This window comes from Falco punctatus (genome assembly GCF_963210335.1).
Source record: "Falco punctatus genome assembly, chromosome: 9".
Classification (NCBI taxonomy): domain Eukaryota; kingdom Metazoa; phylum Chordata; class Aves; order Falconiformes; family Falconidae; genus Falco; species Falco punctatus.
Window position 1 is genome coordinate 25,133,073 of NC_137589.1, and position 137,369 is coordinate 25,270,441.

Here is a 137,369-nt window from a genome sequence, read left to right on the forward strand (position 1 = left end):
ACTGCTCATTTCGCTTTTGTGGGAAGCACCTTTTATTAGCACTGGAAATACACTAGCAGTACCTTTTGAAAGGCAAAGGCAAGCGCTGATTTCAGGAGTCTCATGACAACATGGAACTGTAACCTTATTACAGTGTCAGCACCAAAACAGACATCTCTAACAGCAATGAAGGAACAATACTCTACCCAGATCTCAGTTACAGTGCCTGAGCCAGAAATATGGACAAAATAAAGAATGAAAAATTTGGGAGTGTGCATGACTGCCCACAGCTGCACAAAATGTGGAGGAGAAAGCCGCCTTGTTTCGAAGTTGCTGTACAAAAAGGCTTGTCACTTGAGCTCTGCTTTAGTGCTCCCCAAGCCAAAAGGAAGAGAAGCTGATCCTTAGGGACCCACAACAAAAATGATTGAGACAGCAATTTTACACACCAGCAACTTGAAGAAATTAAAGGAACAGCCCAGGAAAGTATTGGCTGGCAATTCTCAGCCTTCTGCACCTGACAGTGCAAGCTGCCAATTGGTTTGGATATCTTGCCATTTCCAGTTTGATGTGACATGGGAAACAAAACTTTTCCTTATCCTGACTGCTATTTGAACCCAACATTTAAATCCCAAAGGAAAAGGCTTCATTGAAGATGCTGGTTTCCTAACCCTACAAGACACATACCAAACAACACCCAGAGCTCTAGCTAATTAACCTTTTATCTCTTAAGCTTTCTGCCCTTCTGCTGGAATCACACCATAAAAACACCGCTCCTGCACCTGGTTTTCCATCTTTCCCTATGATTCCAGTGCCTTTGGCTGAGAGTCTGGATTCCTGTTTCCTCCAGGCCAACCCCTTACATTCAGCTTCCCTGCAGCCTGACAGCCAGATGTGGAGCTCAGCCTCAGGGCCACTTCACTTTCCTCTTCACTCAGACTACAGAGCTGCATCAGCAACTGACAGCGATTTGGTTATATCTTATTTAATCACTTGACTTGCATACATGTGGTCAACTGAAAAGTGCTCACAGCTGCTGGAAAAAGCAGATGACAGAAGTCTCCAGCTTGCCCTGTGGATGCAACAGAGGAGCCGGGACTCAATTTCTCAACAGGAATGCCTTCAGATCGCACTGGACACAAGAACCAGTCCAGGCAACCGAGCAGCTATACACAAACCATAAACTATCTGTCAACACCCAGAACTGATCCTGCCCAACTTTCTAAATAGACCAGACCCACAGTGTTGTTCTGCTGAATCTCCAGAGCTCTGCCAGCATTTCTCGAGCCGCCCATTTCCATCTATTCATGCAGAGACTGATATTCTCCATACATTCGTATTTCACAGGCAGAATCTGTGAATGAAAGTGTTACCCACTCGTAAAGCCTTCTCTGCACGGAGGTACACACAAGATGTCAGAACAAGCAGCAGATTCCCATCACACAGGCAACAAACCTACTGAGCTGGAGGAGAGAGAGTCTGTTGCTCCCAGCTCCCTAAAGCACCCAGGGCAGACATGGCAGCATAGCACACCTGGTAGGCTGGTACCTGCAAGACACCAGCAACCTGAGAATACAATGCAGGAAATAATCTAACACCTGCAGCAAGGAATACAAGGGGATAAATATAATTTATGCAATTTAAGTCAAACTGTTCTTATAACTCCTGCCTGATACACTTAGGAAAACTGGAAAAGTATAACAACCATGGGAATATATTCCTGCTTCCAGACAGTGAGAGGTTAGTTACATATGGCCCTGGGCACATCAGTTACATACAACTACACAGGCACAGCTCAGAATCTCTTCACAGAACTAAAGAGTGCATGTCATGGATTTGGGTTAAGCTTTTATTTGTACAGCCCTCATCTCTGCTTCAGAGCTCTTCAATACTAACAACAACATAAAACCAAATTAGATAAAATACAGAGCAGAAGCAATATACCCAGTTTGGTTACAAACTGTGGTGGGTAGCAGTTTTCAAATTCTTTTGAAATACTGGAGTGCTGCAGGGATAACATGATGGATTTAAACTCAAGACACTGAAGAATTATCCAAGAAAACAAAGTCTTTGATTTACACTCAAGTAAATGTTCCTCCGGATTAATCTGCCCAGCTCTGAGATAACATGCAGATTTTTTATTTTTTTTTTTAAACAGCTTAATATAAACAAATGTTCCATGAGCAGTGAACGGTGAGGCAACAAAAACGAAAGCAGTTTGGGAGCATGTACTTTCCAAGGAATGGAAAAAACACTTTGTCATTCACTCTGGGTTTGGCTTTCAGAAGTGCTGCCAGGGCACTGAGTATTTGATATAATCTGTCTGCTACCAAGAGTTTCATTTAAGTGCAGAGCGCTGCCTACATCGCTGGGTGATTCCCAAAAAAACACAGGGGGTCTGGCTAACATCACCTCACCCACTTCTGCTCTCCCTCAGCCAAACGTGACAGAGCAATTGCGCTGAGGGCTCCAGCCTGATGAAGCTAGTGGGAACTCATGCAACTGCATAAACTGGCATTACTAGTCCCAGGGGACACAAAGCTACGGAGGCAGACTGGCAATTTTTCAGCAGTGAATTATAAGAACTTTCATAATTGGGAATCACATGGGTTTTTTTTTCATCTTCTGCCATCAGCAGCATCTATCTGACATTCCACTGGTTGTTGCAAGAACAAGACACAGTGCTCTGCAACACAGACCTAGGTGGGATGGGTCCTTGTTTAACGTGCACAGACCTTATAGGAAAAGAGTTTGGATTTCTGTTACCAAATTTTATGAACAGTAAAACTAACCTCAGCAGTATGTGCCCCTTGCCAGTCCTGGCAGTACTCAGCTCTTTGCCCTTACACTCCAGCCTCTGCTGGCAGGCTGCTGGGGGGCCCACTGCCCACCCAGCCCCTCTCTCCCCAGCAAGAAGAGGGCAGCTCCCTCGGGCTGGTTTTGAGCGCAGTCTCTGCCACGGAGCCCATTGCCTGCAGGCTGTGAGCACGCAGGTGCTGAGCTCTGCTGGGGCAAAAGACCTCAGCTCCACAACTGTCTGCTTCAAAATCCCTGCTGTGTCTGTTAGTTTGTTTTCTTCATCAGCAATGCTTTAGGAACAGCTGAGCACTTGGATTCCCCTTTCTCTGGGACTGAAAACCAAGCAAACCCAGCTAGCACACACAGCTGCTCCTTCATCTAGAAAGAGCAGCATTTTGCATCTGGCTAGGCCACCCCTCAAAAAGCATGGTGAGAAAAAAACACTTGGATAACAGTCAATTAACACAAAAGTAGACATCAGAAGTAGTGCTTGGAATGCATGCTAAATGCTATCCCTACAGACAGTTTTCTGGTTTCTACCCCATGCGTTTTCTTTATGCAAGAAAAGCTTACCTGATCTCTTCTTGGCACAACTCAGGTGACACACTGCTTTCTTAAGGCCCAGACCTCTTTTTGGGATAGCCAAATAAAGCCCAAGTTAGCAATATGGGTTCTTCAAGCAGTTTCTCCTCAGTGGTGCATCCAGCAGATTCCCGTCACTGGCAAGCTTTGCCAAGTGACTGTGCATTGCACCATAACCGTTATGGAGATCACGGTTGATGAGTGACAGTATAATGTTTTTTGCCACTTAGTCTGATGCACTCCGACATCTGTTCTCACATGGCTACACAAAACCATCTCACAGCAGCTTGAAGCACTAGTCCCTATACACCTTTGTGGAAATTGAGGCACAGACCTGCACCAACCATTTCAGGGCCACCCCACCTGCTCACAAAGGCAGGATTGGAAGGTAAATTCAGATCTGCTGACTCTCAAGACTCTGGCTTCAGCAACAAACCACCCAATCGTAAGTAAAATCCCTAGAACTAGCAAGAGACCCACATCTTCTAGCTCTCAAGTCCATTCCAATTGAGGCAGGTCTCAGCTGCAGATGAGGTGCAGCGCTGCCAGGAGGGAGCACAGATACACAGACTACTGTTTAAGACAGTTTCCCACACCTGAAGCAGGGCATGAAGGGCTCTGTTTTACACCCCTTTCCAACAATAGCAGAAGAAACAGTGAGCAGGTTACAGATATCAGCACATTTACATAGAAAGCTAAATGGATCAAGTGAAATAACTCATGCCAGTTATTTTACAGTTCCCCCAGTCCTCACCTAGCATACTGTGGACAGACTGGGGGAGAGTCTGTGCAAGAAGCAGATACCATCCAGCCCAACAGCTCCCATTAGAATATAGCTGGCTGCTTAATAGGGAGATCCTGGATTTGGAGAGTTCTCAGACAAGTATGGCATTAGGTTGGTTAATATGCCTAAATTTACATCTGTCCCCGAGGGCTGCATTTCCTGTACTACAAGCCCCACAAGAAGGGGAAATTAGTTTTTTCCTTCATCAATGTCTGGCTCTATTCCAGGGGCTTTGGCCTTTTGTCCCTGCAGGAGCTTCCCTGAGGAAGCTATTTCCTTGAGGTCTACTTTCTTGTGCCTGGCCTTTGCCTGAGCAAGGGTTACACAGGGGCCCCAGCCCCATCTTCAGGAGGTCTGCAAGGCTGAGGCTGGCCAAGAGGTCTGCAGAGACCGACCTTGTGCTGCATCAGGCAGCATCTTGCTGGCAGACACCCTCAAAGAAAAGGCAATTGCACAGCAGCTGATCTGCAGTTGCCCACTCTGCTCCCTCTGGAGAGACACACCAGGGCAGGAGCTGATCCCAATGGAGGCAGCGAGCACATGCACCCCAGAGGTGCCAGCCTGGCCCCAGGGTCCCTGTGAGGCTGACACTCTTCATTCACACACCACACCCCAAAGCTGCAGCACAGGGTCCCCACCAGCCTGCAGATGTAGGAAAAAGGGCTGAATTACGTACACTCCTGGGATCCAAGGGACAAAGCTAAAAGCTGTTCATCCGGCAGCAGTGAGACTTCGGCAAGGAGCAGCACAGGGCTCTGGGAGAGAGACTGCTCTCGAGTGGGTCACGTGCAGAGTAGACCTCGATTGGTACAGCACTATTGAAAAAGCAACTGAGCAGAACAGTGTTTCTGCAAACCTACTTCAACTTCACTGAATTTAAATCACTACATAATACACCTGACAAACAGCAAACAATACCTTTTATAAAATGAAACATTTATACCTCAAAGATACTCCTGAAGTACAGGTTTGCTTCTAAACAGTACTAGAGGAAGAAAAGAACCCCCTTTGCTGAGCCATCATCCATCTGCACTCACCCTCCACCCCAACAGCTGTAGAGCTTCAGTTCTGCCTAATACCTCTTTAAATTTATTGGATGCCCACTAGAAAGCTCTGATTGTTCCTTGTTGCAGTATTTTGCCATGGGTGAGGAATGTGGGAGGGATCCATAATATTTTTATTACTATTATATGACCTTCTGTTAACTTGATGGGATAAGTCACAGGGCCCTGCCTGAGAAAAGGGCAAGCATTCCTTGAAATGGATGCTCATGGAGAGGCACAGAGGTCAAACCAGCAGTGGAGCCTGAACACTGGCAGGAGTTTTAATTATGAATTATGAATCTAGCTACTATAAGTTGCTATTTTGGAAGCTGCTAAATTAACAGGCAAGTAAGAAACAGGAGGATCTTCTCAAAAGATAGGACACTTCCTCCTCCCACCCCTTAAGGGATGTGAAATTTTTGAGTCCTGGATCTGAAACAAGCAGTGATTTGTGGTGCCTGATTTATCAAGGTCACAGAGCTCCAAAGCAGAATCTTGCCTCCACTTCTGTCTCTCCTCACGCCAAGAGGAAAACTAATCCCTCAGAGTCCTTCTCATCAGCACAAATTGCACCATTTGAAAAAAAAAAGGTATAGTCTCCCCTCAGTTCACTGAGGTCTGGAGAATAAACCTGGGTGGCTTTTGAATAGAACAGAACAATGCAACATTCTCTTGTAGGAAAATGTTGCCATGCTAAAACTGCAGAGGCAGTTTTGCAAGCAGGCACAAATCTAAAGCAAGAATAATTTCAGTTAGAAGTGGAAATAGATTAAGAGAGCTTGTATTCCTTAAAAAGAGATCTTTACCTCCTCCTAAGACCTCCCTTTCTGCTTCTTTGAAAGAGGTTAGTTTCCATTGAATTCTGTACCAGATTTGAAACGGATTTTACCATAGGCTACAGGAGATTCATAATCCTGCAGTCCCCATCTTAAGAAATGTCATATCTGCTAACTGAAAGTGCTGCCACAGCTATCCCATAAAGGTGTTAAGCCACTGAACCAGTGACAGTAAGTAAAATCTGTATCTGCTGACACCCCTTAAAGGCAGCCTTAGCATCAAAAAGGCAAGCTAAGTGCCAGCTCCTTCCAGGGCTTGAGACCCCCATGTGAAAGGAAAACCCCATTCCCAAGAGAGCAGAGGGACTGGGGGCTCACAGCAGGCATGCCTGCAGAGAGGAAGGGTTTCAACACCTTTTCTCACCATAGCACTGCAGTATCAGGAGCCTAGATGCTCCACAAATAGCACCAACTCCAGGCAAGCCAGCAGTTAGATGCAGAACCTGCTTTAACCTCAGAAGCCTGCTCATTGCCCCTGCTTTTTTGCCAGCAAAGCACAAAACAGGCCAGGGAGTCTTGCACTGTCAACGAGCTTTGACTGGAAAAAAACATACTTTTTCACTCTCTTCATAATTAAAGCTTTTCTCATCAGAGGGCATGAGGGCAATTTACCTCCTCAAGGGGAGGGGGTTGCTGGTCTTCAGCTAATGGAAACAGGCTGCTGGCTAATGGGTGGTCTACAAGCCCTGTTTGTTTGTGCAGGGAGCAATCCCAGCCATGACAGGTAAGCAGCACACTGCCCTTGCTGCTCTGAGTAACTACTCACAAGCTGCCTCTGTCAGCAGCTGCACAAAGTCTTCTGAGGACAAACTGCTGAGCAGGAATTTAGCACCATTTACACCACCAGCTTGAGTAAGCAGCCGCATCTCCTCCAAGGACCCCAACAGCACCGGCAGAGCCCTCATCGCTGCAGGATGGCCAGGAAAACAGACCCTGGGGCTTGAAGGAGAGTTTCCTACTTCAGACTCATGAAAGTTTCGTTTACTCTGCTGTAATTGCTAAAGGAAGGAACAAGTTGTGCTGAATGCAGCATTTCTACTAAACATGTTTATGATAAGAAAAAGCCTTTCAGCTGGGACCAAAATTATTTGTGGACACAGACCAGCTCCAGCAGACCTTTCAGGAGAAACGTCACTAGAGCTGCAGCAGGCTATGTGCCACCAGAGCTGCCAGCAGGAACAGAACCACTCCACTCCCTCCACATGTGAAGGAACAAAATGTTTAACGAACTTTATTCCACTTTAGAAGCATAGCCAAACACAAAGCCTTAGACTGTAGCAAAACAGGACTAGCCACCACTGCCCATCTAACCAACAGCAATGATACTAGGCTAGTGACAGCACCAAACCCCATGACTCATCATACACTGGCTAACTGATTAATTCTTATTTTCTTCCCCTGTCTTCACACCAGACTTCACTCCCAGCAGTAACTCAGCTGAAGCCCACAAACCAAAGGCCTCTATTTTACTTTTAATCAAGGCTTACACCTGAGCAGATGTACTGGCCAACACTGAACACTCATGTCGCACTCAAAGCACCTCACTGGCATATGGGAAACACAACCAAGCAGGGCTTCATGCCCAGACAGCACGTGCTGTATCACCAAGGTTTGGTTTGCTACAGCTGAGGGTATCACCTGGCCCCAGACCTCACCAGGGTCACTTGCTCATTGCAGCCTGCCCAGCTACCAATTACCCTCCATTTCCAGCAAAGCCAGACATAGCACCAGCTCCTGCCCACTGTGCCAGGCACTCAGTTGTGCAGCTCTGGCACACAGGATAGTGTGGTTCTCTGGAAGGGACACTCACCTTCAGAGCCAGCCTGTCACCCAGGTAAGCTCCTAGTGCTTGTAGCAAGGTGCTATTTTGGTGGGAAGAAAAAAAACCACAAAAGTGGGAAAAAAAAAACCCAAACCAAAACCCACCCACAACGTAGTCAGTTTGGTTAGAACCTCCAAGAGCAAAACAGAGGCAACCCAAGAGGCAGCACAGTTGCTCTGGGCACACACCTATACCTCTAAACCCAGACACCAAGTGACAGCAGTTACAGAAGGGCAGGGCTCATTCCCTGATACCTCAAAGCACAATTCCCAAACCAGAGTGGCTGTGCCCAGCTTAGAGCTGCCTTCTCTGCAAAAACATCTCCTAGCAAAACTTACCCAGCTGCTGCCTTTGATATTTAAGTATCCGGCTGTGCTCCCGTAGGCCACCACAACCAGCCGAGCCCACTCTTCACCTAAGAGGTGACCTCCTCTCCCAGGTGAAGCCAATCTTTGCTCCAAAAACCCCAACCACAATTCCCCCACGTGCAGCCTGGGAAGCAGGAAAAAGGTTGGGGAAGAAGCAAACACATGGATGCCAGCCAGGAGAGGAGTGACAGTGTGTATTGCTAGCCCCAGATCACAGCTTTAAGCACTGGGGTAATCCCCTAACAGCTTGCTGAGAACATTTCTGGAGGGCATGGCAGCAGGCTGTGCTTGGGCAAGCTGCGGCAGTGCACAGCAAATCCCAGGCCCTGCACTCCTGCCCAGAGAAAGGGAGTCTAAGACTGAGGAGTAGTCACAGGTTTTCTTAAAACAGCTTGATTATCTTTTTTCCTACCTAGAGTGGGAAATGCTAGTTACTGGCAGTGCTAAGATCTGCCTCCAGCACTAGGAGAAGGAGATCTGGAGGAAAGAGGGTCAGGGGACAGGAGGACATGTAGGGAGGAATTTTTATGGATGAGTGGTATGCAAGCTTATAGAAAGAAGGATTTCTCCAGTCTTATTGCTGCTGGTATATGTGTGACAAGGGGTTGACAAAGGTGCATGCTGCATGGGGTCAGCTCTGGGCATGTTGGGAATAATTTGTTTGAGTGAATCCCTTGTTCCTTCCTGAAAAAGCTGACTGGAAAAACAGGTTGGGGGGCAGTTCAGGAGAAGATTGCCAGCCAGCTGCCTCTCCCTCTCCTGTGCAATGTCCCAGGGTGGAGGGGGATCTGACCCTCTGTCAAGCAAGCACATGGGCCAAGGGCTGCATGTAGTGTGGTGGGACTGGGCGTGCAAACGGTGAGCTCTTGCAGGTACACACCCTCTGCTTGGTTAGTGGATGACTTTGCTACCTGCCCCACAGTGAGTCTCTTCTGACTGAAGAGGTCTTCGTGAGGCTGTCAGCTCTGATACAGTCCTCTGTGCCTCTGGGCAGGAGGAAGGTGGTCCGGGGCATGTGGCCACCTAAGGGGGTGAGTTCGCAGGGTGGGACAAGCAGTGAGAGCACACCCAAGCTCTGGCTCACTGTCACACTAACACAGCACTGAGCACAGCAGGCACAGAAGAGCCCGTGCCAGGTTCAGGGACTGGCCCTCAGTGCAGCAAGACACAGCACAGCCAGTGGTACCCAGAATCGCATGGGATGCTCAAGACAGGCAAATATAATACATGGCAGAAACTTCTGCCCATTACCTCAGGCTCACACATGGAGATCTGATGTGATGGACCAACTCAAGTTTACACCGTAGCTTTCCAGCTGAGGCCAGGACAGCCTCCTCCTCTCCCTCCAAATCTACTAGCCACACCAGGGTCACAGGGTTTGCAGGGGAAGCCTCCTCTTTTCTGACCCAGTGCCTGGTGCCTAGGCTGGGGGACAGAGTTGGCGTTTGGGGCCTCCCAGGGACTTGCCTAACCTCATCCTACCCCTGTCTCCAGATCTGTCTCTTTAGCTGCTGCTTCTCCTTGCTCAGCCTCTTCCTATTCCCAGCCCCAGCTAGGGGTGACATGACAAACCTCCTGATTTTAACCTATACACTTGAAACCCTTTTAGACAACATAGTAAAAGATATGATGGATCCCACTGTGCTTGTTTGCTCTGTGGTCTTTTGGAGGCAATGCCAAGTAAAATGAAGCCCCAGAATAAATCCTACTGAACAGGATCATTTTCACAAATAACCTCAGCTACACAACTTGCAAGTCCTCAAGCATTTCTACATCTCTGCAGCCAAAAACATGTGTTTTGTGTTGCTTCACATAAATCTCTCAGGTTATTTGTCTGCATAAACCCTTCTATAAATTGCTCACTGGGCCTTGAAATGTAGCAAGCAGGCTCTTTGATGTATGTCTCAATCACCAGGTACATCAATCACTGCTGTGCACACCTTGTTTACTCCCATGCAGGGAGAAGTTACCAGTCCCCTCTGCCAGAAAAGAGGGCAAAAAGTCAAATGGTTTTGATGGATGGATAAGTGTCTGTGGGCTAAACCTCATGCACAGAGCTTGTTTATACTGAGAGTTACTAGCACTCCCTCCTCCCACTAGCTGATAAAATACTCCTCCATCCGTTCTTATGAAATATACTCCAGACCAAGAGCCTGCACGTGAACATTCGATCTCTTTGTGAGCTCCTTTTACACTACTGCATTTCCTCCTGCAGTGGCAATACGTCTCTGAAAAGGAATAAGTAAAACATCAGGCTTATTCTGTAGTGTTAAGGTGGTATATCAGTCTTGTTACAGACCCAATCTGCACAGAGATGCATCTCACTCTTCATTATCACAGCACAACTTTTAGCATTTATTCTGAGTCCTGAATCATGTTTTTAGGTTAGAGTTTAGCAGAGTAGCTTTCTTGATTGAGAGCTATCATTGGATTTCACAAGGGGTGTGCAGGCTCATGGACAGGCAGGAAAGATTCATCACCCTCCAGTGAGCTGTGCTGCTGACATGCTGTGCGATACTGTTTGGATTAAGGCATCACTCTGCCTTAGTTTCCCCATTCAAAATTAAAATGAGTCAGTGCAGTAGAAAAACTGAGAGCATTTACTTTATGTTGACATAGTACTTCTATTTGGCCATATTGTTGGGTCTCAATGATGACAGTCAGTCTGCATATACAGCCACATTAACATGTTATGCTTCTCCAGGGAAAGCAACCCCTTGTGAACACCCTCTCACCCCTGCACGTGGCTCCTGCACTGCTGCTATAAGTTGCAGTCTCCTAGGGGGACGGCTCACATTAGCAACATTTTTGTAGAGGGGGGCTGAAGGGATGGAGAAGTTGGAAGAGGGGAGATGGAGCCTTAGACAACTTGTCCAGTAGTTCAAACACCTTGTGTGACAGCCCAGAGCTCATATTCACTGGCAGCTACTAAGGAAGGAATTGGCTGGCTTTAGGAGCAGGCTACAATCTTTATTCAGGGGTCTCAACTGCAGCTGAACTGCTGATTCAGACAGAATATTTGTGAATGACTTCACCCCTTCTTCAGCTACATACAAGTAGGCTGAGGTTGCTCTGGAGTATCTCATGGGTAATTTTTCTGCCTCTGCACTGCTGCTGTGTAGTTATCTTTGGTACCCTCTGAGTTCTGTGTTTTCTTGTGACCTGTGATGTGGGGCTGGACTTCTTTTACTACAGCTTACTGCTAGAAACAAAATTCTATTATTAAAAGTGGGGATGGGTCTTTCAAGCCACTTATTCACCTTCCTATCTGATCACTTCAGTCCCATGGGACTTCTTGTGGTGTGAGAAATTTCTCAGCGCCAGTGGAAAAAGTGGATGTATGCTCACATGTATCACATCCTCCCACGGGGCTGAAATCCATGGCCTTCACATCCAGATCACAAAACTATGTCTCTATTGCAGTAAGTGATCCTAAGCATAACCTCTTCCATCTGCTCTGCCTGCCCATGTTTACCTTACCAATCACTTCTGGCTGCCTCTGGACACTAACCAACATACACTAATCGACACGCCCCCTGCTAGGAGGGCTTTGTCACATCAAACTCAGTATGCTCTGGGAGTGCTTTAGATGTTTAGATGCCCAGTGTGCAAGCTCTATGGAAAATGGAGATGGATCTGGTTTTAGTGTGGCAGTACGTTGAAATGTTCTGATGCCAGCTTCAACATGACAAGTCTCTCCCAAGGTCTGCAGCAGACTGGCTGCTACATGGTAGGGTGTTCCTTTATGCTTGGGCAACATGGTCTGTGTGAAATGTCAGCCTATCTTTGAACATTTCTGGAGTCCCCACGGCCATCGTTTAGGAGCAGCTCACAGCAATGGAGTCTGACTAAGCCCACACTCCTGCAAGAAAGGGTGGGAACTGAGGGGCAGCAGGCATATAGAGGACATGCCGGGACTTGTGCAGGGTGTAGCCATGGCTCAGGATCACACACGTAGCTCCCTTCAAGTCTCCCTTCTCTCTACGTGCCAAGCTGATATCTCCTGTCATCCACCTGAGAGCCAAGATGAGGCTTCTGAAGACCAGAGATTCCCAAAGAAGAGGGGCGAGGCCCTCGAGTCCCCCCCACCAAACCCAGCACTGAGCTCTGCTCTCTCTGCCCTGCACATGCCACAGCAACCCCATCACGCTGAGGGTTTCCCTTTGCCCCACTCCTTCTCAGCAGAGGATTGAGCAGGGCGACCAGCTGCTTTGCTGTGTTGTCCCTCAGCGCAGTGGAGACAGTCCTACTGGAGAAAGCTCGTGCGTGTCACACTGAGCAGCTCACTGCTTGGTGCACTGGGCACATCCCTGACGGCAGGAGCAGCCAGGTCCCCGGTAGGTCCCCAAGCAGGAGCCTTGTGCATCCCACCGGCTGGCATCCCCTCGCCCCCGCTAATTTGGGGCACCACCCCGGCCCACTCAGGGCTTTGCTGTCTCTACAGTGCTCTGCAGCGCCCAGCCCCACCCCTGTCTCAGCCCTCCTAACTACTCACACTCTGCTGTCAGCAAGGAAACTTCACAGGCAGCTGAGAAGTGGCAAGATCAGAGGCATTCATTTCCTTGGAGCTTAGCTTAGCACCTTGAACTTAGTCTCAATTCTCCTGATGTCTCATCTCCCTCATTCCACTGTGGCACTTCTGGTTTGGCTTTGCTGTAATGCCCCAAAGATCATGAGTTTAAATCATGCAATTAGAAGCAATACTACTGATAATAGCAAACAAAGTTTTTTTCACTTGGGAATTTTCTTTTCTCTGGGTTTTGAGTCTCTTTTTGCAGCTTTTCTCTGCAATTCTGTGAGCTAGAAATGTGTTTTCATGGAGAGTCTTGCATAATCACATAGTTCTCGGAGCCAACCTCTGAGAGCCCTGCTATTGAACTGGAGATCAGATGTATAGCAAATAAAACTACTTTTGATATTTCTTGTTATTACAACTTTGTTTAAGACACACATGGGTTTTCAGTGCATGCATGCATACATATGCACACACACACACGTATGCATACATCCTGATCGCACATGTCTCTGACAAGCGCTATGTGAAATCCTGCAAGCCCAGCACACAGTGCCCAGCCCACCCAGTCTTGGTGAGCAGGGTGGCACTGGGATGGGGATTTATCCCAGCTCTCCTGAGCAGAACAGACCTTGAGGGGATGGCCAGTCAGGAGCCTCTCATACACACTCCCATGTGCCCACTTTTTGGAAAGCCTCTAAGGTTGGTGTCAAACAGGTGACTAAATAAGAGAAGGGAAGTTTACGCTGACATGCTGGGAGATCCCCTTCTGAACAAGGGGAATTAGCCTGGGGTCGAGGGGAGGAGGCTTTCAGGTTTACAGGGAAAGTGGGAGTCACCAGCCAGTCAGAGGCGTAGTCTGCTTGGCCCCTTGGCCCTCATCCACTGCAGGGAGGTATAGGTGCTGTAGAGGTCTAGAAGATCCCCACAAGTACATCAGACGTGTTCGTTCCCATATCCAGATTCTGTTTAAGATCGGCTTTGCCACAGAGGCACCTCTTCCCCCCCACAGCACCCCCACACCACACCACAGTGTGATGAGCTTTATCGATTCCAGACGCCCGGATGAGAGCTCGCCCCAGCTATTGCCAGGCACAAGGCCTGGCCCCAGGAGAAGTGTGGTGCCTCTCCCCCCTCCGTCACGCCAGCCGTGAGCAGGCCCCAGGAGGGGCTGTCAGCACAGGGGCCATTCACCAGCGCCTCCAGCTCACCCTCTCGGCTGGCTCAGCCTGCGGCACTGGGGCTGTGCCGCCACCGGCCTCGGGGGCTGGCTGTCCCGGTGGGGGACAATCGGGGCAGTATACTGCCGAGCCTTGACCCCATCCCTGGCAGGGTGGGAAATTCCCGGAGGAGCGGACAAATGTTCATCAGCGTGCTGGACACCCTTTGATCGAGGAGCATAAAGCAAAACAAGCCGGTTATTCATTCGTGTTCGCTGCAGCTCTGGGCTCTCCCCAGCCCCCTTCAGATCCATGTGCTGTCTATCACGCTTTCCTTGCCCAGACAGCACAACTTCCCGGTGCCCTCTCACCACCGCCCTGCAGAGGGCTGGCTGCAGGCTGCCTTCTGCGGGGAGCAGCCGGGCTGGCGGTGCAGCGGTGGGGTCCTGCTGTCCCCTGCCGGGCATCCCCAGCGTGGCTTGCAGCGCTGCCCAGGCTCTGAAGGCTCCAGAGGGCGGGATTTAGTGGTTACAGCAAAGGAAGAGGTGGCACACTGAAGATTTCCTTTCCAGCTCTGCTGTTTATGTACCTTCAGGCACCCCAGTGTCATATGTTTTGCCTGCCCCGGGAGAGGAAGGAGGTCTGCCAAGCTCACGTCGGGATGCTCTCAGTTCATTCAGGTTGGCTTGGAAAGCTGTGGAGCGCTGGTGATACAAGGCAGGGTGAAACTCCTGCCGACTGTGACGAGATGTTTGTACCCAGTGAACCCACAGCTGCGATTCACTGGTGCTTCCGATCAGCTGGGTCCATCTACCATCAGCCAGCAGTGAGAATCTGTTCCCTCTCCATGACATGTGACCTGGTGGAAGGAGGGCACAGGGAGGCAGCACATGGCACCACTGCAAGGCTCTGGGCTGTTGCCTGCTGGCTGCCTGACCTGCAGTGGCCAAGGGAGAGTGTTGGTGTCAGTCTGTCCCAGATGAACACGTTGATGGAAGGAGATCCCACCTCCACTGCTGCTGTTAAGAGAGGGGACCAGGACTGCCAAGCAAGGCTGCATGATGCAGTGGTTATAGAGGAGGGCATAGAGAAGGGAGGGGAGAAAACAGCAGAAACAAAATTCTAGAGCACTGTGTAAGGCAGTTTGGGAACTGTTTTTACATGATGGGCAAGGAGTGGGAATAGCTAAGTCAGGCATGTTCCCATAGGTTTCTGCCAGAGCATAGTTTGTGGTGCCCCATGCCCCATGATGGGAATCTTCACTCACCACAGTGCTTTTGCAGCATCACCATTTCACAGACGCAAAACACGAGGTATGTCCTGCTCCCCCACAGCCTTCCAAGAGGAGTTGCTCAGTACAGATGCTGCACTGTGACCTTGGTCACAAAAGAACGGCCATGGTGGCCATGCCACAGCAAAATGACTTGAATAAAGTGTGAAGAGGGAGAGATGAAGATGAGGACTAACGTCACCATGAAACCCTAACAATGAAATAAAAACCTTTCAAACCTCTCCATATATCACTGGAAGCAGCCTGTAAATGTTAATCCTGGCTGGCAGCCAAAGTGCAAATGGCAAGCCTCTGTGCAATAGAAGTGGCATAATGTGCAGTGGGGACCACTGCTATTATGTGTCCCAGAACAGGCTGTGCTGGTGCATAGGTTTTGCAGTTTTGGTTACAGGCTATTAAACCCCTCTAAGGTCATAAGATCTCAGTACTCCTCTGAATGCATAAACTCATTCCTAAAAGCCTCACCAAAACACACTCAAATGGCTCACAGTTTCATTGAGGGTATCATCTCCCCACTGGAACAGAAACAGAATGAGAAGGGATGCTTCTACCAAGAAAAATCAGGTTCGTGTGAGATTGCTTGGTAGGAGCACTAGCCAAAAAAAATTCTGAACAGAAGGAAGGAGCCACTGAAGGATTGTTGGTACAAAGCAAGTCTGAGGATACCTGTCCCACTCACTCTATGCTTTCCTCGTGGGCACTGGAGTGAGAGAAGCACTAGTGCACCAATGAAAAGCGAGTGGAGAAGACCTTAAGTTACCTCAGGCTAAGAGTGTCCCCAGGCGGGGGACAAGGACCATCAGGAAGGCTGATGTAGGCCCACTCATAGCTAATAGATAATAGCCCACAATAGCTAAGAGAACATGGGAGGGAGACAGGAGGTTCAAATTGTTAATGTAATAATCTGCCTTTCTTAAATAGATTGTGCTCCTCTATCACCCCACTGCACACCACCCCACCCCACCCCCAACCCCCACTCCCCATAAACTTAGGTTTATTTTAAACCCTGGGGCTTGTTGTTCTCCTGAAAGGAAACATTGCAGTCAAGGACACTTAGGCAAAGTCATTTCATTTCTGGGTGAGAGCTCAGTGCCATTTAGTAAGAGCCCCCCAGTAACAGCCCAGTGCACTGCACTGCCCATGTTGGCAATGGGGACCCCTGCCATGGGAGGAGGCAGCTGCTGCATTGAGAGGTGCTGGGTACTGGCTGAAGGGTGGGTACTGATAGCACTCAGGATTGCACTGTGGTATTTGCCACTTTTTTTAAACTAATCTCATGCCTGCAAGTGATTTTGAAAGGCTCGTGTCTTCCTTTCATCTATTTGCTGTTAAAGTAGTTTCCTAGCTTTCATGTTTGTACAGAAACACCTGAAATCCAATACACCAATATTTAAAAAAAAAAGCAAGACAGCAAGGAAAAAAAGCATCTAGACTGTTTGCACAACCTCAGAGCTCTTAAGCCGGTTTGGTGATTTCTGGAAGTGGAGTGTGCTCTTGAAGCCTTCAGTGATGCGCTGTGACAGGGCACGGGGATCACCCAGGCAGTGCCTAGCTGCAGCGGGCAGGGCAGCCGGGTTCCCCGGCTGGGCTCTTCCCCTACCTTCTTGTGACCTTCCCCACTGGCATGCCTCTGCTTCCCTCTTTGTGTTTCTCTTGAAAAGGAAGTTTTGACATGCCACTGAGTCATCAATTGTGGAAAACTCTAGTTCCTTCAAACACCCGCAGTGGTGTGGGAGGACAAGAGGAAACAGGAACACCCAAAGGCAGTGCCAGTGCTGCAAGGCAAAGACACATTTTGGGTTTGCACCATTCAGCACTGCCCCTTGGGATGCTCTGGAAGCCCTACTGCAGTGGGCTATTCCATTTTTCACATGAAAAATATGCTCTACCCCTAGACCTTGTCAGTATTGCCTGCTGCAAGATCCCTGCCACCCATCACCTTGTAAGTGTTCAGAAAAACAGTCTGCAGTCATTTAAAGAAATTAGGGACCCATTTCATGAACTCAGGCATTTGGTTGTCCTGGGAAAACCCAATCCTGAAATATAGATCAAGATCCTGTGGAAGAAAAGCTATTGGTGTGCCCTTGGACCAAGTCATCTCTACGTGCAGGACACATCAATATAGCACATACTGTCTAGGTTCAGCTTTGTGTCTCAGGCAAGTGAGAAGGGGTCACAGGAGACAGGCTCAGCTGGTTGCCACCTCCCTACAGGGCTGTCCATGCATGAACTGAATGTGATTCACCCAGCCCCTTGCTTGCAAGGCTGCCAGCTTCTCAGCGGGAGCAGCGAGGGGCAGGGGCTGCAGTGACTCGCCCAGTGCCGGCTGCAGCACAAGATGAGCTCACTGACCCATCAACCTGTGGCCCCACAGGCACTAGACACCTATGCTGCCTGCCAGGACTGTGCTGCTGCTCACATGCCCCTCCTGAGGGACTGCAATGCCCAGATACTGCTGCTGACACCACCTCTTCCCTGGGCAGCAGCAGGTGGGGACCAATAGTGACCTCCAGTAAGATGCACCAGAGAAATGTGGGGCCCAGTGGTGGGCCAGCACTGTCTCATCTTGGCCTTCAGACATGCCTAGGGCTGCCCCTCTCCAGAGGCAGTGTGTCCTGCAGAGACAAGCCAAGGATCACCAAGGTGTCTTGGACAATCCATCACGATTTGGTAATCCAATACAAAGAGGTCAGAGTACATATGCACTCCACTCCACGTGTCAGGACACTTGTGTGACCCTGGTGCCATTCAAATGGCTCTAGTGACTGCAACACAGAAATATAGTTCACTGAGGTTCCCAGGAAGAGAAATACACATCGCCCCTGCTATGATCAGCGTGGGTCTGTAGGACCCTTGGGAATAAATCTGATCTCTTTGTTCCTGTGGTTGAACATCAGCCTGGACACTGCCTGAGCCACGCTTGTCAGAGCCAGGGAAAGCCTGTGTGCTGAGCAGCAGCCGTGGTGGAGGGTGCAGGGCTGGAGTGCCCTGGGAGCCTTGTGACTTGCCAGAAATGTACCGCTCTTTTGCCAAGAGCAAACATCGCCATCCTCACAAATGGTTAACCTGCAGGGAGCTGCATAGCAGTAATGACTTCACATGCATTTAATCAGCTTGGGCTTCCAGAGCCTCCTCTGGAGCAGGAAAGGCCATGCACCCCCGGTGCAAATGTTCCCAAAGCCGCACCCCCCCTTACCAATCATTAATCATCACCCGGCCGGCAATGTGAGCAAGCAGCAAGCAAGCAGGAAAAGGCCACGTCTCCCACAGCCCCTGCGGGAGCAGCGGGAAGCAGCGCTGACCGGTTCCCTGTGGTGGCAGCTCACTCCCCAGCCACCCTCCCCTGGGAGCCCCGGGGAAGCGGCCAGTCCTCCACGCACTGCCCTTTCCTTCAGGAAGGTCACTTGGTCCTGGGCGCAGGAGGTTCTGCCTGAGGCTGGGAGGTGCTGGGCTACGCTTGAGGCGGGGAGCCCTGAAGAGGAGCTTCTGCCTGGTCGGCACCACAGTCTTCATCTCTTCATCATGCGACACAAAGCCTTTTGGAGTGCCCTGGAGTACACCTGCCGATTGCTGGGCATCTCCACCGCAGCAGGTAAGAGCAAGCTCTTTTTTTTATTTGGCACTAAAAGGCACTGAGTGGGTGTCGGGATCCCTGAGCTGTGTCCCTGCCTTTGGCTAGGTGCAGCGACTGCTCCATCCTATGAGGGGGACAAGGAAACTTGCTCACTTTTCCTTTGGGACTCAGGGAGGGACAGTGCTGTATGCCTGGCCAGGTTTTTTGCAAATTCTGTGGGAAGCACAGTGAGACATCAGACAGGAAGAGCGAGCACTCTGTATGGCAGAGAACAAACTAAAGCACAAATGGAAAAGAAAACTAAATTGTATTCTTCTAAAACAGACAGGCACAGGCAAGATGTGAACGACACTGAAAAGCAAAATACTTGTGGCTGAGTAAAACTGCCAAGCTGCTCTGTGGGATGTGAAAATGAAGGAGGAGCTCCCTGTGCTATGCACGGTGAGATGTCCTGTGCCAGGCAGGATGGAGAAGTCCCAGCCATCATGACACAGTTTCTGCCAAAGTGCTGCTTTGCCTTTCTAGCAACCCATCAGGGAGCAGGCTTAGGAAGCAGTTCAGGTTATAGCTGCAGCACAAACATTACAAATTCACTCACCTGGCTAGTTGCATCCTCTTACCCACTGCCAGGGGCTTCTTCGGACCCATGTCCTCTGGGTTATGTGACACATCTTACCACCTGGTTTTAGGTGAAATACAGGTGTTTTGAGCCAGACATTTCAGGCACAGCATCTCACCCAGAAGGACTGAACTGTGGTGAATACCCCCTCACGTGAGACATCTCTGGATGAGATGTGGGGAAACAGATAAAGCAGAGGGCTCAGGGGTTCCTCTGGCACTGCTGCTGACCCATTGTAATAGAACAGGACAGACAGTGCTCTCTGCCTCAGTTTCCCCATCAATAAAGCAGAGATCAAAGTGCTTGATTTACTTAAATGCTGGAGGTGTGAACTAGAGGTAGGAACTCCTAGATGAGAGGTGACTTGAGGTGGTGCTGTGATTCCTGTGTGAGTCCCTAAGGAATTTTATATTCAGACACCACAGAGCAGTTCACAGCAGGCTCTCCTATCTTCGTATTTCCTGTATCAGCTACAGACAGCCATGACCGATGCTTTGCTCAAGTTAGGGCAGCAAAGTAGAAAGCGCACAGGTCAGCTGAAAAGAGCACAGGTGCCCAGTGACACCCAAAGCCCAGCTGGGACACTGGAAGCTGTGCTCTGGAATGTGCTTTAAACAACTGATAACAGACAGAGATTTGAGTCTCTGAGTTTATACAAACTCCCAGTTGGTAAGTGCACATCATGATGAGACTGCAACAGATAGGAGCTGAGACACAGCTTTAACCAGCTAATGCAATCTTTTCCTTTCTCCATCCCCATCGCTCTCAGGCCTACTACATGAGCCCCATGCTGGTCATGTTCTCTCTTAAAGCTCCAATGAAACTCATAGAGACCTTCCCAGAAGAAAACATGAGCTTCTTGCCATGGGAAAACTAAAGCCAGGACAGAAAAAGTGAAAGTGGCTTACAATTTGGAAGTGTGTTAGCGGAGTATAATCTCCCTCTCTCCTGCTTGTTTTCTTTTCACTATTTGCATTGTCTGCACCTCTTTCTGTAGTTCTTGAAATAAGCAGTGCAATTGTGTCTCTGTGGAGCATCACAGAGCATGGCCAGCTGCACTACCAATCTTTGTGCTTTTCCATAGCTCTGATGCGTTCTCAGTATCACCGGACTTTCCCAAAAGGCCAGTGAAGAATGGGAGGTGCCTGTGTTTTACTCATTTATGTGTCTCAATAGTGTAAGAAAACAGCTTGATGCAGTGTTTAGTGCCTGATGAGGTGTGTGAGGTTTTTGCATGAAATGGAAACCATGCAGAAGAGAATCCCATGGGTTTTGTTTGAAAAAAAATAAATAAATGAAAGGAAGAGGAGAGTGCATCAGCCTCGCTAATTGATTCTGAGAAGGCCGAGCCAGCTCCATAAGCTGCTTGCTTATACACAGAAGGTTACCCATGTAATATAAACCTCCCCTTCCCCCAGGATCTGGGAGTGTAATGGCTATCTGCAGTGGTGGGGCTGCAGGGTTTTTTGTGTGTGAGAAATCAGACAGCCCCTACCATCAGCAGAGCCTCATGGCAAGTTAGCAAAGAGTGATCAAACAGCTCCGCAAGTCACTGCAGTGTTTGGGGCATCTCTGTAGTTTAGAGATTTTAGGCCTTGTGATTTCTGCATCTAGGAGAGAGTCCTTACTTATTTCTTAATTCTCATGCTTTCAACCATTTAATTCCTAATCATGTGCCTTTAGCCACATGGTTTGGATAAGATCCAAATAAAGGCAGCAGCTAGTCCAAACAAACACCTCGGAAACAACCCTTTGCTTCTTGCATATTCTTCATCCAAATAACTTTGTGGATAAAGCAGAAGCTGTGTAAAATGAGGAACCCTCCTTATCCAGAGCAGAGATTTGATCCTAACAGCTGAGCTGTTGAATTCTGCATTCATCTGCAGGGAATGAATGAATGAACTCCTCATTTGTAGGAAAAATTGTAAAGAAGAGTTGTCGGTCACAAGATAACAAAGGACAATACTTTGAATGTAGGATGACACAGCTCACACAGCTTCACCGATAAAACTGATTTCCCCATGTCCCCGCTCAGGGCTGGGGGGACAGCCTCCATGGAGGAGGGTGGTGTGTGGGCTCCATGCGTTCCCCCGGCTGACAGGGGCCAGCAGCTGCAGGTGAAACAGGAGGAATCAAAGCAAGACCACAGCTTTGTCTTAGTCCTGGCTTTGCTCACCCAGGACAGGAGAGCTATGCGCTCAGGCACAAATCCTTGTCATTGATCCACCTTACAGGCTTCATAGACATTAGTCTGCATTCCAGTTTGGGAGCTTCATACCCCTCTCCAGTTAGTGCAAACCACAGCTCAGAGAACTGAAGGCTGGCACCTCAAGCCTCGGCCAGTGTGCATAGAGCAGGACGAGCGGTGAACTTCCTGAGCACCAGTGGATGGGCAGGGACAGCTCAGTGAGATGTGGAGCCATCGAGTGCAGACAGGAGTGCAGTGACTGCCTAGAGAGATGCTGCGGCCATGAAACCTGGGCTCAGCTCAGCTCCACACCTCAGGCACTTGTGCAGCATGACTGTCCAGTTGCACACTGACCAACTTGCTGCAGCTGGTGCAAAGCCATTCATTTCTGTTCCATTTTTGAAATAGTCTGGTTGGGAATTGAAGGACATTGAAGAAAATTTTCCATCCCCTGAAGCTATTGGCCCACAAAAGCCAGTTCAGGGAAGATTTTAGCCTCACTAATACTCTTAATCCCCCTTAAATTGACTCCCCAGTGTGCTGTGCTAGCCAGGGCACTGAGGGGATGTTCATTCTCTGTTTTTAATCTGCCTGCTCCCGTTATATGTTTTTCTGTTTGCTTAGCAAAGGACCTTGATGCCATGGCTACGGCCCTTTGTGAAGGCAGCTGGCATGGTTCCCCTGTCCTGCAGCCATGTATTGGGTGCAGCAGGCCTGGGCAAGCAGGGAGGGCAGGGGAGTGAGGCTGGCAGGCACTGGGGGGACCGGGGCAGAAAGGCCCCCAGACCATGAGGGGGCAGAGGTAGACGGGGGAGTGGGAGGGAAGTCCCTGTGGCAGCTGTGATGGAGCGGCATGGCAGGTGGTGGAAGGGACACGGCACACTGCTGCTCACCTCCTCCAGCTGTCCAAGGCCAGCTGGTACCCCCAGATCACCTCTCCCCAGCCCAGTGGCAGTGCTGCCATGATAGTGACGCAGCTGGGATGGGTTTCTGGGCTGTATGTCAAGGCCAGAATTCAGCTCTGACCCCCTCTGGGTTGGTGTGTCAGCATGAATCGCTGGTGCTGGCAGTCCTAATGTGCTGCACAGCACAGGAGGAGCAGCTCCACCAGCCCCTGGGGAAACTGGAGCATCGATCCTAGAAGCTGGGTAGGGCACCAGAGAGTCGGGAACCAACCCGGCAGTCAGCATCTTTCCTACTTTTTCTTTCTAGTGCTGATCGGTGTGGGCGTAGAAACTCTGCAGCGAGGACAGTTCAAAAGCCTGGCTTTCTATCTGATGTGAGTATTTTTGCCCTTGAAGTCAGAGCTGGCTGGGGTGACCCGTTTGACCCCTCCACTGTGTGTAGCACCAGACTAAACTGCAACAGCAGCAGGGAGCATTGCTGGAGGCTTTGGGGAATTCAGATCTCCATATTTAGGTTTCAAAATAGTAAGCTATTTCTATTAGAGAAAGAGATGCTACAGCACCATCCCTAGTACTCAGATTCTGGCAGGCCAGAGGTGACACTGGTTGCAAGTTGATCACCTGAGGACAGAAGGGCTTTGAGCTCTCCTCCACAAACCAGACAAGTAGTGGGTGTTCAGTCCCCAGTCCCCAGGCTCTGGTGAACTGGAACTAGTAAATCCTGGCCCTCTGTGCCCCTTCTGGCACCTGGAAAGTATACTGAAGCCAAGCCCTGCCCCCCTGACAGCTTTACTTTTCAGTTTTTCAGGAGTTGCCGTTACTGTCTGTGAAGGCGGCTTCTTTATCAGTTTGTTCCTGGAGATGTGCTTCACGTGAGTAGACCCTGTCCAGTCTTCTCCAGCCGTGGTGGGACCTCCCTAAGGCAACTTGCTCCTTACAGGCAACACCAGACCTAGCTGAGCTGCAAGTGCCAGACCAAAGGTCCTTCCCCTAATGCCATAGCGAGTGCACTCAGGCAGGGGGGAGGTGAGTGAGGCCATGTCCGCAGCCAATTAAACCTGTGTTTTAACCCAAGCTTGTGCCATAATTTGCTGAGCATCAGCATGACAAACCCTGGTCTACAGCATGTACTTAACCCTCAGTACGAAGCCCTACAAGGGGCTGGGGTTGAATGAAGAGCCAAATTCCCAGGGTGGGCTGCAGTTCCCTCCCAGAGACAGCACAGACATTCAAGTTAAAATGTAGAAATTCCTTATGTACTTCTCACGCACGGAACACTTCTGCTGTCTTTTAGCAGAAACTCAAAAGCCCTGATGGCTTAAACGCAACGCCTTACTCCAGCTAATAGGGACTTGACTAGTGGCCAAGTGAGCAAACACACCAAGGAGACATTGCCTGAGATGATGACCTCTGGCAGATGTAGCCCCTGACCTCTTTTCCCTGTGGGAGAGGCTCAGGCTTCGCTTAATTTCCCTGACCAACACACCGGTTTCCTGGAAAACCAGAGTGAGGATCCACACATCTAGATGAGTGACAGGTCCAAATCTTCTTGCCATGTGCTTGATGCCACATCCCATAAGGACCTCTGTTTCTCTCCCCAGATACGAGCCCGACTCCCTGGCCCAGGCCTGCTGGAAGCAAGCTAGATGCCCAGGGAGCTTCCAGAAATTCCTGGGGTACACACTGCTCTCAGTGGCTTGCTTCCTGCATCCCGTCCTCGTCTGGCATGTCACCATCCCTGGTGAGGAGCCCACACTGGGGTGGGGAGTAGTGCAGATGGAAGAGAGAATGGCCTGTTGGGCCAGAGAGGGTGGGGATGTGCGGGGTGCTACAATGGTTTCAGATGGTGCTGAGCTAGCTAGACCAAGCACTGCTTGATGAGGTCTTCACCTTGTCCCAGCCTTCAGCCAATATGGCCTTCTCCCCAGGCTCCATGCTGGTGCTCACCGCCCTGGCCTACTTCCTGCTGAGCAAGAGGAGGAAGAGCCCAGGGCACAAAGAGACGCATCCCCAGGCAGGCCAGTACGTAGACCCTTCAGCCACCGTGGCAGCCTCAACCATCGCTGGTGACACTGAGCAGACCTATACCTTCCACAGGGCCCAGAGGGAGCAGCACCACTCGCTGCTGGGCCACATGAAGAGCATCCTGAAGGCCAGCAAGGACAGGAGCATGGCCCCAGTAGCTCCTGCCCAAACAGCAGCCCCGCCAACCCCACGCAAGCAGGTGCACTTCCAGGAGAAGGTGGTGCAGATCATCCCCTCTGTCAGCGAGAGCTTGGAGGATGTGGAGAGTGAGGCTCAAGAGACCACGTCGGACACAACACCCATCCTCACACCCCCCGATGCCCCCGTCATCCTTGCTCCCCTCAGCTCCACAGGCCTCTTTTGAGCACTCAGAAGGAACGAGAATGGGACAGACCTGCTACCCCCGGCACTGGCATCTCTCCCTGCTGCTCCAGCAGTGAAAGGGCCCTCTTTGCCCTCCCTGCCTCCAGGGTGACAACTGTGTCACCCCCTCTTCAAGGGGCTGCCTGTACTACATGGTCCCACACCCTGTGACGGGGCCGGTGGTGGTGCACAGCCCCTGCAGTGCCATGCCCTGGGGACAGGCAGTGGTTCAGCCAGGGCAGGAAACTTTCTGCTCCCATGTCCTCATGCCTGGGCCATGCCTCTGTTACGACACTACACACCACAGCAGCTGCTCCCGCCTAACATCACAGCTATGGCACGTGCCCCCCACGAGGCAGCAGCAGGCAGGAGGAGAGGAGACCACCATGCCCCCAGAACAGCTTCTGCTGGGGTCAGTTGTCTCCCTTCTGCCCTTGCTGCAGGCTGAAGAGCTCAGGGCTGGGACACGTTCAAGTACGGGGCACTGCAGCCTGCATGTTCCCTCACAGCTTCTGCACCAGCTGCAGCAGGCCCAGAGTACCAAAATGTCATTTCAGAGACAGGCTGAGACCAAGTGCATCCCTGGGGCTAGCACTCGCTGAGTGCCCTCCCCTGAGATACACTCTGAGCCCAGCAGGGAAATCACCTCTGGCCTTGGCTCTTGGGGACACCTACGCAGGAGCAGGGAGGACCCTGGGTCTTCCTGGTGTCCCCTGCCTTCACAACCATCGAGTCAGAAGAGCTTTGGGATGGTGTAGCAGCTCAGGTCATGAGATTCAGCACCGAGCTGACACAACAGACTGTGTGTAACTCCCAGTGTATGTTAATTATGGGCCCCAGAGGGCAAGGCAATAATAAAGTTACGAAGCTGTCCCACCATGCCAGCTCTTCCTTGAAACCTTCACCTCTGGCTTAATCCTACCATATTTCCTGCCCTGTGAGGACCTTTCACCTATAATCAGGCATTTCTCCCCTGTTCAACTCATCGCCTTGGCTTCTCCCACCTGAGGACTAAGCAATATTTCCAGATGGCAAATGCCATCTATGCCTGCAGATACCATCACCAAGACCCTCTCAGCAGCATGAGGCAGGTCTTCTGGCAGCACATGGGAAAGTACTCGAGTGGATGGGTTTTCTCAGACATGGGACAAGGCTACACTGTCACCACTGCTGGGATGAAGAGATTTAACTGCTCTAAGCACAGACACGCAGCATTGGGGTGAGCTGGTGGTAAGGAGAGAAGATCCTTGAGACCTGTTTATAAGGTAGAAGCTAGTGGGGCTGGCTGTTTTTCTTGGAAATACGTTATTTCTTCTTTTTGAAATCTCAGCTCTCTGAGTCATAATCATCATATTCATTTAGGAAAGCAGTGTAGTTTGAAGTGAAATGTGAAAATGTAAAGTGTAAGCATTCAAAAACCAGAAGGCAATTGAAATAAGAACCCAGTGCTACTTTTTAACAAACTCTTAAAGTGACTCCTAATCTGGGAGATGGATGGGGAAGAAGGTGGAAGATACTGATACACAATATTTGACTGCCTGTGTCTGATAATGAAACTGTCCACAAGAGCAGCTTATGAATGGTTGCACACACTTGTCATTCCTACAATCAAACATAAACAAAATTTTTGTTGCATCACCAACATTTAAAGTGATAGCCGGTATCAATCTGTTCTAAATGATACATGGAATACAGACCTTCTCCTTCTGGCTGCACAAATCTATAAAAGTAACCCTCCACCCCATAACTGCATGCTGCAGAAGAGTCACGTACACATCTGCCTTTAGGGAGGTTTTGTACCTGCAAAAATGTTTTCAGAAAATTTTGCCCATTTACAGCCTAATGCTGCGAGACTGATAGCAGCAAGCCCAGGATCCACCACAGCTGCACCCTCAAGCTAGCGTATTCAACACATTAAGAATTAAAAATAAAGCTATTTTCCTCTAAAGTCTGTGACCAAACAGCATTCCTGCACCAACAAAGTTCCCAATCCAGATATGCTAACGGGTACTCATCCTTGCCAACTCTGCCCCAAAGGGCTGTGCTTGGACCCAGCTCCCCAGTTCCATCAAACATTGGCTCTGCAATCTGACCTTCTCATTAGCAAACTCAGTTTTCTGCATCACCCAAGGCTCTTCTTTGAACATTGCATAACTAATTACACACACAGAGATAAGGTTTGTTGAAAAAGCACTGCTCCCAATAGATCAAGCAATCTGCTGATGAGGGAAGGACCACATTTCTGCAGCCTACTACTTTCTAGCCCTGAGCAAAGTTCCAGGGCAGCCTGGGTGGGGACAGCTGCTCTTTGACAAATTTCATCCTTCAGCCCTTACTCAATCAGCCCCGTGCTTCATACCAATGGGGCAGCAAGACCTGTGGGAAGGGGAGAAGCAGTGTGGTGAGAGCACTTGTGGCACCCTGAAGTGTGTGATGATCAAATCTCATTGCTCTGTGAAACGCATAAAATGAGTTTGCAATTGCTACAGCTTGCAGAATTAGGTATTTCAGGTTTTAGGCTCATCTTCTGAAAGTCTGTTGTAGGTTTCCCTTAGAAAACAAGATCGGGGGGAGCTAGAGGTGAGGTGACTGTCCAGCCTTCCTGGAGACAACACTGTGCCCGGTTGCTTTTCTTGCTTGCTCCCTTGTGTTTCCCTGGCTCTTCTCCAGCCCCCATAGCTAGCTGACTCAGGAGATGAAGGCTGGAAAAAAGCTGCTCATCTTTTATGTGGTATTAAATTGCCTGTTCAGTTAAGGTCCATGGCTGCTCACCCTGGAGTCTGTCAAGAGCCTGCACCAGTGCCAGGGAAGCAGATGCTCATCCAGAGGCAGCCGAGCGGTGCCCCAAACAAGCAGCAGATGGGTGTAGTCCCACTGCAGGGGCTGAGCTGCTCCCCGTGTTGCCCCTACCAAAGAGCCCATTTGTACCTCTCTCCCTCTGTTCCTTACCACCCATCCCACCCATGGCGCTATCTTCCAGCTCCATCAGCACACAGAGCTTATTAGCCCAGAGGAAAAATAATTAGCAAAAAGAAAGCGGGTGGCTATCTTTTTGGGTAATGAGCCAAATAAATTCATGGAAGGAAGGGCCTGCCACGAAATGAAGGGAATGGGGGATAAAAGCACCCCTTTCAGAGGCAGCAGGCTGTTAGAGCAGCTCAACTGCTTAAAGAAATGCAGCCTCAGGATTTCTTTAAAATCCCAGTGCAGAGGAAATGTTCAGCCTCGGGGGGTGTCAGATGACTTTGCAGAGGGCTCAGAGATTATTCACTCAAGTGTGCACTCCTCTGTTGTCCCCTCTCCCTACATCTAGCTGTGAGGGACATCCCAGGGGCTATTGAAAGCACCAGAGATGCTGCAGAGAGCTGGTGTGTGTGGGTGTTGGTGTGTGTGTGTATTGGAAAACCATTTACATACAGGGTAATTGCAGGAAAAGAAAAAAAGGAAAAACTTGACACTATTAACCATGCAGTGCAGCGATATCTAAATTTGAGCTGCCTGAACTGTAAGTTCACACAGCACTACATTAACACTGTTACACGTTTTTTGCCTGCATTACAGTTAATCCATGATACGGCTAATCTATTGAAATTAGTCCACTGAGTTAGAGTGCATAAAGCTATAAACTCCTACAGATTCCCATACTGAAAGGAAACAAGGTGAATCATCCAAAACAAATACTTGTGTAAGGTAAAACTCTGTGAGATAGTCCTGCCAGAAATTGTTTCCTTCAAAATTTCCTCCAAAGATTTCTCTGCATGAGGAAAACTTTGCCTGCTTCGCATGTACGTGTGCAGTGGAAACACCCTACAATTATACTTGACAGCCCCCGTCACAGCTTAGTGAACTAGTATGTTGTAATCAATTGCTCTATTTTAAGTTTTATATGAAGGCAAAAATAGACTTCAGTGCAGGCTTGGATTACAATTCCTCTGCCTCCAGTGCACACTGGATACAAGTCACACAGCCCTGAAGGCAGGTACGCTACCTGCCCCACCACAGTGCTTCCACCTCATACCAGGTGCTTGGATGGTCACCCTCCAGACTTCCTAGCTCCCCCCAGGGACTCTGGGCCCCAGTTTCTCTGAGCACTGCTCTGTATTTGAAACATGGATATGAACATTTCACCCATACAACAGCAGCGTTAGGAAAACAAGGTACATTTGGAGAGGAGTGTTCTGTTTCTGCAGTGTCCGTGCTCCAAACCAGAAATGCCCTGCTGGTATCTGCCTGTGCAACACTCGCAGCAGCAAACACTGGTATTGGCATCAGTGGCATGGGCAGCTCCTAATTCAATGTTGAGTCATATCCACATGCAGGAGAGGAGCTGTCTCCACTCGATTCCAAATGCTGCATACTCACACACCTGCAACCCTACCATTCCTCAGCCCTGCACCTTCTCCCATCCTATTCAGGAGATTCTCCCATGTGCTGGGCCAGAAATGCAGGTTCTGTTTTGGCTGCACTCCTGCATTTTGTGCTGTGTAGGAACCAGAAACCAGGTCCCAAACCTGCCTGAGATTCCTCAGAGCTGTCAGCTCCCTTACTTGCTTGGCATGGTGCGGGCAAAAGCAGGAATCTGACTTGCAGATGCCATGTATCGGTTTACATACCACTGGTGAAATGACTGCACTTAGGTTATTCCTAGTGAATGATTAAGATACCTTTAGGAAACTAATTCTTGGCAGCTATTCACTCAGTATATGACTTTATTGAATCTTGTTTTGAGGCTCTATGCAAAACACCAGGAATCTGATTTTCCAAGCCAGGTCTTTGGATCACAGACAAAAGAGGGTTTCCATATTTCAAACAGGAAAATAAAAAACCACCAAAAAAACCAAAACCACAACAGAAAACGCCCAAAAACCCACCACCATAAAAAAAAACAGAGAAAAAGACATAAAAGCAGAAGAGTAATGTTTCTTGGCAGCTTCTCCTCACCCCAACCTGTACCTAAAAGGAACTTCATACAGCACAGGAGGAAGCTGTGAACAGCATCTTAACACTAATCCCCATTCTACTCTCATCTGTTCCTTCTGCCCAGCCTCTCCTTCACCCCAGTCTTTACCAACCCAGAGCTGGCCTCATTCGGAAGAACTGTTTAAAAATAAATATCACATTGATCAGTCCATGCTAAACAAAATTATACATATTGTGACATGATTCCCCAGTTGCTTCCTACCCTAAGTCTCATTCTGCTGCCTCCCTGTCCAAAACTCCCCTGTAAGAGGGGCTGGATTCAGTACTCACCCAGATGCCCAACCTTGCCTATCAGCCCCCAGCTCCCTGCTGGCACCCTGCTCCCTGCCTGCTGCATCACCCACTGTGCCTGTGCTTGCTCTTCCTGAAGAGCCACACTTGCAGCTGCAGTTTTGGGTGAGGCTATCAACACTGCAAAGGGAGGTAACACCTGCCAAATCCCACCTGGAAGGAAAGAAGGCAGTAGCCACAGGGGACATGCCCAGCAAAAGGAAGTTATATGGCAGCCTTAACCAACTAGTTAAGTTTTTATGTTGTTTTTAGGTAAACCTTACCTTCCAACTCTGGATGCCTACTGTTGTGCTACAAATTTTGCACCATAAAAAAGCGAGTTTGTCTTTTCAGTAACGTTTTGTGCTGGGCTGCCTTACTTCCTTCCATAGCATGAGAAAACAGAAGTACACAAGAAGAGTTTCACTGTGCACAAAGCAGCTGAAGAAGCTTTTCTGCACTGGCTACTCACCCACACTCAGGAAGAATTCCGAGGGGGAATTTGGCACAGTGACAGCACTTCTGAACTTGATACAGTAGCACTACATTTCTCCCTTTCATGGAGGAGTCTAGGTTCTTTATTATCTCCTTCACTCCTGTGCATATTGAGGAGACAACCCCCAGCATGGGAGCAAGCCTGCCTCCCAGCCCAGTCAGATGAAGGGGCCACATCCCATTTTATGTCACACTGAAGGGGTATGTCCCTGTATCCTGTACCTAGGAAGGCTGAAGCTTCCAATGAAGGTGCAGGTGTATTACAGCACTCAGATCCTCTCCATGCTCCCAGATCTGGTGCATACATTTGCAGAAGCATGGCAGGGAAGCTTGATCTAGGAGGTTCTTGAGGGGAAGGGCTTGGGAAGGGATTTATACCTTTTAGCTGCACCTTCCCCACAAAACCCCAGGCCCAGACATGAAAGAGAACTCCATGTTATTCCTCTCAAACTAACCGTTATTCCTGCTCAGCATTTTTTTCTCATCCAAGCATCTGCAGTCTCAGAAGAAATCATCAGCTGCATAAATGGAAATAGAAGCGTCTTCTCCAGCAATAGACATGTTACATGTTTCATATTGGAACTTCATGGGGTCACAGTGTAAACATCTCTCACGTGGAAGTGCTGTAAGAAGGAAATTGCAAACAAATTCCTGCTGACTGGTTTGGAAATGGAGAAGGCTATGTTGTAGTCATTACTGCTCCTGGCTCTTATCCAGTACTAAACTATCGCATTTACACTATAATAATTTTATCAACCTCATGTTAACTTGCTATGATTTCTTCACTTCCAAGTAGCAGTCACAGACACAAACATTCCCTCATTCAAGCTGATTCCTTCTAAACCAAAATTCCAAATGAAAGTACAACATAGTCCCTCTGCTAATGCATTTATCATGTAGTTATAAATGAAAATGATCTTTAGTTTTCATATCCTGATATTATTCATAAGGTTGCTGCTACTGTATGTCTTTGTTTTCCACTTATCTAACACTTTCAATCATGGAATAGCTGGCACAAAATGACAAAATATTTTTTGCTTTGTGTCCTGCAGCTATAATTAAGAATGCCCCAAACCCATTAATTATATCATTGTTCTTTCTTGAGACAGCACCATATGTATGAATTACTCCATCAACAGTGAACACTGTGTTTTTAGAAAAGGTACCATGACAGATCATATAACACAAACTACCAGATGAGGTAAAGGAAAACATATGATGAAGGATTCATACTGCCGTGGAAATGTTACTGCAGCCACTGTGCTGGTTCTGCCCTGAAACAGCGTCCTGCACACCACTCTGGACAGACTCTCTCCTTTCTTGCTAATTTGCTGAGAGCTGTAAATGACAGTAGAGGAATACCCAGAGTTCAGCTCCAGCTGCATGCCCACCTGCCCCACACTTTCTGTGGTTTCCAGTTGGTGTGGCTGACACCTGTGAAATGCTCATACAGCCACCCAGGACTGCATGGAGCTAGCACACAAAAGCTTAGGTTTGTTACTCGGTATTTTTATTGGAAAAAGTAATTATATGAGGTTTTGCCCCACAACCAGCAAAGTCAGTAAAACAATAAAAAAGTGTTAGAAAAATCAACTTAGGCAATGTCTAAAAATGTGGTTTTGTAAGACTGTAACTAGCATTACAGATGAGCCAGTCAGACGGGATTTTTTCTTTGCTAAAAATTATTGTACGGCTCAGGAAAGCACACTGAAAATTATGAGCTGAATGGATGCAATTAAAGTTAGCCTCAAGTAGAATAAAATTAATAATAATAATTTGTAATCAAGTTCTGCAGAGCTTTCATGTAACAGTAATTAGAAATTACAAGATAAATCTTATTTCTAAAAACATTAATTTATTTTGGCAGTCTCAATGTTTTTAATGCTGTAGTTACTAAGATGAAAGGTATTTTTATTAATAGCATTTTGCCTTTGTTCTATCCTTTTTGGAAGAAGTCTGAGATCTTTGAAAAGTTTTCTTATAAAGCTGACTAGGTGTGTATGTGGCTCAATACCTGCACAGGTTAGCTGCTAAGAAGAAGTTGCATTGAAGCCAAGTAGAATTTCTGTTTTACTGTACTGTGGTTTATATTTCATTTGATCTATCTTATCATGTTTAAAATCTGATTTATCCAAAATAGTAATGAGAAACTTTTACAGACAAGTCTATAAATTTACTCTGCCTTGGATGAATAACCCACAAATGTACGTCCATGAAAAGCAATCAGAGAACAGTTTTATGGACAACATCTCAGCAATAACATTTACTATACATGCCTGATAGTCAGAATAAGACCTGAGGCAACAGGTTGTGTTATAATATCCTCTAAAGAAAGAATATATTGAGTTTCAGGTGCATACAGGGGTCAGGGAATAAAGTAAATGTAATGGACTAGACTAGGCTAGACTAGATTGAAATGGAAAGAAAAGGAATAACTTCAGATAATATAATGTAATTCCAGTGCAGGTGTAATTTCAAGTTGCTACTAGTAGAAAGTGGAACTGCTGAAGGCTGTCTATTGATGGACAAGGGCTGAAGTCCAAAGGTAAGTTAGTGATTTTTTTTCAAAATTATAATTTCTCAAATGTACATTTCCCCATATCTGCTTCTCCCCTCTGTAAACTAGAAAAGGCCATGCCAACTGGAGAGAGAGACCAATGGTATGAGATTGAAATGTTACTTCTTCAGATCAGTAATCTGATTCAGTAGAAGAAATTCCATGACTAGAAGCACCGGGATTTCACTTGGGGTATTGCTATGCCTGAGCACTTGATGGGATGTAAAGGCATAATGGTGGACAGAAGAGAAACGGCTGCGAGGCAAGAAAATACATACGAGGAACATGAAGGCAGAATAGAAATAGAGAAGGGTGCATGGGGAAGCTGAGAAACAGGAGGAATTTGTGAAAGGCTGAAGAACTGCAAAAGGACAGGTAGGTAAGAAAACATGGCAAGACACTGAAATGAAAAGCAAACAAGAGGGATAGGAGGTGCTCAGGGACGTGCAAGAAAACAGTGGGAGTAGAGGACATGGACAGGACTGCAAAGACTGTAGTACAGAAAAACAGACAAGGGGCAGGACACTGGCTACATTAGGAGCTGGCCTCACCTCATGAACAAGGAGAGGGTAAATGAAGATTTATTTTATCCATCCTGAGCAAATGTATAACAACATATAGTTGAATTTGGAACTGAAATTGCCACATATAATAGGAGTGGTTCCTTCCCCTTCAAAGGCCAGAAGGCAGACTGGAAAAAGCAAACACACAGTAAACATAAGCAAACATGTGGGTATGTGGTAATTAATTACCCCATATGATTTTTCCATCAGCTTTTTAATTCTGAGGTGATTTGAACGTGTTGTGCAACACTGCTTGTAGCACAGCTGTGTGGTTTCATGGGAGGAACAGCGGGACAGTGTGCACCACCTCGTAGTGCAGATGGAGATGACTGGATGGGACTCCAGACATGGTGCACCAGGGTGTGTATGGGAATGGCACGTTCTTGTAGCACCATGATTGCAGCTGAACAGCTTTTCCTCAGCTCAAACAGGAGACACCACACCTCTCCATGCTACGATTGTATTTAGCAAACCAGGTTTATCCTAAATGACCTCCCTTATCTATCAGTAATAAGACAAATGTGCATTGCATAGTAAGAACCTGCTATTTCATTCTGTGTGGCTGTAGTAAATCCACATTGCTTTGATGGAAAATATGAGGATGGTTGTCTCCAATTAGGTGCAGTTACACTCTTTCTGACTGTGATTGTCCAGACAGAAACGCATGTGTGCATGGTGGGTAGCTGATGTATAATGTATTTGATGTTTCAAAGGCAGCAAACCCTTTGGGATTAGCATACTAACAGAGCTAAACTTTGCAGCACATGCTTTTCAGTTACACATAGATTCACTCCATGTCTTCTACAGATCTCTGCAAGCACAGTGGCTGGTTGCATGTAAAGAAACATACCATGACTAGAAAAGTCTGGGCATAAAGTAACCTCACCACCAGAGTTAATTTCAAAACCTAATGTATCAGTAATGGGGGGAAAGAAAACAAACAAATAAACAAAAAATAAACCCTCTAACCTGCACAACATCAAAGAACTGGATAAAAACTTACAAAATTAGCTATCAAGTATTCTGAAGTCCAAGGATAATATCAAACCCTATATGCTCACACTAATACTTTCCATGCTTGCAGTAGCTATGAAAAGCCGTAATTTAAATTATGTTGTCATAAATTAGTAAATTTACTACAATTTTATTGAAAGGTTGGTTGGTATTTGCATTAAAATCGTTGCTCCTGGAGTCCTGTGAGGATATCAGACACTCAGGTCCTGTTCAAAGAGATGCCTTAGTCATAGAGAAAAATCCTGGTGATCCTGGAGAGCTTGTTCATGGCTTTGAATGAAGAGAACTGGCTAGTCTGCATTGGCTGTGAAAGGGAAAACTTCAGAATTTGTCTCATAAACAACCTCCCACTTTTCATTCATCCTTTTTTATTTTTCAGTAACTTTCGTCTGCCAATAGTAAATATTTTGCAGACAACAGATGCTGACACGTTTAACAAACTTGTGCCCATCATCATCGCGGGTGGAAAGCTTCTTCTGCATCTGAAAATCTGGCTGCTGCTTTGCATAAACCAAATGAAGGATACCTGCAAGTCCAGTCTGCATTATTTGCTAATATTTGTAAATAAAGTGATCTTTAACAGATAAGGATGAAACACTTCACACCCTCCAGACATGATCCAGCGAGAAACTGGTTCAGCCAAAATGAATGCACACAAAGCCTAGGACAAATACCAGAGGCAGGCAGGATGCCCAAAGACATCTCAAACAGCACTAAACCCCATGTTTGGTTACTCCTTGTTGGTGGATCCAGGGACTGATTGCTGGTGTGTCGAGTAGCCCCCTATCTTGATACACTCCTTTGTCCAATGTCCCATAGGTAGCAGTGGCCAAAGATTAAAACCACAAAAGGCAGACAGATTAGTGGCTAAAAATTTGTGATTCTGCATAAAAAAATTTCCCCAAATCCCCTCTGAGGTGAGTTGTCATCTAAGGGACAATTAACCATTGTGAGGAGTGGGTTGCATGTGCACACCCTGTATGCATATACACCCTGTATTTATGATTTCACCCACTAGTATTTGACAGCTGGCGTACCATGTAGAGAAGTCAGTTTGCTGTAGGCAATTATCTAGCTCTGTCTTTGATTTTAATTTCTAATAAATAAACTCCAAGGCTGTAATCCTCTGTAGTCCCAAGTGAAAATTACAGACAAGTGGTCACAGAAGCCATGTCAGAGCTGACCTGCCCCTGATGCTGCTCCCCCTCCCTGGCGCCGGTGGCAGCAAACAGCGTGGGGAATGCATCATACGTGGGAAAGTCATCACGTGTGGGGAATGCATCATGTGGGAGATCTACTAAGCTAGAAAATCCTGCAGTGGGGAAGGGAAGACTGGCTCCTTCCATAGATCATGCCAACGGCCCACTTTAATGTCCCAAGCTAGGATATAAGTTGTGACAAGGACATGACATGGTGACATGGTTCACTTCTGTACAATCTGGAACAACCTCCAGGGTGTTGAACATGCCAAATGAGAATTCACATTATGCAAAGCAGTAACATATCTTTCTGTGTACATACCAAAATCCTTGGAGACTGGGACATCCTGACCATTTGTAGGTGAATCCTACGAGGTTTTCTCTGAACAGGTCTAATTTCAGTTCCTCCCTTGTTGAAACTGAACCATGCGTAACTGTGCAGAAAGCAGTGGCACTAACTTCAGGGTGTTTCCTAAGCTGGTGCCTCTGTGGAAAACAAACGCTTTCATACAAAATTGAAGAGGCAGGTACCCACTGTATGTACCACGTACAACTTTTACACTGCATATTGCCCATAAGGCTAAGGGTGAGTCTGTCACATCTATAATATCAGAATAACTCAGTTATGCAAATATTTGTACTTGTCTTTATAATTTGAAAATTATACTAGTCTAAAAAGTAATTTTGTTTTGCAGTGGCCCAATCCCTTTTCAAAACATAAAGATGAGCAATCCAGCAATAGTATACAGTGATTTTATTCAAAGGTTTAAGGGAGGAAGGTTTAGCTGCTGTCCTGAGGGAACAAGGCTCAAGAGATTATGCTGTCTATGTGTCTCTCTATATGTTCCCTGGTAAATTCTGAGCCCTGTGGACAGTTTTCACTGATACCAGTATAATCCTCTGCAAAATAATTTAGGCTTTATGTGTTTCATGCAAACAAGATGACTAAATAGAAGAGAAAGACTGCAAGTGTCCTAACCAGTAAAGACTGCAGCATGGTTAGGAGATTAGAAGAGGAAGAAGAAGAGCAAGAGAGATACCCTAATCATAGGGAATGTTTAGCTGAAGCTTGCAATCAACTGTGAGGTACAAACTGACAGGAAACCAGTTGCTACATCTACTGCTCAGGGAACAAATTGAATTTTTGACAGCATTGTTAGCTCCAAGAATCTACCTGCTTGTTAAAAATCTGTATAATTTTTCTCCCCAGATATTCCTTTCTCTTCTTCAAAGCAAAACCTCATCAGTGACTTCTCTACCTCCAGTACTCCATTCTCTCAATTCTCTGTCAATACAACTTGTAATAAGGACATGTCTGTCTTTATAGCTTATACGAATAAAATCTGGCAACCCTTAGGGCACCAAAGCAAGGATTTCAGCCTTGATTTTCATTTACTTATCTGAATATTCATTCAGTTTAACAGGAATGCAACTTGAACTGAAATATCCCTTAGACGCTGTTCAGACAAGTATTAGGGAGAGTGCGTGCACAAAATCCTCATTCATAGCTGAAGGTGCCAGCTGGACAACAGGAAGGAGACAACAGCCCTGGAGGTCACAATGACTTGAGCAGAATCGCAAAACAGTGACAAGTGGTTCAGTGTCCTATTCATTAGACCTGGACAGCAGTTATTTCAAGATGCTGGGATGACCTGAGCAAGACCGCGGATACAAGGGCAGAGTGGTTTGGCTGAGCAGTGCCACAGTGGAGCCGGGGAATGCAGCAGGAAGATGCCAGCCCAGCTTTGCCAGTGGAGGGGCAGGGTGCACTGCAAGGGGTACGGACCCTAAAAGTGGTGCTGCCAGAGCCAGTTCTGAGCTGGTACCTGTCTACACTGTTCTGCAGGGTGCTGCCAGCTCAGATCAGAATCAGCCTGAGGAACACTGCACCACAACTTACTGGGCAGTGAAGACGTGACTGGTTTTCCTGTTGGCTTTCAAAAGGAAAATGCAAATCACCAGCTTTTCAGACCCTTTTCTCCTCTAACATTGGAGCTTCTCTGCTGCAGACGGACAGTCCCACTAGCTGAGAACCTGGAGACATGAGGCATCCCTGCTGAGGGACGTGTCATGCTTCTACACAGACAATTCCCTTGGCAATTCCTCTTTTCAGACAGCCCCTGTGACCTGCTCCAGGGGAGCAAAACGGCCAGGAGACCACTCTGCAAATGGATCCTCCTGGCCCAAGGCACTTCACTAAATGCTTCAAAAGCAAAGAGGTCATCCTAACCATAAAAAAGACATGGATTTCCTTTGTGATGGTAAGAATTGTGCCCTTGTCTGATATTACTTGTCTTAATGAAAGGATATTGCCTTGTTTATGGGAACTTTGAATGCCTAATGCAACATCAAATGTAGAAAAGCTTCAAACTCCCTAAGTTTAATTTGTCCTATTTCTGTGCAGCATTGTGAAACTGTGTTGGCACTAACATTTTAGAAGTAAACTTCCTTCACATAACAAGAGAATGAAATATTGTTGACGTAAGTGAAATAGAATGCGTAGACGATTAAGACATTTGGTTTTGAAAAGTGTCACTTCGGGATCAGCAGATAAATTTTGTCTTTATAAGGGAAAGCTTTTGTTGAAAACACAGACTATATTTGATAAGCAGCTTTGCTATTTAAAGTGCATTTTATAGCTAAGTTTAAAACATTTTTATTGTGTTCCATTTTCCTTATAAAAGATCAAAACAATATTCTAAGCCCTAAGTGCAAAGTAATCATCTTATTTTTGTAATTGTTTTTTATTATTTTATGGTGGACTATTTAATGTGGGAAAATTAATGTTGATGCCCAGAGCAGACCAATAGTTTGTATTGATAACTGTATCTTTCCTTTTTGAAGGAAAACGACCAGATTTATGAGTTAGCTATACCTTCACTGTTTCAAAAGTAATTCCTATTGTGTGTAAAGGTAAAAGTAAAAACCCAAGATCTTTACAATTTGGAAAGACAAAGCCATGATTATCCAAGCTGTTGACCTAGCAAAAGTTACTGCGAAGTTGATTTTTATGCATGAGAAAATCCAGCAATCCAAGACTGAGATATTTAGTAATGGAATTCATATTTGAAGATAATTTTTCAGTAGAAAGCAAGCAAAGAGAAAGGTGTTCACAGGAAGAGAGCCAGTGGTCCCAGCTGCCAGTCACCTCAGTGCCCAGCCCTGACCTCAGCTCGCTGCCCACTCTGGGCTGCCACCAACTCAAGCCGAGCCCAACCCACTTACAGGTATGCAAAAAATCTCAATTTGAACAGAGGTTTTGTGATGCCATCTCTAACCCCCCAGCAGCCTCCTGCTGTCTCAGAACAAACCCGTTACTTTAATTCTTAGCTCTAAGAAAAAGCCAAGCCACCCTGCCCACATACCCTTTGACCTATCCTTAAAAATAGATGGGTCGCTCCTGCTGATGGCAACACAAAACTGGCCAGAACAAATTGCCTGACCGAACCCAGCCTCATTCATTAGTCGATGCTTACCAGTGCTTAATGGCACACACTCACCAGTACTGACTAGTGCACACTGACTAGCGCTGACTGGTGCAACACTGTGTGTAATTCCTGCTTAGTGCTCGTACTGGTTCCAGTTCTTCTGCTCGAAGACCTGAGTTCACACTCGCAAGACTTTCATTCAGCAACAAGTGCAAGAGAAATAAACAATACTTAATTCAGCTTTCCACACATTTGAAGATGTGTGAATTCTTTTTTTTTTCTAATTACAGCGATATATATGGTGGTGAGGAGATATTGTATACATTACTACAAAATTAGCAGAAGTATGAAAATAATTACCTGTGAACTGTGGGGCAAAACAATTTGAAGAGTTATGCAAAGCTGATGAATTGCAACAGAGACTTCATCTTCATCCACCCTCAGAGGTGAAGAAATCCTGGCTGGCATACGTTTCACAGACTTCAGCATCAGCAAAAAGTACTGTGGAAATGACTGCTGTTTTTAGAAGTTGTGTTTCCTTTGGATAAGTCAACAGAAGAGTTGGTGCTGAGCTTTTTATTTGCAAGCTGCCCCTTCTATGGGTGAATGAGGCTTGGGCAGGTAGGCAGTACTGCCTGGAACATTCCCAGGCAAGGCATCAGCAGTGTGAGCAGAAGAGACAGGCACTCAGACCTCTTTGTCCCTCCCTTTTGACACTTCTTACTTTACCTTTGTCACACAGAAGATTCATAATTATGTAAGTGCCAGCTCACAGCTACCTCACTCATCACTCAAGAATACTGTGCCTAGTTGCTGGAAATCCTCCAGGCAAGCCCATGACGTTTACTTTGATGATGAGCACCAGGAATATTTTTGCAGGCCTGACTGAGCTGAAGAGAATCTCTCACTCCAGAAGCACCTGTTCTCATTAGCGTTTTATGCTTTGCACTTGTGTCTCTTTGTGCAAGGACTCCCTTTGCTGTTTGGAGGTGTAGGGGCCTTAGCTGGACGGGGGGCTCTGTCTTCACCCAACAGACATGCCTGGGCTGGAAGCCAACAGTGCTCCAGCCAGGGCAACAGTGTGGCGTGGTTGAGGGCAGGCGCTGCACCCCCACAGCCAGAAACCAGGTATTGGCCCAGCAATGACATGGAGGACAGACTGTTAGACCCTGTCCTTAGATCTCAGTGTTTTGCTCACTCTCGAGAAAAAACTGCTTACAATGTTATGGTATGAAACATTTTTAAAGCCATATGAGTGCATGGAAGGGTTCCTTGTGTTCCCTTGGACACTCCTGGCTGGCAACTCACACAAAAACAAGTCTGTCTCTCAGCAAAGCATACCTTCCTCTAAAGGCTCTCCTTAACATACTCAAAATAGCCAAATGTTTCTGATAACTACATAGACCAACTGGACAAAGAAGCCAAAAGGACATATTTGATCCATGAAGAACTGCTATATTCAGATGCTTGCAAATATCTTCCATTCGTAAGTCACTTTCAGAGCCAGGTCTAATTCCTGAAGCAGGAGGGAAAGGGGAGAGCAAAGAGTTTGCAGAAAACACCAAAATATGCTAGGGATTATACCATGTGCATTGCTGTTTGGTTTTGGATTCGGGGGTTTTTTATCCAAAAAGAGCACTGGAACGAGTGGAGGTTTCATGAACTGAGCAGGTAGTCAACAATATATACAAAACGACCTATTTATATAAGGGCATCTAGACTGACCAGTTTAAGGTCCATTTGAGTATGACTACTTTTGTGAAGCTGCAGCCACACCTCTGACAGCAACATTTCAACCTTTAAGCATTTCCACTGAATTCTACACTTGTTAATAGTGTAAGCAACTTCCCCCAAAACCTGTCAACTTACAACAGCATGTGCATATCTGTGTCTGAAAAAAATAAGCCTAACACTCACCCTTGTTCATCTTCTTTCTCCATCCCACTCTCTTCAAACACGTGCTGCCAATAACCTGCAGTGATGACTTTATCCACTAGTTTTCTATTTATGGTGTTATGCCATTTATATACGGACCATTTACTCAATATTGTAACAATTGAGTTGTTTTTGTAAATAAAGCGTTGCTTTACACTAAAGAATGAAGCTGGCTTTGTTTACAGCAGTTAATAACACATCTTAATCAGTTAGAGTAGCATGAGGTACTTGAAGGCAAGTACATGTTTGAACAGTTCACTCATGGAATTCCTGTTGAGCTTTGAAAGACACCAAGACTTTAAAAAGGAGAAACCTGGTTTTCTTAGAAGGAGGATGAAAGATCTTAAAGTATATGAAAGGAAATAAAGAGAAGATGTAAAAAAAATTCCACCTCATGTGTAGAGTCAATATTTGGAAATACTTCAAGTTCTAAAGCAGCTCTTTGAAAATCATTTCCTCTCCCAATTCCCTGCCAGAACCTTAAGTTGGACCTTTATATTTCTCTTTGAAAGCCTGCTAGCAAATCTTGTAGGAACAGTTCTTTCTGGTCCATAAATACCAAAGAAAATATCCTCTAAGGGTATACTAAAAAATTCTGATCCTAACCAGAACCAGTATTGCAAGGAGAAAGCATGCAAGCTACAATATAAATAGAAATGTCAAAGCTGGTTCACAGCCTTGGTAGATGTTCATCTCAGGGTATAAGATAATCTGTTCTACATGGGTGAACAGCAACTGTGAGACAGAATGAATATTTGGAGGAACAAGTGTGGGGAACTAAACAAGAAAAAAATAATAATTGCAAGGTTTTAAAATACCAAGCTAGAACAGGCAGAATGCCATCTCCACCAGCTTTATAGCAGAATATGCAGCGGAAAAAACCCAAACCAAACCAAAACAAAATCTCAATCATACTTCTGCAAAGTTTGTTTACAGAAATAGCTAAGACACCAGTTAGGGAACATGGCTTCATTATGCTTCTACTCCACAAAAAGAAGAGCCTCACAAAGGTCCTAAAGACCTAACAACCTACTCAGAGCTACCTCGTCTCTACTGCTGGGCAATACTGGCCAATCTCCAGTATGCTTGAGACCACGGAGACAATGGCCATGAGGGTAATGTTTCCTGAGTCCTCACAGATTGTCGAAAAGCATTCTAGCTTCATAGCTATTAATGTAGGGAATATCCATTTTATTCTATGGCCATTTTAGAGGTGAAATAGGAATAAAGAAAACCTCCTGAAACCACTCCTGCAACAATGCAGAATTACAGAACAGCAGCCCAAGTATTAAAAGAATAAAAGAAAAAGATGTGCAACAACATCTACAGAAGTATCAAAGAGTCAGAGTTCCTTCCATCCTTTCCACGTAACATGACAAGCTGGGAATGGAAGGTTGTTAATGAAAAACTGTTGCAGGTTTATTGACAATTTCATTAGGTACGATAAGGTATATCTATGAACATATTTGTTTTCAGAATTCCTGGTCCTGCTCTGCCACTCCACAGAGGCTGGTATTCTCCTTAAAAATCCAGCAATCTGTGATATTAAAAAGAGTCTTGTTATGGCTGTGGCAGCTAAGGAGATGAAAAGCATGAGGTCTGAGAATAAAAGGAGTTGCCTCTCTCTGTGCTACCCTAGGGAAAAGCCGAAGCAGTAGCAGAAGGAATGAGGAGTGGGAAAGAAATAGATGCTTATTGCCAAGGTGTTGCATGATTGGAGAAAAAACAGTGCATGACCACTGTTTTGCTGCCGTCTTTACCCAGAACTGCTTCCAAACGCCCAGGAATTGAGTTTCCATTCTTCTATCTTCTCGGTTGCTCAGCCAAATACATGATTCCTGGAACAAGGTTGGTCACAGTTTAATTTCTCTCTGACCCAAAACTGGTGAAGGCTTTGTTGAAGCTGCAAAAGACAGCATGAAACCTAGGCTTGAGAAGTTGCTTTATTATTTGAGAACAAATATTTTTTGTTGTGTTGCTTTGTTTGTAACTCACATAGGTGAAAGGATGGCTATTTCTTGAAAGATTCTTTTGGCTAAAGAGAAGTAGCATGACTCATCTAGCCTGAATTCAGCTTACCCTGAGATAACTGGAGAGGCACAGGAAAATAGTAAGTGCAGGAATAAGATGGTAGTGGCTTTCAACAAAAGGAAAGAAAGCTAGCTCCGTTTAAAAAAGTTTTTCAAATGTCTGTTCCTTTTTCTACAAAAGAAGCCAAATATTTTTAAGATACAGATTATATCAGAACATAGTGTTAGGACGTCAGAATATAAATTGCTGTTCTGTGATAAGAAAAAAATAAGCTGTTTGTAGTATTTGGGAAAAAAAGTTATAAAGTCGTCTTGACTGGGAAAATAATAAATGTAATAGATTTTTTGGCTGATTCAGTCTACCTTAGACATCTATCACTGGGACAACAGAGGTTTAGACATGGCCTCTAGGGATCTGTGTGGTGTAGAGAATTCTAATTCAAACACTGCATTTGCTTTGAGCCGAGACTATGCAGGTGTTCACAGACTGTGGAGCTGCTATGTTGCATCTAAGCAGGCTAGTCTCCTATCAGGTTTTTTGTTCCCTATTCCCTGAACAAAACCCAGCACTCAGTCTCTAGCTGGCGTTACATTTAGCCAACCTTTCTTTTCCTTTCTCCATCCTTATTCTGTGGACTGGATAAATTCTGCCATTGAGCAGTTATGCATAAATTACGCTAGGCAACTACAATTAAATGCTTTATTTATGTTCCTAAGTTCTTAATTAAATGATAAGTATTTTAATTTGTTTATTTTCAATTGTCTTTGTTTCTTCAGTTAGCTATCCAACATCTTGGTTGTCTCCACTTTGGAAACTTCACTGTGACAATGATTGATTTAGTCACGAGTTGCCCAATAACTCCGGTGTTCCCCAGAGTTAGCCAGAAGTGTTTCCTAATCATTCTACGGAACAAATGCGTGGCATGGTAATGCAAGTGACTTCTCAGAACAAGGGAAATCCATTTCTCCAACAACTTCGCTCCTTTCTTTGGATTCACCGACACTTTTGTCCTGATTGAGAGCAGTATCCTGGTCCAAAGCTTAGCAGAGAATCCAGATTGCTGCCAAACTCTGGCAAAGAGGTGTTTAAAGTCAGCTTTGTTCCGTTTAATTAACAAGTAGGGAGTACCAGACTAGCTCCATTTGGTATCGGGCAGCACTTCCCTCATCAGAAAGGTACAGAACCTGTCTGGATTACAAGTGCAGAGCAGGACTACTGACAGATGAATATGCTGTTCTATCCAGAGAGAAGATATGGCTGTGTGTTGCCGTGACGTATTTGTTTCAGGGAATTGCTTATTCAGAAGAACTCAGAAGAATGAAGAGAACTGTGGATCCTGAAGCATTTATGAATATTGTAAGTTGCTCAGTAGAGTGACCTGGGGATGGAAGGAATGCATGTCTCACAGCAGAGAGGTTTCTAGGTGTTAGATAAACTGCCTTTATTTAACCCATCCCCTCTAATCGCTCTATGTACTACAGCTTTCTCTTCTATTCTCTTCTGTCTGCATCTATAGCAGCACGTCTTATGTTTCATACAAATTAAGGCAAACACCTTTCCTTAGTAAATCTCCAGAGTTTTTAAATTTCCTTTGAAGTATCAGTTACCACTTTGCTATTGTTGGCACTAATCTCCTGTGTGAAAGAATGACCACTTAGAATGTCAGCATTTTATCAGCAAAGACAACTCTAAATAATTAGTGGTTTATGTTTTCTCCTTTTTTTGAACGACATGGCATAGATCATAAATGGCCAGCTTTTCAGAAGAGCACCTCTTGCCAAGCAAGCTTGTTTAGATCTTTAGTCACTCATTAAAATCTTGGGTTTTCTGTCCTGCATGACAAATTACATTGAGTAATTCTCTGAGAACAGGTTATAAAAAACAATCCTCTCTTGTAACAAAAGAAGTGGAATGTTACATATCGAAAGTAATACTTATTTCAGAGCTTAAGATTGACTAAGCTAGTGATTTTCCTTTGACTATGCAAGTGGCTGATCCAGTTTTTTTCCATAATGTAGTCAGTTTTTCAGTGGTACTCATCGCATATGGGCCATTCACAAAAGGGCAGTTGTGAACCTCTCTGGATTTCTCTGAAGGTAGCTTAAATAAACTGGTTTCATTTTGCATTACAGCAGATCAGGACCATGCACCCACACAGCTCCTCATCACAGCTATAGGAATCATAAGCTCCTGCTATGAGCTTGTAGTGATTCTTGTATCAGCAGAATGCAAGGGCTTGTCATGATTGTATGGCAGTAGTACAATACAGGGGTTTTATAACAGATTTTAACTGAATAGTCAAATCATGGATATAACACAAAGAATGAAGCAAATTTACTGTGGTTTTAAGGTTACAATATCCAATGTGATATTGCTTTATTTTGATGCTTAATATATGTAGACTAAATCCCCAGTTGTATCTGCTCTTTACCATTCCCTCATTGTGAATATCTTATTCATATATTTTATGAAATGGACTTCTGCAGGCAAATGCACTTGTACTTTCTCTTCTAGAATGAGCTCATTGCTTACAAAGGATACCCCAGTGAGGAGTATGAAGTGACGACAGAAGATGGTTATATTATTACCATTAACAGAATTCCTTATGGTACACAGAACCAGGGAAACCCAGGTACAGTTCTTTAATATGAGATAAAACCAGCTAAGATAGGACACATTCTTGAAAGAGATACCTTATATTTGTAAAACATCCACCAAAGCTTGTGTAAGCAGAAGAATTTCTAGCAGAGAATTCTGGCTGCTCTGAACAGTTTGCAAGATCAACTGGTCTGGTGTCAAGCATCCTTATTTCTAATGAAAATCCACTATAATACAAAGCATATACCCTCATAATAAGAGTTGGTGAGTAAAAGTAAAAAAAAAAAAAGGCAAAGGCTGTAATCTGTCCTATCAGCCTGTTTAGAGAAACCTGCTCCAGCCTCTAATTTTGCTTTGGTTTTGCTTACACCTGGTTAATATCAGTGACTGATTCATATTTTGGGTAAAGGAAACCTCTGCAAACAATCCCACACCTTCATTCTTTATATCAGTGTTGAGAATCTCAAGCTTAGGGAGTTGAGCTGTACAAACAATGACCAGTATGTGCCAGGCTAGTTTTCACTGTGTCAGGCAGATCTTCCCAGAAATCCTTACAAAACCTTAGAAGTTCTCTCTTTACAGAAAGGGATACTTAGTTATTATGATTCGTTGTATCCCTTGAAGTTGGCATAGGAACAAATCCCAATATTGAATGTCAGACAGTAATGTCCCTGAACTACCAGAAAAATAAAAAAAATTCATAAACTGTTGTTTGTTTCTGATTTGCTTTTCAGCTTTGAAACCTGCTGTGTTTCTCCAACACGGATTATTGGGAGACGCTAGTAACTGGGTCACAAACCTGCCTAACAACAGCTTGGGCTTCATGCTAGCCCATGCTGGTTTTGATGTTTGGATGGGAAATAGCAGAGGGAATCGCTGGTCCAGAAAACATCAAAATTATTCCATTGATCAAGAGGAATTCTGGGCTTTCAGGTAGTCAGAACCATTGAAGGTCATCTTTTACTGCCCACCATTACATATTTAACCATTACATATTTAACTAAGCTGGCTATTACATATGCTGGCCTTTTAAAAAGCATTCTTTACATTCACTTTTGCTGAGGTGCTCCTATACACACGTGAACTTTAATAGCGATGGAGACTACTTCCACTACTGTTAGCAGAGGTTCTTCAAACTAGAGGCGTAGCAACAGAGCAGTTCAGAGGAACCCACACAGGTCATCTCCAAGCCATTCCTCAGTTCTGGAGGCACTTTTGGAAGCCATTTAAAACACTAATCTGTGTATTACAATAACATGAAAATCACAGAAAGAGAAAATATAAATAATTTTTGCACTTATTTTAATGAACCTTTAAAAATAGACCTTTTCTTTAATGACAAATTGCATAAAATGTATGATTCCATGGAAGGAGCTCTCTTACTACATCACCACTTGTTCCTTCTGTGTAGACAGTTACAATTCAACCTGACACTTCTTCAAGTTATAGTCCTTCTGTTGATGTCAAGAGGGAAAATACCTCAGAAAATCTTGAGTAGTGTCTTCCCTATTCAGTTCCAGAAAAACACAGAACCTAAAATAGCTGAATGATTCACTAAATGGTTCTTTGCTGACAAGACTAATAAAAATATTAGTTCAATTCAAAGTCTGATTTTTAATTTATGCATGCCTCTCCTTCAATCTCCTGCCTGCAGTTTTGATGAGATGGCAAAGTTTGATCTTCCAGCAGCAATAAATTTCATTGTGGAGAAAACCAGACAGGAAAAGTTGTACTATATTGGCTATTCACAAGGTGCTACTATTGGTAAGTTACACACAACAGACCAATGTTTTAGGAAAACAAGAATAAAATGTGATTTGAGGTACTGAGATACTGAATGTACCTGGGGTTTTCATTAATTCTTTGCAGGTGTGAAAAACACAGGATAAGCTGTTTTCAGCATGTAGGCATTTTTAATTTAATATAAAGAGAACAAAACATAATGGACCAAATGCACTGTTTCTGTAAGTCTGTCAGCTTAGAATTATACTGGAAATTATTGTGGGCCATGCAAATTGTTTCTTTCCAAGATGCAAGGGCATGTCCAACAGCAGCTGGTCAATTGACCAAAATAAACAAAATAGGAAGATGAGAGTACAGAAAGAGAAGTTGGTCAGTTTGGGCAGGACACACACAAAAAGAAAAGAAGAAATTGGATCAACCAAAAGAAAAACATCTGCTCCTCCCTATACTATATGAAATGCATGAATGTACATCAGAAGTGTGCATTTATGTTTCAATTGGTTTGGAATAAAGCTGCAGAGGCAAAATATAGAAAAAAATCTCTGTCTGAAGAGGGAAATAAAACTACAAGCTGGTAACATATGGAGAAGAGTGATTTCACACAAATCTAGGCTGAACCATAGTCTCTAAACAACAAACAAAGTTGCTTGTAGGTTTAAAATTGCAGAATAGAATTTATAAATACTGAAAATAGTCTAACATACGAATAATAATATTCTTAATTCCTCTATTTTGTTTCCTCAGCTTTCATTGCATTTTCAACAATGCCAGAGCTGGCTCAAAAAATCAAACTCTATTTTGCGTTGGCACCTGTCACTACTATTAAATATGCTAGAAGCCCAGCAACAAAACTCCTCTACCTTCCTGAAAAATTGCTCAGGGTATGTGATATCTTGGTTTCAGTTGTTTAACCATATACTTGTTTGTTCAGCTCTTAAAATGGATAAACAGAAAGTATAGGGTTTTATGAAGTCTACTCATTTGCATGTGGGTAGATTTACCTTATGACTGAAGCCTTTGGAAGTTCAGACTGGACATTAAGAAAAACATTTTATCTCTGGCAACAGTGCAGCACTGGGGCAGGTCACCCAGAGAGGTACAGAGATGCTGATCCTCAAAGGTTTCCAAGAGTCCTGTAGACAAAACCACAACTGATGTGCAAGCTTAGAGCTAAACTACGAATTGGAGTTAACATTTAACATATCTCTTTATTAAAAGTGATGTAACACAAATTGAGTAACGCCTGAGCAGGCTGATGCAATGCAAAAACACCTAATTTCTCTGTTGTTTGTGGGAACATCATCTGGCAAATTAAGAAAAAGCAAGTGAGAACCACTGAAATTACTGGAGAAGAGGAACAGGACACAAGCACCTTTTGTAACACAACAGCACAATGTACAACTATACATTCTTAAATGAATATTACCTTTGTATTTCACAGGGTTTGCTAGGCAAAAGAGAATTTCTCCCCCAGACTGAATGTCTAAGAAGGCTAATAGCTCCCGTCTGCAGCCACCGAGCTTTTGCCCAGCTTTGTAGAAGTGTCTTCTTCAGTCTGGGTGGCTGTAACCTGAAAAACATTGACATGGTATGTATGACTCTTAGCAGCTTTACTAAGAGTTTAAGCTTCTGTTCCCAAAACTTACCTTCTATCCTGTGGTATGAATCCTGAATTTCTATTAGTCAACATCATATTGCAGGGAACAGTCCCCACTGCCGGACAGCAATATCTGCTGGTTGCCCTATCACTGGGCAGGGGACCACCGCCTCAATCCTCAGAAGGGCACTTGGCACCATCCCTAAAATCAACAGCTGCTCAAAGCCCCCAAAACTCTGCGGTCTGCCTTCTGCCAAACCCCACCTAGGGCACCGTCCCCTGGTTCATACTGTGACTACTTCACATCCTCAGTATGCTGGCACACCACAGAAGGAGAAATAAAACCCCTATCTGTTTCATGTTTCCAGGACCTCTTTGCAATGGAGAAAGGAACACATGTATTCCCCTTGCCTTCCTCCTCCTTGCCTTGGACGATCAGGGATGTGCTCAGAGGCGCAGGATACCTCAGGAATACCTGAGAGAGAGTTGGCAGACACAGGGGGCTAAGACACGCTTAGGCACCTCATGCTACACACAGCTCATGCACTCAATTTACGTTGGTTTTACTGATACATGACACAGCTGTGGCAGATATCTTGATGTACATCTGAACAGAAGGGAGGAAGACAACACTCACTAAATATTTTCTTTCAGAACCGAATCAACGTGTATATTGCCCAAACCACCTCTGGAACTTCTGTGCAGAACATACTCCACTGGAGTCAGGTACTAGCAAACTCGTGGAAGACAAAATAGATATTCACTTCTGGCTGAACGTTACAGAGTGGGTATAGCTGATCTCCTGTGGAGAAGCCATTGCTAACTTCTTGGAAACACATGCAACTTGTGGTTTACAATTGAAATCTCAGTTCAAAGCACTACTTTTCATTGATCCTTGTTTTCCCAGCAGGATAGAAATACCCTGTGTGATACAGGTACATTTGAAGCCAACAATGAAATGCTGTATTTGGGTAAAAATATGTGTGCTGGAAGCTGTGTATGTGGGTGTATGTATCACTTTTCTTATTGTGCATCCAGTAGCTTTTATAAATGATGCCCACTGCTCTGTACAGAGCTTACCTTAAGAAATCAGTTTTGTTTCCAATGTGCAGGTAAGAAATGAGCAACACATTGGCTGCTTTGTAAAGTATCAAATTTTACTAGTATTTTAACTTATTGCTTTCAAAGCTATCAGTTTCTGGACAGCAATAGAACTATAAATAGTAAACTATTTATTAGACTTGTTATATCCGTTACTTACAAGGTACTGTCACAGTGCATCCTCATCAGCAGTGCTGATGAAATCTGCCTTTCTGTCTTGGGGCTCACACTTTGAGGATTCGTGAAGTCTGGGCTCAGTCACAGAAGCTGCTGCATGCAAGGCAGGTTCCCCGGCAGCTCTGGAGGCTCTGGAGCAGAGCAGAAAGCAGCTGCAAGCACAGTGAGCTTGCAAGAGTGTTAATGCATTTTTCAACGCTGCAAACACATAGATAAGTTCGAGTGACACCTGCACAGGCATTTGCTCAAAATCAAACAATACTTTTGGCTGTGAATTTACATAAAATACTAGATTTGATTAAGCTGTTTTTGTAACCAAGGCCTAGACCTGTAAAGAAAAAGGGCTACAAAGGCACAGTGGGGGGAGCTCTGCAAAGTGACTCAGGTTTAATTCAGCATCCAGCCACAGACTGGCAAGTACAAACATGCAGGGGTAATACTCCTAAGCCTTCATTGTCATTACTTTTATTACTGTTAAAGGAGTTAATAGACACTTCCCCTCCAATATTAAGATCCCACTGATGGTGTCTCTCCTAGCAGTAACAACCCATGCTGTAGGCAAAGCCAAGGAACGCAGGGGAAAAACTAGAAATGGTTCCAGTTCTGTATTCAAACCAGGGAGGGAAAAGCAAACATGAAGAGCCACTCATGGAGCCGAGTGACAGCAACATGACTGTCAGAAGCAGCAGTGAGAGGAACTTGCTGGAGGTTGTTAACAGCAATTTTACAAACTGGAACAAACTGCCTATGAGAGCATCCCAGGGTGTTTCTGCAGGAGCCATGGGGTTTTTTGGTTCTGACAAAAAATATTGACTCCTTTTCACTGATTGAGGCTTTTAATTAATTTACTGCTGGCTCTTTCATGTCTCTTAGAAGAACTTCTGTTCAGGCTTTAGATTGGAGTCAGAGGCTCAGCAGGGAAAGAATGCACAAACTTCCTGAATGCTAGCTTTGTAACTCCCCTTCTCTTGTTCATCCTCTTAGGAGGCCCACTCGGGGAAGTTCCAAGCTTATGACTGGGGCAGTTCAAAGAAGAACATGGAAAAATACCAACAGGTATATTTTGGTGAAACAACGTTACCACCCTCGGACAACACAGAAGCACACAGGAAGAAAGCAAGGATGTAGTAGCAGACACATTTTCAGAATACAAGTAGATGGAAGAATTACTACTTTCCAGTTTGGAAGTCAACATAGAAAGCATGCAAGCAAAGTGGAGGGTGGGGACCAAAACTTTTCAATTTAATTATAAATAGGAATAAAGTGAAGTAAGGGTAGGAAACATCAAAAATTAATTTTGAAAAAGAAGAGAACATCTAATGGATAAGAGCAAACAGGCATCTTGCCTGCTCACATGATTGAAACTGTTACAAAAGCATGAGAGCCCAGGGAAACAATAGTATGAAGAGGGCAACTGGAAGGCTAATAGCTACCCCTAGATTCTGGCACCCAGAGACAAAAGGGCTTTGTCCTCAAGCAGTCCCTGAGGAACCCCTTCTCCATTTAAGACTCTAATCCTATCCTTGACCTTCCTACCCTTTAGGTCTCCACAACAGCCCATCATTATGAATTACATGTTTTAATGATGCCTTCCATAAAACGCAACTTCCTTTGGTTAGTTTTGAATTTGCTTGACCCTGGAAAGTCACTGGATGCCTTCTAGGTTTCGTGTTATGAGAAGCAATGGGATAATGACTTCCTGTGCTCTTATTCACACCATTGTGACCGCATAAACCTGTTTCCTGTCCCTGCTCCGGCCTCTATTTTCCAAACTCAGGAGTCCTGAGCTACTTCCTCTCTCCTCCTACAGAAGTGACGCCATGCTCCTTTTCATCCTTGTCACACATTGTGTTTTCTAACTAGACTGTGTATGTCTTCTGGGGCTGACCAGTACTTCAAAAGGACCAAGATGGAGGTTTATCCAGAGGCATCCTGACATCTCCTGTCTTGTTCCAGGTTCCTGCCCCATGGATTCCTAGCTGAGAGGGCAAAGGCCCAACTGTAACTCTTTGTCAACTCAGCTGGCATTTTTCCTTTGGCTGTGCTATCAGCTGGGTCATCCCTACGAGCACAGGCAGAAAAGCCAAGCGAGGGCACTTCCTTCCTGTTTGGTTTAGGCACCTCCACTTTGAACAGTGCCAGAAGAAAGCCCCAAATGCATGTTTAAAGTTTGCTGTGCTTTCCTGGACATTCATTCCCATACTGCTTGATGTTTTTCAGGCTACTCCTCCTCCCTACAACGTAGAAGAGATGACTGTACCAACTGCAGTATGGACTGGGGGTCAAGACTGGCTTGCAGATGCCAAGGATGCAGCCATTTTACTGTCTCGAATCAAAAGGCTCATCTATCACAAGAGGATTCCTGAATGGGCACATCTGGATTTCCTCTGGGGATTGGATGCACCTTTGCGCGTGTACAGTGAAATTATTGATCTGATGCAGAAGCATCCATAACCCACAACCAGTAGCCATACCTGACTCGTTCAGTGATACTTGCTTTCACTTGGTATGAACAAAACCTTCTGCATCGGCTGGTTTCTGCTGGAATCAGATAAAGGGTTCCTCCTGGCACTATTTTCACACCACATGTCAATGCAATGCTTTTTGCATCTTGGTAGTGCACTTCATATTTTCTGGTAACCTGGTGGGTCAGTAATCACTTTCTATTTGATACAGCTTAGATTCTGCAATAACAATACTTCACTAACAGAAGACAGGGTTTTCTTGCAGTCTGCTCTCTTCTTTAGATCCTAACAGTAATGAAAGCTCTGACTTGTTCTGGATACATTCAGTAATCTCAAGACATTTTCCATTCTTCATATAATTTCTCAGTTTATTGGGTTGGCAGTTAATCAAAGGCATAGTGTAAGCCAAGACTAATTCTAACAGTTATGGTATTGATTAATTTTATTATTAGATGAGACAATGACCAGAAAGTAAAAACTGAGTTCGCACAAAAAAATCACTCCTGAAAAAAAGATGGCTTGTCTTCATTTGAAACAGGGCTGCTTACTTTTTTCATACAAGGGACACAGGGAGGGTAGACCCAGCAGAAAACAGTAGCCAGTGTCATGGTTCAAGCACACACCTGCATGATGGGAAGCTTGGGTTCAGGGCCCCCCACCCCGAGATAGAGAAATCTTGGCACATCCAATCCCTGCTGACAACACTTTTGGAATCTGCGTACATGAACTCTCCAGGGTGGGAGAAAGGAGCTGATTTCATCTTGGCAATGACAGCACTTCAATGGGACATTTTGGTTCAAAGTTACACTCAAAGAACGTGGCAAGAACCTCACATCTGCTGCTATTTCACATGGAAGATGCTGGCTACCACAGAGCTGAGCTGTTCTAAACCTTCATCATGGCTCTGAGAAGCCTCTTTGGGGTTTAAATGCTAAAATAAAAAGTACCCAAACATCACTAGAAAGAATCCATGTTCTCCTCCCCATGGCCATTTAGAGGACTTTGCCCATTAGTGGGAAGGGCTCCTTTGAAAACAGTACTGAAGAAACTGTTATCCGATTTATTTCTGAGGGAACTCTGCCTCTACCAATCTTGTTTCAAATGGGCAGCTATTGCACATAGACACTCACTTGAAGGGTAGCCTCCATCCTTGCTAGGTTCCAGCATCACAGTTCACCATCCCTCCAAAATGGCATGCTGTTAGCTTCACCATGAAAAGAAACACAGTGCATTTAGGGGTTTCCTTTCAGCATGATACCCTTCTCCATTTGAAGCAAACGTCAACGTGGGTCAAGTCTGGAATGCTATCCAGGGCAGGTGCAGCTGTTACACTAAGACAGTTCACTGGTGACACTATATGACCAAAGGGTCAGTGTCTCACTTTGCAAAATGGTTCATTAGCTGAACAAATTAACCATGGCTGGTGCCACTTCTGTCCCTTTCCTTTCCAAGGCAAACAACAGGCCTGTTTCATCTCCTGGCCCACAGCTGAAGCCAGTCCTCTTCCCTTGTGCTCCATGACTGTAAGTAGAGCTTGATCCAAACAAAACGGCTTCCCTCTAGACAAAGACATTCTTTACACCCGATACAAGTTCCTGGGGACAAATACCCTCCAGAGAGTCAGCTCTTCAATTAACTCACTGTTTGTAGGGGAAACACAGGAGGACTTGACACCTACATTATGAATTTTTAACACTTGCAAGGGGAAATGTAATAGTAATATATCTGAAAGAAGCCAGAGTACCCCTAAATTCCTATTTCCCTAATAGGAAAGGATTGCAGCTACCTTGCAACCTGGGAGACCATAGGGGAGGTAAGTATTGAATTTTCTGGAAAACCAGTAAAAAAGGGTTGGGCAAGCAGCAATGGAAACATCATGGGGACTGCTGATCCCACCTTGGGACATGAAGAGGGACTAGACATCGTATTGCAGAAGCACTTCTGAGTGATTCATTTATGACTTGATGAAAAATATGATTAGAGACATCAGAGCAGCTGTTTATCATGTTTTTCACTGACAAATTAACAAATTACCCTTTCCATCATCCCGAATGATGTTCTCTACTTTGTATGTAAAGCAGAACTGTTACTGTAGCTTCACTGACATCCTGTTCTTGTTTCATTCCTTTCCTTCCCCCACCACCCAAAGGCATCATATTATTTGAAACGGTGTTCCCAAGAAAACATTCCTTTCATCTGATGTTCTTCTAAATGCTCATCAGTCCATGATGAAACGCAAGTTCTTCTGAAGACACTTGTGAGTTAATTGGCTGAAAAGGCTTGTCCTCACGTAGGAGGATTCTACTTTGTTTGTAGCCCAGCTGCCTAAAGACACAGAACATGTCCTTCTGCCCATGGTCATCAAGCCAATTTCAGTGAGGACTGAGCCCTCAGGCTGACTACAACTAATGCAGCAGTTAGGCAAAGATCTCCAAAGATACCATGTTTTCAGAGACGATGAAAATGGCTTGGGAGAAGCAAGAACCCTTGTTTTTTCCCTCACTGGGAGAAAGATTATATGATGTGCTTAAGCTTTCTTTAGCACCCTACAGAAGCCGTATCAACTCTGAGCGACTAATGCATAGTAAGGTGGGTTTCATGCTGCTCACTGAAAAACAGACTTAGGACAGTCTGTAGAGTTAAAGTTAACATAAACCAAATGAAGGGCAATAGCAGAGACAGTGCTTTTGAGAGTATGTTGAGAGAGGCTGGACGCTTCCTCCTCTTCATCCTAAAAGATTACATTTGGAGCATTCCTAAAGTTGGGCAACAGTACAGGTTAAGGTCTATCACAGCCTCAGGAAGCTGGAACACCCAGGTCCCAGCTAAACATCCTAACCACTGATTTGTAGGTACTTCTCAGACTGTCTTGCTCCATGGTGTATTTTGGGTTTGTGAATTTAACCAGATCTTTTTCATCACAAAGATTTCCCCACTTCTGAAGGACTGCCAAATCAGCACTTAAACACGCTCTACAATACATGCTGCCAACTCATGACACTCAGAGGTACTACCCTGAAGTGCTCATTGTATTTTGACTTCCTTTTATCTGCGCAGGTTTCTGCCAGTGAATCAGTCTGCTAGTGGCGACAGACCAGGAACTGCGGCAGAAGACACAAGCAAGGCAGTCAAAGCAGAGGTAAGTTGCTTGTGCTTATGTGTTCATGGTCTTTTTTTTCTCTGCTGCTTGCCTCCATAAAGGGTTTGGTTTTGTGCAGTTGCTTGTAAGAATAGACAGCTTTTTGCTTCTCTGATCTGTAAACCTATTGCTGTGCACAGAAGTGCTTGTTTGCTCAAGTTAGAAGACAAAGACATTTGGCCCACTCAAAAGGGAAAAAAAAACAAAAACCCAACTATTAAATTTTCCTTTACTTGTTTTCTTCAGTCTGAGAACAAGGGAATGAATGTCCCAGTATTGCAACAGCATGTGTAAACTGGACCTCCTGCTCTTGCAGTTTTAAGGTATGGTTTCTTAGAGTAAGGCAGCAGATTCTCATGATTTTAGTCACAATTGCTTCTCTGGTTGGTGTATGTATGCCTTACAGCTTACATGACATAAATCTTAGAGTGCTTAAAGCACAAGGACAGAAAGATGAATTTCTGAAGGGCTTGGATTTTGTATCTTAGTCTCACTAAATCTTAAAAATTTCTGAAGAACTTTTGAGAGTATGTTTCTTTCTAACCCTTTTTCCTTCTAAGTATATTCATTTATGATAGTTTACTTTGCCCAGTATTTCCTTAAGACTTCATCTTCCTACATAAAAACATCTGTTCATGTCTCCTAACTGTCTTTATTCTGAAAGTTTAAGGGACCGCTGGCCTGCCAAGATTGGTATTACTTAGCCTGCTGTACTTGATTTAAAAGGTGAATACCTGGAAGTCCATGAGCCATGCCAGCTCAGCCAGGTGATCACAAAGTGCATTGAGAAAAGTTTGCCCTACCAAGAGTAATAATTTAGCCTTTGAATTGCCTCAACTAGTCTTGGTAGTGATTTGAAAACAAGCTGAGACATTAGCAGAACTTTTTTTCCCGAGTAAGATTCCTCATGCAGGGAGAGGGAGGCATATTTTACTCCCACTAAAACAGAACAGCAGAAAGCAAAAAAAGTGTTTTGCTGACTGAGTATGTAGTTGTGAGGCTTCCTGTTTTGACAACAAAAATTAAGTAGTATTTGATATACAAAGGGAATCAAATGGAGTGTGTTCTGATGACAAGTTTAAAATTTTGGGTGTTTCCAAATGCTGCTTCATTGCAACTGCCTGATGACTCATGAGTTTCTTTAAATTTGTTCAGTGAAATTTAAAGGTTAAACTGAAGACCAGAAAAAAGTCAAAACTCCTTCTCCTATAAGGAGATCTAGAGAATGCAAAAATCTCTTGGTTACTCCCCCTCACTCCCACAAATCCTGCTCATCTTCCCCATTACTTGCCAGGGACTTGATCTGTAGCTCCATTTCCAAGTCCAAATAAACTTCACAGAGTGGCGTGTCTTGTCATAGCAGATGTCTTATGCTAGAAGCAGACTCCAGAAACATGTGGCTGCATGAGAGCCTCTGCTCTTCATTACAAATTGAATGTTCCATGTCTAGTGGACCTGGCAATGCCTGGTTTCAGAAAGACTTGTTTCCTGAATCTGCTTAACTTCCTAATGCAAACTACAATACAGGCAGGTATCCTACGAAATTCTCTCACAAACCCTGATGCCCAGCCATGCATGCTGTGGCTACTTTGAAGCTACATGGACACTGACTAGCTGGCTAGTTCACTCTTGCTGACTGCTCAGCTGGTTGCAGAACATACAACAGTTGCCTTCTGCCTGCTTTCCCCCCAGCCAGGCACTAACCCTGCTGAATAGCTCTCCGAAGCAAACAGTCCTCAGGAGATCCTGCAACCCCCATCATCTTACAGGCTTGTATCTCACTGCTGAACCTGCCAGATATATACCAATGACAAAAAAGTCAATTACAGGATGGACTGAAAGATGAACTAACATAAACACACTGCAGTCATAGAAACATGCCTTCTTCTTCTGAGGAAATCAAGCCTACACGAGCAGTAATGTCCCCAGTCATTACTGGTGAGGCAACTTTACAAGGCACCTTGATGAGCTGAAGCCTTACGCTGCATTACGTGTCCCTTTTGTCCCATGGATTCTATTGTTGAATATTTAGGTAGCCTGCCTGAACATTATGGTCCTTATCCACATGCAGAATGGCTACTACTTTTCTTTTCACAGGCCTCACCCTGTGCTCACACCTGCAGGCACAGCATACAACAATTGGATGTATAAGGGCTTTTCCAGAATGTGCAAGCACAGTCCTAAACTTCATGGATGAATAATTTTTGTATAGGTCTTCAGATTGGAAAGAAAAATCCTATCCTAACTACTTGCAGCTCTCTCATAGGCAAGGAGCACTGAGCATGTCAGACCTTCTCTTGCTCTCCAAAGAATTTTAACTAATAGTCCCACACCCAGTAACCTTCCGGGACACTGAACCTGCTCTTCCCTTTTCTAGGGAGCGTTTGAGTCAAAATTTGCATGTTGAAAAAAAGTCTGGGAAGCTCTCAGAAAGCAGTGTTCCTGCAGTCAGTGACTGGGTTCTAGAAAATAAAGACTAAAACTTGGAAGCATATCTGCTGTAAATGGAGTTGGCATGAAGTGCTGTTAGACTGCACTCTGCAATTTCTATTCAGAAAAGCTAATCTGGTACCATCAGTCAACCCAGGAAAGGGAAAGGTCTCACATCCTCATGACCAAGACAAGATTTGCAATATGGACAGTCATTTCTAAGAGATAAAGGAGACAGGCCCTTGGCAATGTGAAGGCAATCTCAGGATCCATTGTTCATTGCTCTAAAACCAAATCATTCCACAGTTCCTCAGCTGATGGCAGCCATTGATTTTGAGAGACAGAAACTTCGGGCTCAGAAGTAGCGGTAGGAAAAATGCAATTATCTGGGGATAGCAGAACAGGTAGGTTCTTGGAAGAAGTGGGCAGCGAGGGGCTGGTAAATGGAGACCTAGATGACTCAGTTTCAGTCGGAAAGGCTGACTGAGAACTGACTCATGGGGCTTCTGGGGAGCCACACAGGGTCACCTTGTTCACTTCATATTGTCAGAGGAACTCATTTCAAAGAGACCTTGACCCTGGTCTGGGTCACATTACCCCATGGAGCTTTCAGCACAGGCTGGCACTGATCTAGTGCAAGCATACTCCATCTCTTCCCCCTGAATCACCCCTGGCTCCTGCACAACCCTTCACAAGCCTCACTGGCTGATGCCTCACCCCAGCACAACCACTGAACAGCACCAAGAATGGCATTTGATCTCAAAGGTAGAGAAGGCAGGTGGAAACAGAGCTCATACCAAACCTCTCTCACCTCATTCCTGAGGAGACAGGAAATAAAGAGTGCTTTCTTCTCCTCTTACCTCTCCTGCTGGAAGAGAAGTAGAGGCAGATAAAGACAGACAAGCAGGGTGATGATCATCTCAGATACTCATGCTTCTTTGTCAAGCTTCTGCTAGACTCGTGCCAAGAGCTGGCCCTCTCTGCCAACCACAGCTCCCTTGTCATCTGCAGAGTGCTTGTGCATGTTCTCACACGGTATCCCCAAGTGTTCTCCTCACCTGTTCTGCAACCCTCCCTACAGCATGAGCCATAGACAGTCCCTCCTCACACAGGTATATTCTTGCATTCCCTTGGGGAACAGACCTTGGGCAACCTTCAGGAGACACCCTACTTGGGTCTTCCTGTGGAATTCCACGCCACTCTTCCTAATGCAAACACCCTTGAATGTGCTCTTTCACACAGCCCCAAGATGTGGCGCCTCCTCGTGCTGCTCTGCTCCCAAGGAATTGCCTTTTCAGAAGGATTCACAACACCCTCCACTCTGAATTCACACACAAGCCAGTACGGGAAGACTCGAAACCCTGAATGCTTTATGAACGTTGTAAGTTGGGTCGCTTTCTTTCCCTTTCTTTCTAAATTGTCTCTCCCAGTACCACTACCACTGCTCCATCACTAACAGTCCTTGTCAGGAGGCTAAGAAAGGCCCCTTCTACATTTGCCTCTTTCCCAACCTGCCTTTTCCAAACCCGCTGCATTGGAGTCAACACTGCAATGAGGGCTGGCTCTGAATGTGCTAGGAACAGATGCGATTCTTGTGCATTGCACAAGGACTGACACATAGCCCTGCAATGGAGAGTGTTGGCTTCTACTTTTAGATCCAAGGCCAGGCAACTCCCTAGAACTTCCTGAGGGACACTGGGCATTCAGGCTACTGAATTTTGACCCCAGCAACAGGATTCTGCCCTGAACTGTGGCCAGAGCACAGACTGCATGCTCCAGTCCATACCAAAGTGAACAAAAGATTTCTCTGCCTGCATTTAGAGTAAACCCCAACAGAAATATGATGAACACGTGGCTGGGCCATGCCTCATAACACTTGTTTGTGGTCATCTTTCTCAACACATGTTGGTATTTTGGGCTACCACATAAAGAAGGGAAGAGTAAAAACCTGGCAATAGGACAAAGATTCCTCCAGCACTATAATAGAGAGCACCAGCCTAGAAGGAACCTTGATGCTCCTGTCCAAACAGTTAGAGCTGCCAGAAAGGATTCCTTTGCAGTTGAGGCATAATCTGGTTTCTACTCTCAAGGGAAGCAAAGTCTTCCCCTTCTGTAACAACCTATTTGCTCAGTACAGTAGTAAAGGAGGATGAACCCCTCCTTCAAACAGCAGATTCTCACAACACAAAGTAATCCAAGACACCTTGCTCTGAATCACCAAAGATTTCCTCATAGTGCATGCAAAATGAGGTGTAGGTGGTCTCATGAGTTTCTTAGTGACAAGAGCTCCACCCTTGTTTGCCTTACCTGTGTGGCTTGCCTAATCACACTTTGGCAAGAAAAGACTCATTATGGACCAAAACCCACAGCTTTTGGCACTGTCTAATACAGATACTGCTGCATGTTTACTCTCTAGAAAGGTAGGATCTGTATCACTCATGTAAAACATGACAAACTATCTCCCAAAAGGTTAGTCACTCAATACAGTTCTGCTTTGGCCCATAATATGGAGTCCAATACCAGACAACCACCACCTAAGCAGGTCTGAAGAAGACTTTGATGCATCTTTTTAGACGACCTGTGATATTTATTCTCAGCCATGGCCCCTGTGGCCAGCGGCCTTGCACTACCATCACAGAACAGCCCACATCCACACCGCTTAGCTTGGTTACCCTCCAAAGCAGGATGGCTTTATGTGAGCTGCTTAACACCATCATCCCTGAGGTCTGAAAGAACAAAGGTACATCTAGGAGAAGTAGAGAGCACTAGAATGCTCAGGGAAAAGCTGCTCCCAGGACGGTCCTAACACATGGCACCACATAAAGCAAGTTGCAGGGCCCAGCAACAGTCTCATTTACTGCACGGTTGAACTCCGTCATCCTGCCACTCTTATAAGACTGTGTAGTGCTTGGGTATCACTGCTACAGCAATTACTACCCAGCCAAAACCTAAACAATATGGGGTATATCAGGAAAGCTCCAACTATAACTAGGTGCTCCTACCTGAGCAAACGCAGCTCTTGGTATTTCATTTGGAGGGATACGGCATTAAAGAGCATACACAAACCACATCACACAAGCACAGCTCAGCTGCTCTCACTTCCATTTGCGTCCTCCAGCCTCCATGACGATGTTATAGCATACATCTGATCATCCCCAAAAGAGGGAGTCACAGGTCATGCTATCCTACAGGAATCTCTTCTGGGTCTCTTCCTACCAGTACAACACAGACCAGTAGAGAAAAAAGCCAGCGATATGTTATCACATTCATCCATCTTCCTGGCACATTCTTGTCTACCTTCACATTCCTGGACAGAAGCAGCCACCTTCTGTGCCCATCTCTACACTGTAAATGGATGTTGACAAGCTCTCCTTTGGCTTCCCACAGAGTGAAATCATCAGATATCATGGATACCCCAGTGAGGAATATCAAGTTACCACAGAGGATGGATACATTCTTGGTGTTTTCAGAATTCCTGCTGGGAGGAACAGCCAAAACACAGGTGTGACACAGGTGTTATAGGACATAAGGAAAGTCTGAAAGCCAGCTCTTATGTGGGTCCCCCATCTTTCCCCTTTGCACATGCAATAGCATGTTCTACACCTTTCCTTAGCAGGAGCACCTAGTCAAGAATGTGGCCTGAATTCTGAATCCAGCTGAAGCCCACACATTCAGTGTCTCTTATCCTCATTTCAGACTTTTTCTAATAATTTTGTCATATCCCAGTTTTTTTCTTTCCTGTGGGCTGAGGGAGGGTTTGGTACACTGGATCTGGGGAGTGTTTGCATTAACACCCTAAGTAATATGCATTTAAAATAGAAGCCTGACAACAAAGTTTCTCAGGTTGGGCATATGAATATTAATTCCTAGCCTTCTGAAGGACAGAGATATTCTCAAGGAATGTCATAAGAGATCAGGTCATCAATGAAAATCAAATGCATTAAATGTGTTTCATCACTTATTCTGAATGGAATAAATATTTATGCTGGAATTTCAGGTACCCTGGATTCTGCTACTTTGTTTAATACTCCTTGTTAGAATTGTAGAATAATTTATTTTAAATGTCTCCTCCTATCTGTATCTCCTTCTTTGGATATCATCTGGACCTCCTTACTCTCAAAGTAAGGTTAACCAAAGTTAATCAAGGGCCTCTCAGCCCTGCTCAGTTGGTTACTGAATGAACCTAAGGGTAGATATGCTTATTTGCAACAATTATTCTGTCTTACATACGCTGTTATGTCTTCAGCGGTTTTTGGCTATGGGTAGATGGTTTCAATGTAGGGGCGTCTATGGTGGCTTTACAGTGCAAGAGGAGGTGGGACAGGCCTTCTTATTAAATTCTTTATTTGCCATCCTGTCATGAAATGGTTATGAAATGTCATGAAACAATTCCTGCTTACATGGAAAAAATCCTTCAGGTTTCTCAAAGCAATACCTGTGCATAGTTCTCCTGGGAACTTCCTGAAGAAGGAAAGATTTAATACCTCTCCCAAACTAAACTCTTCACCTCAATCTTAAACACACATTAACTACTGCTCCAATATAAGAATACTTTCATCTTTTCCAGGGAAAAAGCCTGTAGTGTTCCTACAGCATGCTCTTCTAGGAGACGCTACCCACTGGATTTCTAACCTGCCCAACAACAGCTTGGGCTTCCTGCTTGCAGATGCTGGCTATGATGTCTGGATGGGAAACAGCCGAGGGAACACTTGGTCTTTAAAACATAAGACCCTTAAACCCAGCCAGAAAGAGTTCTGGCAGTTCAGGTACTCTGTAGAGGGAGAATTACTCAAGACAGAAACTTGGAGGCAACTAGATAGCTTCAGCCTGATAGTCTTTACCTAAATCAGCATCAGAACAGGGTCTACACCAACCAAGGAGAGTAAAGAACCAGATAAAGAAGGATGGTCACTGCTACTCAGAGTTGGGTGCATCAGCTGGGGAGGAGATTTCAGACACTGGGAGATTGAACGGAATGTAGAGGAAAAGGGAGACAGCGCTGTGAGAAGGAGACCAAGAACCTCTACTGCAGCAGACTGAGCAGCCTTGTCTAGAAATTTCTGATCTCTCACACCTGAATTCAACCAAGAGAGAAATAAGTTTTATAACCCATGCTGGTGAAAGCAAGGATGAAATTCAGTTCCCCAAGGGCTGCAGCTGACAGGTGAAACTGGCATCTCCTTTGCAGAGAGCCCAAGGCATCAGGCAGCCTGGCAGTACAGCTGTGTCCCTCTGCCCCCTTCCCCAGCTCAAGCAAGAATGCAGACAAAGTGAGCAACCTCATCTTTCAATGGGTCCTGCTTGGTGCATTGAACAAAGCTGACATTCAGTAACTCACACTGTGATAGCCAAATTACCTGCCTTTTGTGTTTCTCCTCTGCAGCTTCGATGAGATGGGTAAATATGATATTCCAGCAGAGCTGCACTTCATCATGAACACAACCGGACAGGAGGATGTATATTATGTTGGTCACTCTGAAGGCACAACAGCAGGTAATGTCAGGACACTCACGGTTCACAACCATTCATCTTCCTATCTGATCAGTAGGTGGGTCTCCTATTAATTCAGTTGTTTTTCTTTTTTGTGGAGAGCTAGCAAACATAGAAGTGCTTTCTGAACTGAGATTTGGCAAATATGCAAAACTTTTCTAAAAACAGCTTTGGTTACCCTTAATAAGCAAAGAAACCTAATAGCAGATCCAAACAGAGTTCAGCTTTTAAAATAATGAGAGACATGGTGGTGATTATTTACTGGGTACTTCAGGTACTGGCACTGGGTATTTTTCTTAAATTCTCAGCAACAGGCATTTGCATAAAGTTCATCTTTCGTATTAAGGCATGCATTTATTTTCCTTGTGAACAGGAAGGAATAACTAAAATGATAAAACAGCACCTATAGTACATAATTTCAAATAACAGGAGAAAAGGAAAAAGAACTCAGCATTACTAAGTCATGTGACTTGATGGCAATATTACAATTTAAAGCATAGTTCATGAGTAGCTATAACTGGCCACATTATTGTTTTAAAACATATTGGCAGAGACTGAAAATTAGGAAGCAAAAAAACACTAATAACTTATTTTCTCTTAATGCCAGCCTTTAGCATGAACTCACTTTATAGCCTCTGAATGCAACTCACTTTCAGCATCAGCTGAAAGTTCCTGACATTTATGGTTTATGTGTAAGATCCATGAACGGACATTGATTAGAAATGAGCATTTTCCAGTTCATTAGTGTAAACAACCCAGAAAAAAAAGAGAAGTAAATGTGGTAAAATCATCTAATGTCACAGCTCCAGACCTTTTCTTTCTTTTCCTCTCATAAGAGTATTTAAAGACCCTTCTGGCAAAATGATCTATCTGGGCTTTCTTCAGCTGCTTTGATGCAAACAATCAGTTGAAAACACTCAAAGCTCCTGGTATTCAGCTAATTATTCTACAGTTTCATGGAAGCATAAACATAAACCTTCAGAGATCAGAATCTGAAAAACTCATTTTAGAGGGAATTGATTTTATCATGTAAACCTCATTGACATGTTTCCTACAAAAGCTGTAATGATAAAGGCAATGTCCAGACATGCTTTAAACCTCAGAATGAACTTTGCCTCCCAAATAAAGTTCATTTCAAAACTTAGCTTTAACGCTTGCCGTACTTAAAACATGCAGCACAGACAAACATGGACAACACACAATCTAGCGTAATTTCTTGTTTGCTGCCGACTGCTTATTTATTTATTTTGCCTGTGGAAGATGTCATCACTAACTCAGGCGGTCTATTGTGTTTGCAGCCTTCATAGCATTTTCTACACACCCTGAGCTGGCTAAACGGGTGAAAATGTTCTCTGCTCTGGCCCCAGTAATCACAGGCGTGGATGCTACAAGCCCTCTGATTAAGATAGCAAGGATTCCTGAACCACTGATCAGAGTATGTAATCTTTCCTTCTAAAAGGCCCTATGTCTGACTTACCTTCACAGGGTTCACTCAACCTGAGACGAAGTGTTCCCAGACAGGTAGGATGCTGATACTGAAGCTTAGGATAAATCAAGTGCTCTTGAAAAATCTGTTCCCAAACTTTGTGGGGAAAATAGTGGAGATACAGGGCTTGTAGCGGCAGATCCCAGTGAATTAGGAGACTTGTGAAACTGTCTCATCATAGGACTCTTGCCGTTAACTTTTGCTGGTCTTGTGCAGGAGGAACTAAACCAGAGCTACAATAACAGCCGTGACAATCTCTGGGACTTCAGAAAGGAGTGAGCATTGAGGTCACTACACTAGAAATGGAAGATGGCTTCCTCCAGGATTCATGCCAGTAATATGAAGGAGGAAGGATATATGATGCACTATGGGAAAGAAGATGTTTTAAGGGTACTGGGAGGGCAAGCTGTTCTGGCAATCTTTGAATACTGAGTTAGGAGGCTAGGCTATTAGCATCAGTTTGCTGCAGAAAATGCTCCTGCAACAAGAAAAATGTATTGCACTTTTCCCTTCCGTCAGTTACTACTTGGCTGCAAAGGAACCATGCGCCAGAATGAATTTCTGAAAGGACCCGCGACACAGTTCTGTACAAGCCTGGATAAGTTTTGTGGCCATATACTCTGTAACATAGCTGGAGGCAACATCAGAAATCTGAACGCAGTAAGTATGTGCAAGAACACATACTCAAAGTAAAAGTGATTTGGGAAGCTACATTTGTGCACTTTATCCTCATCTAGCAACTGTTACGCATATAATCGTACACAAACCACAACGTGGTTCTTAGCAGACCAAGGGAATGCCAGGACATTGTACGGTGTGAACAGTGCCAAACAGGACTAGAGCTAATGATGGATGGGATCAACAACTAGGCACATTCCAATCCCAGAAAGAAAGGATGGAATTCAGTCTGGAGCTATGTCACACACGGCAATAGATGTTCCCCCTTTCTGGGCTAAGCCAACCAGATTTTGGTCATACGCAGATACTCTTTAAAAAAAGCCAATGAATGATGGAGTCAGACTTGTTGGTAATACAGTTCCCAGTTTCCTCCTTTAGCATGTGGGGACCACGGTCCTCTGAGTACTGGAATAATTAAAAGACAGGAAAAAGCTCCTTTTCTCTTCCCACTTTTCAGACTACTTGCAGCAGAACTTGGTCCCAAAGCACTACTCTAAGGGGCATTTTCCCAGTGCTGTTATCCTTAGAAATGGGCCCAACAGCTCAATCCACGACAGTACACCTACAGAAAGTCCTTCCACTGTGCCTGAGGAGTGCAACACACCTACAGTGGGAGTCACAAAGACTAGTGCATCAGTGAGAGGGGACAGGAGAGACAGAAGAGTTGTCCCAATGCTTGCCAACACAGGGATGCTGTAGTGTGTCTTAAATCTACTTTACAGTGTCCAAACTGTATAGGACCTGGCCTGTGTAATATTTATTACCGTAATATCTGTAAAGACTGGGGTCCATTGTTCTCCATTTATAACTACACATAAAAGCACATACGGGAAAACACTGAGAATCAAAGGTTCAATGCAAAATCAATTAAAGACATTGTAGCTCTTTTGAATTGCAGAGCTAAACCATTAAGGATCTTTCCTGTCTTGGGTTAACTCACTAATGTGGTTCTAATCACTAATGGGCAAGATAACAAGTCTGAGGAGGAATCTAGAGAGATGGAATTGGAAAATCTCCGTAACAGAAGTATAAAAATACAAATAGAAGAAAAAGCACTTTGTTCTGTAAGCTGGCTTCATTAGCTTAATGAGTGTAAAGTGTACACTTACGGTGTAGTAAAGGACTAAAGTGAAGAGAAAAACAAATCTTGAAAAGACTTATACATGCATAAAGGTCTGCTGTGAGGTGAGAAATCTACTTTGAAAGGATTGGGGTGGGGGGTGGGGGTGTTCCCTGCTGTTGCTGAACCATAGGATCCCACAGTAGTACTATCTTCATGGAACAGACTCACTTTCATGGAGAAAGCGTGCAGATGCATTCTATTAACCAGCTATACCTAAGTCTGCTTTTCACTTTTCTGTCTGATACTTGAAAAATAACCTGTTAAAATGGGGGTTTAACACAGCAGCAGTATGTTGTTCAGGTCTCTCACAGCTTTATTGCGTCACAACAGTGGATCACTGCCTTCGTAACACTTCTGTTTTCTCTTCAGAGTCGAATAGATATATACGTAGCACATTCCCCTGCTGGAACGTCAGTACAGAACGTTCTTCATTGGCATCAGGTATAACTGCGCACTGACATATAAACAGACTCTTAATACTGCTTTTTTGTGCAACCAGTAGCCTACAGGGAAGTCCAGAGGTGATGGGTCTGGGAAACTGCCCATCACACCTTCTCACATGCTCACCAGTCACAGCGGGAGCACTGTTTTCCATGGCTCACCAGACTATTGCCTGAACTGCTCCTTTGGTATCAGGTACTGACATTTCCCCAGGGCATATCAAGCCTCTCTGCATGTTGGGCTCTAATGGCTTCCAGCCTTCATCTTTATTTATGAAGACATTTGCCTTGAAAGCTGCAGAAGTGAACAGAAGCACGGTCTAGGCACTTGGCAGGCAGTAGGAGGATCACGGAAACTTGAGCAGCCAGGGAATGAGTCAGACAAAGAAGTGATCTGGGTTAAAACTTTTCTTCCAGAGGGTTAATTGTAGCCTGGATCACCGCCCAAAGCTAGTTAACTGCACTAACACCTCTGCTGCTACAATGGCAAAGTGGGGAAATGTCTTACACTACTACATACATGACAAGCAACACCACTACAGGGATGTTCCCAACAGCCAGTTTTTTCCAAAGCCCTTTAAAGTCATTCTTGCCGCTGTCCAGATCCTGGATTTGAGTTCTCTAAAGGTGAGTTTCCATGTATGCACTGACAGATCTGAGCTTGTTCTGCTCATGGTCTGAATCAGACCAGCACAAGACAGCTCCAGCCAAGAAACCAGACACATCACTGCATGTGTCCCAGTACACCTGCTGAGCCAGGATATATCCGCACACATCTTATAAGCAGACTCCTCATTTCTGCGAACACTTAATATGGGGAAGAATATAGGTGTGCTCCTGAGAACACCCCTCACAAAAATTCCCAGCGGTCAGTCCTGCAGGATACACCTACCCAGAGCCAGGAAACTGGGACAAAACCATCCACGACCAGCCTGTTTTGCCAGCCTCTAACAAAGTCAAGGGGCTACAAAGCAAACACAGATACAGCAGCAGAGAAGAAAATAGCACAGGCAACACAGCAAGCAGATCTCTAGCACATTCCCAGCTACCTGAAACCTTGAAGTCAAGGTTTTCTAAGCTGACAGACACTGACTCTCTCAACCTGTGTTACCTACAACCACTCACAAACAAAGTTATGTGTCAGGTTAGTGCAAAAAATAAAACAAAAGTGACAAAAAAAATCTCAAACTATAAACTCCAGACAAATGTATACTTAACTCTTCACTCATCAGTCTTGTAGGGCATAGACCATGTCTTCTGGGCAACACAGGCTCAAGGAGGCTAATATCTTGTGTCTAATGTTTCACCTCAAAACTGCTGTCAGAGCACAACTCAAGTACAGCCAAACACTTAAGTACAGAGCATCTGCAAATGTTGCCACTGCTGTGAGCAGACCAAACTGACATGCAAAAGACAAGAAGTGTAAGGAGAGATCTTATATTACACTAGACTAGTAACAGCCCTGACATATGATAGACATTCAGGTCCTATTTCCATGTGATAACTGAACCCAAATCTGCATCGCAAACAGGGACCCCAACTTCAGTTAACTAAGGTAGTAAAGCAAAATCTTAATAAACATAACAAGAAGGGCAGCTGAGGATCAGGAGAAAAAGTTAGCAAGAGTAAAGGCGATGAAACCACTTACCCTACGACCCATCCTCCGTAGCCCTGGAATCCTGCAACCAGAAGAAGGGGTGGGAGTAACTCGTGGTTAGCTGCCTGAGCCTTGGCTTCAATCACAGGCAAGAAAACACCTCCTGCACTCTGCTTCTGGATCTCTCAACACTTACATCCTATCTGTTCTTTTAACAGCTAGTAGTTAAAGACAGATTTCAAGCCTATGACTACGGCTGTAAGGAAAACATGAAGAAATACAACCAGGTAAGGCAATTCAGTTTTTCTGAGAACTCATCCTCGGGTCCTGGCAAAACTAAGAATAGAAAAGTTCAGATTTTATCCCCTGTCAGGGCTACAGAAAGGGGGAGGAGAGTGGTCTGAGGTAATGTTAAACATGAATCTAATACTTGTAAGTGTCGAAGTCTATTCACAGACAAGGCATAGACAGATTCTTGCAGACAGCTAACAGAAGTTCATTTTGCCTCCACTACTGATGCAGGGATGTGTCCAATGACATGTCAATTTACCTGCCATTCCCAAAAGGCTAAGAGCCACATCCAGGCTCTAGGACTGAATGAGTATGGAGCTCTTCACTTCCCCCAAAATCCTCAAGGTCTGCCTTTCAGTTAAGGGAGGAAATGAATCTCACAGCTACAGTGACCTCTCCAATTGGCTGACAATCATTTCACTTATAATTAGCACATTTGACTTGCAAGTGTCCTGTGCTGTATCACGACAGGCTGCTTTTCACAGACAGAAAGGCTCCAGAGTTATAATCAGTCATTTCTACTCATGCACACTGTCTCAGAAATTTTCCAGAGGGAAATTATAAATGGCAAAAGTATTACCTTGCCACTTCAGTCTCAAGCATAACAACTAAGACCAACAGTTGCACTCTGTGCCACAACAGAACTTAAAGACCTTCCCACCCTAAATATACACATTATTAAGCCCCACAGTCCTTGCCTGATAAACACAGACACTGTGCTTTCCATATCCCAACCTGTGGAAGGGCACAACCGAATGGTAAACTTGCAGGACAACTCTTAGCCATGCATGCAGGAAAGACACAGGAATAGGACGGATTGTTCCTTTGCACTGTAGACAAAGAACGGGGTTAGGGCAATAAACGCTGGGAGGGTGGCCTTCATCCTTACTGTTTTCCTGTAGTGAGTGCAGAAGGGAAAGAGAGAGATGCTTGCAAAGAATCCTTTCCCTAAACACAACTTCTGATATAACAACATTCACTCAGATCTCCTCCTTTTCTCACAGTCTACTCCTCCTGCATACAAGATAGAGAAGATAAGCATACCAATTGCTGTTTGGAGTGGTGGAGACGACAAATTTGCAGATCCAAAAGACATAGCAAAGTTACTTCCTCGAATTACTAATCTCATTTACCATGACCATTTTCCTGCTTGGGGACATCTTGATTTCATCTGGGGCCTTGATGCAACTGAGAAAATGTATTGGAAAATCATTGAACTCATAAAAAAATACTTTTGAAACCACATGCACAGTGTTGATTCACTAGGTAAAAACCTCCAAAATTTCTATTTGGCCATAAGGGTGATACCTGGGGAAGAGGTGAATACACAGATACACATCATGGATACCAGTATAGGTATTTATCTGCACTTGTTGGTTTCTTGCTTTCCTCATTGTTTGAGGTTTTCCATGGTATTATTGTGTCTGCTGTCTTCCTGAGAAGGCTGAGGTGTACAGGAACGAAAGCTGAAAACGTGAATATATTAGAGTACACACTGCAAGAATCACTTAATTTGGACAGCTTTTATTTCTCAAAGACTGATTTTCCTAAGCCTAAACCCTGTTGTTCTTGTGTATATCCCAGGTACTCCCCAGAGACATTCCCATGCCCAGGTAGTGTCTTTCCATGAAGACCCAAAAGTGGGATTTGCTCATTTCTCTGTTGAAGTAAAACTGACCTTTGTTTAAATTAAGTAATTTATCCACTCGACAGAGAACTTGGCTTGTCTGTCCCCAGGCTGCATCCAGAGTGTTCATTATTACAGGCTGAGACAGGATGGCTTTGTTTCCTGGGCTGTTTCTGGGTGGAGACTCAAGTTCGTATTGCCCAGCCAGGACCCTTTGTAGTTGGAGTCAGCATCCAAACCAGAACAGTTACACAGAAAAATGTATCTGTGTTCTGCAACACAGGAAGAATACACTATCTTGTCCATGCGTGTAGTCTAGCAGCCATTAGCATTGCTGATCATGGCATCTATCTTCTGAACTTATGACAGCTTACAGGAAATGGCCAAAACTGTCAACAAAAATAAAGATCCATTAGACCAAGAAAGCAAGATACAGCAGCATTTGAAAGGAGATTCCCCTTTACTGCTGCATTATTAAATCACAAAGCACCAGGCCACATTAATATATTGCTTACCACTGCAGGTTTTCTTCTGCCTTCACCTATGCAAGAGAAGACTCATGAATTTATTATTATTTTGGTATATGCATCCCCCTGCTGCATGCACCACTCTGAAAAGCGTGGTATCCTGTCCAGTCCCATGGGAAGTATACATCTAGTTCCCACCAACAGCATTTCATTTATTGATTGTTTTTTCTTTAGTACACTGTTTATATTGCAAAAGTAGCCAAGAGACTTGTATCTCTACTGCGCCAAACATATTTTCATTATTGTTTCTTAATGCATTAAACTAACCTGGGAATTGGCTTTCTTTGTGGTCTCCAGCAACCCATTGAATCTCTTTTTTGCTGTTCCTTACATGAAAAAAGGGAGAAGATAATCCTTCCCTCGTAGCAACATAGTGAGAATTAAGGTGTGTGAAACTTGTAGCAGGGATGGAAGGAGGAAGTGGTAAGCAGAGAGATCTATTCTCCCAGTCACTCCCACTGCAGGAAGAGAAATACTAAGAGGAAGGGTACCAGGCTTTGTATAAACTGCTGTGGCGTATCGTTCAGTTGTCAAATGTATCCCCTATGGAACACACACTCAAAAGAATATTTTATTTTTGCATTGGCTGCCAACCACTATGTGCAATGTTTATGCTTCCAGAAATATTGTAGCTAGCTTTCAAAATCCAGTCTATGCAAGTCAAGTAATAAAACTGGGCAAGCAAATGGGAAGGGCAATATTTTGAACGCTATTGTAATCATTCATGGCTTAGTAAAATCAAATTAACTCCTTTCAGCCCATGTGGCCTTGTGGGTACTGACAAGTCTCACAAGAAATAGTCAAAGCCTGCAGCAAGGAATGAGTGGCTTTGGACCAAGTCTATCAAGTCACTGCCCTCAACCTGCTGCAGGACTTCTGCTGCTGCGCAAGGTGGATTGTCAGATGATGTAATTTTCTGCACGTTCAAGAATCCTTGACAACTATGAAGTTTTCCTTAGCATGCTTTCAATGTTGTGGAACTGTAATCTTCTTGCTATATCTAAAGGAGTCTCCCCATCCTGAAAGAAACAGATGAAATACATTGCAATATGACAGATATTGGTCAAGTGCAAAGAGCTTTCCTGTATTTGCTGCTCACATGCAGTGCTCCCCTGCCTAAGTTTCACTGTCACATCCTTGCTCTAAAATAAAGGTTTCAGAATGTGCTGGGCCTAAGATCACTCTCACCGAAGCCAGTGGCAGAGTCCTTCCCTCCAGCAGTGACAGCCATTCCACTGTTCCCGGGGGCTAATGACCAAAGTCAGTGCAGAGCTAAGCAAAGAGCTAATTTCAAGGGCAACATGGGCAATACATTGCTCACCTCAACTGGGCGATGCAGATACTTCCAAGTCAATATTGATTTAAAATCATAGAATCATTTGGACAACATTTGAGCTTTTCTGATGACAGAAGAAGCTTAACTTAGCCCCTCTCAGAAGAACGGTGTCCAGTGGCACAAAAAGCACCTAGGAAGGCTTTAATTTCTCCCCTGCAGCCTGCATCTTAGGAACAACTGTAGGGCAGCTCTGAGTTAAGAAAAGGTACCGTAAAGATAGCTAAGAGATCTGCCAGTCTGGTGGAAGTGCAGGCAGTGTTTGCTGGTAGAAATCCAGCAGTGAAGGATTTGGACTTTAAAGTTGCTCTTGCCAACAAAAGCAATGGAGCAAACATTGCTTTATACCCCACAGCAAACAAGTCTGCTGCCAGGAACCTATCTATCCACCCTTATTTTAAACTGCTGCACACCAGCTAAGGCCTACAACATACTGGTTCACTATCATGATAAGGAAATATAGTTATCAACTTCACCTTCTTACCTGATTCTTTACAGAAGTGTCTGCGTGAGCTTCAAGCAGTAGAGGAATGACTGCCTGATTTTTCATTTCACAAGCATAGTGAAGGGCTGTGTTACCAGACTGAAGGGAAACAGAAGCAGATTACTTCTAGTTCTATTACTTCTTCAGCAGACCTTAGGCAAGCATGACTACCTGTAGCCTTATCAGTTTTCCCGTAAACACTGGATGCAAAAGACACGTATCTTTTCCTGTTACAATGCATTACACAGTAAAACAAATACATTTTCATAAGAGCAACAGGAACAAAAAAATCATCCCTTCCCCAGGATGCTGCTGCTAAAACAGGTCTGATAATTGGCTTCCTGCTGAAATTGCTCTTTACTAATTTCAGAGGATTCCATGATCTTGATCTTAACAACTATGTCTTAAGCAATACCATTTGCTCACCTGTCAGTGTTTTAGAATTTGGCGGCTGCTAAAATTGGGGGTTCTCTTTTTCTGCCTTAGAGTAGAGGAGCTCTACCAGACCCAGGCTAGTGGATACAGAACTGTACACATGGCAGATCAGCGCACTCTGAAGACCAAGAGAAGACACAGGGTCCAGCACTGTGGCACAACCTCTGCCCACAAATCTGCTCCAGCCCAAGAACTCATAAATCATGACAAACTCAGACCCTTATATCACTAGAATCTTTATAGGATCAGGTATGTAATATGTAAGTTATCTCAACCCAGCTTGCCTGGATTCTCTTAAGAGGGCATGTATCAGGAAGGGAGAATTAGTTGATCAGCTGACAATTATTCCTGTGCATATTACAAAACTATTGCCTAAGTGTCTAGGGGAAACATTGGTTCCTCCTGGTACATCACAGCCAGTTCAGTATCCAATCCTACTCTGAAAGCAGGACTGTGTTGCTAGAGGATTCTGAAGGCTGTTTTTAATATTGCTGCAAGTAAACATGCCACATTCGCATTTGTATAATATAAACCCACTTACAAAGTCTGTAGCATTAACATCAGCTCCAGCTCTAAGCAACATCTTGATCAGGTTTTCATTCTGTTTAGTCTTTGAGATCTGTTTGGTACAAGAGAAAGAGTAACATAGTAAGACAGTTATCTGCATATAGTATATTTTGGCTAAATACTGTGGTTTTTTCCAAGAAGAGTGTCTGGCTTCTGCAAATTCCAGACTGATGTAGTGATACAATTCTGTTAGTTTACTAGCTATATTAACGGCAAAATCCTTGCTTCTTCTGTTGCTCTCCATCAGTTCTTGCTTTAAAAAAGCAGTCCATATTCTATACAGGTTCCTGGCCTGAAATACTGCCATGAAAAAGACAATAAGGGGAAAGGTACAGGGCCTTTCCTACTTTCATCCAGACTCACCATAAGAAGATATCCAATAAGCATAACTGGCATGAGGATTATGATGAGCACATAGTCAAGGAAGGTAAACCATTTTCTCACAGCATAATGCAGACAAGTGCGGTCCTTCTAAACAAAAAATAACTCTGGTTAGCACCAAATTCAGTGATCTGATTCTATTTGTTTAATATTGGCAATAGTAGACCATTTTATATTTCACAAGCTTTCTTTTAGGTTATCTACTAGAAATATTTCTCTGATTTCCAAGCAGAAACAGATACATGCATTTTGCTTCCTTCAGGCAGAAGCATATTTAACACATACAGGCTCATGGAAATTGGGCTACACATGCAAGAAGGATGTGGGATCCAAAGGATTCCATGTGTATGTCTGCAAACTCAGACATGGCTGCAGAGACAGAAGGGGCAGAGTGGACATCTCATGTGGCTACTACCACTGCCCAGCAAGTCAAATCAGCAGGAAGAATCCCCACAGCTCCTCTTCTTAGAGAGGTGCTGGTTCCTGTAGGAAAGACACGTGAGAGTTTATGGCATCTCCTTTGGCACACACGAGAAACACAGGCAAGGGGCAACACCCCCAAGCAGACTCCTAGTGTTTAAAAAGTTTTTGAATACAGAGTTTCAAAAGTATTTCAATACTGGCTGTACCAAAGCAAGTAAAGGGCAGGGCTGTAAACTTGTGTAATGAAGAACACTGTCAAACTAGGTTACAGGGTTACAGTGGGGTACACTGTGGCCCAAAGCAAGCAGAGAAGCCTTTCTGTGGCATCCTCTGTTCCCCATTCTCAGCCCTGAGCACCACAGTTGAGCTCTGCACCCAAGGGCCTGATTTCATCTGTGAAGGTGAAGCAGAGAGGCATTTAAGAAAGCCCAGGCTTTGCTAGCAAATGGCTACCAGTGCAATTAAAATGAGCTTGCGACAGAACACTGAACCCTTTCAAAGGGACTTTGAGGTAAGATGGAGACCCTTCTGCATCAAGAACAGACAGGATAGAATATGCCACCTCACAAACATTTGCTGCCCTCCTATGAAATAAACAAATGTGCTGGAAAGCAGACACATAAGGTAGCCTACAAATGTGTAGAAACTCAGTAAACATTGCATTGGAGTATGAGATCATACAATAGAATTGACAATGTTGGGGCGGGGGCGGGTCCTGGCTATTTATCACCCTTAACATCATGACAATAAATCACAAATGAAGCCAGAACACACATCTTTCTGCTATTTTTTATTTGTAACCTACATGGAAATTTACCACAAAAACATAATTCCTCATCACCTTAGGGAAAATGGTCACAGCTACAGCGCAAGACAGGTAGGGATTTTCTAAAATAGGGAACAGGGGAAGAAAGATGGAAGGCTTCCCCTCCTTGCCCCCAGCATGCTATTACGTGTCATGTCGCTGTTCTGTAGCATGACAGAACCAGGTCTGCAGAGGAAATAAGGAAGGTTTTCATAGTCTGTCTCTCCTCAGGGATATATTTGGGACAGATGGACAGGCTCTCCTTCAGACTTTCCTTTTAACCAGGGTGAAGAAAAAGACAGAGGGAAAGAAAGGCTACAGAAGGGATAGATACAAGCTGGAGAGCAAGATGAATGCAGAATGCTGCGTGGGTAAGCAGACAGAACCCACTGGGGACCAGGGATGTCCTGCAGCGCTACCAAAATAGGGAACGTGAACACACAGAGAAACTCCGGCTGGCAATGTTTATTACTTGGTGTGCATTAGCAAGTTACGAAAATAAAGGAGGAGACAAACATAAACATATAGGTCTATTGAATTATAATTTGGGGTTATACTTATGCCTCAGCTGGAAACAAACCTCAGGCTTGGCTGTGCTTGCCAGTGTCCCCACACACCCTACAAGAATCTCAAAGAATAGTTGCTGCAAAGGCCACTTACCTTGTTTCTGAGGTTGACATCAGCATTTCTTTTTAGAAGGTAGCTAACTATCCTGTTGTTTCCCTGTTTACATGCACAAATTAAGGGTGTGTCTCCACTGAAGCTGTCCTGGATGTTCAGATAGTTGCTGTTGTGCTCCAAAAGGAGCTGAACTTCATTGAAATCGTTATTATAAGCTGCCTGACAAATGGGCTGAGGAGAAAAGATAATATTTATCAGCATGTTTCACTAAGACATCCATACTTCCCATTCTGAGTTATTACTGGCACATTCCAAGACAATGCTAGGCGCTCTGACAGAGGCTGTAGTTCCAGGTGGCTTCCAGCAGATGGCGGTAAGGGACGATCCTGCAGCTGCCGCGCCGCAGCGCTCAGCCCTCGGCCCGAGAAGCCACAGCCCTTGCACAGGAGAACGAACTTTCTATTCATTTTGGACGATGTGTCTATAATCCCAGAAATAAATCTGGTTCGCTTACAGCCATTAAAAGAACGGCTTCCGATCTCACCGTACGAAGCAGCAAGCGCTGACAAGCCCACGCCTCACGGCCGAACAGGAGGTACCGCTTCTGGCTGACTCATCAGCTCCCAGAGCAGAACCACACTTCAGGTGAAACTTGAAAAACCAAACCCCCGCAATGTTTCTTTTCTAGGGACTGAAGTTAAACTTCATATCTAAAAAATACATGCACGTGTGCCCACAGCTCAGATCCTGCTTGGCTTTTGGGAACTGCTTACTGCTCGAGTCTTTGCTTCAATACTTCTACACACCTTTGACCTAACCTGAAATTCCTTCCCTTTCCAGCAGCAAGAACTCAGACTAAGGAGAGGCTGAGAAGGACAGGTGCACAATGACTTTCTACAGGCCTAATACAGGCAGAAAAATAACAGTGGAAAATGTGGCAAACTGGTAGCATTTGAAGTTCTCCAGTCAAAAAGAGAGTAAGTTTCTTTCTTTTCTTCTGCCTTCAATACTGAGGGGTTTATTCACCATTTTCCAGATAGGCATTTTCTTTAAATATTATCTGACTGCGATAGTGGATACAGTTCTTGTCATCTAGGTCCAAAAATGAGGTCACACTATGGCAGGAGCGTAAGACCTCTATACAAGTGAGGAATATGAAAAGCCTGAAGAAAGACCGATTTTCTTAGCTTGGCTAGGAAGAAAAGAGACAGGTCTGTAAGTGTTCCAAAATAAATTGAAGGGTAAGTATTAGAGAAGAGCCAATTAATTTCAAGGAGCAAGGTAAAAAAGGCTATATACATCTGGCCAAGCAGTTTAGCATGAAAATTAAAAAAAAAAGATTTTTAGCCATGTGCAGAGTAAAGCTCCAAAACAGGCTTCCAGTAGCAGCAGAATGGACACAAAACCTGACCAGCTCCAGACTAGAGCTTGAGAACTGTGCAAGGATTTCCATGGCTCTGAAGCCTCTGCCACAAACCTCTCTTTCTGCCTGTGCTTAAGATTGTTTTAAACAATTCTCCAAACTTTGGCCAGAAGACAGTTACACACAGTTAGACAGCACCTGCCTAGAATATCAGCAGCGAGGCCAATTACAGAGTTAGGACAATGTTATACACAGGCAGTAGATTCACTCCAAAACCCAAGAAAACACATTTCCTTTGTATCTACAGAAAAGCACGGAGGCTAGAAGTCTGGAAACCCTCACTCGGCTTTCTACAGTGTTCAAAGACCTCCTCAGCTATGATGTAGCTTCATGACCGGCTTCTGATTTGTGTTATGGTTATTACATTATTGTTATACACCCATCAAACACAAGAGGGAAATAAACCTATGAGATACATACTCAGAATAACTGGGCTTCACATGCAAGGTGAAAGCAGTATCAGAAGAATCCAAAGTTCATGCCTCAGGGTCAGTCTCAGCTGAGGAGAGGAGCAGGACTATGAGCGCAGAAGTCTCACAGCAGTGTAAGACATTCAGGAGAACACCAGCAGCTTCCCCCATTAGAGATGCACTAGCAGCTGGAGCACAGACATAAGGTCTATGGCATCTCCTTTTGGCACCTCTGAGAAATAAAGGCCAGTGCTCCCATAACAAAAAACTCTGAAGAAGCATCAGTGAGAACTGAGCTCACAACTTCTGGAAAGGTTCACAGGCTAAGACACAGAGAGGCTGCTTTCACCCACACCACATTATTTATGAACCCCAGTGTCCTGAATGCCACAGAGAACCAGACCCAGCCCACCTCCACGCTGTAGCAGGGCAGACCCGGCACAGGCACATCAAACACTGCTCCCAAGGAAAGCACAAGCTCGAAGTCTGAAGGGAGAGGGAGCAGGACCAAGATGCCAGCTTAGCTGAAGAGGAAGCAAGCGCCTTTTGAACTGCCTGGCAGCAAAGCCCTTCACCTCTGCTCCAGTTCACACTCCTGCAGCATCACCTGGCATTCAGGCAAGATGCACCCTGTGAACCTGACAGCATGGCACTGCACAAAGCATATGATGGAAGGGGGGGAAACAGAATTGCAACACCGAACTCCTCCTACCCCCACCAGTGGTGCCTGTTTGCTGCCGCAGCATCAGGTCTAACTATGAACTAGAGCACATGGCTCTACCTGACTAAAGAAAGCAAAAGGAAGACACTGGGGCCTGGAAATTAGATTTTGAAGATTATATATGCCAATGACTGAGTGATGTTCATGCAAGTCAGGTGTTCAAAGGAAAATTGAATATGCAGTTTTAAGCAAAACCTCTATAGTTAGATTAGAATCTCTCTTTCTGCAATACTAGTTCTTCTACAAGCCCTTCAAGAAAGGTGAAAATTAGTCATAGGATGGGCAAAGGTTTTCTTGGCAGAGATCACACAGTACAAGATCACCAGATAAGGGCTGCAAGAAAAGTAAAATAAACCACTTTCACTGTTAGGAAGAAGAACAATATCACTATACAACTGATTTACTTATTTATTTTTAATCAGTTATGGGCCATGTGATTGAAATCAGGACCTGGTAGTTTACTCAGATCCAGATGAACTACCACATCTAAATTTGTCTACTTGTTTTCAGAGCTTCTTGCATCTCCCTCTGCCTAGCTTTGCTGAGCTAGTAACAAACCATGAGCTATTTAGCAAGTTCTACCACACATAAAATAAGGATTAAAGGCACAGCACTAAGGACAAAGCATTCAGCCAATAAAGAAGAGACTAAGGTAAAGCCAGTCTATCAACTGAGCACTATCAGATTATAATTGCTTCCTCCTTTGAGATCTGCAGGCAATTGCCTAAGTTACATCAACACATTGCAGTTGTTTAGACAAAAAGGAGATATTTCGTAACATCCAGATATTCTGAACCAATCCATAGTCTCTTCTGTGCACTAAAATTCATCCAAAGCATGCTACAAACTAAATAGGGAAGTCTAAATTATGTTTGTGATGTTGAAGAATGTGCTAGTATCCAATCTGTACTCCTCAGAAAAGGCAACTTACACTTTCTTATTTGTATTTCTCTAGATTTCTGTCCTGTATAAAGAAGCATACTTTTTATCCACCAAACCAAACAGTATATCACTCAAAATTTTAAAGGAAGAGAATTATGTATATGAAAATACTAACTAATAAGCATGGAAGTATGGACAGCATTTGAACATTATCTAAACACCACTTAATTAAGCTAGATGACACTGTTTTCTTGTACAATCTTATCTCAGAGTAGCAGATCTGGAGAGAGGCAACAAATCCTTTCAGAACAAGGTGCAGTCTACACAGCCCATCGCCTTATGAATGCACAAATTGAAGCTCCCTAGAACACTGAAAGAGAAGAAGAAAACTTTAAAAAATAGAGTGGCTTTCAGCAAAGAAATGTAAGCTTTTAAAGGAACCACTATGTAATTCTGTCTCCAGAAAAAGAAACAACAGTGCAATCCACTGTATCCACAGTCAAAAAGGACCAAAATTCTCATTTGATCCCAAACGTAGAAATGGAAAGTTTATAAAAAAATAAATATGTTTAGATAGTATTTATGCTAAATTTCAGGACTATGCTAGGTCCCAGACCCAGGACCTCGGTCTGGGGACAAACCCATAAAGAGCTAAAAATAAATAAATAAATATCACATTCTTAAAACAATTGTGGGGTGGGGGGTAATGTTTCCTTAGGCGTTAGCTTTATGACCTATATTCAATATAAGCCAAGGAGCTGTTTGCAGTTTGCGAAGCCGTTTGTCCTTTGCCCCTGCTCAGAATCATTACGATCTCAATACAGAACAAAAAATGTTGAACACATACTTCCTCTGTGAAGTCACAATAATTACCCTGGTTATTACATTTTCTTTACTCCTGCAAACAGTACTTCTGTCAATTTGTAATAGCCAAAGTACAGCATTTCCAGAGAACTTACAGATCTGTATAAGCCTGTGCATGCAAGGCTGCAAAGGGAACAAGCCAAACCCAGTGAGTCTCTGTTCAATAGCTTCAGTCGCTGTGCAAAAACGGTCACCTACCTCCGAATAGAGTATCCCCATGTCTAACTCTTCACTGCTTGAGTTCGCTCTTGTTCACAAGCTCAACCAGTTAACCTCACTTTAAACGCTCTTAAGCTTCTTTGATTCCGGTTAATATTTAACTTAAAAGTATCACTCTCTTAAGCTACATTTCCTTTAGGTGCTTTCCAGTTGGTAGCATGAAACAATTGTCTCCAGAAACCCAGCCCAAGGAGGCAACACGAGAACAGCTTACGGGAGAGACAACAGAACAAGTTACAACACACAGGCATTTTCCTATGTCCTTTTTGCAAGAACAGCCTCCAGTTACCTAAAAAGGAAAGTGGCAAAACAGGCTGAGGACAGGAGGAGGCAGAGGGAGAGGAAGAAAGTTTCACAAGTGAAGAAAGGGGGGTGTGGGGGGGGTGTATAGGAAAAAAAGCATGAGACCTAAACCCTAAGTGAACAGTAGCTAGATTGCCACCCAAGCTACTTCTGACTAAAACTACTGAAAACCCTCTGCAAGCACACCTCAAGAGACTTACTGGGAAAAGGGAACCAACTAGATCCCACACACTTTAATGAGAGCTCCTGGTATAATTACCTTCAGTCTCTTACCGAACAGGCGAGCCGCTTTCATCACCTTCTGCTCAGTCTTCTCTTCCTAGCCCAGCCAAACAATGAATATGATTCATGTTTAACCTGCTGATCTTATATGTTAATTGCGTTAGAGCTTCCTTGGGATGAGAATTACTGTCGATGCCTCGATCCCTTTTGCATGTTCATGGCTCTGAGGTTAAGATGCTGATAGTATTTCTGTACTACCCATAATACCTTTTCCCTTTATAGTTTAAATTCACATTTCCTGTATTTCAAGCATATTTTAAAACAAGTTCTAAAACATCTGCATGTAACTGTCCATCTTAAATCCAAGGCCTCTACCTTACATTTGAGAACTTTTATTTCCATATAATTTTCATATTTATTCTCCAGTGAGGTGGAGGACCATATAAAATTACTTACATTGTCTCTGTCCTTCTCTGGTCAAAGTAGTATAGCACCACTGACTGCAGTGTTAATTTGCTGGCACCAGTAATAACCGCTTCAATGGCTGTTTACCGGCAGAATATCAGGTTGGCTTGTAACAGAAATGTACACTACACCTACCCGTGACCAGCCTCACTAGGATCCTCCCAACAGATTAATCTTTCAGCATGCAGTGAATACTCTGTTGGCCTAAAGACATGGAAGAGTAATACCTCATAGGTGAAAAGGTATTCCTTGCCCACATTTCTTCACATCCAGATCCTAAGGAATGGACATCCTCCAACGTCAACTGGTCAGGTTGTTGGAATTTATAAACTACAAATTGTTGAAAGAAACCTCAAATCATAACAACTTAGTAGTTTACTTAATACTCTCCTAACACCAATATATAAATGCATGGTAATGTGGGAAAGTATTTTTTTAAAAAAAACAAAAAACAACCAAAACCCTACTCCTCCACAAAGTGCAGTGATAGCTTCAAGCAACACCTTTCCCAAGATAGTGTAAGTTACCATTTAGCCTAGTATCACACCTCAGGCCCTCTTGAAAAATCATTGAAGTGACTTACTTTGGTTAGAGTCTTCTGTTTCCCTCACTTACCAGGGGTATCAGACTTGCCGAACTGTAATGTTTTTCATTGAGAAATAATTTTTTTGGCTTTTCCATAGACTGTACTCTACAATGCAGAATTGTTTCTCTGGTGACTCTTATGTTCTGTTTACCAACAAAGACTTACTTGGCTCTGTTTGCCCACACAAGATGGCAGATGATTAGCACCCACGTTGCAGAGGATTTGCTGCACCAGGGCACCAGGCCAGTTTCAGTGAGGACTGAGCCCCCAGGGCTGACTACAATTAATTCAGTGGTTAAGCAGAGGTCTCCAAACATACTGCGTTTTCTCAGAGTTCATGAAAATGGATTGGAAAAAGCAAGAAATCTTGTTGGGAGACTAGACCAACTCTTTTCCCCAGATGTAGCTACTTCTAGGCATGTCGGGGGGGGGTCGTAGGAAGGGCTTGGCTACGTGATCTGGGCAGGCCCTTCTGGAATCAGCACATACAGAAGCAAAGCTGGAAGTACACAGGTCACCTTTGTCCATACACAGTGCCGGGTTCTTTTGGGAAAAGACTTCCAAAACTGGGAGAAATCTGTAATCTAACCTTGAAGTCTCCCACCATGTCCTAAATGCAGACAGGAGAGGAGACTGCTCAGCTCAGTCTAGAAATCTGATCTATCACAACTGATATTATCTGGGAGAAACATTTTTTGTAACCCATGCTGGTGAAAGCCAGGATTAAATTCACTTCTGCAAGATCCTCAGCTAACGGACAAAAGTGGCACTTCCTCGGCAGAGAGCCCAAGGCATCAGGCAGCCTGGCAGTACAGCTGTGTCCCTCTGCCCCTTTCCCCAACTCAAGCAAGAATGCAGACAAAGTGAGCAACCTCATCTGCCATGAAATCCATGAATAGACATTGGTGTTTATGCCATGGTGTGCCATTGCCCTTTTACAAAAATGAACTCAGAAACAGAGGAGAAAATTGGGGGGGGGGGGGGGGGGGGGAAGTGGCATGTGGCCATATTCTCAGACAATTATTTTCCTTTCTTCTTATATGTGCATTCTAATGGTCTTTTTGCAGAACAAATCTCACCAAATCCACCAGTGTAGAAATTCAGACATTTTCAGTAAACAGGACTGGATGCACATGTTCTGGTTTTCCTTCTTTCATTCCCTCCTCATACTCTTCCTTCTGTGTGCATTCACTCTCACACAAGCTTGCACTTAGTTACAAGTAAAAATGCTGCTCTTAAATCTTCAGATAATTGTTGTATTACTGCATGCCGTCATAGACATATACAGTCTTTTAGAGACTGCAAGCTGAAAACCTCATTATTTTATTAGAGTTTGGAGAACCTTAGAGGGAACGTGAATTAAGAAAATCTGATTAATGCATCTTCTCCCCCAAAAATGGCCTTAACACAAAACAGTTCTGAGAAAATCAAGGCAAGGACATGCTCTAATGAACCTGCATCCTTCGAATGAATTCTGCCCCCCAAATAAAATTTCAAGAGTCAAACACTTTCCTTATGTCTGCTGCACAGAAATGGACAACAGCCAACGGGCTGCTAATTTAGCCTCACTTTGCCACCTAATTCTTTTTTATTTGGTCTGTGGAGATCTTTTCACTAGCTGGACTTGTGCCTTCTGTGTTTGCAGGCTCCATAGCATTTTCTACTTATCCTGAGCTGGCTCAAAGGGTTAAAGTGTTCTTTGTTTTGGGACCAGTAGCCACAAGCACACGCTCTACCAGTCCTCTGGTAACATTCACAGGTCTTCCCCAATGACTGATCAGGGTCTGTCATTCCTCTTTCTAAAAGACATAATTGACTGTTTTGTCTCTACTGGACTCACTCAACTTGAACTGATTTTAAGGGGATGAGGAGTTAAGAATTAGTTTATTGTACCAGACTGCAGACAGTGCTGGTAGATTTCAGACTTTCCACCGAGCTAAGCTGCAAGGCTTGATGTGGTATTTTTTGCAACTTCTTTAACAAAACAGGCATACTTTCCCCATTATTTGTTTAAATCAAATATTCTTGAAGGAAGCTCACAAACAGAAGAATAAAAGGAGTTTAACACAATCTACTAAATATAACCTTAAACACTAGTAGAAAGCTAAACATAAGGTATTCCAAAACTTATTTTTTTTAGACATGCAGTTCATTTATGCTTGTGAAAATTTTACTTGTAAAATGATAAAGGAAACAATCTCACACCAGACTTTGTCAATTTAGGAGAATTTGCTGGGAATGGTGGAGAGCCTGCATGCTATACTTTATGCCAAACTGCAGATGCACATCCTCTTTCTGTCCAGGCTGTACCCATTATATACATATGTGTATGTATAAAGCATCCAGCTAAACTCCCTTCTCATTGGTCTGCTCCCTCTTTACTTAGTAGCAATACCCACAGTACAGTTTGTGCACCTGCCTGGAGGAAATATTAGAGCAAAAAGAGACTTCCTATACTCTGCAGTCATGCGTACAGCCGACTGCCCTTTCTCACTGAGGTCAGTGTACTAAAATCACATGAATAGTGACCTCCAAGACTCATGCCTAATAATAAGAAGCAGGAAGAACACGTGGTGTGTCTTGGGAAGAACACACTTTAAAGGATACTGGGATGGCAAGCAGTTTCAGCAATCTTAGTTATGAGGCAAGGCTGTCAGAGAAGAGGGAGTGAGAGATTTCTGCATGAAATAATCCTGCAACACAGGAAAAAAATAGTTTTGCAGTTTTCCTCCTCTCAGTTACTACTTGGTGTCAGAGGAGCTCTGCAACAAAATGAACTGCTGAAAGGGCCTCTAACACAGATCTGCAGACCTCTGGGAAAATTTTCTGGCATTTTCTACATGGCTGGGGACAGGATACAAAGTCTGAACACAGTAAGCATGTCCAAGAACACCTTAATACACCTAAAGCTAAAGTAATTCTGATGGAAAACATTTTTCCTGCCTTGTGTCTACAAACAGTTGGAGGGACATAGAGAAATGTGTTGGGGTTTTCAAGTAACACCAACTACATCAGCTAATGATGAGATGTGCCACCTGATGCATTCAAATCACACAAGGAGGAAAGGCTGAATTCAGAATGGTCCCACCTTGCAATGATGTCCGTCAGTGTTCCCTCTTCTGAGGCTAAGCCAAAGAAGAGTTGGACAGATACCAAAGCTTTTTAAAATGGACAGCTAGATGGAGAAAGATCTTTTTTCTTTTGCAGAATTTGTATCTTCCTTCCTAAATAGGAAGACATACAGATGATCTACACATAAGAGATTGTTTCTTTTTGGTTGCAACACATCAAAACATTTACAGCCAAAACTCAAAGCTGTTTCTTCACACTTCTCTCAACAGCAAGATCTCATGCCTATACTCTGGCTGCTACCATTTTTTTCTTGCAGACCTTCCAGATATCTGTTCTCCAGTGGCCTTTGATCTCTCAGACTATATAACAAGTGTTCCCATAAAAAGCTCCCACACACGTAGGCCTCATTATGCTCAAGCAGACAGTCTATTAACAATCCTCCTCTACTGATCAAACACATCACTATTTAAAAGAATCATACCAACTGTAGAAAATGGGAAAAATAAAGGCCATACACAGTCCCCAAACAATGTTTTCCATATGACCAAGCACTACTGTGGGAAAGACTCTCCCAAAGGGATAAATACTGTTTCCTACTGTAAAGTTACATATTTGTGAGTCTCTCCTCAACTTTCTTTTTGAGATTTGAAGAATATCCTATTAAAATAGGGTTTTAACACAGCAGCAGTTATGTTGCCTATGTCCCTCACAGCTTTATTGTGTCACAACACTGGATCACTGCCTTTGTAACCCCTCTGCTTTCTCTCCAGGGTTGAACAGATACATAAGTCAGATGTTACCCTGCTGGAACATCAGTACAGAACATTATTCATTGTGCCCTGAGTACTGACCTATAAACAGACTCCTATTGTTGCTTTTTATGCAACCGACAACATACAGGGAAGTCCAGAGATCATGGATCTGGGAAATTGCCTTGAAAGCTGCAGAAGTGAACACAAGCACGGTCTAGGCACTTGGCAGGCAGTAGAAGGATCGTGGAAACTTGAGCAGCCAGGGGATGAGCCAGACAAAGAAGTGATCTGGGTTAAAGTTTTCCTTCCAGAGGATTAATTGCAGCCTGGATCACCTCCCAAAGCCTCCACAAAAGCTTCTGCTGGCACAAGCAGCAAGTGGGGAACTGCCTCTTCTGCTGGCATCTTACACCACTCTCAGACTAAAGCTCGTTCTGCCGATAGTCCAAAACAGACCAGGGCAAGAGAGCATTGGCTCAGAAACACACCACTGTATATGCACAGAATTGTGCCACTTCTACCAACACTTAAATATATGTATGCTTCTGCACAGACCCCTGAATAAAACTCCCAGAATCCAGACCAGATTCCATCCAGAGCCAGAAAACAGAGACGAGTTAGCAGATTTCTAGCATATCCTCGATTACTTAAAGGTTTTGAGAAAAAAAAATGCACACAGGTCTTAAGATTCTCTTTTTTATTACTATTTTTCCTTTTAGAGAAAGTGCATTTAAGACAACAACAGTTTTGTGTTAAGTTAATTACACCCTGCTCCCAATAGCCAAACTCTGGTAAGAAACATAGAGCCTCTGGAGATGTTGCCACTAGCAGACTAGACAAAACTGACACATAAAAGCCAAGGTGTGTAAGGAGGTACCATAGGTTACGCTACAATAGTAAGAGCCTTGACACCTCCGTATCAAAAACAGGGACCCCAGCTTTGGCTAACTAAGATAGTCAAGCAAAATTTTAATAACAAAACACACCCATGGTGGTGGCTGAGGATATTGACCTACAAGACTATCCCAGGAGGTGAAAGATCACATTAAACAGTTCATCATCACAGGCCAAGACAGGGCAGCTCAGGCACTGTGGGTGTTTCTGGGTGAGGGCTTAAACCCAGATTCACCAATCAAGATTTGTGACAAACGAAACCCATTTGATGATAATCAGGGAGATCGACATCAATATATAAGCAAAACATGTTTGTCTCATGCAATATAGAAAACACATGCTAAGAAGATGATGCACCTTCTTTAGCAGCCTGTGGGACCACTGGGAACTGAACTCACAGCTTCTGGAAAGATTCACAGGCTGTTGCAATTTGAGTCCAAATAGTTCTGAGCCTCACACAGGGCACCAATTGTCACAGCACAAACAAGCTAACAAGCTGCTAAAAGGCTTTACCATGGGTCAAGCTCTACTGTCAGTGCTCTTTTTCCATACAACAAACCACACTGCTGCCTCCTCTCTGCTACATCTGAGTTCTGCCACCTCTTGACTCCCCTTACATCCAGCCTCCCCTCCTCCCGCACTCCTCAGAGCTATTTAACCACTTTCTGGGAACAAGCTACAGCTGCACATCATTCATGTTAAACAACTCACTGCCGTGGAAGCAAGGCCACAGCTGTATATTATCAATGTTAATCAACCCACTGCCTTCATTCCTCTACAACAGGCTAAGACACAGAGAGGCTGCTCTCACCCACACCACATTATTTATGAACCCCAGTGTCCTGAATGCCACAGAGAACCAGACCCAGCCCACCTCCACGCTGTAGCAGGGCAGACCCAGCGCAGGCACATCAAACACTGCTCCCAAGGAAAGCACAAGCTCGAAGTCTGAAGGGAGAGGGAGCAGGACCAAGATGCCAGCTTAGCTAAAGAGGAAGCAAGCGCCTTTTGAACTGCCTGGCAGCAAAGCCCTTCACCTCTGCTCCAGTTCACACTCCTGCAGCATCACCTGGCATTCAGGCAAGATGCACCCTGTGAACCTGACAGCATGGCGCTGCACAAAGCATATGATGGAAGGGGGGGGGGGGGGAAACAGAATTGCAACACCGAACTCCTCCTACCCCCACCAGTGGTGCCTGTTTGCTGCTGCAGCATCAGGGCTAACCACGGATGAACACTCGCTCTCCATGACCTGGAGCACGTGGCTGTGCCTGGCTGGGGAAGCGATGGGTGGACACTGGGGACTGCCCCTTCTGGGAGATGAATGAATGAAGGGGGATCTAGCAGCTCCTCAAAACCTGGTTGCGTGGACATACGTGTGGGGTTAAGCTCACCCAGCTTAGAAGCAGCCACCAAGGATCACTCCAGATCAGGTTCAAACTTCTCCAGAGGGCCTTCCTGTGCTACACAAGAACCAGCCACAGCTGCACCCTGCAAGAGGTTGCAGGGCAGCATTCAGGTCAGCGACCAACGCTGCTTGGAACCCACCATGGAGCGGCTGCTGCGCTGGCTAGACACCCCCAGCAGCGACCCAGCGCAGCCCGCAGCACAGCCCCGCCTCCTCGGAAGCCCAGCCCAGCAGCCCCCTTCCCGCTGTCGCCCCCAGCCTCCTCTGCCTCGGGGGAGAAGTCCCCTGCCCCAGCGGTTCCTCCTCCCAGGTACCGCAGGCCGACACCGACCACCACGGCTGCGTTTAGACCTTCCTCACGGCCAGACCCCCGCCGCAGCAGCAGTGCGAGTTGTGCTGCCCTCGGCCGCCCGCCTCCGAGGCTCGGAGCAGCCCAGCCGAGGCGAGCTGGCGCGCCGCTGCCCGGGCAGGTACGGGCCGACTAACGCGGTGGCTGGACGGGCGCCAAGGCCGCGGGCCGCGCGGAGGGACACGGGCCGCGCCGCAGCTCCGCGCTCCCCTCAGGCACGGCGCCTTCCGCGCCCGCCGCCGCCTCCCCTCCCGGGCGGCCGTTGTGCTGCAGCGGCGGCCCCGTACGCGTGGCGGCGCCCGCGGCCGCCGGGCTGTGGCGGTGGGCGGCGGCGGACCCCGCGGTGCGGAGCGGGCCGCGGCCACGCTGCTCGCCCCGGCGCCTCGCAGGCTCCTCCCTTCGCCCCGCACCGTAACCTGGGCCGGCCGCGGCGGCGCAAGGCGCTCGGCTCGGCTCGGCTCGGCTCCGCTCCGCGGCGCCGCCGGCACCTGCCGCCCCGTCCGCTGCCCCTGCGCAGGCCGCCACGGGCACCGAGTCCCGGCGGGGCGAGGCCGGGCGGCGGAGGACCAGGCCACTCCTGCCGCCCTCCCTACCCCGGCGGCGGGGCGGCCGCCCCTCGCTTTGTCTCCAGTACCGGCCGGCGGGGCCGCTCACACGGTAAGCAGCCGTCGCCTTGCCTGTGCGGGGAGCGCGGGGCAGGGAGCTGGCGGGGCGCTGCCTCCCCTCCTCCGCCCGCCGCCTTGCGCCAGCGGCCCCGCGGGCGGAGGGAGCCGGGGCTGGCGCCGTGCCGTGCCCGCCGCTGCCCCTTCCGGGGCCGGGGAGCGGCGGTAGCCGGGGCCGGTGCGAGCTCCATCAGCCCCGCCGCTCTGGCGAACGCCCCCGGTGCCGGTCGGCCCGGCCCATCCCCGCCCCGGTGCCAGGTGCCGCGGTCCCGGCAGGCCTGCGGGAGACGCCGCTCCCGCGGCAGGGCGGACCGGGAGGGGGGCGCGGAGCGGAGGGGAGGGGGGGCGTGGGCCTCACGGTGCCGCCGGCCGCGTCGGGGGGCGCGGGGAGGCGGGGGCCGGGCAGGCGGCGGGCCCGCCGCGCCCGCAGAGCCGGTGTAGCGCGGTGAGGAGCAGGCTCAGGCCGGCGGCGTGTCTGACAGAAAAATCAAGGCTTTCAGCGGTGCGCTCTGTTAATTTCCGTATCCACGTGGAAGATTATCACGGGAACAGAAAGTGGAAGATTGTAAAAAGAGCGGTGGTGGTCGCTGGGCGCCTGTGGCTCAGTGAGCGGTTCCTGCCCGGTTTGTACCCCCTCATCTGACCCGCCAGGTGCCCCCGGAGCGCCGCAGGAACGCAGCGCGCCCGCTCGCAGGCGATGCGCTGCCCTGTTTCAGAAGGGCGGCAAAAAGTCTCTCCTGGGGCGATTTCTCTCAGTTTGGAATTATTTTTAATACGCACGTGGTTCAGAACGCTAGTCTGAAGAGTCATGGGCAGGCAAAACCCCACCTTCTACAGAGGAGAGAAAGCGGTGCGCCTCAGAGTCAGGGATGGGCTGTAATTCCCAGGGAGTTCATTCCCCAGGCAAGGACTGCTTTGGGGAAAGTTCTGTCTTGGCAGAAGTGGCCTTTCTCCTCGTTGTAGGCTAGTGGTTGACTGTCCAAAGCTGTGGTTTGCATATATTTGATAAGTTGCGTTAGACCAAGTCCTAGAAAATAGGATATGGACTCAGAAGTTCATGAAGGATCTCTAGGACAATGGAGTCTAGCTCAGTTGTTGCAGGTGTTGCTGAGGCATTATGTTGTGTTACTCTGTAACATCTGGATTTTCTGAGGTACTGCATGCATTTCTGCCCGATCCATTGCATGTCTAGGTGCTAGAGTATGACTAACTAAACCGAAGGCCAGTGTTGACAAGTCTGGAGTTTCATAGATCACAGGAGAGCTTAAGAAACATTCCTCCCAAATCCTGTGTAATTCTGTAGGCACAAATTTCATAGTTATGCTTTTATAAATGGCATTTTAAATGGCTTTAAGTGCAGGGGGTGTATTCCGTACTATTATGTTTAAAAATAGGAGTCAGTGTCTCGCTCAGTCCTGCAATCGTGTATTACTGATACTGCTGTGGGGATACTATGAAGGTAGTTCTCATGTGGTTTTCTTTCTGTGCACGAAGTATGCTCAAGGTCAGCCCTTACTGCATTTCCTGGAAGTTAATCACCAAGCTGAGGAAGAGTATAGCTCAAGGTGAGGGGTGTCACAAAGTCTGCAACTGCTGAGGGAGTGGCAAGGTGACTTACGCATGAAGACATTGAGCAAGTGTTGTATAAAAATAAATATTTGATCTCAGTTTGCTGGATTTGTATGCATAGTGGGTTTTTTTCTGTTCTTATCAGACTCCTGAGATTTTATTTCTGTATCAAAGGTTACATTTCCAGTTTGTGTTCTGAAACTTAGTTTGCTGCCATGTAATGAAAGCCTTTGTCTTTTTAATAAATATTTAACGTTTAGTTTGCCAAGACAGAAAACATATTTTCTAGTCATAGTTTCCATTATAAATAGAAGTATCAGTCCATGAAAACAAATGGTCTTGCTTGTACAGTTTCTGAATGATCCATGTGTAGTTAGGCTTAGTACTGTTGCATAGGCATTCCTTTTATAAAAATCCAGCATTTTCAAATTTACAGAGAGGATGATACCTGGTGGTAACTTTGTGAGTCAGGCACCTGCTCAGACACAATCCGTTGCCTACCACTTCCTACTCGCAGCTCTAGATGACTCACAGTTCAGCACACAACATATGGAATTGCATTAGGGAAGCTGTGGGCGCACTACATAATCAATGTAGAAAGTAGCTTCTTCTTTTAGCATCCCTGAACCACTGTCAAAGGGCTTTCAGAGGTGTCTAGCTCTCTTTGTTGATGCAGAAAGGAGATTGAGTAAGCTGCAAAGACCATTGAGCTCATCCTGAAGGGAAAAGCAAATAATTTGGAAATAGGCTCAAAGCTTCTGTGCATAGCTTCACTGGGATGAATAGCCTGTTGGACTGCAAGTGTATGAAATGTTAGCCACAAATCATTGTGCTCAGCTTTGATATTCTGGATAATTCAGCTGACTTCCAAGCAGCCCTGTGAGCTGACTGCGTTACAGTCAGTGCTGCTATAAAATATGTGCTTACCGCTGTCAATCTCAGCAAACTCACAAAAGAGAAATGAAACATTGTACCTACCCAAGTAGAAAAAATGGTCTTAAAGCACACTGAATTCTCCTTGTAGAGCCAGATATTCCTGGGTTTTTTTCCCCATCTGCTCATAGCATGAGACATCCTGAATCATCTAGGATAGGGCAGGAGGTCAAAGACTTCATTATGAAATCAACTAACTGTATTAGCTTAATACAAGTACCATACTGCAGAAACACACCAGATTAAGTGGTAGTTATTTGTACTGGTTGACCACACTCCATCCTGTAGATAATTATCACTATCAGTTTTTTACTTGCACTTTGCTTACTTAACCATTAGTGTACAAAATAGTCAGAATCTATTGAACTAAGGCCCCAAATTATTTTTTTTCTAAACTTGATGCCACAAGGCAAGCTTCATTCTTTATAAACAATTTAATAGACTTCAGATGAACTGTGAATTTGTATGTCAAAGATGTCAGTTAAATTTAATAATTTTTTTTTGTCACCTACATTATGAACCATAAGAAATAAGACAGAATAGGAATTTATCATCAGATAGAAACAGAAATTGATGGTTGCAACTGGTTACTCACCCAATTAACAGCTGTCCTTGTTAGAGGTTATGGAGTCTGAAAGTGGTATAAAATTAAGTAACAAATATTGCCAGAAAAATCATTGCCTTTTATAGGAGGAACAGGAAGGTTCGTAACCCTTCTGCCCTAGTGGGACTTGGCCTCTGAGAGAAGTAGGGCTACAGGCAGAATAATCTGTGAAACCTGAGGATTTGCAAGGACTCATGCCTCCTTTGTTCCTTGGACATCTGTAAAGTGTTGCAGACCTCTGTGCTGATTTTAGCCACTCATTTGTTTCCCTTAGCAGCACAGCTTCTTGTCCTCATGGTGGAAGTTAGTGTTATCAGTAATGTTATGTATTGCAGGTATCTTTTCAGTATTTCAGCTGAATCCTCAAATAACAAATAATATTTCAACAGCTATTTCATTTATTTCTGCCTTCTTCTGGCTTACTGTGCCCTGGTACGCTAATTTTCATGGGGGGTTGTTGTAGATTTCCTGAAGGAAGCAAATGGCATTTTTTCTACACCATGTCTAGAACATCCTTTCAGTGGGTCCTTGGAAAGATGCTGTTCTGTCTTACATAAGTATATATCAATGACTGCCTAAGTAGGCTATTGCTTGTAATCCAAGATATTCTGACACTGGCGATACTTTAGCCATTATGTTAAAAATGCTTTTCTGCTGAAAGTGAATGGTTTACAAAAAAGGGGAGAGGGAGGGAGGGATTCTGTTTTGTTTTGACACAAGAAACTACAAGAGAAAGAACTGTCAGCAGTTCACAGATGCATGTTTCAATGTTCAATATTTCCAGTCTGTTTTTCAGGACATTTAAAAGTGACTAAGATCTTTATAGATAGAGCATATTAATAAATCTGGTAGCAAGCCATCATCTATGTGTACAGCTCAAATGCATAGGGTTATGTTGTAGTAGCACAACCATACTAGATCTTGACTTTGAAATAATCTGCATAAAAATGAAAAAGAAAACAGGTGAAGGCCAGGGGTCTCCTCTGTGCTCTGAAACAATGCAAAAAGCCTGTAGGTTCTACATTCATATTTTCTGTAGGGAGTAAAAGTCAAGTGCTTGCATGTGTAGTGCTGGACGTTATCTGCATGTTGTAGTGGCTTATCAGAGTTTTAGCAGACCCAGTAGCAATCTAACATTATTGAAGTAGCTTCTTAATGCAGTAATGTTTGTTTCTATTCCAAAGGTACGACTGTCCCTAGAAAATGGCTGGTCAGCAGTATTCAAGTAGCTATATTAACTAACTACAGTCATCCAGATATTTGTAGAACAACTTTAAAAGTCTTCCAATAATTGTTCTGACTTTTTTTAACCGTGGGAAAACAGACCGATGCCATCTGCATTTTCTTTAGATGAAAATAAAGCTCAGTTTTGTGATGTAAGATACAGCATTGAGTGGCATAAGCATATAGGCAAGACTTGGGTTCGGCACATCTGTGTATGGAGGATATCCCTGCACATGATTTCTCCCTCTCTGTACCCAAGCAGGTGAAGATGCTACTGTCTGTACGCCCCTGGCACAGTCTGTGGAGAGACCTCTAGGCAGCGTGCTGGGAGGTGGGTGGGACTGGTTGGGTGGGACCAGTGGGTGGGAAGCAGAGGATGTAATCCTGACCCACTTCTAGGAGAGGTGGTTGTAAAGCTCAGTAGCTGCCTCTGTGGAGGAGCTAGTGGAGCCTGGGAGGAGGCCTTGGCAATGCTGTTTACATGGAGGCATGGCATTAAGGGGCAGTGTTAAATTGTAAACCATTACTGAGAGAGGCTTTTCTAGAGCCAAGCTTAGTAGCTCCTACTATGAAGAGCAGCTTCTCCATTGAAAGATTTCTCAGCAAGTGGCTCCTTGTGGTGCTGCTTTTCACTGAAAGGCCATTATGCTGGTTTTGGTTGAATGGTTTGGGGTTTTTTTTCCTCTGCACAAGTGAATGATCTTGCCATGACATTCAGCGCTTTGTTGTTTTTTTCCAAAGAGACTAATTACTATACTAGCTGAATCACTTGCTCTAACAGTGAACAGTTGTTTCAAAAAACATGTTGACACATGAACATGCTGTTTCTTTTTGGAGAGAACCAACAGAAGGCAGTTTGCTATTTAGGCTGGGGTTTAGCCTATTTTATATCAAACCCAAGTATGTGTATAAATGATTATGTGCTGTGCCAATACATGGCTTGGCATTTCAAAAAGAGCTGAATGAGTTAGGTGCCTGTATTTCTAACCTATTTTTCACAAAATTCACTGGAACATCCATTTCAAAGTGCAGAAGTACAAGTATCTGCATCATGGGTGACTTATTGGCACTTTTGTCTTCATCTGGCAGTCACTGAATGTGCCCTATTTCAAGTTAGCTGAGACAATTTATTTCCATTATGGGTAATTAAAAGGTGGGGGTTGCATTTGCTAATTTGGCTATTTTAATGAGAACTGGCCCCTTTATGGTGTGAGATCCATCTTTATTCTAGGATTCTATCACCACACTTCCTAGTGTAGTAAAACAGAGTATGACTCTTCTGATGGCAATCTTTAAGCAGGGTTGTTCTTACCATGGGATAAAATGCAGAACAGTGCTCTCGAGTAGTTTAAAAGTGGAACTGTGCCACATTTTAACTCCTGTATTAGCAAATATCTCCAGATATACTATAAAGATCCTGATCCCAATGAACTGAAGTGAATTATTTTTTTTATAGGAATCACATCTGAGCTTTACATCCCACTGAATTATCAAACAAAAGAATGAGCATTTCTGAAGTAATCCACTATTAAAAACATGCAAAGAATAAACCATTCCTAATGCCCCAAGAACACTAGAACCTAGGCTCTGAATGAAAAAAAAGTGCTGTGGACAATTTGAACACTGATCTCTTTAATGCAACTTTCTAGTCAAAATATTGGCCAATGTTAGTAACAGCAGTGAAGTCAGTGTGTTATGACTAATTCCCTGGGAATTTAAAAATATGTTAGAAAGAGGAAACTAATGTTTCAGAGTAACTAATAAGTGTTTCAAAGTAACTAATGTTACAAAGTGGAAACTAATGATTAAAGCAATAGTTATTAGTCAGGCACTTTATAAATCTAAAAAGCTCATTCAACATTTCAAAACCTCTTCTGAAGAACTAAAGAAGGAAAATCAGCCTCAAGATCACGATAAGGATTTGAAATTCAGTCCTCATTCTCTGCAGTCAGTTTCTGGGAGGTGTACTGCTACTTCGAGCTGTCTTTTCCGGAATGTTTGAGCAGTGCAACTCCTGCTGTGGTACTGCCAGTCACTGCACACATCCTTTGGCAGAGCACAGTCCTGCTTAGCTTTGTTGTCATTGCTGGTACAGTCATCTCACATAGGTTGTATCTGTGAAGGACCCATCATGCTACATCAGCATTTCAGTCATAAGAATGCATGGAGATACAAGCTCTTTCTGCCCAGGCTGTGAGCTGGCTCCACCAAGGCATTGCAAACATAAACTGTGTAACTGGAACAGTTCATACTGTGCTTGAGCTAGTAAGTCTTGCTGTGCAGCCATGTGTGCCACCTTTCGCTGTCACAGGTCACAGTTACATAGCTTGCAGACCGAGCTGGGCCATGGCTCTCAGGCTCGGAGCGCAGGCAGAGGGCTCTTGTCTGTCTATATCCATCTGTCCCAGCAATCGTCTGAAAGACGCCAGCATGCAGCAGACTGAGGGCATTGGAGAATTTGTGATGAATCATATCATACCTCTCAGAAAACCATGAGGGTTTGTGTTTGCATTCTCCGGATCTTCTCATACCACTGTTTTATTAGCCTACTCTTGAGGTGCTTGATATGTCTTGATATACTTATTCTGTCTTCATGTACTACTATTTGCATATACTTTTAAGTTAAAATTGTGCTCTCAGCTTTTCACTTTCTGGCTACTTGGTACTGTGCTTGTTAGCCTGAACAGAAAGAATGACTTTCGATGCCATTTGAAATGCTGATTTTCTCACTTTGCTCTGTTTTCTGTGGGTGAAAGCCTTTGATTTAATAAAGCTGGATTTTACGAAGGATTAATGCATAGTATAATAAGCTGGATGATATGGGAAAACAAGTGCTTTTTGAGGAGGAAATGGGATTTGGTGAGGAATGCCACTACCAATCAACTCAAGAAAAGTTTCCTAACTGTTGAATGGATGTTAGATATTTATATTCTGATGATGACTCACAGAAGATCCATTGTTAGAAAAAGCTTGATTTGCATGCTGAATGTCCAGACATTTCTTCTTAATCAAACATTACCCAAGCCCATCTAAGTTAGTTGGAGCACCTGAAATTGTAAAGCAGAAAAATACATCTTTAGTCTTACAATTTAGAGCACTTTGCACTCTGATAGACTAAGACAGCTCCAAGCTAGCGTTGCTACTTATTTCCTGTGGTTGGGGTTGGAGTGTAATTCACTGTATTAGTGTAACTATTTTGGATATTTGAATGTAATTAGTTTGTTACACACTGAGGTTCGATATTTTAATTTCTATTTGCTCTTGTAGAGGGCAATACAAGTGTATCTCCAGAAGACAAGGAGTAACTCATCAGGACTGGGCAATTCTTGCAGGCACTGTACAAGCTCTTGGGTTGTGTTTTCAAAGTGAGCTCATAACAGTCCAGGACAGCGCTGCCTCAGAAAGCGGCAAGTCTGTATTGCTGGCTTCATGTTTCTGCCTCCTCCCTTGCATTCTGAGTTTGAAAAGGAAGTAATTAAATTAAAAAGTGGTTTTAATTCGGATCTGCTGCAATTTGCCTTGAAGTCACAGGTGTCAAGAAAATGGAAGTGCAAAAAAGCACGGTGGGGGTGAGGGAGCCCCTTGGCAGTGTCATGGCCTTCGCCAGCTGAAGGTGATTGTGAAGCTGCGCCATGCAGCACATTATGCACAGAGGCGTTCCAGGAAACTGGCAGGCATGCCTGTGGTGATGTTTTTAGTAAAACATAACTTTCTGCATTTTAATAGCTTATAATTCTGCCCAGTGTGTCCGTGTATTAAGGATAATATATTGGAGTGCAGTTGTAAAACTGCCCACATTCTTTCCTGTTCTTTTTACATATTTTTTTTATTACCCTGCCACCTGTAATAGCTGATATATTTGAGTCTTATTTGGTATTTTTGTAAAAGTGATACAGATTCATCCTAGTATTTCTTCTTTATTTACAGTGTCTGGTTTCTAATGTGTTTCTGAAGCCAAATTTAAAAAGTCAGTTTCCTCTTTTAGTTGCAGTGATTCTTTTACTAAGCTCTTTCACTGTGGCTTGGCTTGTGCTCTCTGCAGAAATGCTTCATCCATTCAAAGCTCTGACACAATTTTGAGGAAGTATGAGTTTCTCCTGTTACCAGATGTCTCCTCTTTAAAATACCTGGTATTACAATTTTTTTTATTATTATTATTAACGATTATTTAGGTTAAAAAAAAAAATCACTGAAATAACCTGTGTTTATAACTTGAATATTCGTAGAGGCAACCAAGATGAGAAATGTTTGCAAGTAAAGGGTTCCATGGTGCCTCCCTGTGCCCCTTCCAGAAAGATTTTGGCTGGGGCATGCCATAGGCTTCTTTAACAAAGACCTCCTTGGGAACACTGGCTCAAAAAAACCCAGACGGAACCACCAGTTAGTGGCTTTTGTGTTTCCCACTTGCTGAGCTAACATTTTTCCACCTGCTTACCAGCTAGGTTGAAAGGTCTTCCAGGCATGGGAATCGTTGTCCTCTGTAGGGAAGCATGTCAAGAGTATTTGCTTAAATATTCATTTCCTCACTAGGCTTTAGAGACAGTCCATAAAGGAGAAAGTCTTGAAAAGCTGTTTTCTTGATCAAGAAGGCAAGACTGCTAACTGAAATAGGGAATTGAAGAGACATATATTTCTGCAACCTTTACTTTTGAATGCTTTTTTTTTTTAAAAAAAATAAATTGAATTACTAGACTTCTCTGCACTTTGTCATACTTGGATGCATACTTTAGACCAAAACCAGCCTTCCATTCAACTATCATAGATCTCCCAGTTGCTTCTAGGGGAAATAAAAAAAAAATCACAAGTGATGAGTGAGTGAATAAATGGTTTTGAAATACATGCTTTTTAGCTTTGCTTTTTTGCTTTGTTTTGGGTGGTTTTTTTGTGGTTTTTGTTTGTTTTGGGGTTGGCTGGTTTTTTTGGTTGTATTCCTGAGCCACACAGAACATATGAATGCAGAGTCTGTCATTGAAGGTTTTATTTCTGCTTAGAGTCTGAGCTGCAGGGGCAGAAGACTAAGATGAGCTCTGCTCTGGCCAAGCTTTTAGCCCTTTCCTTTCACAGTCTACCACATCTACAGCGGTTCGGCTGATGAAGGGTTTCAGGGGGAACTAGCCATAAGGTAGTATGTTTCCTGGTATAGGCTAAAGCAAGATTGTTTCATTATTGTTGTCCCATGGGGCCTTTCTACACTTTGTGAATAAGGAATGAATAGTCTCTCATGCCAAGCTGATCATTTACACCAGAGCTCCATGTATGTAAAATTAAATTGTTTAGAGAACTGTTTCCATTAGCATTGATCTCTTGGGTATATAGGCCATGCTCCACTTTTTTCTCGTCACTTGTGCAACCATTTGGAATACTTTAATTTAAAGATCAGGTCTTGAAATTGAATCCATAGACCTGTGACATACCTGATGATGCGAATAAAAATCTTGACGATGGGGAGCATGAGTATAAAGTCAGGCAAGAATATGTTCGTTGAGATTGGGAAGTTGTACATAGAAGTGGAGTAAGATTGATTTAATAAGATGGACTGAGTATACCAGTAAGGGCTTTTACAAGTAGAACGGGATGACTCTGATTGTGTAAAGAAAGCATATTACTTAAATGAGTTTAATGTCTCCTGTAATACTTGCAGCAATGGTTACAACTGAAGACTGATCTAACAAATACCGTTAGTTTTTTGGAAAAAATGAGGAAGACCCAAATATAGAAATCGATACTTGAGAAATGTAACCAGCTAAAAACACATTAGGGTTGTTTTTCTCTAAGCCAGAGTCCTCTGGCCTCTAGAGAGAGGTGTGCTGAGAAAATATCTTTGCTGAACCCATTCTCTATGCTTTTACAAAAGCATAAAGCATATTTATTGCAATACATAAAGTGCCTTTGACATTTAGGATCAAATCTGTTTGGACTGAGTGCACAGAAGTGAAAAACCACATTAGGAGCTCCATTTTCATATTTCCAGTGTAATTTAAATAATTCATTTCCATTTCAGGGTTGGGATTTTGGGGGGATTTTTTTTTTTGGTTTGTGGGGGGGTTGCATTTTGAGTATTGTTTGTTTGGTTTTTTGCTGATGACGTCGGCATGTCTAAATATTTGTCTTTACTTGTTCAGAGCTGTGCAAGGAGCAATTGCCTCCAGTTGACTCATCAGAATTCGTTGCATTTTGAGTGTTGTTGAAGTCGGCAAGCTGTGCAGGTGGAACAGATGGTGCTTGAAGTATTTTCTCTGCTTTATATTACTGATATGAGTTTGTGTGCTAAGTTTTATTTTTAATTATAGGCTTAGCAGGAAAAATTATGCCAGATTCACACTTCATAAATATGTTTGTCAAAACATATGTTCAAGGAAGCACAGATTCTGTGATTAGTCTTGGAACTGTTGAGTTTTTCACTTAATGCTTGAAAGTTGGGGTTTTTTTAAGTTTCTGCAGAAATTGTAAAAATAATTTGTTATATTGTGTCCAAATCCACTGTAATAACATTAGAACAGGTCAGCTAGTCCACAACTATCCTGTAAGATGCATTCCCATTTTGAATTCTAGATGCCTGCTAAATTGTTATTAAATATGTAAGTACTGTTATGCTGAAGTAATGAGTGGGTGCAGGCATATAAACTTATGTGACATTTCAATGTATTTCTAATCTGAATTACTTATTTTTTCCAGCACATGGCTGCAACCAGCATATCTATGTTCAAGTTTCCCTTGGGCTAATAAACTGTAAGATAGCTGGCTGCAAAAATTGAGCACTGGATTGATACTGCCCTTTGCAGTCGGATGGAGACTTTGGAGGAAAAGAGCAGTCTCCTTGGTTTGCAGACAGACAACATGGAACAACCATTCACTGTCAGCTCGTTGGTTCGTATTACAAAGAAATGCTTTAATGGCTGAGCACCCTCTCTTTCAAATAGGAAACAATTCGATAGAACTGTTTAGCAGTGTTGGCTGTCAGCTACAAGGGTCTCTTCCAGCATGCTGCCAGTTCCTCCCGCTTTCTGCCTGATGGTTTTGTTGGAATTTATTTTGTTTCTACTTATGTGTTTTATGGGGTTTTGTTTTGTTTCAGTGATCAGGTTTTTAAGAAATTGAACTGAACATTGTGAATAGAGAAAGTAAAAATTTTCATCAGAGGAAACAACTTGCAGTAGCCAGTTATTTAGCCATTTAACAGGAAAGTAATGATTATAGTAAGCAGCTAAGCTTCTTTTTCAGTAGAGTTAGTTCTGACTTCTTAGGCTTTAACTGCCTCATTTGAAACTGGAAATGTTCATTTGAAGTGAACTATTGACTGACCAGAGGAACTTACTGCTCTTCATTAGCTGAACTATACTCAGCAGTGATACCCTATGCATCATGTAATAGGAGTCTGAGTATTCAGGTCCTCCATCAAATTATGTCAATACCTTAAGGCAGAACCTTGCAGAATTTCATAGGCAGGGGATTCTAAAGAGGACACACATTGTGTTGCCTTTGATCATTTTTACAGGGGTTTACTTAATTATTTTTGTTCTGGGATGGGGAGGGGGATGAGGTCAGTTTTTATTTGTAATTGCAATCACAGTTTATTTGCAACTGAGAAACATATTGGAATGTTTCAACTGTGGCTAGTGGTGGGGAAACCAATGCCTATTTTGAGAAAAAAAAATGAAGATTTCCCTTGAGTTTCTTGAATGAGAACACTAAATGAAAGTGAAATGTAGTATCTCGTTCTCTTTGCTAATCTCTCTGTTCTTTTTCAGAAAAAGCTAGTAGCTATTCCTGACCATACAGACATCTCTGTAACCCCAGAAGAGAGAGTACGTGCGTTAAGCAAACTTGGCAGCAATATCACAATCAATGAAGACATCACTCCACGCCGTTACTTTAGATCTGGAGTAGAGATGGAGCGGATGGCATCAATATATATGGAGGAGGGAAACCTGGAGAATGCTTTTGTTTTTTATAATAAGTTCATAACGTAAGAAACTGTTTGTAGTCGTTAAAACTTATAATTCTGAGCAAACTGAAATGAAGCATTGCAGTGAAAACAGGGCATCCCTTTAGATTATGAGAAAAAATGTTCAGTGTGTTCTTGCAGAATAGCTTTGTTCTCTGGAGATCTCTACTCTAACCACAGGCTTTCTTATAATTTTATTTCAAAAGTTAGTATGGTAGTTCTATCCATCTATTCATCTATTAACTGCTAGGCATGAACTAACCTAATATACAGAGGTTTAATTTTACTGTACCAAGCTATACTCTGAGCACTGTTTCCCACAGACTATTCTGCATCTATCAGCATGTTGGTTAAATACAGCTCATGTCTTAAAAAGCAATGTTAAAAGAAGATTTCTGAGCCTTAAATATAACTATAGCCCTATGAGCTTCTGCTAATCTTGAAGATGCTGGTGTTGCACAGCACGTAAAAAATCATGAAAAAATGGGCTTTTGCCTCTTTTTACTTTTCTTCCCCAGAGGGTTTAAGTATAATTTATTGCTTCTTACTCTCAAACCAGCCAGCTGAAAAATGTATCAGTGGCAGATTTAAACCTCTTAACTAGCTAGTTTTGCTGTAGGATTGATTGGTTCGTTTTCTTACTTCTGAAAGGGTTTTTTTTGGTATGTATATTTTAAAACATTTGTAATAGGAGACCTCCTTCCCCACCCCCACCCCCCTTATTTTCCTTATGCTCTGAAAGCTAGACCAAACCTTGTTTAATTCACTTAATTTTAAATCTATGTGTCTCTATAAAAAGAGGGTGTGGAAGTAAACATTGTACCAATTGCTGAAAGAATGATCACAGCTGTGTGTTCCAAACTCTTTGCAGCTGAGTGTTGACATAATTTAGATGTCTGGGTAGTTTAATAATACTGCAGTTAGCTGTGCAGCTTGGTCTAGTGAAAATAACAGCTTTAATGATAGTCAGTGCTGCATTCTGGAGTTCTTGTTTAAGATTCAGCATTTCAGCTAAGGAAAGATAAAGACAGTAGAAATAGGATTTATTAATACTGACTAGGTGCTCGATGCTTTTGAGGGCTATTTTTAGGTGCTGGCTGCTAGTTAGTCCTTTTTTTAACCCAACCCACTACTAATGAAAACCAAATTATATTCAGATGTAGAAAATAACCTGCTGTTATTACCCTGTGTGTCCCATACAAGCCAATACAAGAATTTAAGTCTTAGTTTAAACAAATGTGTAGAAACCTGCTCCAAGTCATTTGGAATTTGTTTAACAGTTATGTGAAACTGATTTTTCTGCCAACATAAAAGCTGTTGTGGGTATTCCTCTGGCTACTGAGGTAAATGCATGCACGTTTAATTTTCTAGGTTGTTTGTAGAAAAGCTGCCCAATCACCGAGACTATCACCAATGTGCAGTACCAGAAAAACAAGATATTATTAAGGTAGGGTTATGGTTTCCTGGCCTTTAAGAATGTTTGTCCCAGCATCTCTCTGTTGCCAGCATTCCTTTTCCCCCACTGCACGCATAGCCCACGGCAACCACCACAGCTTGAATTTTTGATACCTTTCTCCACTAGTCATTCATGTTTTGTTTTGGTTTAATCACTTGATCATTACTGGAAATTAAATTACCATCCTAAAAGGTGAACAAGAATGGTCTCTGGATAAGTTGGTAGATTGTTGGAAACTTACGTATAATTCTTTCTTAAAGTTTACGTATTAAAAATACGCTAATTTAACAGTACTTAGATTCTGGTCCCAGTTATGGGAGTGGATGATGGTCCAGACTGACTATTGCAGAGGGAAAGAGAGATGTGTGGCATTACTGGTGTCTGCGCAGTATTTGCTTACCCTGCTAAATAATCAAAGTATATTTTTGCTTTCTTTATTACCAAATATGTATTTACTTAGTTTTTACTGGATTTTTTCCCTCCACTTGTATTCAACATAGTTTTACTCCTCATCCTGCTCCCTCAAAAAAAAAGAGAAATTGAGAAAAAGAAATACTGAGCTTAAAGCAGCTGGAATTGCCCAATGGGAATTGTTAGAACGAGTGTCTCCTCCTTCATGCTGTCATATTTGCATGCTTTCTCTGCTGTTAAAGCTGAGTAATGTTATATTCAAAGCCAAAATGCTTCATACCAAATTTTTTACTGTGGCCCACAATCTAGGAAAACACCCCTGTTGAGAAAGGGCATCTAACACGCTCACTCCTATTGCACTCAGTAGGATTAAGTCCATGGTCTCTTTCCCTTCCTTGCCTACAGAGCCTCTAAATTATTTTGTAGTAGCCTCTGCATCAGTAGAAAACGTAGGGCATTGCTTTTGTTTTACAAACACCATTGTTTTGTCTCCTGGGGCTGTCACAGGAAACTACAGCTGTAGCTATCTCTGCAGATAAACATTCTTTTTTTGCCCCACCTGGAAATGGACGTATTCAGTCCTATTTCTGTCCAGGGAGTCCCAGAGAAAAATGTGATGATCCTACCTGAAACATTGAAAGGTGACTTATCTTTTTTTATAAGTCACACCTACAACAAAAATGTTAGTCATTACACACCTATTAAACAAAACAGAGACAATGAATTGCTAGAAAAAGGACTAACCTTTCCTTGAGATAAGAAGCAGTCATGTCACACCTTTCACTGACATAAATTAAGTTTTATTGAAATCACTGTACTATAGAAATTTCATAAGCTGATGATTTAGTGTGTATTTCTTCCTTTCTTTCCTGGGAAAAGAGCAGTATTTTCTTGTATTTTTTACTTTTTAAAACCTCTATTACAGCTGAGTTTGTTTTCCAGGTGGTTTTTCTAAAAAGTGAAAACTAAACTTATCTTTCTCCCCCATCCCACCCCAAAGAAACTGAAGGAGGTTGCATTTCCACGGACGGATGAATTGAAGAGAGATCTTTTGAAAAAATATAACTTAGAATATCAAGAATACATGCAAAACAAAGTAAGTTTTATATGGTTGTTAAATAATTTTTTGTTATGAATATTTTTCTGTCATATAAAACTTCTTAAGAATTAAGCAGTAAAATGCCAGTTCTACAAGAATGTAATCATTTCATAGGCTGCTTAGAATGACTTTTCACTTCTCAGATTCTAATCAATTGGTCATTTGAAAATTAGTAATACAAGCATGCACTTGGAAATAAATGTGCTGTGATATTTACTTAATATCCAGATAGGTCTTTGGTACACTCTGATTCTGTTTTATAGAGGAGATTGTTAATACACTTACATGAGTATGCGGAAAAGGTCCCTTGGCTCTGAACGTGCTCAAGTTTGAATTGATCCTGTTTGAGTTTTTTAAGTAACCGTAATTACTTGTGTATTGAAGTCACTGAAAATAGGATCTGTAGTTTTAAAAACTTCTCTTGGAAAAAGCATCTGTTTTTTTTTTTTTTCCCCTTCCCTTAAAATGGACTTAGGGAACTGGGGGGTGGGGGGAAGCCACTAAAACGAACACCAAAACCCAAAGCACCCCACACCCCATATTTCTGTCATCAGTTGGTTTGAGGCTTTCTTTACTGCTCTATTTTGTACATGACAAGAAATTATTTTGCTCCGGGTTTGGCTTTTTTTTCCCCCATTTGCTTCTGAAGATGCTTGCTGCTCTCCTTTACCAGGGAGCAGGAAGGGCTGTTGAAAGCTGAAGCTTCCCTTGCAGTCTGTGAAACAGCAGGTGGCCTGGGGGCAAGGGGGCACAGACCGAGTGGAGGAGGCATCTAGGGCGCCGGAGGCAGTGCATCAGAGCCAAGTTAAGCAATCGAGGGAAAGCCGAGGAAAGAAAGTAACTCGAGAAAGTCGACCAGCCTATCCGAACAGCAGCAACAGGCAACAAAACCAGATAACAAAACTGATGATGAAATCTACCCAGAAAACCCATGTGCTCATGGGTCTCTTGTTGCATTGAAAGTTGTAAGGGCTTGCGTTTGTGTCTAGTCTCTGCCATCTCTGTTCTGAAAAGTCTTTTTCTAATTATTATAATGGGCAAATGAGGCCACTGCTGTCAGTACTGAAGTAAAAGCACAAAGCACGACAGGGGATATAGTTGCATTTGCCTGCTCAGCAAACAAGTTCCAAAAGACTTAATTTTTAATGATAGGATTTGATGGTTTTATTAAACAACTAGAATGCTTCTTTGCCTTCATTTTTTGTAGCTCTTTTTTGTGTTCTGAGAATGTCACTGTTTTGCATGTTTCAGAACAAATGTAAAACCGAATTTCTGAAGAAACTAGAGCATCAGCAGCTAATAGAGGCAGAGAAGAAACGAATTGCGCATATGCGGCAACAGCAGCTTGAATCAGAACAGTTTCAATTCTTTGAGGATCAACTTAAGAAGCAAGACCTAGCTAGAGATCAGAAAATCAAAGAAAGCATGGTTATGTCTGAACAGATAGATGGAAGTATGCTGTCTTGTATTTCTGTACCAGAGAACAGTTCCTTATCTACTGCGCTGCTTGACAAAAAAGAGAGGAGCAGCACATCTGGCTGTGTTGGACACTCGCCTCCAGTAACCCGGGTCTTAAAGCCAGCAGCTACTTTAAGTGCTGTTCAGAGTAAGTGCAGAGTTTCGGAGGTTTTTTTTCTATCTGCCTCTTTGCTGCTTATAGCAGTCCACATATTGCATATGCGTATGTATTTATTCACCGTAAGAACATCCATAGTGAAATAAGCATGAATAGGTTGGTGTATACACAACCGTTCCATATACTTTCTTCATTTCAAGAGAGGAGATTAGTTGCAGAGTTTTGCATTTTCCAGTTGAATACCAAGAGATGGATTTAGAGATTGAGCCTTAGTGTTCCTGTGGAATGAAGTCTGAACCCTGTTGTGGACATCAAGTGAACAGAAGCAAAACCTGCAGTGGTTCACCCTGGAAAGTCCTGGCCTGGGAGGTGGTATCAGCTCACTGTCACCTCAAGGGCAGGCTAGTGAGCCTATCTTACAGGCTGGTGACCTCAATCTAGGGTAAAGTGCTTGTGCTGTAGATTTATTTTCATTAGAAATCTGTGATGTGATAAGAACAATTCCTTCACTTTTAATAATTTCCTGTAACTGTGTGTATTTCCTTATTTTAGGGAACTTCACTATGTAAGCTGCAAATTCCTCTTTATCTCTCTCTCTCTCCCCCCCCCCCCCCCCCCTTTTTTTTTTTGTGTGTGTGTGTTTTGTTAGCTCAATTGGCTGAAGCACTCAGAGGCGTCATTTTGCCCAGGGATCTCTGTCACAAATTTCTGCTGCTAGCAGAGGCAAATACAGTAAGAGGAATAGAGACATGTGGAATTCTCTGTGGAAAACTGGTACAGTTTAACCCTCACATTTGTATGGGGAAAGACGTATTTTATAGTGCTGTATTTTCCTGTAATGTATCAATTTCAGAGCAAAAGCAGATCTAAACAATTAGTGTTTAACATAATTAACTTCATATAATAACCTGAGTGGCTATTTCAGCAGTGTGGGCTTGCCTTATTGGGAAAGCATCTGATCAAAGTACCCTGCTGTCATTATAAAATGTAGCAAGTTTTTCAGCTTGCTGTACAATACAGGCTTTTTCGAGTACTTTCTCTGGCATTCATCTAAGGTAAGTGAGGTTTAGTTGCAGGACAATGAAATATAAAGACTGTTAGAATCTACTGCAGTCATCAAATTCATAATGGCACAACAAAAAAGAAGAAGAAAATCCCCCTGTCAAGCTGTAGAACATCTGATTTTTCAGGGTGTTTTTTCCTTTGACCTAGTTAACACTTAATGTCTTTTTAGAGCAGGGAAAGATGTCATGGCTGATGCTGGCATACAAAGAATTTTAAAGATGATGTCCAAGTGTATCTGAATTGTATAAAGAGAAAGAATAGCAAAAGTAGTGATGTTCCAAGTTTCACAGAAAATTATTATAGTATTCTCAAACCTCTTTTCTCATCCTATTAATTATTTTAAAGGACAAACTTTTCACACTGGTCTTTGAGAACATTTCAATACGACAGTCTTGTGTTGCCATTAATACTGCCCTGTATGTTTTCATGATAAAATGCCAAGGCATATTTCCAGGTGCAGTAAGTCAGTACAGCTGCACTGGAATCAGTGGAGCTATACTGCTTTGTTCTAGCTGATAGGCTGACATCTTTCAGGTTCTGATTCAGCATTTATTCGTTAGTTCATTTGTCCCACTCTTAAGTCAATGTTTGTTTTACAGACACATAATGAATTTACTATTACCCATGTAATAGTGCCAAAGCAATCTGCAGGACCAGACTACTGTGACATGGAGAATGTGGAAGAATTATTTTGTATTCAGGATCAGTATGATCTCCTCACTTTGGGTTGGATCCATGTATGTATGTGCTCATAGATTCTGGCTTTTCTGTATCAGCTCTGCATATTATGTGGAAGAAACCCTGGGAATAACAAGCTAAAGAAATAACTGGAATAATAAAAATTAATTTGGTCACGTAATTCTAATTGTAGTGATGTAAATGAGCACTAATGTTCTCCACAGATGAGTATTTCTTAATGCAGTTGAGGCATCCTGTTGACACAATGGGTCTGCTTTTGCCAGTGCAACTTTTGTTGTTTATGTCAAGTTAGGAGTATTTTGTTACTTTCTAACATCATTTATTTTTCTACTGTATTCAAAATTTGGGGGGAGGGTATTGTGTTTTTAAACTTTATATTACTGCCACTCTTAGGCTTTTTGGACAGTCAAGTAATTTCCCTTTGTCTTGTGGTTCTTCACTCCACCTTTCCCCCCCATGATGAGAAAATTGCTTGTACATCTGGTTGTGAATGTGCCTCCATAAATCTCATACTGAAAAGGCACCCTAACAGTGGAGAATCTGGGTTAATAGGAACTTACTTAGGAAACTGGGGAAGTACCGATGCTTTCACTTGTTACAAATTGTTGTTCCTTCTTGAATTGTATGTTGACCTTGATTTGTAAGAAATATTTCATGATGTTGAGTTTTCCCTTTCTTTTTGTAGACACATCCAACACAAACTGCATTCTTATCCAGTGTTGATCTTCATACTCATTGTTCTTACCAGCTAATGTTGCCAGAGGCCATTGCAATTGTTTGTTCACCAAAGCATAATGAGTGAGTTCTGATTTTTCTAAGTAATATTTCAATATTTTCTCCTGCTTCTTGTAAAATTTGATCAAATGCAAACAGCATATATCAGCTGTGATAAAGGGCTAGAATTTTGTATTATGAATTTGTTTTAAGTTGTTTAGACTTGCATTCTAGTCAGTTTCTACACACTGTTGTTTCTGGTTCTCTCTCCTCCTCCCTTCCCAACCTCAGGGTTTAAATTTTATTTACTTTTATACTCTGCTCAATCAAGAAGTAATGACAGGAGCTGTTCTTCTGGAGACCTCATTGCTAGTGCCCTGCCACAGACCTATGTTCATTCTGTCTGGTGAAGGCAGAGCAGGGGTTAGATGTATTTCTCTAGGATGATATGAAAATTGCAGTTTGGAGAGCAGAGGGATAAAGATCACTTTCTTGATAAGGTCCTTTTTTATTTTATTATTTCATAAGATACACACAATAAGTATCTGGAAAAATGTGGAACTGTGTAAGTATTAATGTGAAGGTTTATAATGGACAGGTTGCCCAGAGAGGCTGTGAAGTCTACGTCCTTGGAGATATTCAAAACCTGACTGGACATGGTCCTGGGCAACCTGCTCAAGGTGATTCTGCTGGAGCAGGAGGGGTGGACTAGACAATCTTCAGAGGTTCCTTCCACCCTCAACAATTCCCTGATTCTGCTTTGGTGTGCTCGGCGTTTCAGGGCCCCAGGGCTAACTCCACTGTTTAGACTGCATTTCTCCAGCCTTTCTTTCTGGCCTTCCTGTAGATGGCTTCTATGAATCCCATTCTGGTTGCCTAACTTCCTATACGGGCCATTCAGGCAGTGAAGCTATAAATACAGATCGAGTGGCAAGTGCACAGGCACTAGGCTTTGTAACCCAGAGCACACCTGCACGCCTCCCCAAATCTCTGGTCTTCCAAACTGCTTTCATAGTTTATGCTTATACACTGTAACCACCTCTAACCTGTTACTTCTATCTGTAATGTTTATTAATCAGGCGCTGTCCTGTAGTTATTGGGTATTAATGTTTTTTACAGAAGGGAGGGGTTTCTAACACTTTATTCAATAGCCAAAAGTGTTAGATCATACCTATGCAGCAGTGCATTTTCTGGTGCTTTGTACTACTTGACAACCTATAAGAGTAGGGAGGATGTGTACTCTCACTAGTCACTTACACAACTAGCTTAAAGGCTGTTCTCTTTTAAGCTGCCCCTCTAGAGTTCAGCGAGTGAAACGCCATCCAGAACAGCCGTTCCTGGTTTATATCTGTTCCTGTATAAGCTAGCCTCAGCCTTTAACAGTCTAACCTGCCTAATGGGAATAGCACCAGTACTGTGATTTTTTTTTTTTCCTTCTTTTTTTTTTTCTCTCCCCTTCCCTTCATCATCTCTTCCTTTACAGGAATACATCTCCCCTTGATTTGAAATATCTGTAAGAATCCAACTCAGCCTTGCCTCCTGTGTATCAAAGGTCACTGAGTACCATTCTGTCATCCTTCTGTTAAGCTAAGCAATTTGTATGTGAAATCTTAGCCATGTATTATGGGAGCAGTATGTAACAGGAATTTCATCTTTTGCTTTCCAGCACTGGCATCTTCCGACTTACAAATGCTGGCATGCTAGAAGTTTCTGCTTGTAAAAAGAAGGGATTCCATCCACATACAAAGGACCCTAGGTTATTTAATGTAAGTATATAATCCAACATAGTTTTAACTATTCAAATTCTTGCCCATGCTTCTGGTGCAAGCAGGAATGATACATGCTTCAGATTAGATTTTTTTAATATAATTTGCCCCCCATCTTAATAATTCATTACCCTTACTTTTCTGACCAAGATAGATGTCAGGAGTCTACTTAAGTAGTTAATAGCAGCCATGAGATGAGTGTTAAGCACTGCAATTCAAATGGTGGCTAACCAGAGGCAGTTGCCATTAGTCACCACTTTTACCTGCTTTCAGAAGAAGCAAAAGCCACAGTTTCAAATGGGAGTTATTCCTGAGCTCTTTAGTTTTTAAACAAATAATTCAGTTCTTCTCAACTGTAGTGTCCCAATAGAACATCCCAGCTGCTAAAAAGTGCAGCTAGGAGTAGATTAAGCACTGTTTCCTTCATTGCCCGCAATTTTCGCCAGGCTTCTCATAAGCCTTTCTCAGTAACTACCCTATCTTTTGATGTTTTAATAGCATAGTATGCTATATGCATGGCTGGACAGTATTGTCAGTCAGAATTATCAGAAATGTCACTGTTTTATGTGGAAGACAGCAATCCTTACCTTTGAGTAACTAAGAGTCCTTTTTCTAAATGGGGCTCACTTCAAATACAGAGCAACTCATATAGCTCAAAATAAAATGATCAAATGCAGAGAAGCAATGCTGAAAGAAATTGGAAATTACTTCTTTGTTGTAGATCTCTCAGAATGTCAGTATTACTCCTCAAAAGAAGGATAGGTTGGGGTTCCTCTGTTTTGTTCTTTTATCATTAACTGTAGGGATAATGAGAAGCTTTGAAAAATTTTAAGGCTTTTTTTCCAGATGGGCTCTTTTTCAGTGGTTCTTTACAGACTTAATTGATGAACTAAGTTATTGGCCACTTGAACACATTTATAGTCATTAGCCACACTGATACGTGATACCAGCAAACACAAATATCCTTTCAAGTAAAATCATGAGAACATATTGATATTCCAACCAAAACAGTAGTATCACAGCCTCATTTCCTGGAGGAAAAATATCAGGGGTTACAGGAAGCTTCAGGAAATCTGACTAATACAATCCTAATCTGCATCTGGTTTCTGGCAGAAACTCTTCTCCACAGACTCAATACAAGCTGTTACTTAGTCATGACTGTGTCTAAAGACACAACTTATTCCTAAATGCTTAAAAAAATCCATCATGTTGGCAGACACAGCTGAAGGCACTGCAGGAAAAGAACATATTTCACGCTTTCCTTGAAGCTATCCCCCATGTATCTGTTCTAGTGCAGCGCACAACACCTTCCTTCTCCATTTCAGGTAGCTCATGCTGTACATAAAGGATAGCACAGACTTATAATCTGTTTCACAGGCTAAGCACTAAACAATACCCTCTTTAGAAACTTATTTCTGATTAAATGTTATAGTCCATGCTTTACTCGGCAGCCTATACCTGTGACAGTCAGGGTCATCCACGAACAGGCACAGTGGCAGGTTCAATCAAAGCTGTATAGAAAGGCACAGTATTAAGCAGGCTCAGGAAATTAAAGACAACAGCATCCTTCATATGCTATTTTACTGAAACTGATTTCTGAGTAATGGGTTCACTTCTTCTGCAGCCATGTAGCCATGTGGTTGGAAAAGACATAAAGATAATTGTGCTGGATCTGAGGTGATACAGATGGACGATAACGATGTTAACGCAAATGGCCAAAACAGAAAAATGGATTCCTGTTTTTCCTATGTTTTCAGAAATGACTTTTATATTTATACATTTTAGATTGAATGGTTTGATATTTATTGCTCTAGACTGTTTTGGAGTTATTTCATTGCTCTGTCAAGATGGAGTTCAGTGGCATTACCCCTGAATCTGTCAAATCTCACCTGTAAAATGCAACAATAAAATGAACTTCAAACAACAGTAACTATTGTTTCTTTTGTCACTTGTTGGCATTAATTGCTTTCTGAGAATTAGATGTTTTTAACAGTGGTTAGCTTTTTGTGACTTTCAGCTATGTACATTGCTTTACTGCCTCAGTGAATACACGTTATACGTAGTAGACAAATACATCAGTTTGGGTGATTATTTTTTTCCATCCTTGTATAGCTCAAGTTTTGGCTAGGTTGTGAAGGAGAAAACACTCAGGAAAATAAAATCCTTTATCTGAGGGCTGACCCTCATCATATCTTGGGGTAGCAGAGATGCATCAGAGTCCCTTGGAGAAATGCATCTTCTCCAGCAATCCTTCAGTAGAAACATTTATTTGAAATCAAGTTCTTATCCTGAAAGGGATCTAGCTGGAGTTAGATAAAAATATCTAGATAGAGTTAGAAGGAAAAATCATACGAAGTTATTTGCTCTTACAAGAGTTTATTTAGTGTCTGTTCCAAGAACCTAGATGACCTAAACTTTAAATAATAAGGTTAGTACAAAAAAGGTTTGGAACATGTGCTAACAGTCAGCAGCTGGACAAGATCTGGAACCCAGGGGTTATGCAGACATGGTAAATAACAGGTGCTGTTACAAAGAGCTTGTAGTTTGAAAGATAATGAGTAACAGGCAAGTGAGGTAAATTACTGAGTTTAGACAGAAAAATAGGTAACAAAAATAAATAGCATTCTTTAACCTACACAGTACTGAATACACATGGCAACAAGTTCCTTAGAACTGACCTTTTCCAGGTCTGTTTCAATGAATTATTTATTCCTATATATACTTCTAAGACAGTATTATTCTAGTTGAGTATTAGTTTTGATACATTTAAGACTATAAATGGAATCAGAAAAATCACAGAAAGAGAAAATTATCTAAATTATTTATTATTTTATCTACTTTGATTACATTACACCCCCCAAAAAATGTTCTGAAGAAAAAGTGTATTAAGCCAGCTTAATTACCCTTATAATCACAACATAAAAATAATAGGCTGCACTTATCTTGAGGGCATATGATAGGAAATCATGTGTTCAATCTAACACTAGTGTTTAGATATTCTCCCAAAGGAACAGGTTTGGTTTAGGGTTTGTTTCTTTTTTAAGAAAACACACTGAACTGTTGTAGTATACATCACACACCTCTAGGCCACACATAGTAAGAGTTTACCTTTCCCAGCATGACAGCTATGAATTAAGAAGCAATGTGGATAGATAATATTTCTGGATAGAGCAGATGCAAAGGAGAGAGTGCATATGCTCATCCTGATACCCAACAGATGCTATGCTCCTTTGGTACTGCCCAGAATTTTTGAAAAATCAAGGCTGGTTCTGTTCGCAGACTAAAATGTTTTCTGAGGCTCAACTGTGAAAACGTGCAGCCTGATAGCTGAGCGTTTTCTAGCACTGGTGTCACGGAGCAGAGGGTACCCGCTTTTTCTATGAGGCCCGGCGTAGTGTAGTAACAGACTCGTGCCACAAGAGGGAGCTTCAAACCAGCTGTAACGGTACCGCCACAAACGCGTGGGTTGGGTTTTTGGTTGTGGTTTGGTTTGTTTAGTTTAGGTTTTTTTGGTTTTTTTCTTTAAATAGGAGCAGCAATTTCAGATCATATTTAAAATTTATTCCAAAAAATACACAGTACCCAACTAATTAGAGTAATTACGATGAAGGATTTATGGAATGAAATTATAAGAATGTATTTTCCTGAATACATTCACAGTAATACACTAAGGACACATACAAAGATAAAGCAATTTAAAAGCATTTGCGGTGAACAATGGATGGGCCAGCTTCATCATATTCCTGTTTGCTGATCCACATCTGCTGGAAAGTAGACAGGGAAGCAAGAATAGAGCCTCCAATCCAGACAGAGTACTTACGTTCAGGAGGAGCAATGATCTGTTGAAGGAAGAGCAGCATTAAGTACAATTGTCTGCTGTGAATAAAATACATTTATTATACAAAAATATTGAAGCAGTGTATGCTGGTTTGGGCTGGGATAGAGGTACTTTTTTTCATAGTAGCTAAGATGGGGCTGTGTTCAGAATTTGTGCTGAAAACAACATTGGTAACACAGGGATGTTTTCGTTACTGGCCCTTTCTGCTCCTCACCCACCCCACCAGCGAGGGGCTGGGGGTGCATGAGAAGTCGGGAGGGGACACAGCTGGGACAGCTGCCCCCAGCTGACCAAAGGGATATTCTGTGCCATATGGCGCCATGCTCAGCATATAAACTAGGGTGAAGAAGGGGGGAACATTCAGAGTGATGGCATTTGTCTTCCCAAGTAACCCGTTACATGTGATGGAGCCCGGCTTTCCTGGGGATGGCTGAACACCCACCTGCCAATGGGACGTGGTGAATGAATTCCTTGTTTTGCTTTGCTTGGGTGCACGGCTTTTGATTTACCTATTAAATTGTCTCTTAACACACAGGTTTTCTCACTTTTACTCTTCTGATTCTCACCCCCATCCCACTGGGGAGAGCGAGCAAGTGGCTGTGTGAGCAGCTTAGTTGCTGGTTGGGGTTAAACCACAACACGGTGATATTTGGTATTAATGAAAACACTGTATCTACACATGCTATGTCATCCCTGGCATTATAGTAAGCCAATCTGGTGCAATCAGTAAAGTTAAAGTGTAATTAATTTAAGCCTGAGTACAAATCCTCAATTTTTCTGCCTGAGTCAGGCTACCCAGTAAGAGTAGTGCATCTGTGTATTCATCATGGCTGCATATGACAAAAGGTGATACAATTGTTCTGGAAACATACAATGACAGCTGAGGAGGGCTTGGAGCACTCTTATTGGTATAACTGATAAAAATTTTGTAAAGCAAGGAACAGAAGATTTGAAGCCGCAGAAGGAAGATGGGTTTGCCAGAGGCTCGCTTTTTCCTGTACTTACAGGCCAAGGACAAAACCAGCATTTCTACTCTCCCATCTTCATCAACTAAAAAGGGCTGAAGAAGCTCACATATAGCCCCAGAATAAAGTCTGTGCTGCTGGGTCCACGCTATTCTTCTTTGGGCATGTTAGGGCAGTTTGCAGAATTCACCATGCACAAGGAAATGAGAGGACAGAAGGCTTGCTTCTTCCAGCAAAAAAGGTACCCGGTGGTGATTATTTGCTAGAAGGCACAAACATGACTCAAAATATGTACAAAGCACGCACTTTGTAAAGTGTTGCCATGTCTCACTAGATTTCTGAGGACTTTGTACATACCAGCTCGAACAGTCTACAAATGATTGCACCATACCTTGATCTTCATAGTGCTGGGAGCCAGAGCAGTTATTTCCTTCTGCATCCTGTCTGCAATCCCCGGGTACATTGTAGTGCCTCCAGACAACACGTTGTTAGCGTAAAGATCCTTTCTGATGTCTATGTCGCACTTCATGATGCTGTTGTAAGTGGTTTCATGAATGCCAGCGGACTCCATGCCTGGAGAAGGTACAGAAGAACACTGAGGCAACTCCGCACAGCAACTTAAAACTGTTAACAAAACTGACAATGGGAACTTCAGTGTCTCTTTGGGAGACATCAGTCTTCAGAGCCATGGAAATCTGGAAAGCCATTCTGCAACTGCCTAAATTATTTGCTTAGGAGCTCGTTAGTGTACAGCCCTCCTCTCTCCCCTTACACACACAACTCCTTAAAAAGAAAGCTGGGCGTGTGGCATAGTAAAGTTTCCACTGGGGTTTTGCAGGCAAATCTCAAATGTCTTAAGAATTCCTTATATGGTCTTAGAATCATTTGTTTTCTTTTTTTTTTTCTTCTTTTTTTTTTTTTTTTTTTTTTTTTAAATTAAGCCAGCTCAGAGACAGAACGGTCAAAATATGCCCTGATACGTCTAAGTATGCAACTACTTTATATCTGAGCTGAAATTCTGCTGATTGGCAGAACTAACACTGGATTTCTGTGTGACCTCATTGCAAATCTGCCTTCATGGCTGTTGATTAGCAAGTCCTTGTCTTGGCTCTGCTCTGCAAACGTGATGAACCACGGATTTGGATCAATCTTTTTGAAAAATAATAGTAGTGCTTCCTGCCCTCCCACCCCATTACCTCCCAGCAAGCATATTCAAACTACAGTCATAGAATCATTTAGGTTGGAAAAGACCTTTGAGATCATCAAGTCCAACTGTTCACCCAGGACTGCCAAGTCCATCACTAAACCATGTCCCTAAGCACCACATCTACCCGTTTTTTAAACACCTCCAGGGATAGTGATTCCAGCACCTCCCTGGGCAGCCTGTTCCAATGCTTCACCACCCTTCCAGCGAAGAAGTTTTTCCTAATATCCAATCTAAATCTCCCCTGGCACAACTTGAGGCCATTTCTTCTTGTCCTGTCACTTGTTATCTGGGAGAAAAAAACAACCCCCACCTGCCTACAGCCCCTGTCAGGTAGTTGTAGAGAGCAACAAGGTCCCCCCTGAGCTTCCTCCTCTCCAGACTAAACAGCCCCCGTTCCCTCAGCTGCTCCTCATCAGACCTGTACCCCAGACCCTTCACCAGCTTCGTTGCCCTTCCCTGGACACAATGCAGATGCTCTTGGCCTTCTTAGCCACCTGGGCACAGTGCTGGCCCATGTTCAGCTGGCCTTCAACCAGCACCCCCAGGGCCTTTTCCACCAGGCAGCTTCCCAGCCGCTCTGCCCCAGCCTGTGGGGCTGCGTGGGGTTGTGACCCCAGTGCAGGACCCGGCACTGAGGATGTAACTCCATCTACTACCACTCTCTGGGCTTGGCTGTCCAGCCAGCTTTTTACCCAGCACAGAGCACACCTGTCCAACCCATGGGCAACCAGTTTCTCCAGGAGAATGCTGTGGGAGATGGTGTCAAAGGCTTTACTAAGGTCCAGGCAGACAGCATCCACAGCCTTCCCCTCATCCCCTAGGCAGGTCATCTTGTCGTAAGAGATCAATCCTCGTGCTATTTAGAAAAGTGACTTTGTGGCCACACTTCTCATAGTAGCCAACCGTATAACATACAAAATAGCACAGGCCCAATGCCAGAAGCCAGGAATAAACATGCAGGGTTTATTTTTCCTTATTGTTTGATGTGAAGTTCCCCCCACCATATTAATAGTGCTGTTCTAAAAGATTATGTGGGTGCTAGGAGGTACTTGGGTATAGGTCTGGGTGAATTAGCAGTAGGACACAACCAAAAGAAAATAAGGACTTGATGTTTATGTGCAGTTTACCAGGGCAGAACAATCATTCAACCTACCAATGAAAGATGGCTGGAAGAGGGTCTCCGGGCAGCGGAAGCGTTCATTTCCAATAGTGATCACCTGACCATCAGGAAGCTCATAGCTTTTTTCTAGAGACGAGGAAGAGGCAGCAGTGGCCATCTCATTTTCAAAGTCCAGGGCCACATAGCACAGCTTCTCCTTGATGTCACGGACAATTTCACGCTCCGCTGTCAAGAGAATTCAATCTTTAGAACAGCATTCAAGAAAGACCTAGACATGCTGACAAGTTGGAACATCCTCTGACACCCCTCCATTTTTTAAACAAATCCTCTGCTAGTCTTGCAGGGGACCTTCCTGTTGGATTCCTTCCTTCAACTGCAGAACCACTGTTAGTCCTCCTAGGGCCACTAGAAACACTGCACATTAAACAGTTTTCCTCCTCAGTCAGCCAAGTGTCCTTACCAGTGGTCACAAAGGAGTAGCCACGTTCTGTCAGGATTTTCATGAGGTAGTCTGTCAGGTCACGGCCAGCCAGGTCCAGGCGCATGATGGCATGTGGCAGGGCATAGCCTTCATAAATTGGCACGTTGTGGGTGACACCATCCCCAGAGTCAAGCACAATCCCTTTGAGAAGATAACACACGATGCATTCCCAGGTGCACATCAACACACTTAACTATTTCAAACGCCTGTGTCATGTTCCCCAGAGGCCTACCTGTGGTACGTCCAGAAGCATAGAGGGACAGGACGGCTTGAATAGCTACATACATAGCTGGCACATTGAAAGTCTCAAACATGATCTGAAATGCAATTAAAAGAATTGCCTTAACACTAGGGCTTTTAGCCTAGTTGAAGCTATTTACTGAAGGAAAGGGAGAAGATAAGATTTTCATATTTCTTGATGGTTGGTAATAACAAGGAAGGAAAATACAAAATCTAAATAAAAAAATTTTGGTCCTCTAAGACATCTCCCTGTATCTGGCCTGTACCTTTAATGTATGAATACAGACATGTGCATAGATTAAAGATAATTTTGTAATAGGCCTGGGCATAAAAACAGATTAAGATGACACAAAGCTTGGACAGACTGCAGTACTCACAGCCATTACACTGATTTCTCTAAAGTAAATGTAGTAATATGCAACTATGACAGGCAGCCACTATGCACTTTCCATCTTCCATAACTAAGAGGAAGAGACTACCAGTAGCATGACTAACTGAAATGATGGAAGTTCACATCCTGTTGAATTCACAGAGTTGTAATGTAAGCTTACCTGGGTCATCTTCTCTCGGTTGGCTTTTGGATTCAGTGGTGCTTCAGTCAGCAGAGTTGGGTGTTCTTCAGGTGCAACACGGAGCTCATTATAGAAAGAATGATGCCAGATCTGAAGGCAAAGAGGCAAGCCAAAGGAAAGAAACACCATCAGCCAGCAACTCAATCACTTCCAGACAGGTATTGTGCGCCAGCACTCTGCTTACAGCCCTAGTGATAGGCTAGTAATGTTCCTCATGCAGTTCTTACTGCCTTCGTAGAGATTACCAAAGTAACCATAGAAAGAAAAGCACTCTTCTCAGGTTTTACTGCTGGTAATATATCACTTATCTGAAGGACACATAAGTTAATGAAAATAAATAGGTTATTCTTATGGCAGAACAGACAGAGCAGGACAGACGTGGTTCCAGCAACACTATTTCAACAATCATTGAAAGTGAAACAGTTCCAGAACTCTAGAATATATGCAGATCTGCATAGTAGAGTTCAATAGATAACGGGTCTCTTGAAGCATTTCGTCTTTTGGTTTGTAAAGGCCAGGCCAAGAATTCATAAAAAGAAATAAAGGCAAATGGTTTGTGAGGCTGAAAGTCAACTTGTCTTTATCACCTCCACTCAACTCGCTCCTACCAGCTATAAAAATCAGAGGTCAAGTGGACTGCCATGAAGAGGTTAATACACCAATAAGAAGTAAAACCACCAGAGACTTTCTAAAGGCCAAGAAGTTTTTTCTAAGCTTGTTTTCAAGTGGTGGTGATTAGGGACTGGTTGATATGTTAGGCATCTAAAAGGTTTTGCCTCCAAGTAAGACTACAATGCTATGAGAGTCAGTAAGTCCTGTGTGATTGCACACACTTGCAGCATGTTGTGATGTGCTGACTGTTCCAAATAGCCCTATTTCCACAGCACAACATTAAACAGAGATACCGTCTTAGAGATTGTATCAAACATACCGACTATAACTACAAACATGGTTCTGGAAGCCTTTCATCCAGATATTGGCTCTGAAATGGATGCATTGCACTACAATATTGCTAATCTTTCAAGCATTAAAAAGTACGTATGTAAACAGTGCCCTTCACATCAGAATTACATACAAGCTTTGCAATTTTGCAGAAACAGATACCTTCACATATTCCATTTCCTTACTAGCAAATTGAGGATATTCCTTTTCTTTCCTTTATTCCCTTCTCCACCCCCCAGTAATTAGCAAAGATTTATAGACTGGGCTCCCAATAACTATTTTGATATACTCCTAGTGATACTTCAGCCTCAAATGCACAGTAGCCTGTGCTGTTAACAAGCTTCTCATTAAAACATACTTGATAGCCTGATGATTTAATCTATAAATTTAGTGTGCATTCTGTAAACATTTGGTTCAAGTAGTTCCATTTACCAGTGACACACAAACTTTTCAAAGCTGAAATACCTTCTCCATGTCATCCCAATTTGTAATGATGCCGTGCTCTATGGGGTATTTCAGGGTCAGGATTCCCCTCTTGCTTTGAGCCTCATCACCTACATAGCTGTCTTTTTGACCCATACCAACCATCACACCCTATAAAATAACACAAATGGAGTTAGCATCTCACAGAGAAGTGTCACAAAGTAGACAGAACATCAGCTGTGAAATAAATCCAGTCACCAGTTACACTAGTTGCAAAATACTTTACAAATACAAATGAATGGAGAATTCCTTATTGCTCTTTAATTGCCAAAATTAAACGTTTAATTCACGTTTCCACTACGGTTCATGGAAACTGTAATTTTCATACATGTATTACATGTATGTAATTGTAAAAATGAGTCGGGGGGGTGGTGGGTGCCGTGCTGGGTGGGGGGTGGGTGGGCCTTCCTAGGCTGGCAGGCCGGGGGTGAGTCTGGGGGGCGGTGGATGCCGTTGTGGGTGACATACATTAACCCCCCAACATACATTACATACATGAATGTAATAACAATCCATACAGTTACAATGCTAAGTACATCAAGTGGAAAAAATAGGGTTGTTTTAATGTTTGTTATTATTGAGGGATGAACTGTCTGCTAAGCTATAATGAAGCAGAGTAAAAGCAGAAAGTGATGCTGTGCCATCTAAGGGTCAAGATGGAGCAATACACACCTTATATTTCCCAAGGGTTAAATTCCAGCAATTTTAGTCTTTTTGAACACTATAATATTGTCATTAGAGACAGACAATTTAAACCTACTGGTACATGCTTCTTTTTTAAGGTATTTTCATGGATCCTGTAGAAATGGTCCATGTTCCAGAAGCTGGAAACTACTCTGGATACACACTAGTCTCTGTGTTGAAGTCAGAAACACTGAGGAAAAAACAGTATAAAGTCGGATGCTTTGAGCGCATAATACACTTACCAGAACTTAGTCATTACAGACTCCAAACCTTGGCATCTATAACTCTCCATCTTAAAAACAGGCAACCTGGATTTGCAATTTTTTAGGGGGTGCCCCTTCCTTCAAGGGACTAATACTATCTGTGATACATGATCAGGAAAGAAAGGTTCTAGAAATCTGTACTTGTTTCCACTGTTACTGTATGGCTTGGTTTTGAACAATTAATATCATTCACACTATCTACAGAAGCTGGCATTTGAATATGTTTTTTTAATTATGGTAATGCCCAGAGGCCCCAGTTAGACCTTCAGCCCCAGCTGCTATACTGGCAGGCAGACATTTCTCCAGCTCTGAAGAACTTAAAAAGCATTTGCTGGGTATATAAAGTTCCGGATCTTACAACAGTTTACCTCTTCCCACTTCACCAGGGCCTCAGATGGGCACAGAGGCAATTAGGTGGATTAGTTTGTTGTAGCCTGGCCAAGCTGCTCTAGTTCATGGTAAAGATGATCTAGTTCAGGAACTCTCCATATTTAACAGCTTGGATAATAAATGTATTTTGCAAATTATTAAAATTGAGCAGAATGCATCGTATACTCAACTGTAAACCTTGAAGCTAAAGAAACTCAACCCTAGACAGGTGCCTATTTGTGATACAGCTAAATTAATAAAGCCGGGAAGGTTATTAGGAAACTGACTGAAAACTTCCTCCTCCTCCAGTTTTTCACTCATCACCTATCATCAGGTTTCAGAGCAGTCAAAATTTTCACAAGGCAAGACACCTGCTTTGACTCAGGTGAGTGCAACGTTGGACTCATTCTGCCTGTAAGTACCATGTTACACAGATCACCCAGGGCTGGGCTAGCCCCAGCGACAGGAAAAGGCAGTCCTGGGGCGGATTGCTGGGGATGGGGCAGCAAAGCCTTCTACAAGCCCGGTATGGAGTAAGCAAAGCAGTTCATCACCTGGTGCCTGGGACGACCCACAATGGAAGGGAACACTGCTCTTGGAGCATCGTCCCCAGCAAAGCCGGCTTTACAGAGTCCCGACCCATTGTCACAAACAAGGGCAGTGCTGTCCTCTTCCTCACACATCTTCTACGTCAACGTCCTCAGGCCCTCCAGACAGAAAACAGACCTATGAAAACAGCAGAAAAGGGTTTAAAAAAATATATAATACAACCAACCAAAACCAAACCCCATACTCTGGTAGCAGACCCACCTTTGAAGACAGAGATGGCTACATGAAAGCGACCGGCCCCAGCAAAGGGAGGTACGGCAGTGGATGGGCAACCACAAGGCCTGCGGGGCTGCAGGAGGGAACATGCCTCCTTTTGAAATCACAAGAGGTTTCAACCACGTCTGCTGGAGGGCTGTACGCACTAGAGATTATCTAGGGGATTACACAGGAAACTTCCAGTCCTGTGGCATGGGCAGACAGACCAGGGAGCAGCAAATGTTCATCTAAATTTGGTCACAGAAATCCACGGCTGCGGGTGGGTGTAAGATAAAAGCGAATGCTAGACTGACAGCTGCAAACACAAAGATCCCTTTGCACTGGATTCAGCACAACTTGCCCCACTTTTCTATCACCCTGGCAAAATCCTGACATATGTGGAAAGCTGTCAAAGGTAGGAGCACTTCAGACTTCCCCGTTCAGTCTTGGGCTTCCCGATAACTAGTCACATTAAATGCTATGAACATACCAGGGTGCTTTCCAGATGCAGATATTAACCCACTGGGTGAAGATGGCCAATTAAGTTTACATTTAACCTCTTAAAAGAGAAGAAATGCTCCCAATTAAGGGGGAGGATAAGAATAAAGAAAAAAAAGCCTATTCCAGCCCTCCCTTAGTTACTCAGAAAAAATAACTTTACAACGAAGTCAGGGACAGTATGTAATTTAAAAACAGGCCATAGAGTATGCTCTAACATAATTTCAAAGCACCTAATAAACTGTATTTGTAAAGTAGCAGACTAATTCATGTTGGCTCCTTGTCTCAGTAAAAAGAAACTGTTTTCCTCCCCTGGCAACAGGAAGATAATACGGATAATAAAAATGCTTTGAAGGCTTTGTATTAAAGTCAAATAGAGAAACAAGCACTGAATACCAGGGCTCAAAAAGAACTGTTTGCTCACAATTTATAGCGTGGTAGGGAATCACTTGGCTAGCTGTGAGCCTGGGCTTCCATGCAGAGTTCAACAAATTGTAATGTGTTAACAGCTAAAGGAGATGGCTGTCATCCACAGACCAGCTGGCTCCACATGCAGCCTCCAAAAACTTCTGCCACAGGAGTGCAGAACAAAGTGGCAACGGGCTCAGCAAAAGCCATGGCCAACGAGCAAGGAAGCCCCCAACCTGTTTAGGCTCTACAATGGACAGAACAGGCATGGACCGTTCTCCAGAATCCTTCATTTGAATTCCTGTGTCTCTCCCCAGCCAGGCAGCCACAAGAGACAGCTGCAGCCCCACTCCTGCAGGCTGTGTGGGCATAGCTTCCAGGAGAAGACAAGGACAGGGAAATCCTAACTTGATGTAGTCCAGATATTTTTTCTTTATTATTGGGAAAGGAAAGTAGGTTGCAATTGTTATTAAGCTCCTGGGAAAACAGGCTCTTTATATTCAAACATTTACTGAATGGGGTACAATTGTTATCTAACATGAATGAACGGGCTGGTTTGGACAAACCATTTCCTAATTAGGAAATAGGCTTTTCAGGCGTCTGTTTTTGGAACAGAGTTCGAGGTCAGGGGGGTTGCTCAAACCAATGCAGCTAAATGCCAAAAATCACTTGGGGGAGGGGAAAGAAGGGGGCAGGAAAGGCTACATTTCTGAGCTTAGTGGACTCTAAATGAAAACCATATTTAGTAATAAAGCACAAAAAGTTGAAAAATCAAAGTTAAATGATTTCAGACAAGGGTGCTCTGCTGCCAGCCAGTGAGTTACAGCTCAGGACTGCCATGGCATACAGTAGCAACATCTTACAACAGCAAATGCCACTCAGTACTGTGGAAAAACGGAAAATTTTCTCCCAAGTAATTAATATGGTACTTAGCCTCTTTCTTCTACCTGCTTTACATCTAAAGATAACCAAACACCTTACCAATCTTCAAAATAAACTACTAAGAGAACTCCAGCCCCACAAGAAATACTGCGTGCAGCCTGTTCCTTAATGAAATGTTTGGCATTTTACAGAACAGTAGTTTCAAATAAATGGAGGCAAGGATGAATACACACACACATCGTCATTGTACCCCATTAGACACCGCTAATTCACACACTTCCAGCTCTTCTTACAGACACATTCCCCAAAACACTCACGTCACCTTACAGAGTTAACAGCACTGAACCAAGCCTGTTGAGCAACACCACTACATACCCCTTCAGGAACTCAGTTCTGTCTCAGACTAACACCCCGAGGTCACACGGGTTCATTTAAACACGAATACAGCTATAATTCCATCTGTGGCATTACACAGACTGTGTCTGTATACAATTGCTGAAGTGCTGGTGGAATCAGCAAAATCATCAGGCAGAACTTTTCTTTCCCTTTCAGAAACGTTACAAAATCAAGACAACTCAGTACAGATATTACAAGCATTTTATCAATTACATTCTAATAAGTAAGTTTGCTTAAGCAAGCTACAGCACAGCAGTACATCCTCCTGAATAGCTTGCATTTGACATTATTTAACTGAAGTCCCCCAGCAACCTGTAAATCACGCTACTGGTTCAGTGCCACTTACCCTGACAGTGCTTGGCTGGGGATAGCTGCTCTGGGATGGTGCACTCCGTATCTGAAAGCTCTGGGGTTATATAGCCCCTTCAGCTCTTCTCCTCCCACTAGCCTCCCAAACAAGGAGCAGAGACAGACAGAGACAGGGCTGAAGTCTCTAACCAAACCATATAGGGACCTTATTACAAAAAAAACTCTAATCTGTGTGGCCACAGGCCCTGGGTCTCTTCCACAGCATTCCAGCATAGAGCTCATGAAACAGGAGGAGGCTTTCAGCTGTGCAAGATAAACACTCTAAAACTTCAGGGGAGTTGCTAAAATACAGAGATGAAGTGTGCCCACAATAGACACCCTCTGGCAGAAGGAGCATAAGTTCAAACAAGAGAGGTCCAGGCCTCCAAGAGGCAGAATGAGAAATTGGAAGAGCAGTCATTTACAATAGGGAAAGTGTTTTTAAAGAAACACTTTGCTTTCATTAAAGGTTGTGACAAAAAACAATGAAAATATTTCTGGCAAGCTAAACAGCTGCTGAATTTTGATACAAAGTCTCTTTAAAAGCTTGGCATTTTGCTTGTATGCTAAATATTGCCCATGGACTTAAGGGTAGTGGGAAAAGTACTTGTTGTTGTATAGGGTTCACAGTGAAGTCTTTGAAGGTTGTGAAAATGTTCTGTTAAAAAGATTGCTGTGACCACCTTTGCATTGCAGTGGGTTTGGATCCATTCTGTTTGTCAGCTTACTTTTAAAACCCTAGGACCTGCAGGCCGGCATCGCCCTGATGCTATCCCACCGATGGCAACAAGTCTGGATTGTCGTAAACTCACATCTCAAATTCTTCGTAATAAAGTTCTTGAAGTTTGTTGTGTGAATCCAGTTAGCTTTTCCGTTGAACATATTTTTAGCAAAAAAAGCAAGGGTTCTCACTGTAGAAGCTATTTTCAGCACAAGACTGGACTTTTACAGCTGTAGCCAGCTGTTCTATGGACAGGCTCATTCTAGTGAAGCAGCCCTTTCACAGTCAACAATATTTTGTCATTAAGTTTGTACTAAAGACCAGAAATCAGCATCTCTATACTCCAATATTAAACCATTACAAAGGCAAAACTGCTCTACACATGAAAACCAAGAAGGATGTGAGAATCCAAGTGAGAGCCTTGCTTTGTGAGTCTTGTTACAACAGGGAGGGAGGGGCATCGTGTGTTTGCTTACAGAGTGCTTGCTGCCTAATCAAGTAGCCTTAATGCAAGAAAGTCTCCCATAAAAGCACAGTGGGAGTTTTTCTGATGTGGAGATTTAAGGATTAGGCCACTAGTAGATAGCAGATAGGCAGAATTATGGATTGAAGACCAAAAGGAATTTAACTTTTAAGGAAAGGAACTTTTAAGGAATGTAACTGCCTTTGAGGGTCAGAAACAGAAGCTAACAAGTGCTGGAACATGAGCTATGCAAAAGCTATTTATTATTTCACTTCCAGCATTGAGGCAAAAGATAAGAAATCTTTTTTTTTTAAAAAAAAAAAAAAAAACAACCACAAAAGGAAAAAGCCTACCAAGGTAAGCAACTTAAAACAGAGAATATAAATAGATCTCTTTTGCATATCTCAAACTGACACTCAAAGCAGTCAAAACAAATGTCTTTGTTTTCAAACACTCAAAAACATAGCTGAGAAAAATCATGTACCTTTCATAGAACCTATGGTATTAGATCAGGGAACTCAGGTCAAAGGGAATGAGAATTTCACACAGCAGAACCCTTTGCTGCAGTATCATGTCTGATTTTGATAAATCATCAATTATCTCCTAGACTGGAGGAAACAATCCAAGTTTTTCAGAAGCATCATCTATTGCTACTCCTTGGAAATACCAAGACTGGGACAAAGATCCAGAAGAATCCAAACTCTTCACCTTAATGAGGAGAGGTTCACACTCCCAAAAGTGCTTAGTGGTGATGATGCTATAGTGGATACGGTACATATGAGGTTGCAGAGCCAAGGAAACAACCCTTCAGTAGAACTGGTACACCATTCACACCGCACCTGAGCATAGCTACAAATATCAGCAACAGTTTTCTGCAAGAGGACTCCGTGGGTATTATAGGAGGCAGTGGCCACACAGATACCACAGACACCTTCACACCTCTGTTAAGCTTCATCACAATTCCTGTGAACTTAGCCTGGTGCGTACCACAATTACTGGTGGTGGCAACGATGGCAGCAGCAGCCCCGTGGCTGCTATGTGGAACGGTTACTTGGGTGGGGATCACACATCACCTTACCTGTCACGGGCAGCAAAGACACGGGAATCCTAGCTTTCAGGGTGCTTATGAAAAACATTCCACTGACAGAGTCTCATTCAGAGCAGGCAGTTGTTACAGTGATAATAACAAGACACCAGCTGTTTGGAGGGACCTATCATATGGATAGTTGTTAGAGACAGGGCTACACAGACTAGAAGGGAGAATTAAGCCCAGAGGCTGACTCAGCACTAGTGATGGATACGCACGAACAGCACGGGCAAAACGCAGAGATGCTGCATGGCCGTGCCTCCAGCACCCCACGGAGAGCCGGCATTCCGTAGGCAGCTCAGCTCTGGGGCGTTACATTACAGAAGCTGCTGGGAAAGGAAGGCAGGCAGGCAAACAGGTGAGCTATGCAAGGAAATTAGGTCAGTCCGGCTCAAGGGACATCATGGAGTACAGCTGTTTCCTTTCTTTTTATGATTCCATGCATAAGTTATGATCACACACATTATTACTACAGATAAAAAACACATGGGCAAAAAATTACATTAGTTGTTTACACCTTTTTTGTCAGCAACATAGGTCACTGCCAGAGGGGTAGGGGAGAAGGGGAGAATGCACTTGGCATGAGACAGGAATAAGAACCTAACAAACCAAGCCTTCTGAGAACGAAACCTAAATGCTAGGGATCAAGCCTCTGAACCCTGCTCTGTAGCCACATAGCAGCTTAGCCCAAATATATATATAATTTTTTGCAAGAAAAAGACCACAACACCATTCCTGAAAGCAGTTTAACTTCCCCCTGGAGGTTACTTATTAACCCCTTTCTGCTGCCTATCTTTCAGTATTTATCCCACCCATGTGTACAGAAACCGCCACAGCAAAATTTGCTTGATGTGTCTATACCCTGAGTTTCTAGTTCTTTTGTTGTATCTGTAGCCAAAACCTATGTCTTTTATTTGGCTTCCCCTGAGAAATTCTCTGTTTGCCCATGCTAAATGATTTTGCAGTCTCCACCACAGGAGCACATCCAGAGTATGATCAGAGAAAAGAAAATAAGCAGAAAAAGTAATTTTGTCTCTTTCTTTCATACCCTTTTCCCTGATCTTTTTATAGTGATACTAGCAAAGCTCCCACACACATTGGGAACTTCCCTACTGACTTCAAGCATCTTTCAAGTTAGCAGTGGAAACTCTTAGCTACAAGTTCCTTAAGCTCTTTCTTTTTCAGTAACTCATGCAGATTGGACACAAAATGTGCTTGGGACTCCGCAGCAGCCGCAGCACAGCCACCATGCCTAGGGAACGGGCTTCAGCTGGCCTGAAGAATGCCAGCTCGGAGGCCACGCACCAGTTCGTAGATGCCATACTTTTTTGGTAAAGGAGGGCAGAAGCTGTAGACTTATCCCAGCTGCTATAGAAAACCGGGAATAAAGTAACCCCTTTGCTCATAACATTACAAGCCATTACTTTATAAGGGAAAACAACTGAAACGTGTGTGGAGACCTTCCTGCCTACATCCAATCGGCTGGTTAGGAATGAGGCTCTGCTAAATATGTCTCTGGCTCCCTCTTATTTGGGGATTCCTTTCATCTTCGTAGCATTAGCAGAATCTCTGAATGTTTTGGTTTGTCTGGCTTCAGGCCCTCTCCTCTATCTCATTGATAGGCTTTACACTTCCCTACCCCCTGTTTTGAGAAAGACGGGAATAAATAAGCTTTATGGAGCAGAAAGTCTCTCTAATAATCTGACTCATTGCAGCTGTCACACAGTAAGCATCTGTAAAGTGTCAGATTAACCATAAGCTGTCAGACCCATAAACTAGCTTTCTCTGTGATTGTCAGGCTCTTGCACTGGTCTCTCTCTAACAACTGAAACAAAATGGCTGTAATAATTCTCAAATATAGCAGTTTTCAACCCACAAAGTTTGGGAAATAGCTTTGCCATTCCCAGTGCTGTTCAAGAGCCTGAGGATAGAGTTTGTCTTCTGAGCCTCTTGATTAAGGTGATGAAGCATGTTAATTCAAAATTTGCCTTCACCTTCTTGACAAGTTATCTTCCTCCATGGTAATGTGGTAAAGTTATCCCTCATCCAAAATCAAATGAATGTATTCAAAGTAAAAATGAGCTAATGGTTTTCTCCCCGCCCTTCTTAGATAAATAAATAGAACATAAGAATGAGCCCTGCTGGGTCAGGCTGATATCCATCTAGCTCAGTATCCTGTCTCTGAGATTTCCTGAGAGTAGATGCTTAGGAAAGAAACGGGACGCCTGCAGTGATATTTTTTTTCCTATATCCTTTCTGCTTCCTTATGTGCAGCATAAGGATTTCTTGATACAGGAATTTGTACCTATATCTTCATGCATAATAGCTGCAGACAGATTTTTCCTCCATAAATTTGCCTGATTTAAAGACATAGTTTTAGAGATAGAATGCCCTCCATGATTCTCCATGGAAATAAACTCTACATTTTATCTGCAAGGCAGCTCTCATAGCTCACACTCCAGCTGGAGTAGATGTGCCTGATGTTAGAAGGAAAACATCAAATATATATCAGAAGGATAGCTAAAGGAACACTATCTTTATACCACGAGCTGCAAATCCACCGGAGATCCTGGATAAGCCCTCAGGCCACTGGCCAAGGTTGAGCTCTGCCTCACTGCATAAACTCCTAGCAGCACCTCAGTAGCTTGTTCGCAGTTCACGCAGACGTATCTGTCCTAAACAACACTGTAGACAAGGCTTCACGATAATGTTACATTGGCACAGCTCCTAAGAGCTAAGAGAGAACAGTTTCCCCCAGATGATCGTCGGATCCTCTCTGGTAACATGCTATCTAAATTTGTCAAAACATAAAATAAATTTTCCCACCCTATCGCTGCGGAAAACAAGCCCTGTACTCCTAAGGAAGCCCAACCTACGTGGCACGTGCATAGGGCAGGCAGAGCACAGGGGTCCTTCCTCCGCTGTAACTTCCAAGCTCCCCAACCAACATATTCCCAGACTAACAGCAATAAGGAGACCAAGTTCCCACCACGGTTTTGGAAGCGGTTGCCCTGTTGTTATCTCACCAGAAGAAAGGTTTCAAGATGAGCTTGTACATAATGAGAAATCAGATTATTCCCATCAGAGGAATTTGTTGGAAGCAGGTTTCATAAGGCTGTCACTTACAGATTAAACCCGTGGACTCTGCATGCCTAGTTGTATCACACAACTTCACAAGCTCAAGTGCCTGTATCAGCCAGTTTGACTGGCCCTCCAGCAAACAGTGAGGAAAAGGACCTACTTACTCGATTTTGTGATTTTCTGTAGTGCCAGTTACACTTTTTGTGACCAACACAGCTTCCTTGCTCATGGGCTGTGGATGATGGCACACTGTGGAGCTCCTCTTGCCACAAATGTCAACAAGCAGGTACCTGCCTCTGCACGTAGCCCAGCCCTGGTTCCCAGCCCCTTTCCCCTGGTGCTCGGAGCTGTTAGGTGTCGCTGCCGGGCAGGGCAAGTAGACATGGCCCTGCTGCAACTTCCTTCTCTTCTGTATGAGCCACTCAGCACAACCTATAAACAAACTCCTGAAAGCACAGCTGACCTATTTTTTTTTTAAGCCTACAGAAGAACCACTGTATCACAGTGAAGGAAGGAGCACTATGTTGCAATAAACTGAAGAATGTACAAAAAATACGAGGGAAAATCTACAACCTGTGTGAGTAAAGTGAACACACACTTTTAAAAATACCTTAGGATAAAAGGAAACATGCTTTTAGAACTGGCATGCCATCATATGAAAGTATATGCTGTTATATGGAATATTAAAAAATAACGTGGCAAATGCAAACCTACTTAATACATGCGCATTTTCACACCAGAAAAAAAGTCAGATACCAATGCAAAGGATTGAAAAACAGTTTGGGATTTTCTGTTTCAATTCCATTGCAGGAGGGTGTGAAAAGAGCCAGCAGGAAAGTTGGGCATGCATAGTGCAGCAGATTTGGATAGCCTGCATCCATCCAGGTGTTCCAGAGAGCAGGCCAAAGTGCCTCCAGAACAATTAATACTTATTTTCATTAGTCCTTAAAAATGCTAAAGGGGTTTTCCTGAAACAGGGAGAAAGGCAGCTTAATAAAAGTTTCAAGCACGTAATGGCAAGAAGGAGCTGATCACAAACTTGCCAGATGAGTGCGCCACTCCAAGTCAAACTATTGCAGCTGCCAATACACAATCCAAATAATAAAAAATAAGAAGATAATATAATAAATGCTGCTGAATAAGGCTTTATAAAAATTACTTCTTGTCAAACTTATTTTCAGAAATATTACAAAGGTAGTTGTAAAAGCCTTCTAAAGCCTTTCAGTTCTTAAAATATGGAATAATTAAAAATAAGGCAAATGCAGGATCGACCTATGCAGAGTAGCATGAGAACTGTCTGGCAAAGTCCCTCAGCACAGCAGCACAGGGAAATCACTGCTGAGCGGGTGGGATTCTGTGGGACCTTCCCTACCCATCATTGCCTATGCACCTTAATGCCTTTATCAGCAATCTGAACAATAACATAAGTTACGGATAAACGTCACAGATAAAGCATGTGTGTGTGTTTATAGCTTACTACAATCTGCATTATAGATCTAGGATAAAACTGAGCCCTCCCCAACAGAAACCTGTTTATAATATGAATTCTTGAGAAAACCCTTTGCATCTCTGACCTGTGCAAAAGGATGCCTACCCCCATCCATCGCACTTTTGCCGAGTATCATTTTGGTTGGTTGATGAAGACAAAGTGCAGACAAACACACCCAGCAAAGTGGTGCCTAAGTCACCACAGGCTGCAGGAAGGACAGGACTTGACCGGTGCTCTGCCCTGCCCTGTGTGCAGTGTCAGCCTGCCTCTGTGCCACCCGCCTGCACACATCCTGGCTGCTGCTTGGGCCTGGAGGACCCTCCTGTTATCTGCAGTGGTGCTACAGGAGACTGACAGCCGATGATGGTTGGTCACTTAGCCAGGAGGAACTCGGCACACAGCTGCTACACGTGCTCTAGCACACTCAGTTTATAAAGCCTCTCCCCAAAGAAACGATGCTTCAGTCTCACAAGAAGACTGAAGCAGGCAGGTTTTTTGCTTCTGCTTTGCAGATGCATCTTAGTTACGTAAGGTAGTTTCTTCTTCCTCTTTCTTACAGACAGTCATAAGAAGTAGGGAAAAGTACAGATAATATGCCATTTTTGTTTAATAATTTGGGTGGTTTTCTGAAAGCGTACCAGCATTTTCCAGCCAAATGTAGGGGTTTTTCCTCTTCCACTGAAAGTTTTTTAGATGCCCACCTTTAACTGTTTGCTCAAATTCTTTATCAAGGAACATTTCCTTTTATGACTGTAGGAGAGACTTAGATACACATTTCTGAAACAAACAACCATAATTCAGAAATAAGGAAAACCACAGAATTCTGTGAAACTGTTGCTCATTCCACCCTATTTCAAGACCGACTGTTGCATCAATGGCCTTGGGGATGAAAACTGTCAGGACTCAGGTCTAATCTGCCTATAGCCCAGCTGGAGAGTTCTCCAACCTCAACTGCTTTTTGATCCATTTCTTGACCAGGATAAGATCACCGATACTATCCTGTATTGCACACACGCTTACAGTGTGCCCACAGGGACCGGTACTGTGCTGGACACACATCTCCATACCACAGATGGGAGGCTAACATCTGCCTGGTTTCACTGCGGTTTTCGGGACTGCAGATTCGTGTTCTGTTCTTCTTGCAAGTCAGTAACTGCACTAAATAAAAGGCAAGGGTTTGCATATCTGTCTCAGAATTATGGTTTCTACCACGTTGTCCGTCCTGTAAGTACTTCCCAGGTTTCTTTTTCTTTCAATTCCTTGCTACTAACTTCTTGAATAGACATAGTAACTCCTTTCACTGTTGCAAAACACTGTTGCCCAAGGATCTTGAAAATGCCTGGACAGTTTCCAGATCAGAATTACATTCAACTCTTTCAGCTTCCTAATTAGAGCCTGTTACTTACTGCATTGTATTTAGCTGTCTCTAGGAATTAATTTACAAGTTCAAATTCTCAGACCTCTTCAACATAATATAAATAATTCCTCTGCACTCTGGTTAGTCTGCATTACGCAGCATGCACAGCTGTTTAATAAAAGAAAATTATGCAATTAACAGGTCTTCAGCATAAACATGTTCCCCTTTCTGAATCGTATTTAAACAAACAGTGTTGCTACAGTGTTTTATAGCATTAAAACCTCAATGCCACATGCACCGCAAATGGCCAGACCTTCTCAGAAGAAGCTGGGGTGAACAGGGGACAATCACACTCAGGAAAAAGAGCTAACTTTTTTTTTTTTCTTTTTTTTTTCTGTTTACACAACACAAGCTACATTTTTCACGAAGGCTAAACCTTCCCTATTACCTTGGTCTTAATAATTTAGTTATTCTTCTGTAGACTTGTTTTTGTCACATCTTGGTTTTTAGGTAGGCCTCCTGAGAAGAAAACATGTGGGTTTTGCACCAGGTCACTCAGGAACAGTGGAACAGTAGTTGGGAGAGCAAGGAGCAGGCTCGACACAGCAACAGCCCTCCACTGCACCGAGCCAAGATGTTCCAGGCTCTGCCGTGCGGCAAGGACAAGGCAGATCGGTCTGCCCCTGCCAGGGGCTGGTGGAGAAGGGGCTGGCAGCCAGCCCTGCCTCCCAGAGGGAGGGAAGTCCTCAGTTACTGATGTAATGTATGTTTACATCTGTTTTATACATGCGTAGCAAAATCTTAGCTTCACTCAAGACAACACCAAAATTACTATCGATCTCAAGTAAAATCATGGCTTACTGAAGCGATGCAATGAGAGCTGAGAACTCTATCCAAAACCTCTATTTCAAGAAGCTAAGACAATTTTCTTACATTATTACAGCAAAGGAATGTGAGTCCCTCTTCATTCCTCACAAAAAACTGAGGAACTGCTCTCTTCTCAGCAGGCTACCTGCAGACAGGGGCATTTCTGAGCATCCTTGAGTTGGGAGAAACACATGGGAAACCTGTGGCTGCTAAAGCTGTGGCCTGCACTGGCACCAGACTCTCCTGCACGTCCCATGGAACCAGAAATGCATATTCTGCTGTTCATCCCTCTGCAGTCCCCCATCCGGACTCCCATTCCTGCATGTCAGCTGGCTGACAGCAGGAGAGGCAGCTACTGTGCAGTGCAGAAGGGATGCCCCTTCTGACATACTTGGCTTCCAAGAAGTATTTGAGAAATGATTCAGCTGAAAAATATCACTAACATCTCATCTAGGAACTTAACAGACTGCTTCAGACAGCAGACACCAGTGTATCCCTTCCTGTTATGACCACCCCTGGAGATTTAATTGCTGATGAGAACCACCGACAATCAACGGCATTTTGATAGAAACATAAATTAGTCTGTACTACATACTCATTTCATTTGCTTCATGCTCATAAAAGCTTGACTATGCAGAGGGCTGTGCAGCTGAACAGAGATGTGACTCACTCCTGTAGCTGCACAAGCTACCCAGGCCTCTTGTCAGTTTGTGCCAGATGTGTGGCAGAAGTGGGTGAGTAGGTGAAGGCAGGGAACAGTGACAGCCCCACCACCTCCAAACCTTGCTCTTACCACAACAGCCCCTCTCCATCAGAATTTAGCTCTTGATTGTCTACCTGAAGCACAAGCCCTGGTTAAAAGTGCACAGCGGTGCTCAGGAGACAAACATTCAGAGCGAGATCACTGCATCCTGTTCTCACTCTGAAGAACGTCTGATGCCACAAAGGATGCCAGACTGCATTCTGAGATGTTAGTGGGAGGGATAAAACTTTTCACATCACTGTCCCTTCCCCCACACCCACACATAATGTCAAAGGTTAAGAGATATCAAAAAACCCCAAACCACGCCCAAGAGAGTTTGGAGTCTCAGGCCAGGCATTGCTTTATCTGAGAGTACTAGTCCCACTTGTCAGATGATATCGCAGAAACAGGAGTGTGACAGAGCAAAGCAAACTGGTGAAACTAAATCCCAGAAGATGTAATACTTCTTACAGTTTCAGAAATCCTGATTGACTGTATGTCAAGTATGCCAAGTTCTTTTAAAAACGTTTCCTTTAGCTTCTCCTCCCCATCACCACCTTTAATAAAAATTGACTTAGTTAATTTTAAAATTGTTATGAAAACTTTTTTCCTTGAAGGGTGGCTGCTTGGGTGTCACTTACTCAACATCGGAAATAAAGCCATCTGGCGTGTCTGTTACTGCCATCTTCAGATCAAAGGTTAAAAGCAGAACTAAAGACCTCCTTTTACTCACATTTACCTTTTAGCTCCAGACATTTCTCTACAGATCTTCCCTCTCATCCTCAGTACAAGGATTCAGCCTTGGATGTAACTCACAAGCGCAGGAAACCAATACTAGTCACAGACTAAAGCAGCTGTGCTCTGTCCAGGCAGTGCCTGAAGGGAAAAGTTTTGAACACTTCCTCACTCACCTCCAGAGAACATCTAGCCTCCCTAGCACATTATCTCAAGAGCTTTTACGCTGTGTCTGTTACACCTTTGACAGTTAGCCTTTGCTGTACACCAAGCTTTGCAAGTATAAAGCATAATCTTAGTATTAGTAATACCATCCTCAAAAAACAACTAAGAGCAATCAGTCCAAAAAAAAGATAAAAGAGCACCAGCCAACCTCTGAAGCTAAGCTGCCTGCTGCATGTTCTGGATGAAGACAGAGCTCTGCAAAATACTTAGAAAAGATGCATTTAAAATATATCAAGTCACAAAGTGAAATTTTTAGTGAGCCCTTGTAATGTGCAACATATTTGCTAAATATCGCAGCATTCAGGACTCACTGGTAGAGTAGGACTGGAACAGGACGGTCCCATGGCTAAAATAATGTCCATAATCAAGTCTAAGATAGAAACACATCTACATTTATGGTAAGGTTATAGTGATTGGCTGTGGGAGCCACCAGGCATCCAGCCAATTTGCTTTTCTAGTCTAAGGAAATGCTCAGTTTGTTTGAAAACTGTTGTTTTTTTTCCCTGCTGTGAAGAATGCATTGACGTCATCAAACTGGGTCTGTTGAACAAAAGCATGGATCCAGGGTTGTGTCAAGAAGTTGAATTACAGAAGAAAGGACACACATCTGTTTCATCTTTCTTTTAGAGTGACAGGGACTATTCCAGATTCTCCTTTAATCACCTTTAGAACTGCCAGAGGGGACAAGTGACTTGCTGCAAGTTTCAGTTTCCATGCCATTTCATCCCACTCTGTTTTGTTGTGTTTCCACTCTGTCTTGCTGCTAGTGTGAGGCTTTTTTAGATAAACACTAGCATCTATGGCTCCACAGGCCTGCGTATCAGATCACTATTGCTTCTAATAGGAGCATGCTGCATGCCAGAACTCCCTGATCTCATCTGATATAACACCATGCAGCACCCTCACAAAAAAACCCACAGGGTGTTCA

General features: G+C 43.7%; 5 protein-coding genes across 5 annotated transcripts; 3 read left to right on the forward strand and 2 right to left on the reverse strand.

Annotated features, from left to right (window-relative positions):
- Window positions 1-13,830: 13,830 nt before the first annotated feature.
- Window positions 13,831-25,730, forward strand: TMEM72 (transmembrane protein 72). The gene is made up of 5 exons (XM_080401711.1): window positions 13,831-18,769; window positions 22,771-22,837; window positions 23,264-23,335; window positions 24,065-24,204; window positions 24,392-25,730. The coding sequence occupies exons 1-5, from the start codon at window positions 18,277-18,279 to the stop codon at window positions 24,850-24,852; spliced, it is 1,233 nt and encodes a 410-aa protein (XP_080257837.1). The 5' UTR covers window positions 13,831-18,276; the 3' UTR covers window positions 24,853-25,730.
- A 93-nt stretch (window positions 25,731-25,823) lies between these two features.
- On the forward strand, window positions 25,824-72,111 carry LOC308069927 (uncharacterized protein). The gene is made up of 18 exons (XM_080403080.1): window positions 25,824-38,190; window positions 45,838-45,955; window positions 46,656-46,854; window positions 47,576-47,685; window positions 48,409-48,545; window positions 49,106-49,252; window positions 49,916-50,014; window positions 51,524-51,595; window positions 52,760-52,953; window positions 59,816-59,954; window positions 61,961-62,075; window positions 63,141-63,339; window positions 63,957-64,066; window positions 65,362-65,498; window positions 66,069-66,209; window positions 67,720-67,791; window positions 69,606-69,674; window positions 70,683-72,111. The coding sequence occupies exons 1-18, from the start codon at window positions 38,098-38,100 to the stop codon at window positions 70,914-70,916; spliced, it is 2,385 nt and encodes a 794-aa protein (XP_080259206.1). The 5' UTR covers window positions 25,824-38,097; the 3' UTR covers window positions 70,917-72,111.
- A 148-nt stretch (window positions 72,112-72,259) lies between these two features.
- ANKRD22 (ankyrin repeat domain 22) lies at window positions 72,260-89,572 on the reverse strand. Its single transcript, XM_080401799.1, has 6 exons — window positions 81,380-89,572; window positions 76,921-77,112; window positions 75,015-75,122; window positions 74,626-74,703; window positions 73,650-73,748; window positions 72,260-72,851 (listed from the first exon to the last, which is right to left on the reverse strand). Exons 1-6 carry the CDS (start codon window positions 81,398-81,400, stop codon window positions 72,774-72,776), a joined length of 576 nt encoding a protein of 191 aa, XP_080257925.1. The 5' UTR covers window positions 81,401-89,572; the 3' UTR covers window positions 72,260-72,773.
- Window positions 89,573-101,170: 11,598 nt separating this feature from the next.
- On the forward strand, window positions 101,171-113,100 carry STAMBPL1 (STAM binding protein like 1). The gene is made up of 10 exons (XM_080401671.1): window positions 101,171-101,310; window positions 102,192-102,409; window positions 103,760-103,835; window positions 105,256-105,351; window positions 106,606-106,960; window positions 107,580-107,704; window positions 108,595-108,732; window positions 109,380-109,492; window positions 111,075-111,174; window positions 112,799-113,100. Exons 1-10 carry the CDS (start codon window positions 101,230-101,232, stop codon window positions 112,853-112,855), a joined length of 1,359 nt encoding a protein of 452 aa, XP_080257797.1. The 5' UTR covers window positions 101,171-101,229; the 3' UTR covers window positions 112,856-113,100.
- Window positions 113,101-114,201: 1,101 nt separating this feature from the next.
- On the reverse strand, window positions 114,202-125,801 carry ACTA2 (actin alpha 2, smooth muscle). The gene is made up of 9 exons (XM_080401727.1): window positions 125,673-125,801; window positions 122,893-123,064; window positions 121,005-121,133; window positions 119,577-119,687; window positions 119,018-119,102; window positions 118,765-118,926; window positions 118,338-118,529; window positions 116,369-116,550; window positions 114,202-115,013 (listed from the first exon to the last, which is right to left on the reverse strand). The coding sequence occupies exons 2-9, from the start codon at window positions 123,019-123,021 to the stop codon at window positions 114,870-114,872; spliced, it is 1,134 nt and encodes a 377-aa protein (XP_080257853.1). The 5' UTR covers window positions 123,022-123,064; window positions 125,673-125,801; the 3' UTR covers window positions 114,202-114,869.
- Window positions 125,802-137,369: the final 11,568 nt, after the last annotated feature.

What these genes read in the sequence shown, in the direction of transcription:
- TMEM72 (XM_080401711.1), top strand. Translation starts at nt 18,277, where the DNA reads ATGCATTTAATCAGCTTGGGCTTCCAGAGCCTCCTCTGGAGCAGGAAA. An exon ending in GGGCATCTCCACCGCAGCAG is followed by an intron (nt 18,770 to 22,770) that starts GTAAGAGCAAGC and finishes TTTTCTTTCTAG; the next exon opens with TGCTGATCGGTGTGGGCGTA. An exon ending in AGCCTGGCTTTCTATCTGAT is followed by an intron (nt 22,838 to 23,263) that starts GTGAGTATTTTT and finishes TTTACTTTTCAG; the next exon opens with TTTTTCAGGAGTTGCCGTTA.
- LOC308069927 (XM_080403080.1), top strand. Translation starts at nt 38,098, where the DNA reads ATGGATCCTCCTGGCCCAAGGCACTTCACTAAATGCTTCAAAAGCAAA. An exon ending in CATGGATTTCCTTTGTGATG is followed by an intron (nt 38,191 to 45,837) that starts GTAAGAATTGTG and finishes TTTCTCTTCTAG; the next exon opens with AATGAGCTCATTGCTTACAA. An exon ending in TTCCTGAAAAATTGCTCAGG is followed by an intron (nt 48,546 to 49,105) that starts GTATGTGATATC and finishes TGTATTTCACAG; the next exon opens with GGTTTGCTAGGCAAAAGAGA.
- ANKRD22 (XM_080401799.1), bottom strand. Translation starts at nt 81,400, where the DNA reads ATGGGGATACTCTATTCGGAG. An exon ending in TGGGGATACTCTATTCGGAG is followed by an intron (nt 77,113 to 81,379) that starts GTAGGTGACCGT and finishes TTTTCTCCTCAG; the next exon opens with CCCATTTGTCAGGCAGCTTA. An exon ending in ATGTTAATGCTACAGACTTT is followed by an intron (nt 73,749 to 74,625) that starts GTAAGTGGGTTT and finishes GTTTCCCTTCAG; the next exon opens with TCTGGTAACACAGCCCTTCA.
- STAMBPL1 (XM_080401671.1), top strand. Translation starts at nt 101,230, where the DNA reads ATGGAGACTTTGGAGGAAAAGAGCAGTCTCCTTGGTTTGCAGACAGAC. An exon ending in CATTCACTGTCAGCTCGTTG is followed by an intron (nt 101,311 to 102,191) that starts GTTCGTATTACA and finishes GTTCTTTTTCAG; the next exon opens with AAAAAGCTAGTAGCTATTCC. An exon ending in TTTTATAATAAGTTCATAAC is followed by an intron (nt 102,410 to 103,759) that starts GTAAGAAACTGT and finishes TTAATTTTCTAG; the next exon opens with GTTGTTTGTAGAAAAGCTGC.
- ACTA2 (XM_080401727.1), bottom strand. Translation starts at nt 123,021, where the DNA reads ATGTGTGAGGAAGAGGACAGCACTGCCCTTGTTTGTGACAATGGGTCG. An exon ending in ATTGGGATGACATGGAGAAG is followed by an intron (nt 119,688 to 121,004) that starts GTATTTCAGCTT and finishes CTTTGCCTTCAG; the next exon opens with ATCTGGCATCATTCTTTCTA. An exon ending in CTTCCAGCCATCTTTCATTG is followed by an intron (nt 116,551 to 118,337) that starts GTAGGTTGAATG and finishes TACCTTCTCCAG; the next exon opens with GCATGGAGTCCGCTGGCATT.